Raw genomic sequence first — 144,179 nt, 5'->3', positions numbered from 1 at the left:
ACTTACTTCTCTGTTTTAGTCACCCTGCCCTGTGGAAGGAAAATAGCTTTTTCTTACTGGGAGACCAGGAGAGAGGGAAGCCCTAAAATCTAGAGCTGGTCCAACTGTAAAGGACCAAGATTCCAGTCCAGCCTCAGAGCAGCACAGGCTGCCCGGTCAGGGATGTTTCCCGTGCATTGACCAGCGGGTGGTCGTTGGTCCCGCAAATCACAGACTGGTTCCTTTTGCCAAGAAGTGACACTCTTCAGATCATGGGCGTCAGAGCAGGATGCTTAATTTGTGAATATTGGCAATTGCACGTTTTCTGAAAGGCTTGGAACAGCTTGCAGACGCTAGTAAATTATAGTATCTCCAATTCTTTGTGCTTAAGTGTATCTACCCAGCATGAAATGAAGTGGAGATTTGGCAAGAGAGAATCAAACTGATCACAAACCGGTTGGTCTCACTAACTTGTCTATAGATGTTTCTGATGTCAAATGATGGCTAAGTCTCCACAGAGCTGTGCCCTTGTAAACATCACAGTGTTAAGGGTGATAACAGCCAACATTACTGAACGTGCCAGACACGGATAATTGGTGGCATTGAATCCTCACTACCTTGTGCAGTAGGTATTTACTATCTGTGTGGCTTTGGATGAATTTCTTAATCCCTCCAAGGTGGTCGTGGCTCAAAGACGATCTGTCAGATGCCAGGGCTTGGGTCTGAGACAACTATTCTGTCCTGTTAGCTCTGAACTGCCCCTGGGAAACCCCACCTTTCACTTACACATCCTACACAGTCTCCCCCATGACAAGTGACCTTTATGAAGGTGGCTGATTGATAGACGCATCATTCTGGTGACTGGAGAGGGCAAGTGCAGACTCATTAAAAGTCAGCAAGTTCATGGAAGCTGGAGCTCCTGAAAGGTCACCGGCAGTGATGCAATATCAAAGCATCCACCTAGCATGGCTCAGCCCCAGAGCCCAGCACCACGTTGCTGCCCCCACCAGCCTGCCTCCCTAGTGCAAATCAGACTAGAGTTACGTTAGCCAAATAAAACAGGGAGTTGCTGATTAAATATCCCAACAACATTTTAGCGTGTGTGTATTAGATGGTGCGATAGCATAAAATGATTTACATAATATAAATGAGACAAAGGGAATATCATTACTTTTATGAACACAGCAATTCTTTATGGCCATCCCATCACTGGGGAGATTTATGCTTTAAGGTCTAATCTATACTTTATAACTCAATAAAGCCATGTAAATTAAGCCTGTAGCGCAAAGCTTTTTTTTTTTTTTTTGCAGATACCAATCTTCACGGCTGGCCATGAATTAGATTCTGGTTAATGGTACACTTAAAATCCACATCAGAGATCTTCCCAAAAAGGAAAACTGGATAAAAGAATAAAATAATCAATGGTGAATACTTTTCATAAGTAAATCGGGATACCCAAGGGCCTAATGTGCACCATTTGGTCCTCAATGGGGCAACATTTTCAAGCCAGCAAAAGAACATAAGAGAATCTCCAAAATAACCCTGGAATCAAACCTCACTTTCTAGACTTTCTAAGCTCTTAATGACTTTTTAAGAGGAGCTCTGTGTGTGTACATGTGTGTTGGTGAAGATAAAATGAATACTCCAGGCTATTAGGGTAGAAAAAGTTTTTTAATGAATTTCATTTTCTTATTTGTGCTGCCTTGGAGAAAAAAGCCATGTAAATTAAACATTTTGAAAATCCAAGTACCTTAAAAAAAAAAAAAAAAAAAAAAAAAAAAAAACCTTTAAAAGAGCCTTCAAGACCAAATTTTAGTAACTCAATAATTTGGGATGGCTCTTCTACATTTGAACACCACAAGCCAACAATTTATTATAAAATTTCGCAGGTTGTCAGCAATATAAAAGTTAAGGAAGCATGTTAAAAACACACATGTGCACCCGAAACTTTTTTAAAAAAGCCCACTTTATTTTACCCTTCCTTTTGGTTGAATGTCATTAACATGATTTTATTTTATTTAAGATAAAAATATGAAAATACCATTTACTAAGCAAGGGAATGATCTGTTCTAAATCATTAGTAATTATAAAGAGTACACATATTTCATTATGCAAGACTGGCTGTAAATTCGTTTTTCAGCCCATCCATTAATGACAAATATTGGCTGCACATATTAGCAGCTGTGTTCAACAAATGATTCATATTTAAAAACTCATTTTCACTTCTCAGAAGCACTATGGAAGTGACTGCTTTGTTTATGCTGGAAACTGTGTCTCTGAGTGTTTCAGACAGACTCACCAGGCTGAGCGGGCATATGGAACCATGTGTCAGGTGCGCTTGAAGCATTCCAGATTTTCTCCCAATCAGGCAATGAAAAAGCCACTGGAACCTCCCTTTGCTCTGTATCAATAGAAGTAGAATGGAAAGTAGAACTCAGCCATTATGGGCTGATTATATATACCCCCCGCCCAATTCATTTGTTGAAGCCCTAACCCCAAGTACCTCAGCATGTCATTGTATTGGGAGACAGGGTCTTTAAAGAGTTAACTAAGTTAAAATGAAGCCATTACGGTGGGCTCTGCTCTAATCCTACTGGTGTTTTTATGAGAAGAGATTAAGACATGGACACACACACATACAGGAAAGACCACAGTGAGAAGGCAGCTGTCTACAAGTCAAAGAGAGAGGCCTCAGGGGAAACCAAACCTGCCAACACCTTGATCTTAAATTTGCAGCCTCCAGAACTGTGAGAAAATAAATTATTTTGGTTTAGGTCACCCAATCTGTGGTATTTTATTCTTCCCCTTGGCAAACTAAAACATCAGATAGATCTAGAGTTAAGCTGGTGGGTCTCAGAACATGGTGAGAATGTCAGTGTCAGCTATGTCCCCGTCACCCTAATGGAGAGCTATCTTCTGTGAGTAACGATTTCACCGAGGATGTTCCTTACTATTTGGAGAGATGATACGGGACCCAGGTTATTAGACAACTTGTTAAGCACTTGATTAATAGTGATAGCAATATCATCACCAGCACTTACTGGGAGTTTATTATGTCCCAGGCTCTGTACTGCACACACCATGTCCATTATCTGATCACCATCACCACAATTGTATTAAGCAGATTTTATTGTTATTGTTATTCCAGTTTTATCGACAAGGCTTGTATCTTGCCCATGGTTCCATAACCAGAAACCCAGACTTAGACATAGGTAGCTCAACTCAGGGGTTTATATTCTTAATTTTTAAGTTTTATATTCACTGGTAATGTCAGTGACCTTAAAATGCGAGTCTGAAAATGAAGTGATACTCCTAGTTTTTCCTCCAAATGAATTTCTGTTAAGATGGGGAAATCCATCCTCTTCTGAGCAGGACCTGTCTTCTCCTGTCCACACCACCTCCTCCACGAAGCCTTCCAGACCCACCCCAGCCCTAAGGACTCTGTTGTGCTTTTTCACTCCTACATTGTTTATTGTCTCTCTGACCGTATTGATTATGTCCTCACGAGACCCTGTCATATTTTACCAACTTTTATTCAAGACATGGGTGTGGGTATTATGTAACAGGCACTCACTGTGACTTTCATTTCTTTTTAAAAATATTTTATTTTATTTATTTTATTTTTTGGCTGCGTTGGGTCTTCGTTGCTGCATGTGGGCTTTTCTCTGGTTGCGGCGAGCGGGGTCTACTCTTCCTTGAGGTGCGTGGGCTTCTCATCACACTGGCTTCTCTTGTTGTGGAGCATGGGCTCTAGGGGCATGGGCTTCAGTAGTTGTGGCACACAGGCTCAGTAGTTGTGGTGCGTGGGCTTAGTTGCTCCGTGGCATGTGGGATCTTCCCAGACCAGGGCTCGAACCCATGTTCCCTGCACTGGCAGGCGGATTCTTAACCACTGCGCCACCAGGGAAGCCCATGACTTTCACTTCTTCATACAAGACAGGGTGGGGCGACAAGCTGGTTTGTCTGCGAATGACCACAGGAGCTCACCTGGGGTTGGCTCAATAATAAGCCAGCTGGACCAGGAGCTCCCCGTTTCTCTGGCGGGGGAAGGACTCTGTGCAGCCTGCAGAGAGCTGGCATCTCAGGCCAGAGTGCCTGGGCCTCACCGTGAGCTTGTCCCTCACTGGCCAGGCTGCTCCCATACTGGTTCTGTTCGAAGGGAGCCATCTTGCATGTCAGTTGGGCAAATCACTTTTCTCACACACGCCAGCTAGATTGGCTGCCTAGAGTTTTGCATTGAGAAACCTATAGCTCTGGTCTGGGATCCATGAGAAAGAGTATCCCGGATCAACTAGAAGCATTTTTTAGGCCTTCACCCCACTCTTGGGGGATGAGATGTTGGAATCGTTGTTTTAAAAGCTGCCCAAGTGATTCTAACTTGCAGGCAGGAGACTGGCTGGAGACCAGGAGAGACGCACTCCCACTCCCCTCCCCCTAGAGGTAACACCTGGGATGAACCGGGTGGGCTGGTTGGTTTTGTGAAGCGCTGGCCACGCAGTGGGCTGTCATTCCCATCAGCTGCTGTGTATAGCCCACTCCAGTACTCTCAAAGACTTGAAAGAGGGCTCAGTAAATGCTGCCGGTTGGTGGAAGTGTCAGCCCAAGTAAAAGGGAAGAGCTTCACCACAAGAGACCGACAGAGGGCCCTCACGAGCAGAGTGGCCAACTTGTCCCAGTTTTAAAACTGAAAGTTTTAAAGCCAAATCCGGCCTCTATACCCCAACATCGAATTAAATCTGAGACAGGAGGGCTTCCCTGGTGGCGCACTGGTTGAGAGTCCGCCTGCCGATGCAGGGGACGCGGGTTCGTGCCCCGGTCCGGGAGGATCCCACGTGCCGCGGAGCGGCTGGGCCCGTGAGCCGTGGCCGCTGCGCCTGCGCGTCCGGAGCCTGTGCTCCGCAACGGGAGAGGCCCACGATAGTGAGAGGTCCGCGCAGCGCGATGAAGAGTGGCCCCCGCGTGCCATAACTAGAGGAAAGCCCTCGCACAGAAACGAAGACCCAACACAGCCATAAATAAATAGATTTTTTAAAAAATCTGAGACAGGAGTTTTGGGTGAAGTAGAAAAGAATAGCTTTATTGCTTTGCCAGGCAAAGGGGGCCACAGCGGGCTAATGCCCTCCAAACTGTGTGTCCTAACCTGGAGGGCATAGTGAGGAGTTTTGTAGTAATGGTTCAGAGAGGGCGTGATCAGCTCGCGGACATTCTTCTGATTGGTTGGTGGTGAGGTAAGCGAGAGTCAGCAGGATAAACCTTCCGGTTCCAAGGGGTCTGAGAAACCAGACCGAGGTCGGCAGAGTAGGTTAACTTCTCCCACTTGGAGGGTGTTTCAGTATCTGCAAAACAGCTCAAAGGCACAGTGATGTGTATCCCTTGAGGGGGAACCAGGACCCGCCCCCGGGCTGCACTATTGTTTCTTGACTGTTCCTCCCTTGTCTCGGCTTCCCCTCCCTTCCCTAATTAGCAACTGTTTGAACCTGCCCTTTGGAGCTCAGGGAAGGTCATGGAAGCTGAATGAAGCCTATTTCCTGTAATCAAGAAATGGGGGACACAGAAGGGCTTTTGTGCCCAGGAGCCCCACAGGGTCCTGGTCTGTTTCAAAAGTCCCACGGTCCACTCAACCTCAGGGAAACCCAATGGCTGGTCACTCTGCTGGAAGAACAGGTGAGGTTTCTGCAGCATCTGTACCCCTCCTACCTAGAGCGCTGAGATTCAACATCGTCAGCCCTTGAGCTTCTCCCTGCGGGCAGTCCGAGCTGGGAGGGGGCTGTCCACTTTCCTGGTTGACACCTCACTGTGACCTTGAGTGTCCACCAGAGGGGAAGATGAGTCATGCCCCCAGCAGTGGGAGAGGTTAGACATGTCAGCATCAGCTACAATAGGTAACAAGCCCCGGGAAAACCACCACCGAGTTCTAAGTATTAAATTTAACTTGTACACATGACACTGCCTGATTGTAGGTGCATCTCCTATCTGGCCATGAGGTTTGGTTTTGTTGTATTTCAGCGAGGAGCTTTCACTGGACTCATCCAAACCTCTTCTGACACCCTGCATGGGGGCATGCCTCGAAATGCCAGTTTTCAGACAAGATCAGCTATTTCCTCTCGTGGGTAAGAATTTCAAAAGAGAATTTGACCAGCTGTTTCTGCGACGACTGGGGAAATCTGAATATATAGATGGACTGTAGGATGACATTCATTTTGTCAGCTATAATTATGGTGGTATGGTTAGATGGGAAAAGGTCCTTATTTTTTAGATGGATGTACTGAAATATTTAACGGTAATACATCGTATTGTCTGTAGTTTACAATAATCCAGCAAAAAATGATTAAGTAAATATAAAGGCAAAAATATTCCAAATCATAGCAATTGAGGCATTGTGTATAGAAGCTTCCTCTGCAGGACAGGTCGTCAAGATCCACTGTGTTCTTTCCGTTACCCTTTAGAAGTGCTGTCTGGCTATAAGGATGCCAAATCCATAAAGCTGGTCAGGGCAGGAGTTCAAAATATCTGAGTGTGAAGGGGGAATTTCTGTGGCTGAGAATATCGTGAAAGATAGAGTTTAGCCAGGAACTCCTGAGGATAAACCAGGTTATAAACCACTTACATTGTAGATGCATAAATAAACATCAATTCCCTCCCACATACATTCCCGACATGCCAGGATGGGTGGACTTCAGTTGGCCTAGGGTTGGAGTGTTTTTCAAAATGTTTTTGTGTTTGTTCCCCAGCACAAGGATTTCAGGCTGCATTTGAATGTAAGGTGTGAGGGCGATTGTGCATTGCAACGTCACAAAACACAGAGGGAATGATTCAAAGAAACAACAAGAGAGAATGTTTCCTAAAGTAAAAAGAGCAGTTTCTACTAACCACAGATGTAAGAACAAACAGTTCATTCATTCATTCATTCACTTGCTCATCTGTTCATTCAATAAATGTTTATGGGCTTTTACATTGAGCCAAGCTGTGTGGGGGGCTGGAAGGTAGATGGATGAGCAAGACTGGGTCCCTGCACTTGGGGAAGGGTGTGGTGGGCTGGACCCCAGCGATCATGCATGACCTTGGGTGGCCATCACCTCCGTGTCCGGGACCTGCTTTCAGCTCTGCGTGGATGGAGTTGGGGCCTACCATCATCCCCGCCACAGGGCTGGTAGCTTTATCCCCCTTAGAGCTGGTGAGCCAGTCTGAGACCTTCCTGAGTGTAGAGACTGTCACGCCCACTGTCACCCCTGCTCCTGACTCTCTGCAGCGCTCCCGCCCAGCTCCTTCTTACTGGAAAACGCTCTGGGGAATGTCAAGACAGGCCACTCCTAGCAATTCACTTTCTTATTCGTATTCTCTCTCTCTCTTCCTCCTTTTCTCCCTCTAAAGAATGAATTCTATGTCCCATAAGCACGTGTAATTAATTAAAGAAAATTAAATCTATTGTACCCTCTACCCATCATGTTCATGCTTACTTACTCTCTGTGCTCATCCTTTGCTATTAATACTCTAACTGATTATAACTTATACCATGAAGAAGAGGGTAGAAATATTAGTTACAACTGATAAGGGAAATAAGTACCCTTTTACCGAGCTTGAAATGCAATCACAGTGATAAGCATTCATTGTGCACCTGCTACATGCCCTGACTCAGTGCTAGAAAGGACCCAGATCAGATATAGGCAGGTCCTCGTGTCCCACTGGCCAACTGTCTGGCCAGCAGCCCCAGGACAAACAATAAACTAGCACATCCAAACAAGCCCCCGCAGCAGCGCTCACCTCATTCATCCTTTGTGTCCTGAATCCGCCCCTTGAGCCATCTCACCCTCTGCTTTCTAATCAGTCCCTGATCCAAAGCTCGACATTGTGACACAGCTGTGTCAATGTGGCTGTTTTGTTTGGGGGGATGTTTTATAACTCGGTTAACATATCGGTGATCCTGTCCAAATCTAAAATCAGCATTATGCACAGGAAACATTTCCAATCTTTATTTCTTCTCCATTTCCCCATCCTCACCCCCTTCATTAGGGGATCGTTTATTCTTTTTTTATCTTCTCCTGTTTTGTCTAAACTGGAGTCTGTTCTTTTATCTAGTGGTGTTTTCTAAAAATCTATTCAAATAGAATTAGTCTCCATGGATATGCTTCCTGCTTTGGAGAGTCATTATAAAGTAGGTTAATGCTATTAAATATAATTTATGTAGTTTCTGTGTACTGAGAGGATGATTGGAAATTTATTGGAGGCCTCCCTCTGCAATTTGGAGAGAAGAGTCAACGTTCATTTTGATGAGACTGAAGGGTGAGTCGTGTGCTGAGACAAGGTGAGGGTCGAGTCCAGCTGTTCCTGTCTGGTTGGAGGGGTAGGTCGGGATGATTTTTATTTTAGGAATTCTGAATTTGTAGGGATGGCGGAAATTTCTGGCACTTATTGAGGTATGGCCTTGACCAAGTCCTTAACTTCTCAGAGCCTCTGTTTTCTTATCTATAAAATGGGCATGATGGTACCTACTGAAACTGGGAGACTTTAGGAGAGAATGAACCCCAAGATCTTTTAAACCTTAATGGAAGAGCCTGAAAAGAAATTGGACTGAATTTAGCTCAGTCTTGCCTCACCTGGGTTAAGAGGTGTCCCACCTGTGGGATCATTTGAGGCTGCACAATTTAGAAACAGAGTGTGCCTGGTATAGGACTATTTCACGAGTCTCTTGTGCAGGCTGGAGGATTCGTCCGCACCCCGCAGAGCTTGAGGCCCCCACTGTCAGTCATTTTAAGAAGAGGTTGGTCCAGGAAATGAAGACTCAGGAGAGGAGGCTTAGACATAGCTGAAAAAGGGAAGTGAAAACCAACTTTTCATCTCCATCAATCCACGGAATGTCTGGAACTCCCAGGTGGTTGGGAGCCTGGGTATGCCCTGCAGAGGCAGGCTGGGTGTCTAGTTATTCTCTGTGCTATATTTCTCTTTCATTTTCCTCCAGCCCTCAGTGATGTCACTTGCCTCGTTGAACTGAGGAGTTTAGCTGTGAGGGAGAACAGGAAACAGTTCTTCACAGTAACAAAGTGGAGAAGTATAGAAAAGAAGAAATACAGAGTATAATTATCACCATAGTAATGACTATTATATGATTTTCATATTTTTCTGACTGTGTAGATAAAAGTTTTAATTCAGTCTAGCAATTTGAAAGGTTAGGCAGTACACATCGGTGATGGATAGGAAAGAGTGCAGGTACATAAGGTCATTTAACTACCAAAGATTGTTTAATTTCAAGACATCTATTGTTTAGAGTGGAATAATTGCTTTGCTCTCCCTTCTTTGCCTTTTCATCTCAATTCTCATGATAAGCGTCCTTCAGTGAGCGTCATCAAACTCTGTCAGCAGATCCTCTGAGATGCTGCAAGATGATGGTGTTGGTTTAGAGATAGCAGCAAACAGTTATAATCTCATTTCATTCCAATGATGTTATTATTGCAAGACGTAGCACCAGCAACCCAAACTATCTCTGACAGTCTCATATTTCTACTGTTTTAGGAGGGTCTGGGTGAGCTGAGAGACTGCCAAATTATGGGGAGATTATATTTTTAATCAATCACTTGTCTAAATTCATGAAAGCTAATATTTGGTATGATTAGCTTATGTCTGGATAATAATGGTATTATTATCCAGACATAATACCACTTAGAAACGCTTCTTTCTTCACAAGTCATCTAGTAATTTTTATGATTTTTCTTCCTATGCTATGGCAAAACAAATGTATAAAAAAAGATTCAGATAGGCCGAAAGATGAAGGGTGGAAGAAGACATATCATGCGAAGCATGAGCACAGGAAAGCTGGTGTGGCTATATTAGGACCAGTCAAAATGAATGTCAAGGCAAGAACTATGCGCAGAGATAAAGAGGAGCATTTTGTGGTGATTAAAGGGTCAACTCGTCAGGACACACGATATATACGGAAATATCTAGAAAATCTTCCAATACCTGGAAATTAAACAACATACTTCTTTACGGTGTACAGGTAAAGAAGAAATCATAAGCAATAAGAAAACTGAAAGTTTTCTTATTTCTTTTCAGTTTGCACTGAAAGTTGATAATAAAAACCTGACATATCAAAAATTCAACGATTCCAGTAAAGCATTGACTTAAAAGAAATGTAGGGCTTCCCTAGTGGTGCAGTGGTTGGGAGTCCGCCTGCCGATGCAGGGGACGCAGGTTCGGGCCCCGGTCTGGGAGGATCCCACATGCCGTGGAGCGGCTGCGCCCGTGAGCCATGGCCGCTGAGCCTGCGCGTCCGGAGCCTGTGCTCCGCAACGGGAGGGGCCACGGCAGTGAGAGGCCCGCGTACCGGAAAAAAAAAAAAAAAAAAAAAAAAAAAAAAGAGAGAGAGAAATGTATAGTTTTAAAACTCAGATGACTGATTTAAAATCTTTTTTTGTTTTGTGGTACGCGGGCCTCTCACTGCCACAGCCTCTCCCGTTGCGGAGCACAGGCTCCGGACGCGCAGGCTCAGCGGCCATGGCTCACGGGCTCAGCTGCTCCACGGCACGTGGGATCTTCCCGGATCGGGGCATGAACCCGTGTCCCCTGCACCTGCAGGCGGACTCTCAACCACTGCACCACCAGGAAAGACCAAAAAAATCTTCTTCTTCTTTTTTTTTTTTTTTTTTTTTTTTTATTGGCTGCTCAAACATGGAACACAGAAGAGAGATCCTAGTTGAAATATTAATTTGAAAATTGACAGCCTTTAGATTACTTATGTAATAAACCAATACTATCACTTTACATTATAACTAATATCATTTTACTTTTAAAATTAATATACAGTGAATTTGACTTTATTATAGGATAGTTTTAGGTATTTTTACACAAGTATGTAAGCATCATACATGTAAACATCGTTCACATAAACATCATCATAATTATGACACAGAACAGTTCCATCATTTCTAAAGTCTCCCTCTTGAGACACAAGAGGGAAGAGACATGGGAACACGTGTATATGTATAACTGACTCACCCTGTGGCAAAGCAGAAACCAACACACAATTGTAAAGCAATTATACTCCAATAAAGATGCCAAAAAAAAAAAAAAGAAATAGGGTAAAGTCTCCCTCTTGTTATCTGTTTGTAGTCACACACTTGCTTCACTCCTAATTTAATTTCTGTGAAGAATGTTCACATTTTTGTTTTAGAAGGCAATCAACATGGTGGAATTTAGCTGACCCATTCTGTCCATGCTTCTGTGGGTTTTGGTTTTAATGTTAGTTCAATTTTCAAAGAAAAAATCTTCTTCTTTTTGAACACAAGTTTCCATATTATGGGACTAGAAAAATGTGAGTGAATTAAACTCAAATACACAGAAAGGAGGAAAGAAATAAAGATAAGAGCAGCAGTTGAAGAAATAGAAAATAGATAAATAATAGAGAATATTAACAAGGAAAATAGTCAATTCTTTGAAGAAATTGGTAACATTGATTATCCCTTAGCAACACTGATTTTCTCAGTTGGGGGTTGATCGGAGAATCTGAGCCAATATGAGCCATATAGAATACGGGATGTAGGAATTTGACCTTATGTAACTGGGGGAGCTGGTTAAACAGTCCATGTGAAGTAATGCTTCAGTGACTGAAGCCTACAGGGGCCTTGGTCAGGAATGAAAAGGGGACATTAAGTGGGAGAAACCAGGACAAGTAAGGAGGACCAGCTGGAATGCAGGAGCACAAACTAGAACCTGCATTCATCTTCACCATTGCTATTGTCTCAAGTGACCGACCCGCTGGTGCACTTGGACCGGGATTTGAAGAAGCTGAAGGAGGAGATCCAGCAGGATCTGGAGGACCTGCAGGCTTGTCTGCTGTCCCCACCCATCAGGTGAGCCTACAGAGAAGCAATAATGAGCAGGAGCTGAACAGTGCCTGGCTGCCCATGAACTGGGTGCCCCTTCCTTCTGCCTTCCAAATCTCATGTTAATTTCTCCTGGGCCCAGCCATGAGCCAGAAAAAAGGCAGAGAAGGAAATCCTGGGAAACGTCGTTTTGCTTGGGCAGTTTGACACAGTCCATACCCTCAGTGATTGAGAAAACAAAGAGAGAAAATACAAATGACCAATATCAAGATTGAAAGAGGGGACATCAGTACAGAATTTATAGACACTTAAAAAAAACAAGCTCAGCCTATTTGTTGCTCACCCTCGATGTTTCCTAACTGTGTGTGCTCCCTGGAGAAAGGTTTACATTAGAAAAGAAAAAAGACATCAAATTATCTATCCTACTCACTTCCTTGCTGAGTAAAATATTTCAATGTATTAAAGCAAAAACAGATACAACAGATCAATTAGAGCATCAGGATTTACTTTGCCAAAGAATTCTTCAGGTGGCAGAACTTGGACATGTTTTGTGGAAGATCACTATTTCATTGACAAGCTCAAGGTCAAGAACAATGAAAGTTAAAATCATTAGCCACCGCTCATTAAAGATCGGTGAGAAAGAGGACAACATTTCTGAAATGAAAATTGATATGCCCCTAATACTTTCAAGAAGAATTGCATACAACCTTAAGACCCGTTTATTGCCCCAAATGGGCATCTCTGTATGCACTCCAGCTCCTTTGTTTCCTTATAATATAGGTTCTTTGCCGTTCCTAGTCAGGAATGTATGGCTTGACATTTTTCACTATGCAGAGCTTTCTGTGAACACTGATCGTGAGAAAGCGGCCCATGAATTAGGTTTCTGCTTTCTCTGCCCTTTCAGAGAGAAGAGAGGCTGCAGAGAATGGCTTTCCCAGAAATATAGCAGAGTTTATAATATTATAATATACCATTATAATATTATTTGTTGTACAACTTAGCACATGCTGGAACGTCATAATGAGAAGGGTAAACAAAGTCTTGGTCAATGAGCTACCACTCAAAACTCAATGACTTAGCCATTTGCCTGTACCTCTACAGCCAGAGAGGAAATGTATCTGATCAACTAATTCACACTGGGAAACAGAGATGCTGTCTCAGAGTCTTTACCTTTCTCAAAAGATAACTGGCAAAATCAACCACAGTACAAATTTGTGATGAGGAGATTTCAGGCACTGGGGAGGCTGGGTTGAGAGAGATTTGGGGGCTGTGGGGAGAATTTTCACTCTGTTTGAATCCTTACTGTCTCCTTCCAGATTTCCTTCACTGTGAGTCTATTGAGTGTCAAGTATCTCATAGGTGGGTGGGTTAATGACTGTCCTGACCGGAAGCTTGATATCCTTAGCACCCTGACTGACTGTGTTTTAATCATTTCCAACAAAACCATTGTTTCTGACCTCAGATAGACCTGGGATGCTAGTTAGTAGCGTGACTGTGTCGGCTGCCACATTTCATGTCTTTGGGAAGAGCTTAAGATGTGGCATTGTTCAAACGGAAAGTGCCCAAAACCTCTCCAGAGGAAAGAGCTTCTCTGTAGTCACTGAGCTGTAAAGTCATCACCCGGAGAAGAATATTTAACACGGATCAGAAGATGCCTGAGAGGACCTTGAAGGAGGGGAGAGATAAATGAGAAAGGAGGTTGTGCAAACACTCTACCGAAGATGCAGCCAGCGTGATTTGATGAGCCTTCTCTTCCTCCTAGAATTAATTACAACTTTAAAGCCTGGCAGCTGGATTTTATATTGCAACTCTCCTCAATTAAATCTACATTTTTGGGGTCTTACTTCACGTCCTCCCACTAATTGGTTTCAGCATCTACTTGTGCCAATTGCCGCCATGATCGCGTTTTAAAAAATAAAAAGGCTATTCTCCTAAAAGAAAATTAAAGATGTAAATGTATCTTATCTCATATTTTGTCTTCATTTTCTCAGGAGATGGGAGCCAGAAGAGAGGGGGAAATAATTAGTCAGCAAAATCCAGCAGTTCTCACTCTGGAATTAAACCTTTGCTGTGTGATGGAGAGCATGATCAAGCAGGGACACTTCTAGTGCCCTGGGCTCCTTCTTATTCAGCCAGTGCCTGTTGAGCACCTTCCATGTGCTAGACCCTGTTCTAGACACTTCGGAATCTAAGCAAGTTCAGCAGAGTGTCCATGAGAGCAGCCCCCAACTTCCACTTCCCAAAGATGGAAGAACCATCATTCACACTCAAGACTCTGTACTTCTGGCGACATTTTCCCAGACACTTAAAATCATGGCAACATCAAGTGAACAGCTGTTTGCTGCTGTGCTTTTCCAGTAAATGCTGGTGTAGCTACTGTACTACCTACTGACGTTAGAAAGGCCTGTAAGCCCACTGTGTGCAAAGGAGTGCAGCCAAAGGCTCTTAAGAAAGGGATTTGAAACGGCCGAGACCGCTGGGTTTCCACCGGGATTGCAGGAGCCCTAGAGGCTCAAGGGGATGCCTCCAGGCCACTAGGGGGAGCTGCGCAGCAGGAGGTGGACAGGCTGCAAAGCTCCAGTTCCGCACCCGTCCCTCAGCCAGAGGGCGTCCCTTTCGTTTGTCTCACAGGTCAGTCTCCTGCGGGAGGTTCGATGTATGGAGACGGGTCCATATCTTTGAAAGTAATTGAAAACCACTAGCCTACACCCGGCTCCAGCACTCAGCAGCCTTGCTGATGAACTATTCTCTTTGGAACCAAAAGAGTTTGAAATAGTAAACGTTTTGATGAATGACAAAGTAAGACCCAGATTGTGGTCGACACTGTTACGTTGCTTTCTTTTGTTCCGGGTCTGGTGGCCCTTCTCAGCTCCGGAGGGTTGTGCAGAGGGAAAGCTCTCCAGCAGTAGGAGAAGGGCATTCTCTCCTTGCCTGCGGTTCTTCACCCCGCTGCCCCCCCACCCCGCCCCCCCAACCCAAGCATCTCATGCCAGGAAGCCGGGCCAGCGTAACCTACCCCGAGACGCTTCCAGACACTCAAGTCCACATTTCCATGCAGGTCTGCACAGTGTAAGCTAAGCTTACCTTTCTTAAAAATAGACGCTATGGTTGGATAACACACTGTTTTTATTGCTGCCATAAACCAGGATTCAGTGAATGGAGCACTTAACCATTACTCTTCTTGCTCGTTCTTTTTCTCAACCCATGAAACAGTCAAGGATACTTTCAGGGAAAAGTGAATAACAATATGCATCTAATGGGTACTGCAAAATGTTTGCTTTATGGTGATGGATAAAGCCATTTTGGAGCAGTTCCTGCGTAGCCACGATTCCTGGGTGTCTGTCAGGGTAGAGTCTAGAGGTGAAGCCACCCAACCCTCCAGAAGAAGCATGGGCCTATACAGAAATTAGAAACAAAACTGCCCTTTATTGAATATCTAGCCTAAGTCAGGACTTCTGTAAATGGCATCTCTCATTCTCAAAACAACCTTTTATGTTACGTAGTCTCATTTTATAGATAGGAAACTGAGGCTCAGTGAAGTTATAGCCAAGCCACTGAGCTTTCAAATCAAGATCCACCTGACCTAATCTCTTCCCATTTCCTGTGCTACAACTCAGTTTGCACACCTCCAGTGACAGGGAACTCACTGCCTTACCTGCAACACAGCCCTGTGCTGGACGGCACTGGCAAATAAGAAGCACTTTGCATTGAAATGAATTGCTTTATTCTCCCTTTCCTATTTATGCCTCTTTACCCAGAGCCTTACCTTGTTTTTTCCCAGTCATAAATGATTGTTGTGTTTCCAATTATAAAGGAAAATTGGTAGAATGATCAAATTTGCAGAGTAATCAGATTGATGTGAGTCAAACACATTTATTTATTATGCAACCAAAGATGCCATCCCTGGCTTGTTTTCTCCATCCTTAGTCCTAAGATCTCTAACAGGAACATCACTAGAAGAAAACATGGTCTATAGCTAAGATGGATGAAACTGCAATTTGTATTGATTTTGGTAAGACAACCAGTTAATTACATCTTTAATTACCTGGTCCCAGGGGTTATGTTTGTATTAACTAGATTTTTGTTTTTCTCTCTTCTGGGACACTTTCTCAACTGATTTCTATTGATTATACAAGGATCAATAGATAAATGTGCTTCTAACTAACTTTCATTGCCTATATCATTGACAGCAGTGGTTCTCAACCAAGGATGACTTTGTCCCAGGGGATATTTGGCAATGCCTAGAGATGTTTTTGGTTGTCACAACTCGGGGGGGGGGGGGGGAGGAGGGTACACTGTTAGCGTCTAGTGGGTAGAGACCAGGGATGCTGCTAAACAACGTACAGTGCTCAGGAAAGCCTTCCTCTCCCACCACAGAGAAAGATTTCCCTCCATGTCAGTAGTGCTGAGTTTGAGAAACCCCAATCTACAACGATACCAAAAGAATACAAATAGTAAGGGGGAAAAGGCGTTATTCATTTCACAGTAGAGAAAATAATTTAGAATTATGACTTAACGTTGGTGCCCACCATAATATCGAGAATCAGTTGGATTGAATAGTAATGCGTCGTGACTTAAAGACCACAACTTGAACAGAGTTATCAACATCCAATGGAAACATTCCCGGCCCTCCTCCTTCAATTTTAGAAATTGTTGAACAAAAACCAGTCATACTATGTTTCCGGGAGGCAGATAACTTAATCCTCAGCTGTCTTGAGGACAAGTGGAAAACCAAATTCAAGGATAAGATGGAGTCTTGGAATTCACATGACAACAATGGAAGAAGACTTGACTTTTAAACCTGAAGACAAGTGAAGGAGCCACCCACCACCAATGAGCTTTGGCAGGTCGTTTAAACCTCAGGCTTCTGGTTTCCCCAAACTTAAAATGAAAATAATGGAAGAACATCTGAGATGAGACATTAAAGTGATTATATCAAATAAAACAGGCCAGCCCCCTGTTAAGTATAAAATGCTATCTGTGGAAAGTTTCACAAGGAGATCTATTATTATAAGTGAAAATAGACACTTCAAACAGCCCAAAGAAATTGCCCAATAATGTTTAAATTCTTAATAACAAGCCCTGAAATAATTATGCTCCAGTCAATTCAATCCACGATTTAGTCATTTTTTCCAAGTCAAACACAATTATGCGAATTAAATGCTTTTAATAACATCCTGAAATTAGGTTACAGCATTGCACCTGGAGCTTTCTCTATTACCAACAGAATAGCATTGCTTTTAGAAGCAGAAATGGCTGAATGAGTTCTGAAATGAGACTAGAAAGAATGAAAATAGATATGAAGGAAAAAGAAAAATGCATGAAACAGTCTTTCAATTACGTAAAACCAAACAGAAGAAACGGATCATATAGGTCAAAATCTAGGGTAGAGAGTACTCTTCATTTATGGTCTGACATTAGACAACTTTTTCATGTTTCAAAAGGACAGCAACATGCCTTTACTAGATTGAAGCCTGTATTGAATAATTAGAGTAGACATAGAAGGACAATTAAAAAAAAAGATAAGCACAATGTCCTAAAGAATACATTTGATAAATAATTTGATTTATTTTTCTGAGTTACATGGAAACAAGATCACCTAGAACTGCATCCCTCTGTAAAGCTATGTTAAAAACATATATATATACATGTTTAATATATAAATATTTTAAATATTTATTTTAATAAATAAATTTTAATTTATTTTAATAAATACATTTTATTTATTATTTAATTTTAATAAATATGTTTAATAAATAAATATTTTTATATAAATTTATTTTTATATATTATATATATATATAAAACATATATATATATATATGTTGTAGGAGCAAAGGACCTCTTTGCATTTGTAAGGAGATGCACTGGAAGAATTGAATGCTGTGCTGGTCCAAGACTGATTTTCTATATTGAGTAAAATGAAATTCAGGGGGAAATTACACCAAAGTAATCTCGAAAGCACAGATCTGATTTACTCACTTCCTGCATCACAACAAATACAAAAGTCAGCACAGCTTCCCCCCAAAGCAAAAGTCCTGCTCAAACCGAACACAGGTCCTGGGCCACCCACGTGCTGCCATGAGGTGTCTTCCACCACAACTAAACAGATCACGTTCTGCCATGTATGTTTGGCCGCCAAACTCTCTCACAAATAAAACTGCAAAGCCAGCTAAATCCCAACTGCACCTCTTATTCCCCCCTACACATTATTCCTTAAAGGTATCCACCATTCTAACGCTGATATGAATTATTGCCATTAATGTATTTTACCATTCATGCAATAGTATATACACTACTAGATTGCATATTTTTAAACACTTAGACAAATAGTATAACACTGTTCCTTTAGTTTGCTGCTTGCTTTTTTTCATTCATCATCATATCTTAAAAATGTACCCACTTTGATTCCATGTAGATCTAGCTCAAACTTCCATTTAACTAACAGACCTCAGATTATTTATCAGTTCCTATACTGTTGGGTGGTTTCCACTTATATCCTATGAAATAACAGAGCCGCAGTGACCAAAGTGTGCATATCAGTTGTGTGCAAACGTGAGTTTCTCTGGAGGAGAACATACTCGAGGTGCCACATTGCTCTCTGGAGTGGTCACTTCACCGATCAGCCCACCCACCACCTCTGGGACACAGCACCCATTTCTATACATCTTTGACAACACTTGGTTTGAACGGGCTTATTAATTATCCTAAACTGATGCCCGTCATGGTATCTCATTGTTGTTTCATGTTTAAATTAGATAATTTATGTGAGAGGGTGAGAATATTTTCATATATTTATTGACCATGAAGGTTTCCTCCTCTGGGAAGACTTGCCTTTTCATTTTATTTTCCCTGTCTTTCTATTGGGTTTGCCTTTTTAAATTTTTATTTATTTATTTTAAAATAAACTTATTTATTTATTTATTTATTATGTATTTATTTATTTTTGGCTGCGTTGGGTCTTCGTTGCTGTGCGCGGGCTTTCTGTAGTTGCGGCGAGCTGGGGCTACTCTTCGTTCCGGTGCGCAGACTTCTCATTGCGGTGGTTTCTCTTGTTGCGGAGCACGGGCTCTAGGTGCTTGGGCTCCAGTAGTTGTGGCTCGCGGGCTCAGTAGTTGTGGCTCACGGGCTCTACAGCGCAGGCTCAGCAATTGTGGTGCGCAGGCTTAGTTGCTCCGCGGCATGTGGGATCTTCCTGGACCAGGGATTGAACCCTGGTGTCCCCTGCATTGGCAGGTGGATTCTTAACCACTGCACCACCAGGGAAATCCCTGGGTTTGTCTTTTTAAATAAGAAGTCCTTATATATTCTAATAACTGACGTTTTGTCAATTACTTGGATTGCAAAATCTGTTATCTTTCCATGCTTTTTCTTGCCTCTTGTCATGAAAGTTTATTGTCTTAATTAAACAGCTTGATGAAACTTTTTATTTGTGACTCATGGATTTTTTCTATCATTAAAAAAATCTGTCCCTTCTCCACTGTCATAATGATATTTGCTTGTGTTTTCTCCCCGAAGTTTTATAGTTTTGTTTTTGACATGTGTCTTTTACACAATGGAAATTAATTTTTAATATGGTAGGAAATGACCTAATGTTATCTTTTTCCAAAATAAAGGCATCTCATTATCCCAGGATCACTATGTATGGCTGTTAGCATAACCAGTGTCTTCTCGGGCTGTCGCAGTTTCTCCTGTCTTTCCGCTGACCCTACCCAGGACTTTATGGTGCGTTAAACCACTTCTCTGTCATCAAGGGCTTTGTAGTTAATAGATACTGTTTAATAATCATTAGGACCAGGTGGCCTTTATGCTCTGTTGGTCCCCAAACAATGATGAAAACCTTTGCTGATGTATTCCTGGCACCCATGAGACTAATTACCATTTATAAATCTTGACTTAGGAATGCACTTCATGTTTCCAAGCACCTACCCCCATACCCTAGGATAACAGTAAAATTGTTCCAGTAGCCGCTCGGCAGTGCAGAGTGCAGCTGTTAATGCTTCCAGACAGCTGACCGCCCTATCCCACCCTGTAATTTACCCTCTAATGAACTGATCCATTGATCGTATGGAGCCACCTGTCTAATTTTTCAGTCTCAAGATGGCTTCTCAGTTCGGTGGGCACTTTTGGTTCCCTCCAATCTCCAACACACTAGTTGTTTGAACTACTCTTTCCCTACAGATTTTAAAGCCACCCGTCATGTACCAGCTCAAACACATATATGTGGTTCTGTTTCCAGGCTGCCTGACACGGTTCTTTGGACTCCCTGTCCAATGCTGAACCCATTTATTTACAGTGCCTGCTTTACTAGCAGATAAGTTATATTCCTCCAACTTTCTTAGTTATATTCCTCCAACTTTCTCCATTTCCACACACATGGCCACATTCTTCAAATTTGTCTTAGCATTTTGTCAAATTCTGTGGAAAACGATGTTAAGACTTGTATTAGATAGGCAATGAAATAATAAAGGTAATATGTCTTCTTTATAATATCAAATCTTCCCACCTACAAACTGGTATTTAGATCTTCTTCTACATCTTCCAATAAAGTTTGTTTGTTTCCTTTTTTCTTTTATCTGCAAAGGCCTGTTACAAATATGAAGTTTAGGTTTCTTTCAAAATTACACGTTCTATGCAATAGTTTCTGGGATATAGGGATGATATTGATTTTTTATATTATACTTCTGTCCAGCAACTATATAGAACTGTCTTATTTGTTCTTGTAGCTTCTCTGTAGATCCACTTAAAATTTTTGTGTCAACAGAAATCTTGTCTGCAAATAATGGCAGTTTTGTTTCTGCCTTTGTAATTCTCATACATTTTGCTTCTTTTTCTTATACTGACTTAAATCTAATGCAAAGTTGCATAGAAGCAGTGCAGGTTTTACTGAATTCAAAAGGAAAATGTATAGTGTTCTACTCTTTAGGTATGATATCTCTATATATTTTAGACAAACTCTTTATCAAGTAATGATGTTCCCTCCTATTCCTAAATTTCTATTTTTTCTTTACAAATGGATGTTAAATTTTGATTTTATTTTTTTTTTTTACATTTGAGAAGCAAGGCAGTCACATAGGTAGAGAATGGACTCTGGAGTCAATATCTGGAATATAATAAACGTTGCGTGACACGTTCTCTTCACGGGCACATGGTTCTCAATCTTGTTGGCGTGAGCATGTCTTTGCACTTTTTTTTTAAAATTTAGAGACATATTTTGCTTATCTTTTATTTTATTTTATATTTTGGCCATGCTGCACAGCTTGTGGAATATTAGTTCCCCGACCAGGGATCAAACCCCGGGCCCACGGCAGTGAAAGCGCTGAGTCTTAACCACCGGACTGCCAGGGAATTCCCTCTTTGTACCCTTAAAAAGATTGAAGACCGAAAAGAGCTTTTGTTCTTGTGGGTTATATATCAATACTTATCGTGTTAGAGATTAAAACTGAGAAGTTTTTAAAATATTGATTGATTCATTCATTTTAAAACAATGATAAGCCCAAACAACAAAAAGAAGCCCAATCCATATTAAGTAACATAATTTTTTATTTAAAACAACATATTCTCCAAAACAGTACCAAGGGGGCTAAGTATATATACTATACTTATTAAATTTATTCCAGTCTATGTTCAAGTATTGTTACAGCTCTGCACGATAACATACGGGATCTCCCAGCCTTTGTGCTATCGTAGTCATACATTTTACTTCTACTTATGTTGTAATCTACATAATATCTTGTGATAATTTTTTGCTGCAAACAGTTCATTTTACTTAGAGAAAAATTGAAAATAACACCCACAAAAGAGGCTTTTAAACTGACTCATGTACATAACCCTGGGATCTGATGGCAAGCTCTGATTTCCAAAAGCAACATTTTCAGCTGCATGTGCATTAGTTGTGACAGCTGCAGCATGCAAGAACCTGCACAAAAACAACGTGCTAAATGGTGAAAGGCTTAGGAGGGCTTCTCTTGCTGGACCATATGCACTCTTCATGTCGTAGTTATTCTGATTTAGAGGAAGCAAAGAAGAAAGCCTTACTCTGCAGTGTTTTCTTGATTTTCTTCCAATTGCTTCCTTGACCTCCCCTTCGAAATGTAGGTAAACGGAAAAGAGTTGCCCTGCTCCAACGGTGGGCCACAGCCACCACTTCCACAACGGCCACGGGACCCCTAGCTCCTCGGGACTTATTGCTATTATCCAAATTCTCTCCCTGCCCCGTGTCCTGCACCCCAAGCCTGGCCTAACCTGCAAGGAGTTTGATGAGAGGAGAGATGAGACGGTCAAAAGAATCACAGGGGCACCCTGCCACCACCCTCCCCAACATGTCCCTCCCCGGGACCGGGGGCTCTTCCAAGCAGCCTGTCTTTCCCAGAGCTCTCTCCTCAATCATCAGAAAAATCAGTGGACCAGAGAGTCTCGGAGGGAAACACTATGCTTTGTCTTCATCTTTTCTTCTTTCTCCTCTCTTCCCTTCCTTCCTTCTTTCCTTTAGCTCTCTCGTGAACATACATTGAGTACCATGGAAGACGGGATAGCGGTCCCCCGACGTGTCCACGTCCTAACACCTGGAACTGTGACTAGGTTACCTTCCATGGCAAAAGTGATTAAGCGGGGGCACAGCAAGAGTCAGAGTCAGAGAAGGAAGTGATGTGACAACAAAGTAGAGAGAGATTTGAAGATGCTGCCCTGTAGGCTTTGAAGATACAGAAAGGGGCCAGGAGCCAAAGGATGTGAGGGATGCAGCTCTAGAAACTGGAGGAAGCCAGGAACCCATTCTCCCCTAGAGCCTCTGGAGGGAGTGCAGCCTTGTCAATACCTTTCAGTCCAACGACACGAGTCTGAACTTCTGACTTCCCAGAACTTTAAGAGCATAAATTCGTGTTGTTTTAGACCACTAAGTTTGTGGTCATTTGTTACAGCAGCAATAGGAAATTAATTCAAGCATCCAGCGGTGTATCTGGTAAAAATCAAAGCTCAGGAGGAGGGCCTGGGCTCGGATGGGCCAGCGGTGCAGCCACTGCTACAAGGGATGGTCAGAGCCACAGGAGTGGACAGAGTGGACAACAGAGAGGGAGGGAGCTCCACACACCGCACCCTGACGCCCCGAACAGGGCTGAACCCTGGACAGCACCGTGGGGCGTAGGCAGTGAATGCAAAAGAAAGGCATGACTTGCAGCTAGAGAAGAGAGAGTGGGGTGTTGCACTTTTCAGAGGTCAAGAAGAAGTGTCATGAAAATGGTTTTCCATCTTTTATCCTGGGCCTTAATTTTTCCTTTTCTTGGCTGTTAATGGGTAGGTCTTTAACTGCAAAATGTCCAAATCCATGGAGACAGAAAGTAAGTTAAGGGCTGCCAGGGACGGGGGAGGGTAGCGCAGAGTGACTGCTAACAGGCACAGAGTAAAATGTACTGGAATTAGTGGGAGTAGTTGCAGAGAACCCAAGAGGAAGCTGATGCCTCCGACGTTGTATGTGCTTCTTCTCATCCGGAGGCTCTTGACCATCCCTGCTCTTGGCTTTTCTCAGGGGTCCCTCTGTGACCCTCTCCCGCATGGAGGAGAGACAAGTGAAGGGTAGGCAGGGCGAGGTGTGTCACCTGGAGAACTCTTAACATGGGGGAGGTGTTTCTTCCAGGCAAGGTGACAGATTGCCACGGGACACCAGCCAAATCCTTTGGGTTGACTTCCAGCAGCAGGTGGTGGTTGCTAATCAGAAAGGAAGGCGTGCTGCAGTGATTCCAAAACTAAAGAACAGACGGCACATGGTGAACCCCTCTAAAACCCAGGACCCACGGAAATTGTCCAATCAGACACCCCTTCCAACATGTGGCGGGGCATGTGGAGTCCCCAGAACTCTGAGGATCCGTTCAGAGATGACTCTGCTTCTGGCTGGTTCTCTAATCATACTTCTATAAGGCACAAAGTACCTCAGTGTTTCCATCTGTAAAATAGGTTCTGGGTTGCCATGGAGCAATTCCGAAGATGTTTTAATTAAATTTAATTAAAACCAGGGAGATGCCGACTTCTAGGACTGGGTCATTAACTATATGGACAGTGGCATAAATTTCATAGATTTCTGGTAATGGAGGGAAACCCTATTCTGGGCAAAATATTTGGAATCCTTAAAAATTTTGCTCTATACCTAATAGTTACTCAATAATAGTATTATTGATAGACTATAAACAAGAAAATATATTTCCCTAGTTAACTGTGCCTCCCTTGAGCTGTGACTTATTCCCAGTCTTATGAAAAGAGGATGGTTATTTAACAAGAGCAGTTGCTGATTTGTCAAAATCATACGTTTTTCTGAAATTGTTTGCCTGCCCAGGACACCTTTATAAATCCACAGTAGTGGCTTTCACAAAGGGGAGTTTATTTTGATTTCTCTATCAGCTGGATCAGTAATCAGAAAAATTATTTTGAGGGGATTATTTCAAGATCATATCAAATAACACAGGGATCCTATGGGAGGCATATGCATAAGCTTCCTAAAACCTAACTTGTAAACAGCAGCAACAGCTGACCACGGTGGGGACAGCGGAACCCTTCTCTTACCACCCAGCTTCCGCCCTCCTACAATGGGTTTCCTCCTCAACATTTAATTCTCCCTGTCCTCACTGTAATCAGTCCTGGATGGAGACTTGCAAAACACATGTGTTCTAAGCATGATTAGAACCTTCTAAGAGGTGACCTTCATCATCTTCAATTTATGGGAGAATTAAAGAGCTGTTTGTTCCCTCTCTTCTGCAGTGGTAGCAATAAGAAAACATGACAGAGATTAGAACCACTGGATGCCGGGCTTCCTCTGCATGATGGCTCGCTCTCAACAGGTGAGGCGGGGGGCTCAGGTGTAATGCCCCACAGGCCCTCCTCTCTGCACCCCAGCATCTCAGACAGACACCTCACCTACACAGACTCTTCCTTTCCAAGAGTAATCTCTCTACCGCGCTCCAGTGTCCAACCCCTCCTTCCTCCTCCCACATTTGGCCCTTAGCCCAACCCTCTCCGCAACTCTCCTTCACATTTTATCAACACTTAGTGACTCTCTGCTATGTGTCAACAGTTAAAGGAGTGACAGTCACCCAAGAAATCTAAGAATACCCAAAATTTATCTGCCAGTAGTCAGTCTTTTTTTTGAGGTTCCCAAGAAATAGATACGGAGGGAAATGACCAAGTATTGGACACTTTGTGTTACTTCTTTGGGATTGTCTTCAAATAAGGTGAACAGCTGTTCTGGTTTGCCTGGGACTGAGGAAGTTTCCAGGACATGGAACTTTAAAACCAGGACAACCTCAGGAAAAACTGAGGCAAATTGCTCACTGTTATGGATTCAGTGTGTCTCCCCCAAAATTCATATATCAAAGCTTTAACTCCTGGTACCTCAGACTGTGACCTTTTTTGGAAATAGGGTCATTGCAGTTGTAATTAATTAGTAATTAGATGAGGTGATCTTTGAGTAGGTTGGGCCCCCTAGTCCAATATGGCTAGTGTCCTTATAAAAAGGGGATACTGAGAGACAGGAATGCAAGCAGGGAGAGCACCATGTGAAGTTGAAAGCCAAGACTGGGTGATTCAGGAGATGCCAAGAAAGCCAGAGCTAGCTAGCTACCCACCAAAAGCTGGGAGAGAGGCCTGGAGCAGATTCTCCATCCCAGCCCTCAGAAGAAACCACCCCTGCCAACAGCTCGGTCTTTGACAAAAGTCTGGGATCATTTTGCCAACATGGTGGATGGTTGCAGACAAGGGGAAGGGAGAAGGCGGACTTTGAGGCGTCAGGACGGTGAAGCCACAGACAGGGAGCAAGGCCACTTAGAGCTTCCTTAGGCTCTGAGAGGGGCTGGGGCTTTGGAGGACTGACTGGGTAGGAGGAACCCAAGGCCTGTTCCCAGGTGGCACATTGGGACTGGGGCCGTGGGTGGGGCTTAGGCAGGACTTCCCACGGGAATGAGTCAGGAGTGAGCCTCCCGGTCCCAGCAAAGATCTCCTGAGAAGGAAGCTCTGGAGCCACCTGCCCTCAAGGGCACCTCGATGCATTCCTTAAATTAGGAATGTGACCCAAAGGCCAGAGGAGCCTTCCATGAATGTTCTGGACTCTGCCATACCTTCCAAGCCCGGGTACAAGCCAGAGGAGGGGAAGGAGGACCCCTGTTCCAAGAGCAAGGCCGAATTTCCTGCCAGTCAGGTTGGTGGGAGTGCAGAGCCAATTAAAGTTGATTTAGGAGAATAAGAGCACTGTGCCATTTCTTATGTGCACAGATGTTCCGTAACATTCAAATCCACTGCGTTCACTGATGGAAACAAGATGTATCAATACTTTCAACGCTTGCACTCTTAAGGTCCAACAGGCCGATGTCCACAGGCCCATTCTTCTCCCAGCTACCTTGCCTCAGCTGACCCCACAGGTCCTATGGAGAGAGACACTGCTTCCCATAATCCCCAAACAGAAGTTAGTTTAGGGGATTCCTGCAGTGCTACAGCTGTGCTCTGAATCACAGGGAGAGTGTAGCCTGGGGGTGGGGGGGATGGGAGATGAAAAAAAGACGGAGAAGCCCCAAAGAATGGGAGACAAGAAGAAGAAAGCTGATTTGTAAAGCCGCCCTCCAGAGCTCTCCAGGGCCTCTCTAGTACTCCAGGAGGCCACCTCAACTCTATGGCTTGCTTTTCTGCCTACTATTTCTGGCTTCCACTCACAGGCCAGGGTGCCTATCAGGCTGGATTGTAGCCCACAGCTCACTGCACTGTCACATTTGCCATCTGCAAGCAGAAGGGAGTGTACTTCAGCTGGGGACAGGGAGAACTCGGGATCCATGACAAGGAAAAATGGAATGCAGCAGAGGAGAAAACTCCATTGCAAACTCTCTGAGGAGCTGGGACAATGCATCTTCCTCTTCGGGTTGTCAGTGAGCAACTCTCTTCTGCCTACAGCTTCCACCATCTCTCTAAAGGAGAAAGAAACACAGCACACTATTTCCCTCTTTTTTTTTTTTTTTTTTTTTTTTTTTTTTTTTGCGGTATGCGGGCCTCTCACTGTTGTGGCCTCTCCCGTCGCGGAGCACAGGCTCCGGACGCGCAGGCTCGGCGGCCATGGCTCACAGGCCCAGCCGCTCCGCGGCATGTGGGATCCTCCCGGACCGGGGCACGAACCCGCGTCTCCTGCATCGGCAGGCGGACTCTCAACCACTGCGCCACCAGGGAAGCCCTATTTCCCTCTTTTAATTGCAGAGTTAAAAGGATGTGTGATAAAGCCCTACATGAACCTCACAACCTAATATTTTACCTTATCAGCATCACGTCCTCCAGATTGGGTCGGGAGAGCTCATTTCTTTCCACAAGACCGCACCCCGAATTGTAGCCTATTTACCTTTCATGACTATTTTCTAGCCACCAGCCCATTTTTCCATGATCAGTCTTAACACAGCCAGATACTTTATGCCTCAAAATATCTACTGTTACCTTCCCAAAACCCACGAGCTTTAACCAGGGGATTTGATCTTGAGTTCAAAAGAGAAATCAAGAACAAAACAATTCTAAGATAAGAACTAAACTAATGACAGCGTTTTATTGCTTGCTACTTGTGTTCGTTTCCCCAGAGACGGAGCACGGTGGAGGGTAGCCCCACGCTGGAGCACGGTGCCCAAAGCACCGGTGAGTCATGGCCAAGAGCAAGATGGGTCACAGGCAATTACTGCAACACATTAAAGCTTGTGACTAAATCCTTTTTCTAATAAAACAGAATGCAGCCAAGGTTAACCTTACGAGGAAATAACTTTCACTCACGTTCTGACATGCCCTCCTGAGTGGAAGAAAAAAGGGTCAAGTGCAGACAGCGCATCCTGAACCCTTCGACCACCTTGGCTCTTCCTTGGCTCAGGACACACCTTTACTGATGCCTGTTAACCATGATGGTAGTTAGATATGGTTGTAGTAAAAAAAAATTTTTCAGGTTTTTCTTGAAGTCTAGTTATACCCCTGGGGGTGTATTTATGTGACGCCATCTGTCTCCTGTCTTATGACAGAGTCATAGGGCTTGGACTCGCTTTGCTCTCCAGAGGCGCCAGCCTCTCTGTGTCTCACTTTCCCCTTCTTAAAAGTGACCATATCACATGGCCTCCCTCACAGGGTGCTTTGCCAAGATGAAATAAACTGTAGAAGATCCTCGATTGCCCAAGTTCAAGTGACAGGCTTTCAAAACTGGCTGCAGAGCAAAAGCTTTTCAGCTGTGTCTGAAAAGCAACAGATGGTGCTAGATGTCACTCGTGTGGGTGACGGAGGGACCCAGAACAGCCTCTGAGGATCTCAAGTGTTCGGGAGTTCTTGGAAAAAAACGCACCTTTAAGTTGGGAGGGTTTGAAGTCATTGCCAAGACACACGAGGCAGCGTTTCATCTTTACTGCTGCACTGGCCTCTGCCACGAGCACGTTTTAACAGTGAACTCAATAGTAGGGGGGCCATTTGTCCAGGTATATGCCCGGTGTCGTGAAGTAATTGTAAATAGCGTCTCCTTTCAGAGTCAGTGTCCTAATGTGCAGGATAACGTATCTGGTCACCATACCGAGTAGGACCCTTGAGAAGCCATTCATTTCAGAGTCAGTATCTGATGGCTGCTTCCAAAGCTGTACTTTGCATCCTTGACAAATGACACACTGCATCAAGAGGGGCGAGGTAGGATGATTTTTCTATTTCGACTTAGAATCCAAGTGCTAAGTTTGTGTAGTACAGGAGTTCTCAACCTCAGCACAGTTGACATTTGAGGCTGGATAAAAATTCTTTGCTGTGGGCTCTGTCTCGTGAGCTGTAAAGTGTTTAGGGGCATCCGTGGCCTCTTCCTGCTAGACGCCAGTAGCACCCTCTGCCCCTTCCCTGTTTGTGACAGCCCAAAATATCTCCAGACATTGTCAAGTGTCATTTGGGAGGTAAAATCATCCCTGTTGGAAAACCATGGACGTGAAACTTCTAACGATAGGATTTCGTGTGCAAATCTGAATAGCTTCAGCCTTGGACAGTCATGGTTCCTGAAATAGCACTTGACTTCAGAGGATAAGAAACACTTACGTTTAAGGTTTGGAAGAATATACTGGTCGTCATAAACTCCAGATTTAGAATCAGACAGATTTGGATTTAACGTGGCTCTACCACTTACTATGTAGCCTTGTACAAGTTACTCAAACTTTTTGAGCCTCAGTCTTCTCATCTGTAAAACAGATTTAGGGACTCCCCTGATGGTCCAGTGGCTAAGACTCCGTGCTCCCAAGGCAGGGGGCCCAGGGTCAATCCCTGGTCAGGGAACGAGATCCCGCGTGCCGCAACGAAGATCCCGCAGGACACAACTAAGACCTGGCGCGGCCAAATAAATAAATAATTATTTTTTTAAAAATAGATTTAAAAAAATTTTCTATCTCCCAAGGTAGTTAGGAGGATTGAAAGAGACATGACATATAAAGTATTTTAAGTGTTTCAGGAACACAATAAGTACCCAATAATATTGTAACCACGATGACGGCTGCTATTAGCTGTTATTGTTATTAGACGTAGGGCAGACTCACACGTGGCGGTTGAATGGGCTGCTATGCTCTGAAAGGTACTATGAGCCAAAGGCAAGTTTCCTAGGAACAGGCCCGTTCAAAGAAAAATAAGTATACATTAAACAATTGGACCTGTCATATCGTTCTACTGGAAACCTGCTTCCCCGGTATCTGATTTGGTAAACAAGTGGGTATGTGTTTATTGTACTAAAGGATTCTTGAGACCCGTGGTGTATGAGTCTCAATATCACCTGGTCTCTATGGCACAACCCCACCTCTCCCAAAATCTAACCTGAGCCCCAGCTGAGGAGGTACTCACTGAGCCCCTGAGCCCAGGACTAAACTGTCAACCCTTTGTCACACACAGTGGCCCATGCTTCAGGTGACAGTCCTTTTGTGTCAAAGTCTACGCCAGACTGTGCCATGCCAAGAGGGCATGAGTCATTTGTGGTCCTAGGAGAGTCCCTGAAACTCAGCTTATAGTAATGACCGATCCTGCACTTTGCCTCTATCCCTGGCTGTGCTCAGAAATCTTTACTTAACCCTCTCTGAACATCGACATCGTCACCTGTACGATAAAGACAAATAATACCTACTTCTCAGGTGACTATGAATATTAAATAAGCTCATCAGAGTGTCCAGCATGGCACCTGGACATAGTAAAGACCTTACGCGCACTTGTTGTCTGACCGCCTCTCAGACGTTCGTGGATATGAAACGAAGCGATGCTGGCACAGTGCCCGCCGTGGCCCAATAGCTCATGGGTCCCCTTGCGCCCCTTCCCTCACCCCTCGGTCCTTGTTCTTTTAACACCCTCGGTGAGGAATTTGCTGGGGAACCCAAGGTGCCTGGACTGAGCTTCCTCGTCCTCTGCCCGGTGAGTGCAGGGGAGCAAATAGAAAAGGGGGCGCAGAGGGAGATTCACCACGGCCTCAGCCTGAGCACCCAGAAGGCCACTCTGTGAGGGAGGCCTCAGAGGTAGAAGACTCTCTCTCCGCGGACCGAAAATCCCGCCTCACTCCGATATAAAGCAGGACGGAGAATGTATTATCTTGACGGCAGGGCTAACTTAGCCAATAGGAATGGTAGGCTGGTGCCCAGGGCCCACGGAACTTTTAAGGACCCATGAGCAAGTTTTCATTTCTCTTAAAATTAGAATTAAAAAAAAAAATACAATCCAGCTAAAATTACATTTTTCTTATGCCAACACAGTCATGAATATGATTTTATATATATATATAATATATAAATAAATAAATATAGATAGATAGATAGATGAAAGAAGTGGCCCATGAAGACAAAAATTCTTTAGGCCACTAAAGTTGTAATGTGTCCCTGCCTCACCGCTAAGTGTTCAATGGCTCTTAGGAAGACCTTGATGTTTGGCTTGAAGGCTGGATGTTAATTTGGGAGTTATTTGTGGGGCTCCAAAATCACCTTCCTTATCTCCCCCTCAACTTATCACAATGTAAATTTTGTGCAAGTGGAGTTTAAGTGAAAAAGAAATCAGACAGGAGCCAAATTCCAGGTTGACACAGGTGATGCAGAGTCAGCAGCGCAACCTAAAGCAGCACCAAGGTGGCAGCCTGGGGACCCTGCTCCATCCGTGATTTGCCGTCACGGTGGCACACGCTTTGGATCCGGGGTTTCAATGACAATCTCATCCAGAACGCAAGGGGCGGCAGGTTCCTACCCACCATCAGAGTCCCGTGCTGTAACCAACTCATGGCCTTACACCTCTTACTGTCACTTTCAGGGCTGATTTTCTAATTCCTAATTTGTTTATATATGTTTAGATACAACAGAGCAGGCACCCCTGATGTGAATGATCCCCAGTGTATGTCCTCAACGACCCTCATGAGAGGACCGACGCTCTCCCAGGGCAGGGATGGAAGCCGGGGGGAGGAAGACCGGAAGCTTGAGTGAGCAGTGCTTCCCCCTGAAACCTGTAGGGGCTGGAGCACCGGTTTGCGGTTGCACAGGGCTCCTGGGAGCGGGGCATGGGGAGTGACTGCTAACGAGTTTCTCTGGGGCGTGATGAAACTTTCTGGAGTTAGAGAGTAGTGATGGTTGCACAATCTTGCAAATATTAAAGGAAAGGAAAGGAAAGAAAAGCAAAAGGAAAACAGCTGACTTTTTTTAAAAAAGTAAAAGTGGGGCAAGTCCAGTGCAGACTTTGGGAACAGCTGGATGTGTGGCCTCCACAATGTCCTCAGGCCCCGTCTCTTTCCATCTGCAGCTCTGCTCTGCTTTGGGTGGCTACACCCTCAGACGGACCGCTGTCTCCACTCAGGGGCTCCTGCAGCCCTAGGCTTACACCCTCCCGTCTCTGAGTGGAGCCCAGAGAGGAGTTCTCTTTTCTTAACAATTGCAGAAATTGTTGTCTTCAGCGTGATTGCGCCCGTGGCCTTGTCCCCGAATCAGACATCGTGGAGGTGGAATTTGCTGATTGGCTTAAGCCTGAGTCACATACCCACCCATCTCAGTCGCTGGGGGTGGGTTGGGGATGGGACAGAGGAAGCTGACAACCTCAGGCCAACCACGGGCAGTGAGAGTGGGGGATGGGTGGGTGGCTCCCACAGGGTAAATGGAGTGTTGTTACCAAAAGCAGGACCGGAGGTTAACTAGGCGAAAACAACGGAGATGGAGTAGGCAGCTGGGTGACCTTGAATTAGTCTCTATGCCTTAGTTTCCCCATCTGTGAAACGAGAATACTAGTAATACCTGCCTCCCCAGGTAGCGATAAGGATTACACGAGTTAAATGGTATCTACCACTTGGATAGGACATAGCAAGCACAATGCAGTGTTAACTAACTTTATTTTTATCTGTAATATCATCTGTTCTTAAATTTCTATAATGAGCTCCAGTTATTTACTTCCTCACCAGAGTGGCTCGCTCTTTAGTTGTCAGCAATTCTTTTTTTTTTTTTTTTTTTTTGCGGTACGCGGGCCTCTCACTGTTGTGGCCTCTCCCGTTGCGGAGCACAGGCTCCGGACGCGCAGGCCTAGTGGCCATGGCTCACGGGCCCAGCCACTCCGCGGCACGTGGGATCTTCCCGGACCGGGGCACGAACCCGCGTCCCCTGCATCGGCAGGCGGACCCTCAACCACTGCGCCACCAGGGAAGCCCTGTCAGCAATTCTTGAATGCTCTTTAGCAAGAGTCCGTCAGCTCTTGACTTTGGGTGTAAAATGACTAGAAAGCAGTTTGCCAAGTTCTACGTAAGGCTGAAGTAATCATAACAGCCCCGGTAATTGCTAGAAGATTATTAGGATGATGCGACAATCCTGGCCAGGCTTGCTCCTAAGTCTAAATTCCAGGCATTCTTGGTTTTAAAGGGTTCCTACACGAGACTCCAGAACCACACAGAAGGGTATGTTCTAGATCAGGAATCTACGGGCCTTGACAATGAGAATGCATAGTCTGACTATTCTTGCAGTTCCTTGGAGATTCACAGCATCTCCAAGAGAAAAGCAGCCTTTTGTGATTTTCATGGCTACCGGAGCCTTTCTTTCCCCCACTGGCTGCTCAAGCCAGAGAAAAATGGCGGGACTCTGGGTCTATACATGTCACACTGCATTAGTGCTTATTTCTAGAGACAAATGGCTCCACTAAACACTGGGAAAGCCTTATACCTGGACAACCAGCTGAAAATATTTAAATTGAATTTCACTCTCATAGCAGAAATCCATCTTTATAATACAGTCCCCCAAAATACTTCAAATGATTTTGTGTGACTAGTTCCTGAGATGTGATGATAAGAAATGATTGCTTTGAGGGAGGGGGGCAATGGAAGATTATTTCACTAGCTTTGTTAGCCTTGGCACACCATGACATTATGCAGGGAACTAGCAGCCCTGTGGACTACTCAGGGTACAAATAAATATTTTAATAGAATTTGGAAGGTACTGCGATACGGAAAATCCACTGCTTTCGTTATGATGTGCTTATGGTTGAAAGTCAAATATCTGAGAATCAAAAATTAGTCCTACTCACTTTAGAGAGAAAATACAGTATATGACAACTTCCCAAACAAGGATTTATACAGGTGCTGCTGACCTCAAGGCCCAGGCAACATGGGGGCCTTGGTTAGAGCCCTCTCAGGCAGATTCTGGGGGCTGGGGCTGAAGGTGGCTCCCAGCTACCTGGGCAACAAAGGAGGAAGCACAGGTATGCATCCTGTGTCTAGACCTGCTGTATGACCTAGTGGGCCAGGGCGGATAGGGGGCAAGTAGTTCCTAATCTGTAAATATCCCCCAGAGATGCACGAAGAATCCTTCACAAGGGTGGCAGAAAGAAGTGTATTTTCACCATATCAGGGCTGAGCAGATTCTCAGCCAGCTGCCGACATCCCCACCCCTCCTACACAGGGCGGGTCCATGGAGAGGGTCTTTAACCAGCTGCCTGCCAGCAAGCTCCAACCCCTATTTACTGGGAGAACTTAGGCAAGTTATCTTGTTACACTGAGCCTCAGTCTTCTCATCTGTAAAATGGGTATGCTTACTTGGGATGTGCTGTGAGGATTAAATGAAATGAGGAACGTGACACGCTGAGCACAGCATCTGCTCCATGAGGGTTGTCCCCCACCCCTTTCCTCTTTTCTAACATAGAGGAAGGAAGGGATTCTCAATTCCTCTCTAAAAAGCAATAACAAACTATCATAGGCTACACATTTCCTGTTTGTTGTGAGTTTATAAGAAGCTGAGAAGTACAATTCTTTTGAAGAGAATGACACTCAGTTTTTCTGACCTCTAATTTTCTGTGTGACCTTTGATGAGCCTCCTGGTCAGTCTGATTCCTGGTTACTTGGACCAGTTGGTCCCCATAGTGACTCCCAGCCCTGTCGTTTGCTGCCTTGATTCTCCCACATAGCTGAGGCTCTGCAGAGTGAACCTCTCAGGGACTGTTTGCAAGAACCTCTTTTTTTTCCAGAAGCATCTCCGCCATGCACACAACTATACGGGAGTCCTTTACGTTATTACACAGCCTGGGTTCCTCTGGCCAGAAGGGGTTCTTCCAGGCACCCAGACTGAATAGGTGAACCCAAGTTCATCTCCATGAGTTGTTCCGGAGTTGGGAAAGAGCTACGGGAAGCAGTGAAATCTAGCTCGAAGCTGCTGACAGCCACGTTGCCAGCAATTTGGTGCAAAACAGGCTGCAATGAGAGAGAAAAAAAGCCAACACAGAGAGAGAAGCAGAGAGCAAAGGTGTAGAGAGGGTCCAGACTCTAGTCAGTACTTGACTTTCTAATTTTAATTCCTCCAGATGCCTGCTGCACCCCTCTCCTTCCTGCAGTTTAGATGTTTCCTTCCTTAGTTTCCACGAGCCAAATAATTCTCTTTTTGCCAAAGCTAGTTTGAGTCAGATTTCTGTCCCTTGCAACCAAAATTCCTGACTTGGAGCACCATTTTTATTTGATGCAAACGTTCCTCATGTTTATTTGGGATGTCATGGTTGGTTGTTTGTTTGTTTGTGTGGGGGTTTTTTACATTTTATTTTATTATGGTAAGGACATTTAACATAATATCTAACTCTTAACAAATGTCTAAGTATACAATAGTGTTATTAACTAAAGGTACAATTTTGTACAACAGATCTCTAGAACTATTTCATCTTGCATAACTGAAACTTTATGCCCAATGATTGACAGCTCTACAGTTTTCCCAACTCCTGGTCCCTGGCAATCACTATTTCATTCTTTGATGCTATGAATTTGACTATTTTAGATACCTCATATAAGTGGAATGATGCAGTATTTGTTCTTCTGTGAATTCAGTAAAGTTGCAGAATACAAAATCAACATACAAAAATCAGTTGTGTTTTTATACACTAACAACAAACTATCTGAAAAGAAAAGTCGGAAAACAATCCAATTTACAATAGCACCAAAAGAATAAAATATTCAGGAATAAATTTAACTACAGAAGTGAAAGACATGTACACCACAAATGACAAAACATTGCTGAAAGAAATTAAAGAAGACACAAACAAATGGAAAGATATCTGTATTCATGGATTGGAAGAACTCATATTGTTTGAATGTCCATACTAGCCAAAGCGATCTACAGATGCAATGCAATTTCTATCAAAATCCCCATGGTGCTTTTTACAGAAACAAAAAAAAATTTCTAAAATTCATATGGAATCACAAAGGACCCTGAATAGTCCAATCAATCTGGAAAAAGAAAAACAAAGCTGGAGGCATCACACTTCCTTATTTCAAAATACATTACAAAGCTAGTAATCAAAACAGTATAGTACTGACATAAAGAAAGACATATATACCAAGGGAACAGAATAGAGAGGCCAGAAATAAGTCCAAAAATATACGGTCAACTGATATTTGACAGGGGTGCCAAGAATACACAAGGGAGAAAGGGTAGTCTCTTCAATAAATGATATTGAGAAAACTGGATATCTCTTTGCAAAAGAATGAAATTGGGCCCTTATCTTACACCATACATAAAATGGAATTCAAAATGAATTAAAGAGTTAAACATAAGACCCAAAATTGTAAAACTCCTAGAAGAAAACATAGGGGAAAACTCCTTGAAATTGACCTGGACAATGATTTCTTGGATATAACACCAAAAACACAGATTAAAAAAAAGCAAAAATAAAGTGGGACTACATCAAACTAAAAAGATTCTACACAGCAAAGGAAACAATCAATAGAGTGGAAAAGGCCACCTATGGAATGGGATAAAATAGTTGCAAACCAAATAAGGGCTTAATTTCTAAAATATGTAAGGAACTCCTATAACTCAAGAAAAAAAAAAGCCCTAATAATTCTTTTTTAAAATGGACAAAAGACTTGAATAGATATTTCTCCAAAGAAGACATACAAATGGCCAAGTATATGAAAAGATGCTCAAGATCTCTATAATAATCATCAGGGAAGTGCAAATCGAAACCACAATGAGATATCATCTCACACATATTAGGATGGCTATTGTTAAAAAAAAAAAAGACAGTAAATGTTGGCAAGGGTGTGGAGAAAGTGGAACACTTGTAAACCTTGGTGTGATGGCATGGTTTTTAATATTTTATTAAACCTGCTAGCATGCTACCCTTGAAATTCAGCTTCTGTTGCAACACGCTATTACTTCAAGGGAAAACTGGGAGTTCCTCAGTGGTGTACAATCCTCCATCTGCAGGCCCAAAAGATTTCTTCTCCATGAGGGTCTGATAAAGAAGAACTTGCTACCACCAGCCCAGCAGGTAGAAGACAGAACAGTCTGGAGTCCCTCAGAATTTGTTATCTTCAGTTATGCCTATAAGTGTGAAGTTTATTACAGAGTAGATTTAACTTTCTGAGTAGGAAATACAAACGGTTCCTCTAGCAGTTTGGACACACTCAGGCAGAGTAAAAAAGTCAAGCATGACTTCAGGTTCTGGAGTTCTGCATTCTAGAACAGTTGGGCAGGGTTACCTTGGTGGTTCAGTTCTTAGATGGAGTGTTTTGTGAAGCATTAAAGACCCAACAGTTCTCAAAAAGTCCCAGGAAGAATCTTGTTTCCCAGGCAACAGCTTTTCTATTGCTGCCTCTCAGCTGACTCCCCACAAATTAATCGTGAATATAAATGAAAGTGCTTCTCAAGGTAAGTGACAGCTGCCCTCCTCGGCCTGTTAGGATAGCAGTGGAGAAACCGAAAGTTGAATAAGGTCTTAAGAAAATCAGGGCTTCCCTGGTGGCACAGTAGTTGAGAGTCCGCCTGCAGATGCAGGGGACACGGGTTGATGCCCCAGTCTGGGGGGATCCCACATGCCGCGGAGCGGCTGGGCCCGTGGGCCATGGCCGCTGAGCCTGTGCGTCCAGAGCCTGTGCTCCGCAACGGTACGCGGTGGGAGGCCCGCGTACCACAAAAAAAAAAAAAAAAAAAAAAAAAAAGAAGAAAGAAAATCGATGGCACAACTCAAGGCTAAGTGTCCAGACTATGGCTGAGTGGCTGAAATGCTGGTCAGAACAGGGTCTGCCAAAGTCAAATGTTACAGGAGCAGGAATTGCCTTCATGGGAGCCTGATTTTTCCTGATAGGATGCAGTGTGTACCTTCTGCATTTAGTGACATCCCTGATGGGAAGTGTGGACTGCTCATTGGTTCTTATCAAAGAATGTCTTAGACACTGCTTGCACCAATATTTCATGCTATGATTTAACTTTTGGAGAGTGTATTATTTCCCATGTCAAAAGATGTCAATCTGTGTACCTTAGGCTGCAGTAACAGAAAACCAACTCAAACTGGATTAAACTGAAAATCCACTTACATAAGAGGAAGTCCAAAGATAGGGTGGGCTTTGGGGTAGTTGACATCAGGCTCATGATATAACTGAGACCCAGGCTCTTTCCATGACTCTGCTCTGATGTCCAGAGTCAACAGCATCCTAAATCTGGTTTTCCTCCTGGTCATAGGGTGGCTTTAACAGCAACCAGGACTACATTCTCCCTTGTCCATATCCAACAGGAGAAAGGGAGAATCGTTTCTGAAAGCCTTTCAGAGGAGCAAGGAAGAAGGTTCACAGAAATTTCCAACAAAACACTTCTCATATTTCATTAGCCAGAATATTTCATGCCAATTCCTGAACAAACCCCTGATAAAGAGGAAGGGAACTCACTTGAACCAGTCAGCCCCAAGCCTAGAGCCAAGGGCAGTGAAGTCAGCTTCTCCTGAGGTTTATGGATTATTTGGGAAGGGGTACATAGCTGAATCAAGTCTGAGTTCTATTAGATAAGACACAAGGGAAATACATGATATTTAGCCAACGTTAACTAGCTACAAGTTTAGCTAATGGTATTTAGCCAATGTTAACTAGCTAAAAGTTTGTACAGCTCACTTTCCTTTCCAGGTTGCACTGTCAACACAAATACTCTTTTTAGTTTAATTCTTAAACTCCTACCTCTATATTTGTTATGGATGCAATGTTTGTGTCCACTCAAAATTCATACGTGGGAATCCTAATTCCCAATGTGATGGGGCCTTTGGGAGGTAATTAGGTCATAAGGGTGGTGCCCTCATGAATGGGATTAGTGTCCTTAAAAGAAGAGACACAGGAGAGTTTTCACTCTCTCCCTTTGCTCTCATCTTTGTGAGCATATGGTGAGAAGGTGGCTGTTCTACAAGCCAGAAAGCAGACGTCACCAAACACTGGATCCATCAGTACCTTGATCTTGTACTTCCCAGCCTCAGAACTGTGAGAAATAAATGCTTGCTGTTTAAGCCACCCAATTTATGATATTTTTGGCATAGCAATGCAAACTGACTAAGATAACATCCTTCACTCCACAATAAGCCGTAGGAACTCTCATCAGGAGAGGCAGGATGGGCAAATTGCTCATAGTGTCCTGAGAGCTCTTGCTGGGTTTGCCTTGTTGGACCCCTGGTGTGGGATGGCAAAGTCCCAACTGGACAAAGGCATTGGCAACATCCCAGCACAATATACTGACCAGAGCAATGCTGCTCACACTCCAGTGTGCAAAAGAATGGAGGTGGGGGAATGACCTGCTTCAAAATGCAGATCTCTGAGCCTTGAACCATGGGGCATCGCAACAGGAGCACGTTACAAGGGGGCTCCTTATAGGATTTGGGCTTGTGCTGGATGGTTCTGAAGAGAGCGCAAGGAAGCAGAGGCTAGTTCTGGATTGGATGTTGCCAAGAAGCCGGGTCAGTTCACCCATCCAGTATGTCAGCAAGCTTTGTTCTGGAGGCAGGAGGAATGAAGGTAGGGGGGACAGCACTGATGAGAAAGCAGCCATCCCCTGGAAGGGATCCTTAGTCATTTCAGCTGCCCAGGTTCGGCCTTATATAGAAGCACTGTTTGCGTGGCCTTGTCCCTGTTCCGTTGGAAACAGCGTTTATGTTCTGTTAGAAACATGACTATCTGATGACCAGAAGGGCTATTTTCACTTTCTCAAGGGTCATTATGTGCCAAACACTGTCAGAAAAACATCCAATCCCTACGACAACACTGTTAGTAGGTATTTTTCTCACCATAACAGATTAATAAATTCAGGTTCGAAAAGATGATGTGATTTCCTCAAGGCCACATAATTAGTGGTCGAGCAGAACATCAAACATAGGTCTACTTGGCTCCAAAACCCACATTCTCAATCACTCCACCTTAATCCTGCTTATAGCAAAGTGTAGAGCAGATTGTGGTATCAATTTCGATCTTTCATAAAAATCAAGTATGATACTATAAAAAAACTTTTTAATGTTTCCATTCCTATAACTCCTTCATGGTTCTAATATTATTTCTGGGTTTTTTTTCTTGCTTTTTTCTTTTTTTAAGGATGGAAAGAGGGTTATCCATTCATTGTTCTTGTTTTCAAAAGAAGACTGCTTTGATTTATTAATCCCACTCTCTTTTACTACTCTATTTCTCTTTTGCCTGCATTTTGTACCTCTACTTGGCAGCAGGAATTTATGTCTCTTTTCTAACACCCTAAATAAAATGCTTAATTTGGTCATTTCTTTTTGTATCAATAAAAGCATTTAAGTGAATTAATCTGGTTGAGTTCAACAAAGATGTATTGAAGGTCTACTCTGTGACAGGTATAGAACTAGGCAGAGGAAAAGGCACAGGATGACTGAGACATGAATATATGTCCCCAAGAGGTCTCGAGGAGGGAACAGGCATATTAAAAGATACCTTTTAAAATATATAAATGTCATGGGTTATCTTCAGATGGTACTGACTTTTTCTCTTTTGTACATTTTTTAAAAATCTCATTTCTTGTAGTTTCTTTTATTTTGCCTTATTTTATTTATGTATTTATTTTTGGCCGCACTGCATGGCTTGTGGGATCTTAGTTCCCTGACCAGGGAGCGAATGTGTGCCCCCTGCGTTGGAAGCGTGGAGTCTTAACCACTGGACCGCCAGGGAAGTCCCCTCTTTTGTACATTTTTGTATTTACCAATATTTCAGTGAGCATTTCTTGACTTTAGCAATATTTCATTCATGAGCATATGCTACTTATATAATCACAAGAATACAGGAAATATATGTTTTTAAAGAAGAGCTATTTTGGCATAAAAGCAATGATATTTAGCCTTGAATCTGGAGATTCTAGAAAGACCTGGCAGAGAAGAGGACACCAGATCTGAGTTTTAAAAGAGGAGGAAGAAACAATCAAGGAAAGACGAAGGTTATTTCATGAACAGGAATCGGCATAAACGAAGGCCCAGAGGCAGGAGAAAAGAGGCATTACCCCAGGTGATGGTGAGCCCCCCAGAGCCCGCCTTGGGGTCTGCCCGTTTGTTTCACTGCTGTGTCCCCAGCGATCGAGGATGGACAGATGGACTCCAGCTGGGCCTGCAGCACTAGCTCTAAGAGGCGCTCCGTGAACATGTGTGACGTGGACTGAGGATGGGTGAGAAGCAACAGGAGGGGTAGGGCAGCAGTCAGGGGAGAACACGGTTTCCCAGGAGGACAGATTCGATCCCGGGGGCTATTGGGAAGCCCTGTGCAGTTTTCAGAGCATAAAGGAAATTTTTACTGCACTTGGCACACTCCGTTTTAGGAATAGCTACTGTTCAGGGATGGAAAATTTCTCCACAATTTAAAAATTGATGTGTTATTATCACTTCCTTGAATCACTAAAGTTCATATTAAGGAAACTACTACCTCTTGCTATAGATTAATTAGCCCTAATGCAAAGCCTGCAATACCAATATAGCCCTGACATGAATATATTCTCATGTAAAGACTGTTCTTATGGGCTGAATAAAGCAGACAGCCAATGGATTCCTCAATCATAGACACCATAAATGTCTTCGATAATGGCTGCTCTATTGGCCCTTTCTGTTCTGGCCTCAGCAGGGACTCACGTCTTCTACCTCCTGAGCCCCCAGAGAGCACTCAGCTAGGAAAGGCAAGACTCAGAAGGAGAGCATTTTAATATCACTGCCGCTTTACCAGATGGCAAGTTACGGTAGGAGAGAAAACATTTCTCGTGTGTGTGTGTGTGTGTGTGTGTGTGTGTGTGTGTGTGTGTGTGTGTATAGTGTATAGTATTCGTATTTGTAATTATGCACATATACATAATCAGAAATACAAATTTTCTTTTAGTGTACTGCTCCTCAATAAGTAACACTGTTATTCAGTTCAGCAGGATTTATAAAATGCCCTTTTATACAATTATGCAAGAATCCTAGTGGTTTTCCCTTTAAAATATATTAAGTGAAATTTAAGCCTGTATCCTACAGAGAATTAACTTTTACAACCACTACATTCTACCACAAGGAAGATTAATGACTTTTCCTTGTCTACTTTCTATCGAAACCCTTCATGCACATGAGACAGATGTGAGAGACTTGGCACAAAGCAAAGTCAGATATGACTTTCCTAATGGATTTGGCTGGAAACCCCTAGGCATTAACTTCACCCTCAAAACAGCATCCCTCAGAGGTAGGAGCTGAATTCTCAGTAATCACTTATTTGGCGATCACCTACTAGGTCTGTCTTGAGGCAGATGAGTGGGTCTGGACCAGCCTCCCAGGTATTGAGCTCAATGACACACAAAGGACCAGGAAAGGCAAGGTGAGACTGGGAATCCCAGGCTCCCCACAGAGGCCATGTAGACAGTGAGTACAGATTCTGGGAGGCAGTTCCTGCTGTACCCAATGTCCCCTTGGAAACATCAGGCCAGTGAGAGGAGCAGGATAAGCAGGAAGGAGGGATGACACCGCCCAGTCCCAGCACCTGGCTCAGCTCCAGATTTCGAATCACCTGGAGACTTCAGACAGGGCGGGACTTCAGACAGGGCTCCTTTTCTTTGGCTTCTGACATCAGGCCTAGAGTCAGGTGTGTTATGACAAATACAGAACGTCGTGTTGTCAAATGGTCATCTGACAGTCAGGCGATGAAAGACATGCTTCCATTGTATGAAAAGGGCATACGATGGGCAGTGCATTTTATTCCATTAGAAAATGTTAAATTTCTGTATTTCAAAAAAATCCACAAAATAAAGGGCAGATTACATTACGGAAATATTTGCAAATGATTACATCTGATTATTGAGTGGAAAAGAGGAGAGTAAAAATAGTTCTTATAGTATGACCTCAATTTTATAAAAAATAAAACATATGCCTTTTTTTTTTTTTTTTTTTTTTTGCGGTATGCGGGCCTCTCACCGTTGTGGCCTCTCCCGTTGCGGAGCACAGGCTCCAGACGCGCAGGCTCAGCGGCCATGGCTCACGGGCCCAGCCGCTCCGCGGCATGTGGGATCCTCCCGGACCGGGGCAGGAACCCGCGTCCCCTGCATCGGCAGGCGGACTCTCAACCACTGCACCACCAGGGAAGCCCAAACATATGCATTTTTTAAAGGAAGAAATATTTAGTCACTTAAAAGAAGCCAATATTACCAGGGATCATATATTTTTTGTATTTATGCTCTTCTGAAGCTTCCATATTTTCTACAACAAGTACTTATTTATTTTGTAATTCAGAAAAAATTTAATAATAAAGAAGAGACAGTTATACTCACTCCTGTGAATTATTTTAGGGAAATAACATAAAATTAAAACCAACTATAAGCATGAAGATATTTACTGTAGCTTTATCTTTGTTATTAAAAATGGAAATAACTTAAATATCAGGCAATAGTACAACAGCTAAATAAGTTATTGCATATATATTTTGTGAAATATTGTGAAATCATTCAAATGATAATTATGATGACTATATAAGTATTACAATTATGATAGAAGTTTCAAAGAAAAAGATTAAGGGCTTCCTTGGTGGTGCAGTGGTTAGGAGTCTGCCTACCAACGCAGGGGACACAGGTTTGAGTCCTGGCCCAGGAAGATCCCACATGCCGCAGAGCAACTAAGCCCGTGAGCCACAACTACTGAGCCTGCGCTCTAGAGCCCGCGTGTCACAACTACTGAAACCCACGCACCTAGAGCCCGTGCTCTGCAACAAAGAGAAGCCACCACAATGAGAAGCCGCGCACCGCAATGAAGAGTAGCCCCTACTCGCTGCAACTACAGAAGGCCCGTGAGCAGCAAAGAGGACCCAATGCAGCCAAAAATAAATAAACAAATAAATAATTTTTTTAAAAATAAAATATATATGTATTATAAAATTGTGTAAAATATGACTTCATCTGGACAGAATTGGGAGAAAAATATGTGAATATAAAAAATTACATTAGCAAATAAAGATTGTGGATACATTTTTCTCTTTTAAAAAGATTGTGATATTGTTCTTTATATTTCAAAGGAGTAAAACTAGATGCTCTTAGATAAACACTTTCAGTATATGTCAGGGGGCTACGAGTGCCCTGCTTTGTCTTATGGCTTCTAGGCCTCTTGATTTAGTCTGTCCACACTCAAGGCTTATTACAGGGCAGACTTTGAATTACAAGTCAGTCATCTACCCTGAGTAGAAATACGAGTATGACACTTAGAGATTCGATGTATCAGTGGCAAGTTGGCATTTGTTTTTAATTGCAACAATCAGAGGATTCTATGAAAGACCAGACAATGTGAAAGCCTGTTAGAGTGTCTCACAATCTATTTCCACCAAGGTCCAAGCTCGTTAAGAATGTGAAAATCAATAGAATCATTTCTTCCCAAGAAATCATGATTGCCTACCACATATAACCTTGTGGGCTTAATGTAATTTATGAAATGCTATTCCATGAGCACAATATTAAGACATTGTTTATTTGGACTAATAAAATTCTGATGAATAGACCAGATAAGGAAGTCCTCTAGTTTATTCTTCCCTTAAAAAGAGCCAATAAACACACATTGACAGAACCTAAGTGGCCCCAGGAATGGGATTTGCTGGCAGGTCCATTATGTGGACCCTCCCTGGAAAGAGGGAAAGGGTGAGAACGGGTGCTGACCTGGCGTCTCATCCTTAATACCCAGGACAACTGTCTCACTGGAGAACCTTACACGCAATATTTTTTTTTTTTAACATCTTTATTGGAGTATAATTGTTTTACAATAGTGTGTTAGTTTTCCCTCTACAACAAACTAAATCAGTTATACATACACACATGCTCCCACATCTCCTCCCTCTTGCATCACCCTCTCTCCCACCCTCCCTATCCCACCCCCCCAGGCGGTCACAAAGCACAGAGGTGATCTCCCTGTGCTATGCAGCAGCTTCCCACCAGCTATCTAATTTACATTTGATAGTGTATATATGTCCCTGCCACTCCCCCACTTCGTCACAGCCCACCCCTCCCCCTCCCCATATCCTCAAGTCCATGCTCGAGTAAGTCTGTGTTTTATTCCATACACGCAATATTTTTAACCTCTAAATTTGTCCAAAGTCACAGAGCTAGGAGGCGGCGGGACCAGAGCAGGACTCCTGTCTGTGTGTCTGGCTGTCTGTCTAACCGCAAAGGCCTCGCTGTCTCCAGCAACTCCTAGCTGCCTCTCCTTGTGTTCAGGATGTAAGAGAAACACATCCCTCACACGGCTTCCTCGGGAGAAATCCATTTCATCATGACTGCTTTTCTCAGAAACATCCTTTAGTCTAATAAACCTCAATTACCGTGGCATAAGGTGCAGTGACTGATCCATTATACTGTAAGAATTATCCATAATGTGTAGAGACATAAAAAGAGATTAATAATGAGAGTAACCAGATAGTAAATCAGACTGATGATTATCCATGAGCAAGTAAGGAGTGGGCGGAAGGTGTTTAAGGAAAAACTCAAGGAAAGATAGGCAGATGCCAAGTCTAGGCTGTCAACCTAGTACCCCCAGCGCCCCCCCCCCAGCCAATCCCCCGCTCAGCTGCCGACTGTGCCTCCCACGTTACTGGGTGACTTTCCTTTAAAATGTACTGACTGCACGAAGTGTGCACTCCTGGTCCCCATTTCATCCCCTTTGACGATGTCACAACCACTCCTAAACCTCACAGGAAAGCAGTTCTGTATACGGGACTGAGTCCTGACCAGGTAGAGGTTCGCCTCTGTCACTGGCCAGAAATATGATCTTGGGTAAGTCCCTTCCCCTTTCCGAGGCTGAGTTTCTCTATCTAGAACATGGGGTTGGCGATAGCTACCACTGACGAAACAAGGTTGGTTTGGAATTCAAATGCTTTCGTTTAAATAAGACAGGATTGACCAATATAAAATACCAATGTTCTAAGGAAAATACTCTAACAATGGTCTAAGGGAAATACTCTAACAGATGCAGTAAATGTCTTGGCACAAAGTGATGCTAGAGTTAGCGGGAGGCTGAGTGACCAAGGGTCAAGAGAAGGGTCTCAGTAAAGACACAGCCTGAGAAGGGAGGCTCAGGGGACCCAAGGCTGGCAGAGAATGAGGCATTGTTATCCTGAAAGATACACAAGCTGCAGCTCCTCTCCTTAAAAAGCTAACCCCTGAGGCCACCGGCCCTGAGCTTCAAACAGCATTGTAAGCACGATGTGATTGCAGGGCAGTCAGCAGAGCACTGGCTGGGGCTTGCCCGGCAGCCCAAACAGCCTGTGCCTTTGGCTATGTGTGAGGACAGCCTGGTCTTTCAGAAAGAGCTGAGTTAGCCCCTTCAGGCCAAGGTCATCATGGTCCATCCAGAACTTTGATTCCCCAAACCCTGTCTGATGTGTTCCCTTAAAACTCTGGTCTTAAAGCTGGTCACTGTGGTTTTGGTGTCCTGGTGACTGACACGGCAAATTCAACTCCACTTTTACCCCAATCCTCGTTACTTCTTCTCTTTGCAGGATGCACCTTAGAGAGGGAAGATCTTTCTTCAAATTCAAGGTGATAAAGCTTAGAGGGGCCAGTGTTATGAAGAAAAAAAAGGCCTAGATTTATATCCCAGCTCTGTCAGTAAGTTATAAGGTACTTAGGAACCCAAGTGCTGTGTTAGGCTCTTTTAATGTATTATCTAATGTAATGCTTTTAATCATCCAAGGATAATGACCAACCCCCTCTAAAAAATAGAAGAAAAGGAGGCTTAATCAACTCAAGTAATTTGCCCAAAGTCACAATAAATGCCCTTCTACTACTGAGGCTAACCATCCATGACTCCCTAGGATCAGAAGAAGGGAATCGAGTATGAGGATGAAAGAAAAGGCTTCACTCACCTGGAAAGTCCTTAGCTCACTGCCTGACACACGGTTAATTCCCAGCAAATGATACCTGGTATTAGTAACAGAAGTGAATTAAAAGAACCTTTAAAGGCTCACATACAGTACGTGGATTCCATGGACTTGTGCACATAGAAGCACTTGGTGGCAGAAGACCTTTGGACAAGTGTGAAGGTCAGCAACCGAGGGGGACTACCGACGGCGCGACTGAAGCTGCTCCTTATGCACCATCTTACGCGAGATAAAACGAAACACACAATTTAAAGCTACGTAAGTAGTAAAATATGCACGTAAAACAAAAAGAAAAATTGTTCATTCCTAAATTTGCTCTTTGACCAATTTCATTATTCCTAGGCGTGTACCCTGTCCTTACACACCATGTTTTTTCTGCATCAGAACTATGTTCCTGTCCCTTTCCACAAGCAGTCCACAAGCAGGCCACCACTGTCTTTCTTAGCTTTGGAAATAAGGACTTCAGTCCTTGACCTTATTGGGTATATGTGCTCAGCCAAGCGGCTCAACGTTCAGGTTGCTACCTATAGAATGGGAGGATTTTTTGGTCAATCTGATAAGGGATTTGTGTCTAAAGTAGGTAAGGAAATTTTATAACTCAATAGTGAAGAGACAAATAACCCAATTGAAAAATGAGCCAAAAATCTGAATAACATTTATCCAAAGAAGACATATAAATGGTCAATAAATACATGGAAAGATGCTCAACATCATTAGCCATCAGGGAAATGCAAACCCAAACCACAATGAGAACCACTTCACGCTCACTAGGATGGCTACAGAAAGACAGAGAATAAAAAGCGTTGGGGAGAATGTGGAGAAAGTGCCATCCTCGTACACTGCTGATGGGACTGTAAAACTGTGCAGCAGCCTCTTTGGAAAACAATCTTGTAGTTCCTTAAAAAGTTAAACATTAGAATTACCATATGATCCGGCAGTTCCAGTCCTAGGTATATACCCAAGAGAAATGAAAACATATGTTCACACAAAAACTTGCACAGGAATGTTCACAGTAGCATTATTTGTAATAGCTGGAAGGTGAAAACAACACAAATGTGTATTAACAGATGAATGGATAAATAAAAGGTGCTATATCCATACAATGCAATATTATTCAGAAATAAAAATAATAAGGTACCGCTATATACTGCAAAATGGAAAAATCTGAAAACATTACGCTAAGGGAAGAAGACGCGTACAAAGAGCCAAATGTGGTACGATTCCATTTCTATGAAATGTCCAGAATAGGCAAGTCTATGGAGATAGTAGGTTAGTGGTTGCCTAGGGATGAGGATGGGGGTCATGAGGTCAGGGGGAAAGGATGACTGACTGTTAACAGGTATAGGATTTCTTTTCGAAGTGACGAAATAGTCTAAAATTGATTGTGGTGATGGTTGCAAAGCTCTGTGAATATACTAAAACCAATCAAATTGTGTGATTAAGTAGGTGAAATATATCTCAACAAAAGTATGATTTTTAAAAAATCCTATGCTTCCCAGGCAGCTGGCATTCATTGCAACTGGACTGTGATGTGGATTGTGCCATGGAGGGCAATGTGGTGTCGTCAGTAGTTAAAAGCATCAGTTCTGGAATCAGATTCACCTGGGTTCCAACACTGCTCTGCCTTTTATTGACTGTATAACTTCAGGCAACTCTGTGAGCCTTAATTTTGTCATGGATACTCGTTATGATAGAGCCTTATGACTTTGAGTAGATTCAGTGTCATGCTGCAGGTGAAGGGCTTATCATAGTACCTGGCATTTTATGAGTGCTCCATAGTAAGCAGCTGACTTCATCACCTTCATCCTCAACATCTCCATCCATGGTCAAACCAATTTACCAGCGCTCTCTCTGATGTGGCCTTGGAAATTTCACTTACAAAGTAAGTGATTTATTCAGTAATATATTGTTTCTGTCTTCATCCCTTTCCTCTGCTTTGTCCCACCCAAGCAGAGTAGTAATCAGAAATATCACCATTATATTCTTATCTCCACCAACTTTAAAAGAGGAAAAAAGTTGTCCTAGTTTAGGGAAGCAAATGAGACAGCAGTGGAAGGATGCCCTGAGCCCACTTTACCTGGCTTTCAAGTTGACGTCATTGGACGTGGAGTGAAATGGTAGTTTTTCAGGCATAGAAGAGGAGCTTAGGTTCTTTTCCATGGAAAGAGCAATTGTCCAATGTGTTTATTCTGTCTTCCACGCTGGCCAAGACAGATGCTTCAGAGAAAGCCATAAAAACCCATTAGCATACTTAATTCACACTCTTGTACCATGGGAGACATATTACTGTTCCAACCCCAGGTGTTCATCCATCCTTGTCCTGAACATTCAACATTCATGTCCTCAAGGTAGCTTACAGATTCAAACTAATTAATCCCTCTAAGAGGGTTCCCTGCTCCCCTTCTCCATTTGTGAGCTTCTGCACTGACTCCTTACTGTTTGTTACCTCATGCCTGGTTGACCTTATGCTTAAGGCCATTTAAAACTCTTGCACCACCAGTCATTTATTGCGGACCAGGAAGAGTGTTGGGCTTTGGGGAGAAAGGAATATTGAGATTTGGTTCCTTTCTGAGAAGAGTTCTAAGTCTACTAGAGTGCATTTATTCTGCTATAACACAGTTGCCTAAAAATGTGTTAGTCTCCCTTGCTAGACAAACATATCTGCAGATAACAATAATGTAGGGTGTAAATATTGAAATAGCACAGAAGAACAGCACAGAAGAGTGGTTTCTCAGAGGTCACTACACACTTCCATTTACATCTCATTGGCCAGAAGTTAGCATTATGACTTGATCTAGTTGTAAGGGAAGCTGGGGTACGTATTAATTTAATGGAGTGATAATGTGCCTGGAAACAAATTGTGGTTACGTTCCTAAGAAGGGGGGAATAAATTCTGGGAGCCAATTAGCAAACTCTGTCACAGGAGGCACCAATGATTTTTAATAAGGGAGTGGTATATTTAGATCTGTGGTTATGGGTATCTCTGCTAGCTCCAAAGTATCATCAGTAGGGAAGGATGTGGGGCAGGGAAGGCAGGACAGCAAGGGAAGGGAAGGGAAGCAGCAACAATTGCCAGAGAATAACTAAAAGCCAAAATGTATTCATTAGCTTTAACAACTAAGAGGACATTGTCGGTAATCTTTGAGAAAGCTGTTTTATAAGAGTGATAAGGTGGACACAACGACCCATGATGACAAAATTACCATTATTTTTGTTCCTTTTGTTGATCAAGGAAATAGCAATGTATTTGGGGAGAGACAGAAGCATGCAAAAATTGTAAAGAAATCATTGTGTCGAGTGTTAAAGGATAAAAGAAGTGTGGAGTACAGAGGAGGGAGGCATTGAGTCTGACTTGAAGGAGAGCAGCAGAGGAGAAACTGTCAAACGAAAGCTACCCCAACAAACAGACACAGGCAAAGGGCACTTGGCCTCTGGAGAAACGCTATTTTGTTGTTGTTGTTTAAGTATTTCCAAGGCCAGATATGGAGTATTCTCCATATTTGCAAATTTTTTATGTTCCGGCCATTCTTCTCATTCACTCTCTCCATTCATCCAATTAACTTCACACATGCATTTATTCTAGAAACTCCATGAGGGCGGAGACTTTGTCTTCTTCATCACCACATCTTCCATTCCTACAACAGTGCCTGTCATTGGTAGTTGCCCTAAGTGAACTAATCCAAGGCAGAAAGGCTAATTGGGGCTTTTAGCTCCTGCTTTTCACCATTTCCAGCAGGGCACATAGGTCTACGCAGTCCCAGTCTGAACAAACCGAACGTAACCAGAGTCAGCACCTCTTTCTTTCGGGAACCACCGGCTCCTACGCAGAGCTGCGGAACCGCTACAGCGGCGGCATCCTGAAGCAGCCGGAACACAGGCGTGGCGGAACCTGAAGGAAGCCGTAGCTGGGGGCGGTGGAACCTCGGATTCGGTGGAACCAAACTGCGGCGCCCACGAAGCCACCCGAACTCTGTTTGGAACGGAAGCGCAGTGGCCGCCGCTTCCTGGCTGCGAGTCGGCGCCGAGGGCCGGGCTTAGCCGCAGCGATGTTGCCCTACACGGTGAATTTTAAGGTGTCGGCGCGCACCCTCACCGGGGCCCTCAGTGCCCACAACAAGGCGGCGGTGGACTGGTGAGGGCTTGGGGCTCCGAGGCCGCCAGGCTCGGCCAGGAGTTTGTGAGGGGAAGGGGACAAAACAAGAGGTTTCAACCCCCGCCCCCTGCTTAGTTTGGCCTCGCAAAGACTGGGTGCCGCCTTCACACTTGGAGATTTTCATTTAAATGCTGGAATTTTGTTGTTACTATAAAAGCTGTAAATGCCCCATGTGGGAACTTTCCCTGTGTGGATATATTTGCCCTCGTTCTGCCATCTCTCTTTCTCTTTGCTCTTTTCCTCACCCTCCCAGTCCCATCTCTTAACCTCTCTCCAGTCTCCAGCCTTCTGTCCCCAGTGTCAATTCCCCTGACCACGTTCTCGTCCCCATTCTGTCTTCTTTCACTTTCATCCCTGTTTCTTACCTTTATTCATTCAACAGTGTGCCGGACCCTGTGCCAGGCTCCTGTGCTCTCGCCGGCACTTCATTTCACCTTTATCGGTTTACTGTAAAATGACGCTGCAAATTAACAACTAGACAAATATAAAGCAAACTGCGGTAGCTGTGGCTACTGGGAATGTTGGCAAGAGTACCGAAACCTCCTGTTCACTGTTTGTCTTTTTATCTGGTGGGAAGGACCGGGGCTAATCACAGATACCGGGGAGCATGACCCCACGCACTTTGTGGATGCTCAGGATTAAAAGCTGAATAAGACAAGGTATATGCCCTCAAAGACGAATAGACGACAGGAGTTGCTTTATACACCTTCACGGCTCTACGTGCATATCTTTGAGAACCTTCTTTTTTTATCTGAAAGAAAAACTAAACAAGATTTTTTAAAGCTAAACTAGACATTTTATTTAAATGGTATAATGTAAAATACTAGCCTTTGGGCTTAAATAATTTTATTAATGGTGGTGCATGTTAGTTAGATTTCTCATTTATTTAGGCTGCCTCTTGGCAAGAGAGAAGTTGCTTTGCTTTGCTTTTTACTTAAACTTTAACACTTTTTGTTAGGGGCTGGCAAGGTTTAATTGCTTATGGATGTCATTCGCTGGTGGTAGTGATTGATTCCAGTACTGCTCAAACGCTCCAAGTTTTAGAAAAACATAAAGCTGATGTTGTCAAGGTAAGTCAGATCCCACTTTGACCCTGTAACATATTGTCTATTCTAAGGTTTTAAATATCGCTAGAATCTCAGTAAGTCATATGTACGCATGTTGAATAGGTTTTAAGTATGATAATCTATTTGGGGTAGCCTAGTATTTCCATATATAATGTCACATCAGGATGAGCTAGTATGGCTCAGATGAGCTAGAATGAGCTAAAATGCTAGTTCTTAGGTCATTTCAAAGCTGGTGGAAAACAACTAATTCTACCATGTACTGGACCACTCATTCACTCATTAATTTTGAGCACCTAACATGTGCTAAGGATATAGAGAGGAAAGCCCTCAAGCAATTCATTGTCTAGTGAGGAAGAATGAAAGGAAAACACACAAATACAGTGTGGTAAGTGAGACCTGCCTAATATGCTGTGGAAAGACAAAGGAACTACAGGTCACCTCGTTTTAGGGATCAGAGGAGGGTCTCAGAAGTCTTTTCATTTTAGGGACTGGTAAACAGTAGTTGGCCAAGTGAAAATTGGGAGAGGTGCACTGCAGGAAAAAGGGAGGATATACACAAAGGGAAGTAATATGTGTAAGGATGGCTAAAAGATGGGATACACAAGTAGGAGTGATGAAAGAAGGCAGCTGGAGAAATTCACCTGCCCCAAAAGGTTTGTAAGATTATGAAGGAATCTGGATTTTTTTTTTTTGGCGGTACGCGGGCCTCTCACTGTTGTGGCCTCTCCCGTTGCGGAGCACAGGCTCCCGACGCACAGGCTCAGCGGCCATGGCTCACGGGCCTAGCCGCTCTGCGGCATGTGGGATCTTCCCGGACCGGGGCACGAACCCGTGTCCCCTGCATTGGCAGGCGGACTCTCAACCACTGTGCCACCAGGGAAGCCCAGGAATCTGGATTTTTAAGTAGGAGATTGATATGGTCATATTTGCCTTTTAGAAAAACTCATTCTGGCAGCAGTGGAGGGTCTGCTGGAAAAAGGCAAGACAAGGCAGTGGGATCATTTAGGAGAATTGCAGTAATTTGAGCAGGAAATTCTTAGGGCCTAAAATAAAGTGGAGGCGTGAAGGAGCTAAGAGTTAAACTTGATAGCCTTTATAGTAAACAGTCTTAAGGGAGAGTCAGAATAGAATGACTCCAAGTTTTCTGTTTGAGTAGTTGAATGGCAGTGTTGCTTTGATGAGGTGAGTGTGTGAGAAGTCATGAGTTCAAGTGTTTAACGGGCAAAGTCTGAGACACCTGGGGCAATTGAATTATGCTGATCTGAAATTTTAGGGGAGATGTTACAATTGGAGATAGAGATTTGGGGTCTTTTTCATTGTTAACAGCTTTACTGAGATATTCATACCATTTAAATTCACCCATTTAAAGCGTACAATTCCCTGGCTTTCAGTATATCCACAGAGTTGTGTAGCTGTCACCACAGTCAGTTTGATAACCCCCAAAAGAAACCCTGTACCCATTAGCAGTTGCTACCCATGCCTTTTCCCCATCCCCTTCATCCCTAGGCGGCCACTAATCTACTTTCTGTCCTCTAGATTTGTCTGTTCTAGACATTTCAAATAAATGAGATGATACAATACGTGCCTGGCTTCTCTCACCTAGAATAATGTTTTCAAGGTTCATCCATGCCATATGTCAGTACTCTGTTCCTTTTTATTGCTGAATAATATTCCACTGTATGAAATACAACATTTATTTATTGATGGACATTTGGGTATTTCCCACTTTTTAGGTATTATGAATAATACTGCTGTGAACATTTGTGCACAGTCTGTTTGTGTGAACCTATGTTTTCATTTCTCTGGGTATATGCCTAGGATTAGAATTGCTGACTCATGGTAACTCTGTGTTTAACTTTTTGAGGAACTGCCAGACCATTTTCCAAAGAGGCTGCACTATTGTACATTCCTACAGCAGTGTATGAGGGCTCCAATTTCTCCTTATCCTGAACAACACTTGTTATTATGTGTCCTTTTGATTGTAGCCATCCTAGCAGATATGAAGTGGTTCTCATTGTGGTTTTGGTTTGCATTTCCCTGATGGCTAATGATGTTTAGCATCTTTTCATGTGTTTTTTGTCCATTTGTATATCTTCTTTGAGAAGTGTCTGTTCATTCCTTTGCCCATTTTAAAATTGTTTTTTTTTTTTAAATTTTGGAGTTGTAAGAGTTCTTTATGTATTCTAGATACAACTCCCTTATCAGATATATGGTTGGCAAATATTTTCCCTCATTCTGTGAGTTATCTTTCACTTTTTTGATAGTGCCCTATGAAGCACAAAAGTTTTAAATTTTTTTTTTTTTTTCTGTGGTACGCGGGCCTCTCACTGTTGTGGCCTCTCCCGTTGCGGAGCACAGGCTCCGGACGCGCAGGCTCAGCAGCCATGGCTCACGGGCCTATCTGCTTCGCGGCATGTGGGATCTTCCCGGACCGGGGCATGAACCCGTGTCCCCTGCATTGGCAGGCGGACTCTCAACCACTGCGCCACCAGGGAAGCCCAAAAGTTTTAAATTTTGATGTAGGTATACTTTTTTTCTTTTGTTGCTGTATCCAAGAACCATTGCTCTTCCCAATGTCAATAAGATTTACACCTTTGTTTTCATCTAAGAATGTATGGTTTTAGCTATTATATTTAAATTTCAGATCCATTTTGAGTTAATTTTTGTATGTAATGTGAAGTAGAGAAAAATACAGGTGATTTTTGTTTAATACTAACATGTGTCTTGTGATCTTTTTTTTTTTTTACATCTTTATTGGAGTATAACTGTTTTACAATGGTGTGTTAGTTTCTGCTTTACAACAAAGTGAATCAGTTATAATATACATATGTTCCCATATCTCTTCCCTCCTGCGTCTCCCTCCCTCCCACCCTGCCTATCCCACCCCTTGAGGTGGTCACAAAGCACTGAGCTGATCTCCCTGTGCTATGTGGCTCCTTCCCACTAGCTATCTGTTTTACATTTGGTAGTGTATATATGTCCATGCCACTCTCTCACTTCGTCACTGCTTACCCTTCCCCCTCCCCATATCTTCAAGTCCATACTCTAGTAGGTTTGTGTTTTATTCCCATCCTACCCCTAGTCTCTTCATGACATTTTTTTTTCTTAGATTCCATATATATGTGTTAGCATACAGTATTTGTTTTTCTCCTTCTAACTTACTTCACTCTGTAGGACAGACTCCAGGTCTGTCCACCTCATTACAAATAACTCAGTTTCATTTCTTTTTATGGCTGAGTAATATTCCATTGTATATATGTGCCACATCTTCTTTATCCATTCATCTGTTGATGGACACTTAGGTTGCTTCCATGTCCTGGCTATTGTAAATAGAGCTGCAATAAACATTTTGGTACATGACTCTTTGAATTATGGTTTTCTTAGGGTATATGCCCAGTAGTGGGATTGCTGGGTTGTATGGTAATTCTATTTGTACTTTTTTAAGGAACCTCCATACTGTTCTGCATAGTGGCTATATCAATTTACATTCCCACCAGCAGTGCAAGAGTGTTCCCTTTTCTCCACACCCTCTATAGCATTTATTATTTCTAGATTTTTTTGATGATGGCCATTCTGACTGGTGTGAGATGATACCTCATTGTAGTTTTGATTTGCATTTCTCTAATGATTAATGATGTTGAGCATTCTTTCATGTGTTTGTTGGCAGTCTGTATATCTTCTTTGGAAAAATGTCTAGTTAGTTCTTCTGCCCATTTTTGGATTGGGTTGTTTGTTTTTTTGTTATTGAGCTGCATGAGTTGCTTATAAATTTTGGATATTAATCCTTAGTCAGTTGCTTCATTTGCAAATATTTTCTCCCATTCTGAGGGTTGTCTTTTGGTCTTGTTTATGGTATCCTTTGCTGTGCAAAAGCTTTTATGTTTCATTAGGTCCCATTTGTTTATTTGTGTTTTTATTTCCATTTCTCTAGGAGGTGGGTCAAAAAGGATCTTGCTGTAATTTATGTCATAGAGTGTTCTGCCTAAGTTTTCCTCTAAGAGTTTGATAGTGTCTGGCCTTACATTTAGGTCTTTAACCCATTTTGAGTTTATTTTTGTGTGTGGTGTTAGGGAGTGTTCTAATTTCATACTTTTACATGTAGCTGTCCAGTTTTCCCAGCACCACTTATTGAAGAGGCTGTCTTTTCTCCACTGTATATTCTTGCCTCCTTTACAAAGATAAGGTGACCATATGTGTGTGGGTTTATCTCTGGGCTTTCTATCCTGTTCCATTGATCTATATTTCTGTTTTTGTTCCAGTACCATACTGTCTTGATTACTATAGCTTTGTAGTATAATCTGAAGTCAGGGAGCCTGATTCCTCCAGCTTCATTTTTCATTCTCAAGATTGCTTTGGCTATTCGGGGTCTTTTGTGTTTCCATACAAATTGTGAAAATTTTTTTCTAGTTCTGTGAAAAATGCCAGTGGTAGTTTAATAGGGATTGCATTGAATCTGTAGATTGCTTTGGGTAGTGTAGTCATTTTCATAATGTTGATTCTTTCAATCCAAGAACGTAGTATATCTCTCCATCTATTTGTATCTTTAATTTCTTTCATCAGTGTCTTATAATTTTCTGCATACAGGTCTTTTGTCTCCTTAGGTAGGTTTATTCCTAGATATTTTTATTCTTTTTGTTGCAATGGTAAATGGGAGTGTTGTCTTAATTTCACTCTCCGATTTTTCATCATTAGTATATAAGAATGCCAGAGATTTCTGTGCATTAATTTTGTATCCTGCTACTTTACCAAATTCATTGATTAGCTCTAGTAGTTTTCTGGTAGCATCCTTAGGATTCTCTATGTATAGTATCATGTCATCTGTAAACAGTGACAGCTTTACTTCTTCTTTTCCGATTTGGATTCCTTTTATTTCTTTTTCTTCTCTGATTGCTGTGGCTAGAACTTCCAAAACTATGTTGAATAAGAGTGGTGAGGGCTTCCCTGGTGGCGCAGTGGTTGAGAGTCCGCCTGCCGATGCAGAGGACGCGGGTTCGTGCCCCGGTCCGGGAAGATCCCACATACCGCGGAGCGGCTGGGCCCGTGAGCCATGGCTGCTGAGCCTGCGCGTCTGGAGCCTGTGCTCCGCTACGGGAAAGGCCACAACAGTGAGAGGCCCGCGTAACGCAAAAAAAAAAAAAAAAAAAAAAAAGAGTGGTGAGAGTGGGCAACCTTGTCTTGTTCCTGATCTTAGTGGAAATGGTTTCAGTTTTTCACCGTTGAGAACGATGCTGGCTGTGGGTTTGTCATATATGACCTTTATTATGTTGAGGAAAGTTCCCTCTATGCCTACTTGCTGCAGGGTTTTTATCAAAAATGGGTGTTGAATTTTGTCGAAAGCTTTCTCCTCTGCATCTATTGAGATGATCATATGGTTTTTCTCCTTCAGTTTGTTGATACGGTGTATCACGTTGATTGATTTGCGTATATTGAAGAATCCTTGCATTCATGGGATAAACCCCACCTGATCATGGTGTATGATCCTTTTAATGTGCTGTTGGATTCTGTTTGCTAGTATTTTGTTGAGGATTTTTTCATCTATGTTCATCAGTGATATTGGCCTGTAGTTTTCTTTCTTTGTGACATCTTTGTCTGGTTTTGGTATCAGGGTTGTGGTGGCCTCATAGAATGAGTTTGGGAGTGTTCCTCCCTCTGCTATCTTTTGGAAGAGTTTGAGAAGGATAGCTGTTAGCTCTTCTCTAAATGTTTGATAGAATTCACCTGTGAAGCCATCTGGTCCTGGGCTTTTGTTTGTTGGAAGATTTTTAATCACAATTTCAATTTCAGTGCTTGTGATTGGTCTGTTCACATTTTCTATTTCTTCCTGGTTCAGTCTCGGAAGGTTGTGCATTTCTAAGAATTTGTCCATTTCTTCCAGGTTGTCCATTTTATTGGCATACAGTTGCTTGTAGTAATCTCTAATAATCTTTTGTGTTTCTGCAGTGTCCATTGAATCTTCTCCTTTTTCATTTCTAATTCTATTGATTTCAGTCTTCTCCCTTTTTTTCCTGATAAGTCTGGCTAATGGTTTATCAATTTTGTTTATCTTCTCAAAGAACCAGCTTTTAGTTTTATTGATCTTTGGTATTGTTTCCTTCATTTCTTTTTCATTTATTTCTGACCTGATCTTTATGATTTCTTTCCTTCTGCTAAATTTGGGGGTTTTTTGTTCTTCTTTCTCTAATTGCTTTAGGTGCAAAGTTAGGTTGTTTATTTGAGATGTTTCCTGTTTCTTAGGTATTGCTATAAACTTCCCTCTTAGAACTGCTTTTGCTGCATCCCATAGGTTTTGGGTCTTCGTGTCTCCATTGTCATTTGTTTCTAAGTATTTTTTGATTTCCTCTCTGATTTTTTTCAGTGATCACTTCGTTATTAAGTAGTGTATTGTTTAGCCTCCATGTGTTGGTATTTTTTACAGATCTTTTCCTGTACTTGATATCTAGTCTCATAGGGTTGTGGTTGGAAAAGATACCTGATACGATTTCAATTTTCTTAAATTTACCAAGGCTAGATTTGTGACCCAAGATATGATCTATCCTGGAGAATGTTCCATGAGCACTTGAGAAAAATGTGTATTCTGTTGTTTTTGGATGGAATGTCCTATAAATATCAATTAAGTCCATCTTGTGTAATGTATCATTTAAAGCTTATGTTTCCTTATTTATTTTCATTTTGGATGATCTGTCCATTGGTGAAAGTGGGGTGTTAAAGTCCCCTACTATGATTGTGTTATTGTCGATTTCCCCTTTTATGGCTGTTAGTATTTGCCTTATGTATTGAGGTGCTCCTGTGTTGGGTGCATAAATATTTACAATTGTTATATCTTCTTCATGGATCGATCCATTGATCATTATGTCTTTGTCCTTGTAATAGTTTTTATTTTAAAGTCTATTTTGTCTGATATGAGAATTGCTACTCCAGCTTTCTTCTGATTTCCATTTGCATGGAATATCTTTTTCCATCCCCTCACTTTCAGTCTGTATGTGTCCCTAGGTCTGAAGTGGGGCTCTTGTAGACAGCATATATATGGGTCTTGTTTTTGTATCCATTCAGCCAGTCTGTGTCTTTTGGTGGGAGCATTTAATCCATTTACATTTAAGGTAATTATCGATATGTATGTTCCTGTTACCATTTACTTAATTGTTTTGGGTTTGTTCTTGTAGATCTTTTCCTTCTCTTGTGTTTCTTGCCTAGAGAAGTTCCTTTAGCATTTGTTGTAGAGCTGATTTGGTCATACTGAACTCTCTCAGCTTTTGCTTATCTGTAAAGGTTTTAATTTCTTCATCAAATCTGAATGAGATCCTTGCTGGGTAGAGTAATTTTGGTTGTAGGTTTTTCTCCTTCATCACTTTAAATATGTCCTGCCACTCCCTTCTGGCTTGCAGAGTTTCTGCTGAAAGATCAGCTGTTAACCTTATGGGAATTCCCTTGTGTGTTATTTGTTGTTTTTCCCTTGCTGCTTTTAATATGTTTTCTTTGTATTTAATTTTTGATAGTTTGATTAATATGTGTCTTGGCATGTTTCTCCTTGGATTTATCCTGTATGGGACTCTGTGCTTCCTGGACTTGATTGACTATTTCCTTTCCCATATTAGGGAAGTTTTCAACAATAATCTCTTCAAATATTTTCTCAGTCCCTTTCTTTTTCTCTTCTTCTTCTGGGACCGCTATAATTCGAATGTTGGTGAGTTTAATGTTGTCCCAGAGGTCTCTGAGACTGTCCTCAGTTCTTTTCATTCTTTTTTCTTTATTCTGCTCTGCTCTAGTTATTTCCACTCTTTTATCTTCCAGGTCACTTATCCGTTCTTCTGCCTCAGTTATTCCGCTATTGATCCCATCTAGAGTATTTTAAATTTCATTCATTGTGTTGCTCATCATTGCTTGCTTCCTCTTTATTTCTTCTAGGTCCTTGTTAAATGTTTCTTGCATTTTGTCTATTCTATTTCCAAGATTTAGGATCATCTTTACTATCATTATTCTGAATTCTTTTTCAGGTAGACTGCCTATTTCCTCTTCATTTGTTAGGTCTGGTGGGTTTTTACCTTGCTCCTTCATCTGCTGTGTATTTTTCTGTCTTCTCATTTGCTTACTTACTGTGTTTGGGGTCTCCTTTCTGCAGGCTGCAGGTTCGTAGTTCCTGTTGTTTTTGGTGTCTGTCCCCAGTGGCTAAAGTTTGTTCAGTGGGTCGAGTAGGTTTCCTGGTTGAGGGGACTAGTGCCTGTGTTCTGGTGGATGAGGCTGGATCTTGTCTTTCTGGTGGGCAGGTCCATGTCTGGTGGTGTGTTTTGGGGTGTCTGTAGCCTTATTATGATTTTAGGCAGCCTCTCTGCTAATGGATGCGGCTCTGTTCCTGTCTTGCTAGTTGTTGGGCATAGGGTGTCTAGCACTATAGCTTGCTGGTCGTTGAGTGATGCTGGGTCTTGGTGTTGAGATGGAGATATCTGGGAGATTTTCACCATTTGGTATTACATGGAGCTGGGAGGTCTTTTGTGGACCAGTGTCCTGAAGCTGGTTCTCCCACCTCAGAGACACAGCCCTGATGCCTGGCTGGAGCACCAAGAGCCTTTAATCCACACGGCTCAGAATAAAAGGGAGAAAAAATAGAAAGGAGAGAAAGGAAGGAAGGAAGAAACGAGGGAAGAAAGGAAGAAATAAAGAAAAGATAAAATAAAGTAGGATAAAATAGTTATTAAAAAATAATTATTAAGAAGAAAAATTTTAGAAAGTAAAAAAAAAAAAAAAAAAAAAGCGACGGTCAGAACCCTAGGACAAATGGTGAAAGCAAAGCTATACAGACAAAATCTCACACAGAAGCACACACATACACACTCACAAAAATAGAAAAAGGGGAAAAAATAATATATCTTGCTCCCAAAGTCCACCTCCTCAACTTGGGATGATCTGCTGTCTATTCAGGTTTTCCACAGATGCAGGGCACTCAAGTTGATTGTGGAGCTTTATTCCGCTGCTTCTGAGGCTGCTGGGAGAGACCTCCCCCTCTCCTCTTTGTTTGCACAGCTCCTGGGGTTCAGCTTTGGACTTGGCCCCGCCTCTGCGCCTAGGTTGCCTGAGGACGTCTGCTCTTCGCTCAGACAGGATGGGGTTAAAGGAGCAGCTGATTCGGGGGCTCTGGTTCACTCAGGCAGGGGAGGGAGGGGTACGGATGCAGGGCGAGCCTGCGGCGGCAGAGGCCAACGTGACATTGCACCAGGCTGAGGCGTGCAGTGCGTTCTCCCGGGGAAGTTGTCCCTGGGTCCCGGGACCCTGGCAGTGGCGGGCTGCACAGGCTCCCTGGAGGGGAGGTGTGGAGAGTGACCTGTGCTCACACACAGGCTTCTTGGTGGCAGCAGCAGCCTTAGCGTCTCATGCCCGTCTCTGGGGTCCGTGCTGATAGCCGCGGCTCGTGCCCGGCTCGTGTCTCTGGAGCTCCTTTAAGCGGCGCACTTAATCCCCTTTCCTCACGCACCAGTAAACAAAGAGGCAAGAAAAAGTCTCTTGTCTCTTCGGCAGCTCCACGCCCAGTCTCTGGAGCTCCTTTAAGCGGAGAGCTTAATCTCCTCTCCTCGCGCTCCAGGAAGCAAAGAGGGAAGAAAAGGTCTCTAGCCTCTTCGGCAGCTCCAGACTTCTCCCGGACTCCCTCCCGGCTAGCCTTGGTACACTAATCCCTTCAGGCTGTGTTCAAGCAGCCAAGCCCAGTCCTCTCCCCGGAAGCCTGAGCCTCAGCTCCCAGCGCCCCCAGGGATTCTTGTGTTTTTTATTTAAAAAAAAAAAAACTGTTCTTAATGATATTACTAAAACTATGATGCACAAAATTTGTTTTTTAGAGATAAAACTGTTAACGTTATTTTCCAGTTTTATGAGAGGGATAGCCAGAGGTTTTGGTTTGCTTTTGTTTTTTTCCTTTGCAAGGTTTTTGTAGCTGTAAGTTGTCTCCTTTTAATTAGAAGAATAGAATGCAGGAAAAGATTCTGCTTAGCAATTTAGGATTTTACATGTTATGTCAGAATTAGGTTTTATGGTTATTACTATGATCAAATGATATGCCAGTGATCATACCATTTTAAGATATGGTATTCTGGAGTTTTTTACCTGAATTCTCCATATTATTCAGGTTATGCGTCATTTTTCATATTTTAAAGGCAGGAACATTGTGATGTTTTCAAAAATATTTTAATTGCAACTTTAAAAAATATCATAAATAATAAAAATGTCTGACTTTCAAGATGGAAGCTAGTTTCCTTTTTAAAAAATTTTTATTGGAGTATAGTTGATTTACTATGTTGTGTTAGTTTCTGCTATATAGCAAAGTGAATCCGTTATACATACACACATATCCACTGTTTTTTTTGTAGATTCTTTTCCCATATAGCCCATTACAGAGTATTCAAGTAGAGTTCCCTGTGCTATACAGCAGGTTCTTACTAGTTATCTATTTTATATATAGTAGTGTGTAAATGTCAATCCCAATCTCCCAATTTATCCCTCCCCCTGCCCTTATCCCTTGGTAATCATGTTTGTTTACTATATTCATGACTCTACTTCTGTTTTGTAAATAAGTTCATTTGTACCCTTTTTTTAAGATTCCACATTTAGCAATATCATATGATATTTGTCTTTTTGTACCTGACTTACTTCACTCAGTATGACAATGTCTGGGTCTATTCATGTTGCTATCAATGGCATTATTTTGTTCTTTTTTTATGGATGAGTAATATTCCATTTTTTGTATGTACCACATTTTTATCCATTCCTCCATTGAGGGACATTTAGTTTGCTTTCATGTCCTGCCTATTGTAAATAGTGCTGCAATGAACATTGGGGTGCATGTATCTTTTTGAATTATGGTTTTCTCCGGGTATATGCCCAGGAGTGGGATTGCTGGGTCATATGGTAGTTCTGTTTTTAGTTTTTTAAGGAACCTCCATACTGTTCTCCATAGTGGCTGTACCAATTTATATTCCCACCAACAGTGTAGGAGGGTTCCCTAGTTTCCTATTTTTATAATATTAGTGTAGAATGTAGTTTGGGTTCCAGTTGGTGTTTTATGAAAATTATGTATAGTTTCATCCAGTGCAAGTATTTACTTGATTTGATTTCTTCTTGATACTAGGTTAAATGGGCCAGGGAAAATTATCACCATAACATTGGCTCACCATATTCCTTGCGCTTAGCTTCTGCTGATGTCAATGGAAAGATCATCGTTTGGGATGTAGCAGCAGGAGTAGCTCAGTGTGAGATCCAAGAGCATGCCAAGCCTATTCAGGGTGAGGAAAGTCTGTACTCCGCCAAGCGTCTGTATTAACACACTTACTCTTAGAGTGGTTGGTTTTTCCCATTCGTTTAATTTCATCACTTCTCAGTTAACTCTTGATTGTGTTTAGCCTGTTCTGCTGATCCGAATCTAGCTTTCTTTTCCTTATCAATACGCTTCTGGGCTTATTTCCCCAAATCTCAGTTGATTTGTGCTTTGGTAAAATGCATTAATTTCAATCTTGCCCTCAGTTGAGCATGATGAGAAAAATTAAGCTGCTGTGAACAGTCTTGTAAATGTAAGCCGTAATATAAGTAAGCTTGCCCGAGCTATTGTTTTGAATTAGCCCTCAGTGCTTACTTTCTCTTAACAGAGGTAAAATTTTTTTCTCATTTTCATATAGATCATTTGTTTGCTTGCTTATGTTACTGACCTATAATCAATACAGTATTCCTGGGCTCTTCAGGCTTTGACTGAGTGGCTCTCTTGATTGAGTGAATCTTTTAAATGACTATTTAAAAAATACTTATCAAGTACTTACTGCACTATTGAACTAGATCCTTATCCTCTTTATTGTTATGAAAAAACATGAAATTCTGTAAAGTCCCATTAAGTAATTCCACAAAAACATTAGGAGAGTCTGACATTGATCATTGCTAGGACAGTCTTTGACATAAAGTTTTAAATAATGTATAGTGTAAATTGCTTTGTATTTTCTTTGAAGTAATATTTCAGATTACTTTGAAATTTTGACCTCTAGATTCTAATGTCCAGACAGCTCATTTTTATATAAAATTAGCTTTTCCTATCAATCCTGACACATATATGCAACACTGAAGGGGGGGGTAGTTAAGATTTTAAGGATTATGTAAACACACACACACACACACACACACACACACACACAACTAGATATCAAGGACATATTAGACAAGTAAGTTGAAGTGGGTGATTTCTGAATTTTGCCTTTATTTTTCTGGTCTTTACAGATGTTCAGTGGTTATGGAATCAAGATGCTTCCCGAGATTTATTGCTTGCTATCCATCCGCCAAATTATATTGTGCTCTGGAATGCAGATACTGGCACCAAACTCTGGAAGAAGAGCTATGCAGATAACATTCTTTCTTTTTCTTTTGATCCTTTTGATCCCTCACATTTAACTTGTGAGTACTAGTTTCTTGTGGAAAATGAGTTGAGGTGTTTGTAACATATATGGTTAATGCTACACACACACACACACACACACACCCTTCATACATCTATAATGTTAAAATGAGAAACACATCTAGTTCATATATTTTCAGCTCCTATTACAGATACTATGATGGTTAGAAATTTAAATCAGCAAGCCAGACCTTCATTGTGTGGAATTTGTGAACAGAATTAGATTAGTCAGAGAAAGAGAGAGTTGCTGTGTTACTCTAATTCAGACTTAATTAAATTTTTTTCTAGGAACATCAAAAGAACCTGAGTCAAGGATTTCATTTAGTCTGTGGCCAAATTCATTTCTTCCTTTTTAAAAAATTGTTTTAATTCATGCCGTGTATTTTGAGTGCCATAAACAGATGCATGTCAGGAAAAGACCAAGCCCAAGGGATTTTTTTCTTGTGGATGCTGTTTTTCCCAATGTGCTTTTGATATTTTACTGAGCTACTGATCTAAAAATCAGATTCTAGACTAATATTTTTGTGACTAAATTATGTAGAAAATATTTTTTATTCAGTTATCCAACAGATATTTCTTGAGCTATTGTTATATGCCAGGAGTGTTCTGGGAACCTGGAATATATCAGTGAACCAAGGCAAGAATTCCTTCCTTCATAAAGTTTGTATTCTGGTGAGGGAGAGTCAGATTGTAAACTATGAACATAATGAATTAATAAATTACAATATATTAAGAGGTTATAAGTGGTATAAAAAAGTAAAACAAGGTAAAGGGAGTCGGGGAATGGGAGAGGGCAAATTGTTGTATTAGATAAAGTGGTCAGAGTAGGCTTCATTTTGATATTTGATCAACAACTTGAAAGAGGTAAGGGGATTAACTATGGTAAAGAATGTTTTCCCTGGATTTGAATGACTCAAAATTCTAACATGTATCCACCAACATTTATTGAGGGGTGTGTGTGTGTGAGTTGATGGAGGGAGAGTAGGACAGACAAGTAGAAATTAAAATGGGTAACACAGCTGTATAAATAATTGCAATACAATGTGTTTGGGCTTCGTATATATAAATGTGTGTATATGAGCGTATGTGTACACTCACTCACTCATTCACTCACTAGTTTGCTGTGAAATGCAGTGCTGTGGGAGCACAGAGGAGGGCTGGCCTCGCTGGCAGGGTCAGGGAGTGAGGGAATCACAAAAGAAGGGGAATGACTGGGACCTTGAAGGGTGACTTCTGTAATCTGAAAGGAGACAAGGCTTCAGGCTAATTTACTGCATCTCTGTAATTTGGTTGATGAAAGCACTATATATTTCAAAGCATCAGTTGACCTAACATCTTTAATTTGTTCATTGAATGTGCTGGGGTTGTCATGATTCTTGAATGCTGCTTTGTTCCCTGTGTTTAAAGCAGCCTTGCTGATTGCCAGGATAGATAAGACTTTTATAATCAGATATGTATTAGTATTAGTCAGCCCGTTTTGAGGGGGATTATTTTTTCAGTCATAAAAAGGCATAATTTGTATTGTTAGATGTGGTGCTGCCTCCTTGAATATTTCTGTTTCCTGTACACTTAGTAAACCGCTATCGGCACTTTACTTTTACTGTAGACGTAAAGAGAAAAAGAACACTCTTTACACATCCCGAGGTTCAACTTGATATGCAAGAAGAAAAAGGAAATGTATTTAGACTGAGTAGCTCATGATAATGATGAAAAATTAGTATCAAGTCAAATATTTGAACTCACCAAGTGTGGTATGCAGAGCCTCTTACATACGGGATTTTTTTTTCTTCTGTGAATTTTATATTCTGAAAGTGTTTGGATTTTGAAGTTATGGGATATAATGAGGAATGAAAGTCCATGCACTGAATATATTTGGAAGAACAAACATTTGTTCTTTCTGCCAGTAACCTTCTGGTATCTTTTTAATATAAAACATTAATTTGGAATGCTGAGCTTGGAGGCCTCTGATGAATTGTAATGGGGCACCAGTTTCACTTTAACTTGGAGAACATTCCAGTTATGTTATGGCTTCATAACACTGCCAGTTCTATATTATTAAAATTATCATTACCTTGCTCTCAAAGTTGTATTGGAATAAAACTCTATGCTATACTTTAAACTTTAATCAGAGTTTTGCTTCTCTCACTGCAGTGCTCACCAGTGAGGGCATTGTGTTCATCTCAGACTTCTCTCCGTCCAAGCCACCCTCAGGCCCTGGGAAAAAAGTATACATATCCAGCCCACACTCCAGCCCAGCTCACAGCAAGCTGGCTGCAGCCACAGGGGCCAAGAAGGCTCTTAATAAAGTGAAAATCTTAATCACTCAAGAGAAACCGAGGTAAGTTACAAGTGTAAAACTAACAGCAACATTCATGTATTTATTCACCATTTATCTAGTTATCATCTATTCATGAAAACATCATTTTTGGAGATGTACTAAGATTAATTTTCTTCTTCATGTTACCCTTTCTTGTTTGTAGTTTTGAATTTATAAGAGGAAAAGTGTTTTTTGTTTCTTCCCCTAAGGAGAGATTTAGCATTAACGTGGCTCCTTTGTTTCCAGTAATGTGCTAAACAACCCCCATTGATTTTTACACATGAAAAGTTTTGACTTCTGAAAATAAGAGATAAAGATTCTAAGATTATGGCCACTGAACACATTAAAAATTGGGGCACAAAAGCTGGATTTTCATTTTAAATCCATTTTCCTGACTTAAATGCTGTGTAATCTCATTAGCCAATAAAATATAGGTGTTTTTCTCATGCATGTAAAGATGTTTCTTAGGGCCAAGATTCTAAGGGAAGCTGTAGCTCTGTGACTCAAAGTATAATTTAATCTTGCTCAAATTTCACTCTCCCGGTCTCTAAGATAGCGTTTGAAAGGATTTCTTAGGGTTGTAAGGATTAATAGGTGCAATAGCTTAAGTACTGAACATAGTGTCTGATACTCAGTAAGCATTCTTTTGGTAAAGGCTAGCTATTATTGTTTATTTCAGAAATTTCAACTCAGTACAATTTTATTTTAAAGAACTAATTTTATGCATTAAAAGTAGATTTCTGTCTTTTTCCTAGTGCTATGGTAGTTCTTATATTTTTATTGCTTTGGTAGTTTTTTTGGCATTCTTTTTTTAAAAGCTTTTATTTTTAATATGCTAAGATTATTCTATCTCGACTTTGTGGGTAATTACCTAAAAAATGTAAAATACAAATTGCTCTACAAATACATTCTGAATTTATATGTAAATATCATTTTTATATAGTAAACCATAGGCTGATTAAATTCACTAATTTATCCCCCACCCTGTGCTGAAATAATTTGATTGCTCCTTAAGTATCTTGAGAACTTTGTGTTTACCTCGCATTGATTCTGTATCATAAATATTTTTTGCCTGTATAGTTTTATAAGTTATGATTTATATACATTATATTTTCTGTCATGTGAATCATATGTTCATCTTGAGTACTGGGGAAATGCATTATTTATCCCTTCAAATAGAACTACTCTGGGTGCTTTCACATACATTATTACATATAATCTTGCTACAATCCTGGGCAGTAGTACTGTGCCCACATTATAAATGAGGAAGCTGAGTCTCACATTGTTTTAAGTATGTTACTTAAGCTCACCCAGCTAGGAAATGCAGAGCCAGGATTTTAATGCAGTCTGCATCCCTGTCTCTAGTCCTCTAATCTAACTTTATTTTAAGTTTCAAAACCTTTTAATAAAATTGTTATATAAGAAAAAAGGTACATAATTGTATGCCCATTCCTACTGAAATATATTAAATATAAATTTATTATAAAGTTGTGATTAAATATATACCACAATCACAACTTACTGAAAGGAGTTTTGAGACTCTTTAACAGTCTTTATAATCCTCATATCATTTCATCTCTTTTATTTACACAGAAGAAAATTCTGTGGTAAGTGAATAAAATACCAAGCTTTGTTTCAAGAAAACTTTAAGACAGCTGAAAAGTGAATGATGGCAGAGTAGAGGAAGTGCCTTCCTTGCCCAAGCCGTGCAGATAGTGCAGTGACTCCTGCTCCAGTTGCCTAGCCCTAAAGCCCTACGTGCTTTATGTTTTAGTCCTGAGGCTTCGTTTCAGCAGTCTGTCTAGTACTTCTAATTACAAAATAAAAATAAAATTACTGTCTTATGAATGCCAATATAGTATTGTCACTGACCATCTCATACCACAAACTTACTACTTTACTTTACATTTTCACATATTCAGAAACATGTCTTTATCTGACCTATACAGTGTCATTGTCGTAATTTGGATTTTGGCACAAAGGAGAGATCTAATTTTTAGATGCTAGCCCACGTTGGTCGTTTCAGGAGACAGTTGTACATTCTCATTGACAGTTATTATATGGGAAGTACAAAATTCAATCCTTTTTTAGCTTTGTCTGATACGAATAAAGTCTGACTCATTTTTTTAAATTGAATTATGGTTAATTTACAATGCTGTGTTAGTTTCTGGTGTACAGCAAAGTGATTCAGTTATACATATAATATTACATGTTCTTTTTCAGATTCTTTTCCATTATAGTTTATTACAGGATATTGAATCTAGTTCCCTGTGCTACACAGTAGGACCTTGTTGTTTATCTGTTTTGTATGTAGTAGTTTGTGTCTGCTAGTCCCAAATGCTTAACTTATCCTTCCCCTACCTCCTTCCCCCTTTGGTAACCATAAGTTTGTTTTCTGCTTCTCTGAGTCTGTTTCTGTTTCATGAATAAGTTCATTTGTTAGTCTGACTCATTTCTTGGTGCCTGAAGTAAATGTTTACTTTTTTCAGTGCTGAATTCATGACTCTCAATGATTGCCTTCAGTTGGCATACCTGCCTTCCAAAAGGAATCACATGTTGCTACTCTATCCTCGAGAGATTTTAATCCTTGACCTTGAGGTGAATCAGACGGTGGGTGTGATTGCAATAGAACGAACAGGAGTTCCATTTCTGCAGGTATCTACAACTTATAAATTATATTACCAAAAGTTGATTATGAATTATATAGAGAAAAACCATAATTTTGCAAAAGTCCTTAGTCTCTACTTTCTCTTTTTCTATTTATTTAAAGATTAACAATGTTATTTTACATTCCTTATTTTTCTGCACTTTAGATTGGCTTGATTTAACCCTAGAAATTCTTCTGACTGATCCGGGGATATGTACTGAACTATTTAAGTTACATGGATAAAGACAGATTTTTTAGAATTATTGATGGATTTTTTCAAATGTTCATTTAGTTTTAAAACTAGGGGATTATATGTGTATTTTTGTGTCTTGGGGGTTTTTTGCCCATATTCTCTAAATATGAGTTTATGAATCTCACCGAATATACTTTTAAAATCTATTGTTTTTAAAAACAAATACATCATCTACTTAAAGGTAATACCCTGCTTTCAACGTGATGGTTTATTTTGCCTACATGAAAATGGTTGTATAACCTTACGTGTTCGAAGATCTTACAATAGTATTTTCACCACTTCAAATGAGGAACCAGGTGAGTTTATATCTCACAATAATGTTAATTATATTTTTCTTCAGAATTATTTTATAAAGCTTCATGTGGCAAATACTTACCAAAGCATGGAGTTAATAACAATCCTTGCCTTAAGAAAGTGGACTATGGTTATAACATGAGGCGTATAAAAACCCAAGCCCAAGATAATCTCTGAGTATTATAACAGTGCACCTCTTGTATGCTGCAAAGATAGTAATATTTTGTAATCCCTTCTTGATTATATCCATGAGCTAAGTGGATGTTATCTTTTGTGATTATTTCTTTAGCACAAGTCCAACCTTGTATATACCTTTATTATTACACCCCTTTGACTTCTCTGCTTTAGGATTTCCAGGGTAAAGTAACAGGTTAATAAGTCTCCAGGGCATTCGGTTGTCAGTTTCAATCTTATCCTGGAGAACAAAACTAATGTTTTTATGGAATGATGTACTATGTAAAGGTGAAAGTGACTTTCACATCTTTTATAAAGGATAATTATCTTCAGGCTTATTGTAGACGACAGTAAATTATGTTGGGCTACAAGTGCACTGTTCATTATTTAATCATATATTACTGTTGATCCTTTTTCAAAGAATTTTCTTTATTTTAAAAATATTAAATAGACTATTTTGATAATAATTGTTATTTTGGAAATTAAACTTGGTGTAGACGGTCATTAAGTAAATTATCTTTATATCCTGAAGAAATTAGTAATTGTAAACAGGGAAGCCATTTTTGACAAACTTTGCATTAGTGAAGGAATGATATCCTTTTTGGTTGAGGTATTATTTAAATTAAAACAAGTAGCAGTGACATTGATATGGTTACTCTCTAATATTTAAAAGAAAACTATACTCTGTTAAGATCCAGATCCCGTCCAGGAGCTTACCTATGATTTACGAAGCCAGTGTGATGCAATCAGGGTGACAAAAACTGTCCGTCCCTTCAGTATGGTGTGCTGTCCTGTCAATGAGAATGCAGCTGCCCTCATAGTGAGTGATGGCAGGGTTATGATATGGGAACTGAAGTCTGCCGTTTGTAATCGAAATTCACGGAACAGGTAAATGAACCAATAGGATCTCTTTTTCGTTTTGCTTTGTTTCCCCCTTTCTTTAGATTACCAGAATCATATAAAAATAGCAGGACTGTTTTTCTGAAAAAAATATTTTTATTTTTATTTTATTAAAATAAATTTCATTTATTTATTTATTTTTGGCCGTGTTGGGTCTTCGTTTCTGTGTGAGGGCTTTGTCTAGTTGTGGCAAGCGGGGGCCACTCTTCATCGCGGTGCGCGGGCCTCTCACTATCGCGCCTCTCTTGTTGCGGAGCACAGGCTCCAGACGCGCAGGCTCAGTAATTGTGGCTCACGGGCCCAGTTGCTCCGCGGCATGTGGGATCTTCCCGGACCAGGGCTCGAACCCGTGTCCCCTGAGAATCGGCAGGCAGATTCTCAACCACTGCGCCACCAGGGAAGCCCTGAAAAAAATATTTTTAAATTGATAATTAAGACTTTAGATTATTAGGAGATTATGTAAACCTGCTAGATATATTTCACCTATGGGTTAGATTAATGAATACTGTAAAAATTGATAGAATACTATGATCTAAAATTAGTATTTTGAGTTACTGACTTGTGATGTAGGTTTTAAATATGTAAGAACCAGGTTTTAAATATGTTTTAAATATGTAAGAACCATCTAATTATTATGTCTTTGCAGTAGTTCTGGCGTGTCACCTTTATATTCACCCGTGTCTTTCTGTGGAATTCCTGTAGGACTGCTACAGAATAAACTCCCAGACCTCTCCTTAGATAACATGATCGGTAAATTGCTTTTATTTTTCCTCTCGCTTTCATGTTAGGTACACTTTTTGAAGGGCAAAATTAAGAGTCAGTGGTTGCAGTTATTATAAAGTCAAAGTTAATACTTCAGAAAACTAAAATGTAGACTTATTCTTTCCTAAATAAATCAGGGGGGTATAAAATATTTAAGCATAACAGTACCTGAAGTAGTATAGACTATTATTGTAGTGCTGGAATTAGAAAATGTTCATTCGTGAGGGACTCTGATCTAAATGAAAGAGACGGCATGAGGCATCTGGATGCTGCATATATAGCCCTTGCTGGGCAATACCATACCTCTTCCTCCATGCTCGCTGCTCCCTTCGCTCAGGATTGAACACACTCTTCCTCTCTCTCTCTCCCTTTCTGCTACTCCTTATTCAAAATTCAGCTCACGTGTTGCTTTCTTTAATCTCCCAAGCCTGATTTATGTGGTCCCTAATAGTCATCAGCTGATTGTAGTTGTGATTTTACTTGTCTGTTTCCCTACAGTAAATTATAAGCTTCACCAGGGTGGGACAGTGCTTGATTCAGCTTTGCATCCCCAGTGCTCAGCCCAGGGCCTTGCACATTCTAGATGTGTGATAAAATATTTATTGAAGGAATAAAGTAACTGAGCAGTATTAGAAAAAGTCATCTTAACTTTTTGACTTACATTTTCTTATTTTCATGTTGGGAATTCTTACTTCAACAAATATTTATTTGCAGATAATATATTGCTTCAAAGTTATTTAATTATTATAGGACCACTATATATTCAAGGAAGAATGAGGATTGGTGGTTTCAAATATATACAACTAGAAATTGTAAATATGCCAAGCAGTGCTGATGTCTAACTCTTTTAAAATTGTGGCTAGTGGTTTGTAAAGGATTTTCTTTATCATTATCTGTTCTCCCACAATGTAATTGAAAATGGATATTATTTACTAGGTTCTTTTGTTTAAATGCTGTAAAGATCCGTGGTATACTAGAAAGAGCATTCACTTGTTAATCTTCTTAATCAGAGATGACATTTATTGAGTGCTTAATACTATGTTAAATACTGTGCCAAATTCTCTTAAGTATTAGCTCAACAATCCTACAGAGTAGGTACTATTATTATTATTATTTCCATTTTATGTATGTGGGAACTGAGACCCAGAGGGATTAAAAAACTTGCCCCAGACTACACAGCCAGTAGGTGGAAGTGTGAACCTAGTCACGCCAGTCTGGAGTCTGCTCCTTGGTGGTGGCACCTAGTCCCGGCTGCTTCACCGTAAGCTAAGCAAGACCGGCCTCTCCGGAGCCTGGTACTCTCACAGTCCCTGCCAGCCGTGGGATCCTTGTGTTCAGTGACACTGACTCGTCCACTTAAAGTTCTTTTCACCTTCTAGGCATAAATCCATGTGAGGAAGTTTAGACACATAATTGTTTTGCAGAAAGTTACACAGTTTTCCAAGTTACTTGACCTTGTCTGCACTTAATATAAAATATTAAAGTCAAAAGAATTATAAACACATATGCACAGAACTAATCAGTAATACAAAGCCTGTGGGAGTTTGTAATTTTATGCTGTTTAGGTATCTAAGTGATATAACTTACATTTTTTTAGGAGACAAAATGATACCGATTGTATAGCAGTTCTTGACAGTGTTGTTGATTTAAAAGTATTAAAGAAATCTTTGTTACTTGAAAACATTTTAATTAAACTTTTAATTTGAAATTCACTATGTACTTAGTGGTAATTGAAAGCAATTCAGTTAAATACAGAGGCCTGATTTATATTCATTGGGTAAAGGCTGCTGCTTAGTAAGGCCTGATCTGCCCTACTTTGTGAATCACCTCACATGGAAGATGCTTGAAGAGAAATATGGCAGAGTTTCCTGAAGTGAGCGCCAAGCTGCCAAGAGTTGGTAAACATGGTACCTACCTGTAGAACTTGCCATTCCTTTAGACCCCATCTTTGTTACTAAAGATTGATACCAATTGTATGGCTTATCCTAAGGGATCATTTATTTGGATTCAATTGATGGCCTTTTTTTCTGTGTATCTTACTGATTTTACAATAACATTATTACTAAAACAACTTTACAGCTTTAAAAGGTTTAGTTAGAATCCCGTCACCCACTCCTAGTAATTATTTCATTCTTCCCTTTCACAATGTGTGTGTGTGTCTGTGTGTGTGTGTGTGTGTGTACATATATATATACTCACACATGTTCCTGATATGTACTTTTGACAACTTTATCCCAGTATTCAGTAGTGGTTTAAAGGAAGAAAATTTTTATACCCTTAGTAGTGAATGGTTTTGATTTTGTTGAATACTTTGTATTCACATTTTGTGAATGTTTTTTATTTGAATCGTCTTTTCAGTGTGAAATTTGATAACCTAAGTACGAACGCTGCATCTAAAAATAATGCCATTTAAAACTTAACTGTCACTAGTGACGGTTTGTATATTATATATTAGTAATTATAAGTATGTATTTAAATTTTATTTAAATATGTATAATATGTAATTATAAAGCTTAAATGTTGTAATTACACTGACACATTAAGATTTCTTATTAGAAATCTAAATGAGTTCTTTGAACCTGCTATTTGTGATTACCAATTTTATGTGCACTTTAAAGAGCATCAGATTGAAAAGTAGCCCTTTAGAAAGGCAGTAAGACAGGAACGTTCTTTAATATCTCATGCTACAGAAACTGTTCTCTAACCCTAGTCCTCTTGATTTGCCTTGGGTGCCCTAATACCAGGAACTTTGGCTAAAATGGTGTTTCTTAGAAGACAAAGGTCCCTGAATTCTGGATAGCAATACTCTGGAGTAATCTATCCTTTGAGATATTAGATGATGCAGTTTAAGTCCCATAGCCAAGGAAGACTCGGTGTATAGCTACAGGCACTAGGGTGCTACATTACACCTTCTAGACCTGAAGAGTATACTTCCACTGTAAAGTTCCTTTAGATTTTTAAGAACAGCGTATGTTATAATTAACATATTTGTATTTTTTTATTACAAATCAGGGCAAAGTGCAATTGCTGGGGAAGAACATCCCAAAGGCTCCGTTCTGCAAGAAGTGCAACTCAAATTCCTGCTAACAGGTCTGCTTTCAGGACTGCCCTCACCACAGTTTGCTATCCGTATGTGCCCACCATTGACCACAAAAAATATCAAGATGTATCAGCCATTGCTTGCTGTTGGTGAGTATTGGACCTGTTCTTTTTTAAATTCTTAATGTCTATTTTACATTTTTAAGATATTTAAGTTTCCTGGTTACTAGAAAATCCTTTATTCTCCTTTAAAATGCTTTCAGAGGAGGAAGAGGCTAAATGAAATTGTATAAATACTCATCTTGAGATACTTTTTTTTTCTGTTCTATTAATCTTTTTTAATCACAATGATAACTCATTCACCTGACACCAGATGACAGAGACCCTGACACCATGGGTACATCTCTAAAATGTCAGGAGGAAAGTCCCTGTGTAATGCTGAACCCAGACTCCTTGTCTTTTCTTGGACCATCTCAAGCTCTTCCTGTGCATGTCATTTTGTTGTGAGTTTTTGTTAACTAATAATATAGTCACTCTTAATAGTTTAATAATAGCAAGGTTCTTCATGTGCTAAGAATTGTATGTTAAACCTGGTTTCATTGTGTTTAAAGTGGCTATTGTCTTTATAAACTAAATATTTGCCTTTTGGGTTGAAATTGCATATTTTTATGTTGTAGATAAAAAAATTGGTCTGGGTTTCAACTTGCTGTCACAGTAATTTCATGGTAATGGGATTAACCTGATTTCTTTTACAGAAAGGACCAAATTTCTATTTGCTACTAAATATGTAAGGTTAAAATTCATTTCTCTAAAACTTTGAACAATAATATATTCGTTTGAAATCGTCAGCATTTTTCTTAAGATGCTATTGGTTTGACTTCTGGCTTTTTCCCAGAAGGTCTATAAACATGTGATTTGTGATTCTTTTTTTTTCCTAAAATGAAAACCTGACCTTATGGCAAGTGTGTCTCAACTTAATGGCTGACTTGTGAGCCCTAATGGCTCGTTTGATATTACTGTTTGGCACTACTCCTATTTTTCCATTATTATCTTTTGAAAGTGATTTGAATTTTAAGGTTCAGTGGTCTGTGTTTACAGGTGTCCAGATTTATATAAATGCAGATAGATGTTTAATTTTTATTTTAGAAACTATTGATTCATAGTAAACTTCTCATTGAGGTTTCAGTTGGGATTTGTCAGTTGTACATAGTGTGTACATCTCTGTACAATGTCAGTATACCTTCTCTTTCAATTAGGATTTTATTAATTTCTTGGAGAAAATTACTTCTTAGGATAGCTAGATAACAAGAGCTGAGTCAGGCTCTGAGATTTCCACTGTAGAATAAGCTGTATTGTGCTGGTATATAGTGAATAGCAAGTCATTTATTGAATTTAGTATAATAACAAAGTAAAAGCAAAAAACATAAGTGCCTAAAGTCTTGCAGAGTCATTAGGAAAGAGAAGCAGAGTTCAACCAGAATTACTTCTTCTTGGGCCCTTTAAGTATTAAATCATAGTTTCAACATCATCAAAATGTGCAGAATGTAGAAATCATATGATTATTATAAACATCTGATAATTGAAGAGTTTTAGTAATTCTTTATTTTCTCAGTACTAGAAGATACTTAGAATTGGTGATAAATGTAACCAAGTGTAATACTGTATTTCTCTAGAATAGTTTTGCAAGAAATTTCTGAAGCTTTAATTCAGCAAGTTAGCTAAAATTGGAAATTGCCTAGCATTTTTACATTTATTATTATTATATTATTATTTCCACATTCTATTGCTTTGTATGAATCCATTAATTCTTTTAAGTCATGTGCAGTGAGAAAGTGATTGTGCAACCACTTACATTGTTCACTTTTCTTGCTTGACTTATAAAAACATGTTAAGGGCTGAAACATTACTTTCTCAAGAAAGTATTACTTTCTCAAGTGGCCATGTCCCTTCTAATTAAAATTTAGACATACTACCTGAGACCATGAAAAGCTTTAGGCATAATAATAACTACAAATCATAATTACAGTGGTAACAGAAATAGTAATAATCATGTACTTACTTTGTGCCGAGTGTTGTACTAAGTGTTTTATGGATGTTTCTCATTTAATCTCCAACAAACAGATTTTCCATTATTCCCATGTTAAAGGGATACTAACACAAATTTAGTGTGGGCAAGTAATTTGCAAGAGTATAGGGCAGAGCCAGGGCTTAAACTCAGGCTTCTTTAACTGTAAAATCCACAGTGAGCCACTGTACTTTGCTTTACTTTATGATGTATTTAATGTTAAAGACAAAACAAAACCAAAATCTTTGCAAAGAAAACTAGAAAAATCTGGTTAATGAGTTCTGCTAGGTTGCCTTTTTTTTTTTTTTTTTTTTTTTTTTTTTTTTTTTGCGGTATGCGGGCCTCTCACTGTTGTGGCCTCTCCCGTTGCGGAGCACAGGCTCCGGACGCGCGGGCTCAGCGGCCACGGCTCACGGGCCCAGCCGCTCCGCGGCATGTGGGATCTTCCCGGACCGGGGCACGAACCCGCGTCCCCTGCATCGGCAGGCGGACTCTCAACCACTGTGCCACCAGGGAAGCCCTAGGTTGCCTTTTTGAGGATCAGTTATAATAAACATTCAAAAAGCTTAAGAAGGTGCATCTTCAGATTTTGTGTGTATTGAATTAGGTTGTGAAGTCTTTGAAAATCTGTCCCTGGATTTAGGTAAGATTACAGAGCACATGAGATTAAGCCCATTTTTTATGAGAGGGAAGACAGATAAATTTACTCTTTCTTCACACCTAGCTTGGGTTCCTTTTATAAAATATAGTTGTTGTAAAATAATTGAAATCTTGAGAAAAGACTTTTGTTAGATTTGGAACTTCCACTAGATTAATTCTCCTCTATTATGTCATTTTAATAGGTACAGGTAACGGTTCTGTCCTAGTGTACCATCTCACCAGTGGGCTGCTGCACAAGGAGTTAAGCATCCACTCGTGTGAAGTCAAGTGAGTCTGTCATTGGGATATTGAGGTCATAAACATATGTAATACCAGAAAAAAGTTCTTGTGGACTCTTCTACACTGAATACTCTGCAGTGGTGATTATTTGACTGAAAACTTTGAGTAATGCATATTCATGTCCAACTAATGGCTATGTTCATCAAGGATGAGTACTAATTGTTTACTTTGTAGAGAACATTATGCAGTGGAGAATTTTTTTTCTCACTTTATTTCTGCATCTTATTTATTTCTCCTAAGGCCAAGGCTATTTTCTCACTGGATATCACTCTGTTCCCTTGTTCCGGTTTATATAGTTTGTTTTCCTTTTCTGTAAAGATCCCTCAGTAGGACTGCTCGTGAAAAATTTGAATAAGGTCATTTTAATTGTTAATTAATCTCATTTATTCTTTCATTTTGAGATGTGATCTGTTTTATGAGTTCTCTGTATGCAGAGGTATCTGAGGGAAGGCTAACAGGACAGAAGGATGACTCTTGCTTTCTGTTTTAAAGTACATACATGCCATTCCAATAAAAATTGTTTAAAAATAAATAAAAATAAAGTACATACATACCTGCTCCATAGCATTATCTTGCTGATCACATGACTATATTCCTTTCTTTGCCCTGGCAATGATGGATTGTAAAGTTACACATATATAATATAAATTTATTAATCTTCCAGTGTTTTTTGATGATGTTGGAACAGATGTATCTGAAAGGCCATTTCTCACTTCTGTACATTATATTATAGTTATAGTTCTCCTGTGTACGTTAAAATTCTTAGGATCCCTTAGTGTGCACATTATTCGGAATAAATGCATTTTCTAATGGGGAAGGGTCAACCCTTGAAGTATCACAACTTCTGATTGTGATGGAAGTTTCTGAAGAGTTTATGTTGCCTTATTCTTTCAAGTGCATGATTTTTTGGTACAGCCTGAGTGACTGTTTATCACCACCTTATGCTGTGCCCCTACAGTATCTCCCTAAATACATCTACACGGAGGAGTCATTACTCCTTCAAAAGTGTTAAGCTTTTGGGGTGCAGAGACACAGGTATCTGCTTGGATCCTTCCAGGCTGTTGTTCATCTTTTCTCTCTCCTTCCAGTAGTCCCTGCTGCCACTGATACCTTCTCTCTTCCTTTCTTTCCTGTCTGCGTTTCTTCTCTTGACATTTCCTTTCACCCCTGGCGTTTGTGTGCAGTGTTCCCTTGTATGGCAAACACCAATCAATCAAAACTCACCATTTAATCAGTATTTGTTCTAAGGATTATGTTAAGTGTTAATACTTTACAGGCATTGTTTCATTGAATCCTCACTACAACTCTATGCAGTAGGCACTATTATTATTCCCAATTTACAGAAGAAGAAACTGAGTATTGTGGAGTCATGAAAAGGTACATGGAATTCAATCCAGGTGTTTCAGGCTTCAGAACTGAGCTCTTAGGATACATGTGCTAAATCTTCAACTAAACAATTGACATAGATTAGTTGGAAACATTTTGGCAATAAGATAAAAATGTTGTCTAAGCCAGGATTAATGCCAGGAATTTGGTACATGCTTCTGGAAAATCAAGCACATTGTCATTTTTTTCGGAACACTGAAATCTTATTTGTTTATTTATATTGAGGTACAGTTGAGATATAACATATTAGTTTCAGATGTACAATGTAATAATTCAATACTCGTATATATTGTGAAATGATCACCACAGTATGTAATCTTTAATAAAGACAAAATAGCTAGTTAATCAGTGAGCTATTTGCTGTAAGTAAGATTGTTATCCTGGATTGTTCAGGTCGTAGATGTCACTAAGTACATGACTTACACATGTTATGATAATATTTGTTATTGCCACCAAAATTATTTATAATGTGTTACTTGGGGCACCAAATAACTCTATGGGGCGTGCTACTCAGTCAGGCTAGTGTTGTGAACAATCACGCAAATATGCTCCATTTTTTTAAATATAAATTTTCCCTCTTAATTGCCATTTTGAAGAAAATTCACATTTTACATCCAGAGATGGTACCCAAGAGGATGCTAAAATACTGCTGTCTTTGTGTTTCAATTAATGCAATTATAGTATTACAATTAAAAGCCATTATGAAAATTTCACAGATGTGTTATAAAAATTGCTGAACTTATTAGCAATAAACGCATATGTTCTAGATACTCATATGCAAATTAAAGGCCAACTTTAGAAAGTTGTTTTTCTACTTAGTACTAAAAGTGTTTTTAAAAACCACTTCATCTTAAGTACTTCAGTCTTCAGCATACATATGGCCTCGTAGTGCCTAACTACAGGTAGTTGCATCTATGCATGTTTTTTGAAAGCTATGATGTTTTAACCAGTTATGCTTTACAAATATGAAGTATATATTGAGCCTCTTCTGTATGCCTGTAAACAGACAAAACCTGGGAGGCTTATAATCCAGTGGAAGATACCTAGAAGTAAATAATGTAGAGTGGTACATATAGGTTTTCTTAGATTATTAGAGTTCTTGTATTATTAGTTGGTGTCTTTGTCTAATAGGCTAAAATTACAAAATATAGCCTGATACTATTTTCAGTGTCAAAAATTGTTAAAACAGTAGTTTATATGGGTATCAAAACACTGATTGACTCAGTGTTGCTTTGAGTACATTGAGTGATTTGTGGAAAGTAAAATGATCTCTATTTTGTCTGTCTGTAAATTTGCAGAAGTTAGTTTCCTGTAACGGTAGAACGTCAAGACCTTTCAGAAAGTGTTTGCTCCCCCCAACCACCCAGAGTTGAGAAGTAGCTAAGGTAGCATCCCCAATGCAGGTGAGCAGGCCCAACTTGGGAATCTATAGGAGTCAGAACACTGAATACCTGTTGGTAGATTCTAAGGTTACAATTGTTCAGTAGCAAGGAATGCTACAAAACAAACTTAGACTGAGTCAGAAAATGAGCTGCTGTTCTTAAGGGTTTTTACGGAGCTCAGTGTGTGGTTAAACCTAGACAGTGGTTTTCTAACCCTGGGAGTAGTGTGCTCAGCTGTGTTTGACAAGAGTTTTCATTCTTTTCTTTTGAGAAATAATCCCCTCCTTATCTAATACACGTTGAAGTCCAACTTGATTTTTATTTTCTTTAGTTGATCAGTAGGAGTCAGATATACAGGCTGCTGCTGGAATCTGCTCAAAGGCAACACAACCATGGCACTTGATTATAAATAAGCAGCCACCCATGTTCTGTTACATCCTGAACACTGGGACATCCTGGAAACTGTGGGGAAAGCACTTCTCTGAATATGTACAGCACTTAGAAACATAAGGAGTCATGGTAGGCTTTTTTTGGACATCATTCTTTTAATCTAACGGAATTTGCTGAGTGCCTGTCATGTGCTTAGAGAGACAGGGCATGGTACCTCCCTTAAGAGAGTACAGTCTACTGCAGTGCTTCTCCATCAGTCGCACTGTTGTTTCCGCTGAAAGCTGTTGAGGCTTTCAGGCAAAACCCTGTTTGCCCTTTGAGTCTCAGCTTTAATGTTTCCCCAGGAAGCCCAGCCTGGCCCCTGAGACCAGATTCCATGTGACTCTTACAAGCTCGTGTTGAACTCAGCACTGTTCTCTTTTGAGATAGATAATACCGGATGCACTTGTATAATGTCTCTTTTCTGCTAGATTGTAGGCTCCTGAAGGACAACAGTTACCTCCATCTCATTCACAGCTGTATTCCCTAGCCTAGCAAAGTCGCTAGCATGTACTGGGTACTTAATAGCACAGGCGCTGGCATATATGGGGTACCTAACAGATGTATTTTTTAAAATAATAAATGAAAAGTGGGAGGACTGAAATTTTTACTGTCCAGAGGTAGTGGCATTACTATACTGGAGTATAAGTAGTTCAGACTGCCAGGAGCAAGACTTGGAAAGTATATCTTAAGGTTTCTGTGGGTAAACAGATCTGATTGAAGCTCCCAGACTTATTTAGAGAGCAGAAGTTCAAAATGATTCTTGTCTCCTTTTGTTCACTCTCAGTAGAAAAATTAATGAGTACTATGTGTTAGGGGAAAGAAAGAGAAACAAGACAAATGGACTTTTCCAGTGAATAATTAACCAACTTATATTGTAGGCGCTATAGGTGCAGTTTGAGTATAGTAAATGAGGAGGCCTAATGAAGAAAATAGGGCTTGAGTTAGATCTTGAAATAAGAGTAATCATTGATGGTGATTATGAATACATACAGTGCTTACTCTGTGCCAGGCCTTCTTTATGCACTCAGTGTTATTACTTCTGCACAGCAGATGAGGAAACTGAGAGGTAGAGGAGCACAGAGCTAGTAAGTGCTGGAGCCGGGACTTGATACTACATAGTGTTTGAAGAGGGAAGGAGAGGGGTCGTTCCAGGCATGGAAATTCTCAAGAGTTCTCCGTTTTTAGCAGCCTAATCTGAGTGTTTCAACACAACCTTACATTTGAAGAGTTATAAATTGATAACTACAGTAATTCCCTGCTGTTGCAAATATTATTTTCAGTTCTCTTGGGATTATCTTTGCTCCTCTGAGAAAGGACAAGTAGGTGGGTACACAGGGGTCAGTGAGGAAAAGCTACTCTAGTTAAAATAGCAAGGTTTTTAACATCTGAACCTTTTTTAACACAAGGTTCAGATGATCGAGAGGTAAGTTTGATGCCGAATGGCTTTGAAAGTCACACAGAAGAGTTTGAATTTGATGCAGGAGCCATTGTATTGATACCTTTTCTTGGGCAGGTGAGAGACATGTTCAGAGCAGTATTAATGCTAAATCTAGCAGTAGCATTCAAATTGGAGTAGAAGTGGAAAAACTAGATCAGAGGTCAGCAAGCATGTTCTGTAAAGGACAGATGGCAAATATTTTAAGCTTTGTAGGCCATAAAATTTCTGTCACAATTACTCAGCCCTGCCATTGTATCGTGGAAGCAGCCATAGACATTATGTCATTGTTAAAAATGGTTGTCCTGTAAATGCTGATGAGCAATTGCATATAGAACAGAGCTTTAGACTTGCCTCCCAGCCATCTCTATTACCTTGTAAGCAATGCAGGGTAATAGTAGTGTTTCTCACTTCTTTTTGTGACTCTGATGAATTCGCTCGTCCTGGGTCCCCCCATTTTCCATTGATGGTGAAGCCAGTTGTGTTAGTGGGAAAAAAACATGGACTCACTTACTATCAGTCCCAAATAAGGGGGACTCCCAGGGCATTAGGTTGATAGGTTACTGTCTTGTCATACGTGTCTGATTTTTCTTTTATGCTTTTCTCTAATTGACATACTGTTTGGAGCGTTCATCCACTTCCAAATCTAATAGCTCCGTTTGTATTGTTTGCTTCAGGAATTTCTGCTTCCTAACCAACTAGGAATTTTGATAAAATTTGATACAGTTCCTACGTGTACTCAACTTCAAGCAGTCTGCTCAGAATATTTCTGTACCACTTGTTTTTAAACAGTGGAATTCTTGGCAAATACTGTGATGTGACTCTCTCCTTTGCCAGATTTTAATAGCTATTTTAGTGCTATGAATTCTGATAACTAACCTGTCTTTTTATTGGATTTGGAGATAAAGTTTTATTAGAAATGATTTTATATATGTTGGAAATATATGATAATATAGCCTCAAATGAATGTCATATTAATATAATTCCTTAATTAACTTGTATAATAAAATTTAGGTCATAGAAAAAACTTATTTTTCAAATAAATTTTTCAAACAACAAAAGAATATTAGATTAATCTTTGTTTAATTTCTCATTATAGGGGTATTGAATGGACGAGTTTAACTGGTTTTCTTTCTTTTTCTACCTCAACACCAAACAACATGGGATTAGTGAGGAACGAACTTCAGCTGGTTGATCTTCCAACAGGTTTGTGTATTTAGACTATTAAGATATTGAAAATGGTGCCATCGTATTGATCAAAGATGTTGCTATTTAGAAAACATGTTCTAAAGTACTTTCTTTCACCTTGGAGTTTTTTCTCATTTATATATTCATTTTTATATATTCTATGTTTATGTATTCATTTTTTGGTTGTTCTCTAATAATTGCCTTAGAGAAGACTCATCATTGCTTGTATGCAAATTGTGTTAACACAAGTGCATGGTAAATGGAGTACCATTAGCCTGAATGGACAGATTCATAAATACGGTATCAGTTGTACTTTCAAGTACATTGTTGTAGATAACCAGAAGTATGGTTTTAAAATAAATCTTTGTAGTTACACTTTATTAGATTCCTTTTTTTTTTTTTTTTTTTTTTTTTGCGGTACGCGGGCCTCTCACTGTTGCGGCCTCTCCCGTTGCGGAGCACAGGCTCCGGACGTGCAGGCTCAGCGGCCATGGCTCACGGGCCCAGCCGCTCCGTGGCATGTGGGATCCTCCCGGACCGGGGCACGAACCCGTGTCCCCTGCATCGGCAGGCGGACTCCCAACCACTGCGCCACCAGGGAAGCCCAAGGATTCTTTTTAAATGCTTAAATTTAAAACTTTTGATAATCTCTGGCTGGCTAAATAGGAAAACTTAATTTCGGAGTTTAAAGACTTTACAATAGGAAATATTCCAGTAAAGTAACTTGTTCACAATTGTTAAAAACCTACACCCCAGTGAGTTTCAAAATAAGAACTTGAAAATAGAGTAAGGTGAAGGTTTTATATTATTTTATATATAGCACATAGCACATGGAATGATTTCAAATAGTTTTTTTTTTTACAAAATTGTGGGGAGTTTTTTTTAACGGCTTAGCAATATGAATATATGTAGATAGTTTTAACCAATAAGTTTCCTGTGTGTATAATAAATCATATATATGGTTGCTTCCTTATATTCTCAATATATATTTCTAATTTATAGTTGTTCTTACTTACCAGAGTATGTTACTAAACCTCAAAGAATTAGCTCCACTTTAGTCCAGTGTTGCTCTAGTCTAATTGGAAATGACCTGCCTGGTAACCCCTATCCCTACATTCCTGATTTGCCAATAAACTGGCACTGGTCACTGTGGTTACATGGTAGCCCAGGGATGAAATGCTGTTCTGTAGTATCATTCACTAAAAAAATGCCTGTTCATTTTTTCCAATCAGCTCAGGTCTAGGACTGTTAGATAACTTAAAATCTGTCTTTCACAGATTTATTTTTGAGGAACAAATTTCTAAGTAATAGTTACTGACTTTTTAGGTGGGACATTTAAATTCATAGATTATAGACTTTTACAGCCTTGTCTTCTGAGGAGGGCAGCCGACTAGCAGAGCCAGGAAAGGATGTAGGGTGTTTGGCGAATAATAATAGTGAGATTCTGTTTGATGGCATTGAAGAGCAGGGAGGCATATAGGCATCCACTTGTCTTTGAATTGAGTATGTTCTCTCTTTTGTTTAATGTAATAGAAATCTAGGAAAAGATATTAAAATATAATTGTTCAGGGACTTCCCTGGTGGCACAGTGGTTAAGAATCCACCTGCTAATGCAGGGGAAATGGGTTCGATCCCTGGTCCTGGAAGATCTCACATGCCGTGGAGCAACTAAGCCCTCGAGCCACAACTACTGAGCCTGTGCGCCACAACTACTGAGACCACGTGCTGCAACTACTGAAGCCTGCACGCTCTAGGGCCTGTGTGCCACAACTACTGAGCCCGTGCGCCTAGAGCCCATGCTCTGCAACAAGAGAAGCCACCACAACGAGAGCCCACACACCACAATGAAGAGTAGCCCCCGCTTGTCACAACTAGAGAAAGCCCACGTGCAGCAACGAAGACCCAACGCAGCCAAAAACATGTATATTTGTTCAAACATAAAGTAGAACTTGCATTTTTTAAGTTATAGAAAACCATTTAGCTTCTTTGGCTATTAACTAATTCTTAATATTCCCCAGTTTCAGTTTATAGAGACCTTTTGATAGGAACATGTCAAAATATTGTAGTTGAGTATTTTGCACATGGGACAAGAAATCTTAAATACCTGTTCAAAGAGTGTTTTCTCCACTAATTAGTATTTGTAAACATGAAAATATATTACTTTGAATGTACCAGTAGTTTTTACAGTAAGCAGTTGCTTTACCATAGATGCATTAAAACTTCAGAAATTGGTATTTCTAAATTTCTAAGATTAAATTATTTGAAAGAAACCACAGAAGGACTTCAAGAAATTCTATAAAAAAAGAAGATATCTTTTTATAAAGTAGATATTTGAATGTAAGTAATATACTGTTGGTCTTTAACTTGTAATACTTTTGAATACTTGAGAATACTTTTGAATTTAGATTATTAGAAACAGCTTAGAAGCAAATGGAAGAGTGAACAGGAATAGAGGGTAGCACTGATCAAATTACATTGGTACAGCTTTTAGTTTCTTACATGTTTTACGTGCTTTTTTACCTTTTCTTTAATATTTGCAATTAAAGGTAGGAGCATTGCTTTTCGTGGTGAACGAGGTAATGATGAATCACCCATCGAAATGATTAAAGTATCTCATTTGAAGTAAGTGTCATCCTAAAAAAAATTATCTGGTCTTATCACAAGGTAATCTCAAGGATTTTTTTATCTTTAAGAAAGTGAGAGTTTGCATACATGCATATAGAATTTCTTCGTGATAGCAAACTGTGATATGCAGCCATATCAAAGAAAATATTTTAATCGCAAAATTAAGTTGCTATTGCTTTTAATTCTCCACTTCTAAAAAGACAAGGTAACTTATCTGAACCTTAACATGTCATTAGATTGGTAAAACCAGTAACCCCATTGTGTTCCACTATACCTATGTTGATATAAATGTCTGCCACTCACTAAGAAACGTTATTTGTTATCTGGTGAAAGTCTTATTTCAGCTTCCACCTCAGTTTGGGTTTACTGAGTAAAAGAATTCATTTTCCTTATTTGTAATTTAGATCTAATTCCAGTAAGTTTCTGAGTTTTTTGTTCCAAGGGAAAATAAATGTAAAGCAGGATTATTGACAACAGAGACTGAATGAAAACTAATCAAAAGAACAAAGAAAGAGGAGTAAGCACTCTGAAATTGTTTTTAAAATTGCTTTAGCTTTTTGAGGATCTTTGCATTTCCATATAAACTTTAGACTCAACTTATCAGTTTTACCATAAAAGCTTCCTAGGATTTTGATTTTCATTGCATTGCATCCATGGATCAACATGGGGAGGAATTGACATCTACCGAGTTTTGTGATTCATGAACGTGGTGTATCTCTTCACTTATTTAGTTCTTCTTTAATTTCTTTCAATAATATTGTGTAGTTTCCAGCTTATAGGTCTTAAGCATCATTTGTGAATTATTTTTTGCTTTTTCTTTGATGCTATTATAAATGGTGTTTTTTCTTTTTTTCTTTTGATTTTCAATTATTATTTATATACTGAAATAGTTAATTTTTTACTGAGGTAATATTTGTTTATAACATTATGTAAGTTTCATGTGTACAACACTGTGTTTATACTTCTGTGTACCCTGCAGCATGCTCACCACCCAAAATTTATTTTCCATCTGTCACCATACATTTGATCTCCTTTACCCATTTTGCCCTCTTTCCTACCTCTTTCCCTCTGGTAACCACTACTCTGTTCTCTGTATCTACATGTTTATTTTTATTTGGTTTGGTTTGTTTATTTTGTTTTTTTAATTTGTTTATTTTTTTATATTCCACATATGAGTAAAATCACATGGTATTTGTCTTCCTCTGACTTATTTCACTTAGCATAATACCCTTATGGTCCATTCACATTGTTGCAAATGGCAGGATATTCTTTTTATGGATGAATAATATTCCATTGTATATATATATATATATATATATATATATATATATATATATATATATATATATACACCGCATCTTCTTTATCCATTCCTCTGTTGATGGGCACTTAAGTTGATTCTGTATCTTGGCTATTGTAATTAATGTGATGATGAACATGGGAGATGCGGGTATCTTTTCAGATTAGTGTTTTTGTATTCTTTGGATAAATACCTAGAAGTGGGATAACTGGATCATATGGTAGTTCTATTCTTAATTTTTTTAGGAATCTTCATACTGTCTTCCATAGTGGCTGCACCAATTTACATTTCCACCAACTGAGGGTTCCCTTTTCTCCACGTCCTCACCAATACTTATTTCTTATCTTTTTGATAATAGCCATTCTGACAGGTGTGAAGTGATATCTCATTATGGTTTTGATTTGCATTTCCAGGTAATTAGTGATGTTGAACATCTTTTCACGTGCCATCTGTATGTCTTTGGAAAAAAGTCTGTTCACCTCCTCTGCCCAGTTTTTAATCAAGTTGTTTGTCTTTTTGTTGGGGAGTTGTGTGAGTTCTTTATATATTTTTGGATATTAACCCCTTATTGGATATATCATTTGCAAATATCTTCTCCCATTCGGTAGATTGTCTTTTTTGTTTTACTTATTGTTTCCTTTGCTGTGCAGAAGCTTTTTATTTTGATGTAATCCCATTTGTTTATTTTTGCTTTTCTTTCCCTTGCCTGAGGAGACATATCTAGAAAGATATTGCTGTAGATACATGGAGATGCCTTTTATCAGGTTGAGGAAGTTTTTTGTTCCTAGTTTGCTGAAACTTTGTATCATTGAGTAGGTGTTGAATTTTGTCATATGCTTTTTCTGCATTTATGGACATCATCATTTGGTGTGTTTTTGTTTTGTACTTTAAGTTGGCTTAATATGGTGAATTATATTGCTTGATTTCTCAGATGTTAAATTTGACATTCCTTGGATAAACTCCACTTGGTCATGATCTATTAGTGGATTTGATTTGCTAATATTTTGATATATTGTTGGGTTTGATTTACAGATATTTTATTAGGGATTTTTGCATCTGAGTTCATGAAGGATATTGGTCTAGTTTTTGTGTAATATCCTTGACTGGTTTTGGAATCAGGGTAATGACCTTGTAAAATGCATTGTGAAATATTTCCTCCTCTTCTTTTTTCTAGGCAAGTTTGTGTAGAATTGATATTATTTCTTCCTTAAATAGGGCGAATTCACTGAGGAACCCATCTGGGCCTAGAATTTTTTTTGCAGTAAAGTTTTTAAATATAAATTCATCTTCTTTCATAGATGCCAAACTATTCAGGTTATATATATATATTTGTTTCAGTACGCTTTGGTAGTTGATGTCTTTCAAGTAATCTGTCCATTCATTTCATTGAAGTTGTTGAATTTATTGATATAAGCTTGTTCATAATAATTCCCTTATTCTTTTTTTTTTGCCGTACACGGGCCTCTCTCCGCTGCGGAGCACAAGCTCCGGACGCGCAGGCCCAGCGGCCACGGCTCACGGGCCCAGCCGCCCCGCGGCATGCGGGATCCTCCCGTACCGGGGCACGAACCCACGTCCCTTGCATCGGCAGGCGGACCCCCAACCACTGCGCCACCAGGGAAGCCCTCCCTTATTCTTTTAATGGTTGTGTGATCTGAGTAATGTCTCTTTCATTTCTGATAATCAGTAAATTATGTCAATTTTATTAATTTTTTCAAAGAAACTTCTATGGTTTCTTTGATTTTTCTCTGTGGTTTTCTGTTTTCTGTTTCATTGACTGCCATGCTTATCATAGCCTTTTGATTCATTGACTTCGTTATCATTGTGAAATATCCTGCTTGTCTTTGGTAATATTCCTTGTTCAGAAGTTTGTCTGATTTGTCTGATTAGTATAGCCATTCTAGCTTTCTTTTGATTAGTGTTTGTATGGTATATCTTTTTCCTTCCTCCTATTTGTAACTTATCTCTGTCTTTAAAGTTGATTTCTTACAGAGAGCATATAATAGGGACTTGTTTTACTGTTTGATCTGATCATCGTTGCTTCTAATTGCATTTTTAAATTATTCATATTTAATGTAATTACCAATATGGCATATGTTTTCATCTACCATCTTGGTAGTTATTTTCTCTTTTTTTCATTTTGAGTGAATTAATATAGTTTATAATTATATTAGGTTCAATTTCTCATATGCAAAATATCAGTTAGTATAACCCACATAAGAACAGAAGTTCTTTGGAGGAGAGCCTCAATAATTTTTTTTTAGTGTAAGGGAGTCCTGGGACTCAGAAGTGTGAGAATTTTGCTCAAACTGCTTGGACTCCAGTCTCATCTATTTCCAGTCAGTCTTGACTCTACACAAGCCTACTAAATTAATACATCTTAAACAACTGATCACATTATCACCACTGCTTCAGAACTCAGGGATCTGCTGTTCTCTGCAGGATGAATCTCTACACATGCTAGCATTGCATTTTAGGGTGTCTTAGGGATTTTACAATGTGAATCCAAAATTCACATTTTAGCCTTCTTTCTCATGATGATTGCTCTCACGTACTCTGCATTTCAGACAGCATGTTCCCCCAAACACCCTGTGTCCTTTCCTGTCTTTTGCCATTTATCACACTTGTAACTCTGCCTAGAATGCCATTTTCCTATTGTCAAAATTAATCTCAACTTTCATAGTGAATCTTTATAGCATTTACCAGATTCTCTTTTATATTAGTTATCTACATATATGCCTTTACTTGTTTTTATATTAGATATAATAAAAAATGTAACATATTGCATTTGTATAATCCATCATGGTTTATGAAATTCTTTCATGTGTGCTGGTCCTTTTTTTTTTTTTTTTTTATCCTTAACAGTATTTAGTGAGGTACGTAAGACAGGTGTTGCCATTTTAAAGATAAGCAGAATAAAACTCAAAAGGTCACATGATTTGTCTGAGGTCACGTGATTATCAAGTGGGAGTCCTTTGGTAACACCGCGCTACAGGGATCTTCCTACTGTCACATTTCCTCACTGTCGGCATGATAGAAACTTCACTTACTTTTTCATTTAATTTTTACCGTAACCTTCATACCAATCAATCCATTGATGTAAGTAGTGGTATTTTCATGTGTTGATGAGAAAATTGAGCCTCAGGAGGGTTTTGTAATATGTGGCACCAGGATGTGAACTCATGCCTTTTCTTATCATTTCTGTGCTGGGCTCCTTGCCTAATTATGGCTGTGTGGCTCTCACAGGTCATTTTAGAGCTTTACCTTCTTAGGACTGTTAATCATGAGGGCTAAAGGTTAGTTTAAATTCTCATTGTTTAGAATATGTCATCTGAGTTTTCTGATTTACCGAACTTTTAATTTGCACTGCTTGTGAAGATTTTGCAAAAAGAGGTTTATTTAGTAATTCTGTTTATTTTAGGCAGTATTTGGCAGTTGTATTCAAAGATAAACCCCTGGAGTTATGGGATGTTAGGACCTGTACCATTCTTAGAGAAATGTCCAAAAACTTCCCTGCAATAACTGCTTTGGTAAGTTACAATTTAAGAAGTAAACAGTTTATTTAGGTATGTATATATGCGGTGAATATTTTTCTTTAGCTTGAATTGAAATCATTACTCCTGTGTATTTTCTTGTCAAAAATGTGTATTCAGAGAAGATGATCTAAACAAATGGAGATAACTCTTATTTTCTTGGATGGGTTAAGCTAATATTATATTAAATTCCAATTAAAATTTAATTTAGATATTTTGAGGAACATGATAAACATGTTCTAAAATATTTATGGAAAAATAAAGGTCATAGTCAACCTTGAAAACAGAGGAATGTAATGCAGGCAGTATGGGTGGGGGTCGGACCCATCCTACCCCACACAGTACATATTATTAAACCGTAGAAATAAAAGCAATGTCATATTGGCCCAAGAAAGAGAAATGGATCAGTATAATAAAGAGCTCATTAACAGACCCATGAATGTTTGGGAACTGAATGTACAGTAAAGTAGCTCACAAATCCAAGAGGAGGGACAGACTGTTTAGTAGACAGTATTGGGGAAACTGTCTCACTTTATGGAGAAAAATGCTGGATCTCTGCATAATACCATTTTCAGAGGTGGGCTCCACAGGATTAATGACCTAAATGTAAAAAAAAGTAAAGCTATAAAATTAATACAAATACAGAAGAATATTTTTCTATTCGGGGGCAAAAGAGGATATCCGAAGCTCAAACCAAAAGGCAGAAAAATTGAATGAGTTTGATTATATCAAGATTGGTGCGTTCTAGTCAGTGAATCAGACCATTGTCAAGGTTAAGTATATAAGACAAGTTGAAAAAAGAAATTTTCCAGTGTCTAAGATGGACAAAGGGCTAACTGATCCCTCTAAGGGATTAGTATTGTGGGAGCTCCTGCAGTGAAGCGACAGGAGCCCCAGTGGAAGGACGAACAAACACGTGAGCAGTTAATGAATGGCAGAGAAACCTAAAAGGCCAACAGGCATGCGAAGAGATGTTCAAACTCATCGATTCTGAGATGTGCAAAGTAAAATAACCATGATATACCTTTTAGACTGACAAAAAGTGGAAAGCCAGGTAGCATCCCATGTGGGTGTAATACGGGCTATAGGAATTCCTTGGCACTGCTGATAGGTATCTAGAAGAGTGAAGCCATTCTGCAGAGCAAACTGGCAGCACTTAGGCAAACACAGACATCCTCTGTGTTCCAGCTGATCAGCTTCTGGTCATACAGGAACTTTTGTGAGGATATTGACTGCAGTGTAATTTGCCGTGAGAAGAGTATAGAGACAACCTGGGTGTCTTTTGCTGGGAAACTAAACTAAACTAAAAACGAGGCTAAAAATTGGCAGATGTACCTATTGAGTGTTATATAACATGCAGAAACAACAGAGGTGGGACTTGAATACATTGCACTGAGTAAAAAGAGTTAGAAACAGGATGAGATATATAACACACTACTGTTAATGCAGAGCACAGATATGTGCATGTAAAATAACTACATGTTAAGAATTTATACATATGAGAGGATATTAGATTAAATGCATTAGAATAAGCAGGAATAAATAAATAAAAGGAGAGGTTTGGGGTGGACCTACAGATGATATTGGGCCATGATTGGAGGAGTGTGATCAGCTCACCTTGTGTACCTAAGGGGAGGTGGGGAGGTAAGGAGTGGGAGATACCATAATTAAATGTGTTATTTTCATTCTGTAAAAAATGAAAGCATCAAAAGTTTAAAACCTGTTGGAGTTGGCCATTAAGCTCTTTTCCCTTAAGCTGTAATTGAAGATTAGAGGTAGAAGGAAATAGAGGTAGATCATTAAAATCTTCCACCATAAGCTGTAATGAAGATGCATTCATTCAACCTTTCTAAAAAAAGTAAAACCTAAGAACAAATTGTGAATTCATGTGTGGTAATAATAAGTCACAGTGGGCAATGGCGAGTACGCCCGGCTCTTCTGGGAGGGTTCTTTGACAGAGAAACTGATCACCTGTGGGCATGTCTGCCTTTGCTTCACAGGAGTGGTCACCTTCTCACAACTTGAAGAGCCTAAGAAAGAAACAGCTGGCTACCCGAGAGGCCATGGCCCGCCAGACCGTGGTCTCAGATACAGAGCTGAGTGTTGTTGAGTCATCTGTGATCAGGTACCCTGTTTCCGCCCCTGTCATTTGTAATAGCCAAGTCGTGGTTAGGAAATTGACAAGTGTCATCCCAAGGCACCTCTAGTCTGCTTTTGAACATACGTTGGTGTTTCAGTACATGCTCATATTACTGTAGAGTTAGTTTTAGTATTGCATTGCTTGGTGCAGTTTGCAGCAGTAACCTGTGCAGTAACATCTACACATCAGCACCCGTTAGTAAATATGTTCATTCTCAGTGCCCTTCTGCTCCATAAACTTCAGCTTCTGAAATTCAAATGAATGTAGCATGAATATCCAAATGGATCATATTGTCATTTGTGTTCACCAAAGGAAATGTATTAGGGATTCTAACTTAGGTACCACCCCACCCCCATCCCCCCTAAATTTACAAATAAAAAACTTCAGAGAGAATGATGAGTCGAGGTAAGGCCTCTGTTCTGCAGCAGAAACAGCAAAAAGGCTTTTTTTCTTGTGTGAGGTCTAGATCACCACATTTTTCTGTGTAGGGTAAACGTGCACTCGTGGCGTTAAGAGTAATTTGTGTTTTCCTATTATTACTAGGTAGAGATTAGTTTCAGCCTTTCTTTTTTTTAAAATGGTTTTAACCCCCTGTTAATGTATCTGTATTTGGGGTGAGTTAATTAAGTATGTCACTCGAGGGAAAAGAAATATCTTTATCTTATTGTCCTCTATCCCAAAGCTTGTTGCAGGAGGCTGAGAGTAAATCTGAACTCAGTCAGAACATCTCTGCCCGGGAGCATTTTGTGTTTACCGATAATGATGGCCAAGTTTATCATCTCACTGTTGAAGGAAACTCAGTGAAAGACAGCGCTCGGATTCCACCAGACGTGAGTCCAACCTGTGATTAAATCTTCATTAAGATTTCTTATCAGAGTCCTTATTGGTTCTATATCCAGTGAAGCCATAGTTGAGTTTGAAAACTATCTCAGAAAGGCGTAATGTAAATAAACGTTACTAAGGAGCTATTATCACTGATTAAACTTGTTCCATACTGCTAGCGAGTAGCATTATAACTGTTTCGATTAAATACTTAACCATGTGCTACTCATTTTTATCACTATAATAATCCATGAGGGATTATTTATATTTTATCTATGACAAGACTGAGGGAGAGTGAGTAACTTTCTCCAGGTTGCCCAGCCTAGCGACATGGCAGAGCAGCATTTTAAACCCAGGTCTGTCTGTCTGACTCTAGCTCCTCTTCTTTCCATTTCAAGCATTACCCTGAAGGATTTGACTAAAATCTAGTATTATTTTTGGGTAATAGTAATCAGGTTGTAGGTATAAAAATATTTATTAATATTTACTAACATATATATCCTCCTGTGGGCTTGTGGAGTTCTTTAACCAAGGTCTTGTAGTTAGTAATTTGTGTCCACGTGTATCTCACAGGTGGTTTTTAATGGATGGATGAAGAAGATGTTTTGGTTAACGAATAATACTATAACCGTTAAGTGGAGGATGAGATGGTTTTTTAAATATATGTATATTGATTTAAAATTGCCATCTAAAAATGGAATGTTGTAGGCGAATGCCAACCCCCATGTTTTACAGATGGTTCAGAGTCTCGTGAGGTTGCAGTGAGGATGTTGGCTGGGGCAGGGGATCCCCTTCCCACATGGTCACTCACATGGCTATTAATGCTGGCCGTGATGAGAGGCCTTGGTTCTTCCTCACGTGAACCTCTCCATAGGGCTGCCTGAGTGTCCTCAGACATGGCAGCTAGCTTCCTCCAGAGCAAGTGATCAAAGAGAGAGCAAAAGAAAGCTGCAGTGTCTTTTAGGACCTCGTTTTCAGAAGTCACATTTTCACAGTATGCTGTTGGGTCAGTGTTCATTGTGAGAGGTGACTGCCAAAGGCCGTGAATACCAAAGGCAGAATCAGGCGGGGGGCGGGCCTCTTAGGGGCTGGCTACCACATCTTCCTTATTAACAGCTTTAGAAGAATTGAGGGCCTCCAGAAAACCTTCATTAATAATAATTGAAACTAGCATGTGAAAGTGCTTTTCAAACTGTAATTACATTTTTACTGTTATATAGGACAAGTCATATCTGAGACTTAGTCATGTCTATTTTAAACTCTCTAATATTGCCAGAAGTTTTCACTATTGTGAAAATAATGCAAATGTGAAAAATTGATATTTGGTAGTTATAAATAGGAGCAGTGACTTTAAGTGTGTAGCAAGAAAAGCTACAGTTAAAGGGTGTGGACATAAGAGTTGCAGTGTAATGAGCTGTCCTCTGGAAAATCAGTTTGCTTTCTTAGTAATATTTAGAGCTCCTTCTCTAGACTCCAGAGAAGGACCCATCTGAACTCCGACAGTGGCACTCGCAAATAGCGCAGTCTCTTTGTTTTCTAATCACATCACATTTGAGATTAGAATAGAAATAATCCAATAATTTTTGAGATTCTAGTTCCCCCCCACCCTAAAAAAAAGTTAAAATTTTTTGAACATTAGACACATGAATTTTTCGTTTTGTAACTGCTTCTTTCAGGATTACTGCACCACACAGCTTGAAGATTCTACACTGTTTTATGGAGATCTGAAGTCAGAATATAGCAAATCTCTATTCTGCCTGCCAGATCATTTTATTCCACAGCTAGAAGCAGCTTCCTCAAGGAATGACCATCCTAATAAGGATCCAGCCTTATTAGTGAAATTAGTGCCTACTTTAGAGCAGATTATTTTTAGGGAAAGAGAATTAAGCATCTACTATATAAAACATGAGAAATTGGTTTTGGTTCATTATTTTTATTTGCAGTAATCAAAATATTTTTCAATGACTAATATGTAGAATTTCGACAGAGGTTTTGTTTGTTTATTTTAATCCAATATTTATCTTACCCTCCTCCCAAATGTAAAGTGTTAAACATTTGTTTTGAGTTGAAACTTCCCCTGAGTTTTGGCCCCAGAACTATACAGTATATAAAAATGGAAAAGAAGAAGAAAGCTTGACATATTTTAAATTATGTTCTCATGGAGAGTTTATAGTTGACTGACTGCCTTTATTCAGAAAACCAGAATAGCAGGAGAGAATGAATATCTTTGCTTTGCTGCCAGCCTTACTTCTGATCTTTTGAACATCATATTTTACATGTAGGCAACATATCAGTGTCAACTAATAATACTCTATCATAGAGTTTTAAATCTTACACTGGTTCTCTTGGGGTTATTTGGAGCCACAAAGCAAGTTTGTGCCACATCCTCTGAAAGTACCTTAGACTTTCCATATGGCTTATATCCCATCAACAAGCTCTTAGGTAGAAAGGTCTGGGTTGTTTAATTGTGCAGTTGTATTAATACATCACTTGTAATTCTAAGATGGTAACACTGATTTCTGGGCAAATTTAAACTTTAATATTCTAATTTTTAGAAGTTAGAAAATAAGATTATAAAATGTAAAAAAGAATTTAAGACTGAAAAAAATTTAAAGGCAAATTCTTAAACATTCTCTTAATATGGTCAGGAGAATAGAAATAAGATCTTTATACTATACAGAATTCTATTTAACAAAGCTTTCTAAGTTTTTTATTAATTGAATTCATTAAAATACTCAATCCAATTTTTTCTTTTGTTTCTTGACTAACAATATGATTTATGCAGTATTTGGTGTGTGTGCAAGTCTATTAATAGCCAATTTGGCAAACCCTTGGAACTTTTCCTACTTCTTACTATCGATGCCATGAGAACTAAACACGTGAATTTTTATATTGTTCTATAAATTAAGAAACAAGATTTATTTTAATATAAGTAGAGAATAAGTATAAAAGTAGTTGAAGACCAAAAGACAACCCTCAGAATGGGAGAAAATATTTGCAAATGAAGCAACTGACAAAGGATTAATATCCAAAATTTATAAGCAACTCATGCAGCTCAATAACAAAAAAATAAACAACCCAATCCAAAAATGGACAGAAGAACTAAACAGACATTTCTCCAAAGAAGATATACAGAGTGCCAACAAACACATGAAAGGATGCTCAACATCACTAATCATTAGAGAAATCCAAATCAAAACTACAATAAGGTATCATCTCACACCGGTCAGAATGGCCATCATCAAAAAATCTAGAAACAATAAATGCTGGAGAGGGTGTGGAGAAAAGGGAACCCTCTTGCACTGCTGGTGGGAATGTAAATTGATACAGCCACTATGGAGAACAGTATGGAGGTTCCTTAAAAAACTACAAATAGAACTACCATACAACCCAGCAATCCCACTACTGGGCATATACCCTGAGAAAACCATAATTCAAAAAGAGTCATGTACCAAAATGTCCATTGCAGCTCTATTTACGATAGCCAGGACATGGAAGCAACCTAAGTGTCCATCAACAGATGAATGGATAAAGAAGATGTGGCACATATATACAATGGAATATTACTCAGCCATAAAAATAAATGAAACTGAGTTATTTGTAATGAGGTGGATAGACCTGGAGTCTGTCCTACAGAGTGAAGTAAGTCAGGAGGAGAAAAACAAATACCGTATGCTAACACATATATATGGAATCTAAGAAAAAAAAATGTCATGAAGAGATTAGTGGTAGGACGGGAATAAAACACAGACCTACTAGAGTATGGACTTGAGGATATGGGGAGGGGGAAGGGTAATCTGTGACGAAGTGAGAGAGTGGCATGGACATATACACACTACCAAATGTAAATTAGATAGCTAGTGGGAAGCAGCCGCATAGCACAGGGAGATCACCTCTGTGCTTTGTGACCACCTAGAGGGGTGGGATAGGGAGGGTGGGAGGGAGGGAGACGCAGGAGGGAAGAGATATGGGAACATGTGTATATGTATAACTGATTCACTTTGTTGTAAAGCAGAAACTAACACACCATTGTAAAACAGTTATACTCCAATAAATATGTTTAAAAAAAGTAATTGAGCAATAATATTATTTAATAGCTAACGTATTGACTGTTTACTCTGTGGCAGGCATTGTCATAAAGCTTTACCTGTAGAAATTTATTAACACTAATAGGAACTCCTCAAGTTCTGTGAGTTTACGTTACTTTATTGATGATAAATTCTAGACACAGAAAGATTAAGTAAACATGCCCCAAATCACACAGCAAGTTAAATGATAAAGCTTGGATTCAAGCCCAGGCAGCTGACCCCAGAGCCCAGGCTCCTCGGCTCTCCATCACATTACCTCTGTGCATGTGTTAGATCTTGAAGCTCCTTTCTCCCCACTTGGATTTATTGCAGTAGTGTTTCATTCTTATATTTGTGTTTCCCTATGTAACTTTTCTGCAGAGCCTTCTGTGAATTCAAATTGTGCAGATGCCTTTAGTACACAGTATCTCTTCACCTTCCTTATTCCAGAAGGTATCAGTGAAGCTCTGGATCCCCTTCTCCTTTCTTTTCTTTAATTGAAATATAGTCGGCACACAATATTACGTTAGTTTGAGGTGTACTACATAGTGATGGGTCCTCTCTTTCAATAGAAAAATTGCTGAACAATTAGCTGTGAAACAGCTTTAAGTGTCCCCCAGAATAGATTTATTTATCCTTTTGCAGTGAGGGATAACTTGGAGATAGGAGCTCTCATGAAAGGGTGTCCTTTCCTTCTCTTTTTTCCTTCTTTTAATTTTCTATTCTCTGAAGTAGTTCTTCCTCAAAAGACATCCCTTTTCTATAAATCTAGTTCAGATAACAATGTCTATCGAATTGAAATCTCCTGTTTCTTCTTAGTTGAAATTGAAATGCTAGGTAGCTCTCGTAGTGTCTGAACTCTGTTAGTGTTTGATGGCGTTCTTACTCAAGCAAAACCATTTTAATTAGGTTTAATTAAAATATATTTATTACTTTATCACAGTTATTAAATAAAGATATTTCTCTGTTATGACTGCTTATAAGTGGTGAAATTGATGTGTATTTGTTGCTGTTGTTTTCTAGGGAAGTATGGGTAGTATTACCTGCATCGCTTGGAAAGGTGATACATTAGTTCTTGGAGATATGGATGGAAATTTAAATTTTTGGGATTTGAAAGGCAGAGTATCCAGGTATGAGTCAAAAATGCAATCGTGTTATTTGGTTTAAAAAAAAAAATCTCTTGGTATGATTCCATTGGAGGCTTGTGACTTGGTAATAAGCAGGGTCACCAAATATGGTCATGTGGAGCTTGGACCCTTGGGTCTCTTGTCACTGAACTTGGGAGGAAGGGCCTTGAGTCAAACTCTGGAACATTCATAGAAGACCCTTATCTGCAGGTGGCTCATGCAGAAGTCCTGGGACACTATTCCAGCCATTGTTAAAGAGCAGACACTTTCCGTTATACGTGGCCCCTGTCCCAGAAGGCAGAGATTCTCCCGTCACGTCACTAGACCTTGTCAAAAACAGAAATAGAAAGAGACATTGGACATATCTCTTGATGATGAGATATTACTCTACTTCATATTGGTGTTTTGGTTTTTGTTTGTTTGTCCTCAGAGGAATACCTACACACCGAAGTTGGGTGAGGAAGATTCGTTTTGCCCCTGGTAAAGGAAACCAAAAATTAATAGCAATGTACAATGATGGAGCTGAAGTATGGGATACTAAAGAGGTAGGCCCAGCTCCACGTGGGTACACTGCAAATGAAGCTGCTGGCCACAGGAACTATGTATTTTTTTCTTCCTTCTGATTTAGAAATGAAAACTATGTAATGGGTTTGTCAAGCTTATTAAAAGTTTTCTTCCTTTAAAATTTTTCTTTCACAGTATTTCTGTTTTAAAGGTGATAGCTCAACAGATTTTTAATGTTATCACTATCTTTGGGACCTTTAAAATGCAGTCTGCATGTGGAAGGTAGACTGCCAAAGACTGTTCAGTTTTGAACGTAAACTGGACCTTTGCCACAGGCGCTGTCTTTCCTTGTTTAATCCGGAATGATAAACATCTTCCTTTTCTTTGTGAAAGTGACAATCAAATTCACTCTTGAAGGTTCAGATGGTGAGCAGTTTAAGAAGTGGAAGAAATGTAACCTTTCGGATACTGGACGTGGACTGGTGTACATCAGATAAAGTGATCCTGGCTTCAGATGATGGGTGTATCAGGGTCCTGGAGATGTCCATGAAGTCCACATGTTTTAGGATGGATGAACAGGAGTTAACCGGTATGGAGTTCTAGGGAAAGGATGCTTGGAAACCTGTCTTTATTTTGTACCAGCTGCTCTCTTTTGGGGAGAGAGATGCTTCTGTTTCATCTCAGTCTTGCTTTCTAGGGATCTAAGTTTAAGAAAATATTATATATTAACTTACAGCTTGAGTGTTTTTGTTGCTGAGGTGCTAGACTCTGTAACTGCAGACGTCAATCATTCCCTGACTCTGGTTTACCAAGCGCCCCTTCCTTGACCCTTTTCTGAATGCTCTGTCAAAAGATCAAAGATATTTACATTTATAAAAATGGCTTCCGCAGACTTTAGGAGAACTCATCAGAGGACATAAATCTAGTGGTAAGGTGCTGCTGGCTTTTTAATAGTGAGCCTTATATCTTTCTCAGCCATGCATCATGGAGAAATCACTTTGGAAAGTATTCTGAGTATCATGAATTTTGATGCCCATCTTATTACTTGTTAAAGGGCCAGTCAAAACAAAATTAGATGATTGCACTACCTTACCGTTTTTTGTATGGTTTTGTATGGTTTATGCTTCGAGATTTTTTTTTTTCCAGAATGAAGAATATTTTAGCAAAAATAACTGTGACTGTAAAAGAAGGATGAGAAGTTTGTGAATGCACCCATCAATCTACTTGAAAATCAGACTTCCTTCATTACGTTTTCTCCAAGCATATATTTGGTGTACACTCTAAGCTATCTGATCTGTTAAAAAATTTCATTAGAGAATTGTTTAGTCATTTACTGAGTTTCATCTTAGAAACTGTCAGCTCTGGGAATTGTCTGTACCTTTGTAGAGTCAATCTTCGGCACATTCGGGGCAACAGTGTTTTGAAAACCTGCCCCTTCATGTTATGTCTGTGCTTGAGGCACTACCAAGTTGTTGTTTGTGTTGGCTGGGCTACCTTATGTTAGGTGTGCTTTTGTTTTTGTCACTGCCCCACCCTACCACGCCACTGTATTTGGGAACCACCACTTCTTATTCTGTAACCGTGTCTGCCATCTGCTGAGGCAGAGATTGAGCCCTGCATTCCCATATCTGTCCCTGAGACACCTGCCAGCTCTGCAAAAGTAACAGGACTTCCTCCTAGGGAAGGACAAGCATAGATACTATTTTAAACATAAAGTTATTAAGGAAATGGAGGGAATTTCAAGGATGATTTTTCTTTTAGTTACTAATTCTAGGCAAAGAAGTGTGCAAATATAATCTAAATGTTTGAGAAGCTTTTCTTTGACCTTTAACTCAAAATTTGTATCTAAAAATCTCCATAGCCAGGTACTTATTTTTAAATTAAACTGACTACAGAATTAGAGCCCATCATTAGCACATGTTTAATACCATACCCGAACGGCTGACCTGCAGCCAGATTTTAGATTACATTTTTCTTTTAAAGTTTTCCTAATACTAAAAAAAAAAAAAAAAAAAAAAAAAAATTATTCCTATCCAATCTCTACTGATTTGACCTCAGCCAGAAAGGGAAAAATTTTTAAATGATAGGAAAGGTCAATAAAAGTGTGCATATTTCCACATATTGAACTTTAAACTCAGAACAACACTCAATAAATGTTAAAGAATAAAAACTGGTGAGAGTGTAAATATGGAGTTAGGAAAAAGATGTCTGTGTTTGCTGCCAGATATGTGCTGATTTGAGCTTGGAAAAGTATCAATCTGTTAGATATAATATATTCCTCTTCTGAGGAATTAGAAATGTATTTTGGACTTATTGATGTCGGATAAAAATAAAATCATTTGAGGTCATATGCAGTGATATAATATTTAATATATTCTTTTCAATTCTCCTTGATGACAAGTAGAAAAATCATAATATATTGATTCAAATACGTTTTCTTAGAATAGCTTAGATAGTCTTCTTCCACCTGGCCTTTATTTACATTTGTCTGATACCTCTCCCCGCCCCCCATAAAGGGGAAGGTCAGACAAATATAGAAAATGGGAATCCCTGTTTTTGAGTTGGAGAATCCTTCTTGCCCACACTACCTATTATCAGGGGCAAGAAATGGCATAAAACAATCTTAATATTCTTTTTAGCAGCATCTAAAAGGAATGCAAGAGTATGAGAGTTTAATAACATTTAGCGTGATGCTGTTTGCAAGCACTTTAAATAGTATCACTGTGGTGTCAGAGACGCTTCAATCTCGCTTTCTCCCCACCTCTTAGCCCTGTGTGGTAAGTAGTGATTACATTGAATATACTCTCTGAGTTGCCACCAGACTTCTCGGTAACTTGTCTATAGCTGAAGCTTTATAGTAGTATAAAATTCTACTTATTAAAAGCAAAAACTTTTTTTGTCTAGAACCTGTGTGGTGCCCATATCTCCTTGTTCCAAGGGCCGCCCTCGCCTTGAAAGCTTTCTTATTACATCAGCCTTGGAATGGACGGTATTCTTTAGACATTTCTCATGTGTAAGTTTTTTTGCATTTTTGTTTTCCTTTCCTTATTGATGTAAGATTGAAGGACACCCATGAAAATCAGCAGTGGCCTGTCTCCAGGGCTTATAGGGATTGGAACCTTAAAACCGAGCTGAGGCAGTAATGGCAGACACACTAAAAGAATCACTGACCTGCCTCTTTGTCTTCACCCCTCTGGGGAGTCTGGGGAAGCGTGAGCCCGTGGACAGCTGTGAGCACACATGCTGCTCTCAGGTGGCTTTGTGGTAGTCTTACTGTCTGAACACGGGGCATGGCATACGGAGTGTGAAGAGGGCCAGTTGAGGCCAAGAGGAATTTGGGGACAAGATTAATTCTTTTTAGAAGCAGCATGAAGGGGCCTACTTCAGAGGTATTTTATGTTTTATAGTCTGCCTCATTGCAAAAAAATATGCACCTTATTAGTGGTTATTAGTTAAAATACCACGGGTGTTACAGGACTTATGCCATGTGGAATGCACAGATAGGCATGGGTTAGGGGAATTAAAAAGATGATAATATGATGAGGTGTCTTTTCTCCAAGAAGTATCTACTTAAAGAAATGAATGGTCATTTTGCAGAGCAGAACATGCAGATTCCTTTAGTCATTGCTAAGTTCCTTATTAACATGAATCTCAATTTGATAGTTTTTAGAGCTCACTGATAAATTTCCTGGTTTCTTGAAAACCAAGGAGACTTTCTGTACTCATTTCTTGGTTTTGACTAAATAACATAAAAGCAGACATTAAGATGATTGGTAGGTTCCGAGTAGACTGTTGCTATTTTGGTCTACAACCAGATTTTTAACCAAGGACTACAAAGAAGTTATTTCTATATTAATACAACTTTTCTTCTGGTGAAGAAATAAATCGTTGTAAGTGAAGAGAAAATGAACTCATTTAAAATCTTTTCTTGGTACAGTGATTATCCAGAAAATGAAGAAATAAAGAATCTCCTTCAAGAGCAGTTGAACTCATTGTCTAAGTAAGCGCTCCAACTATGTTTTATTAGAAGATAAGAATATGAAAAAGAAAAACATAATGATTTAGGCTTTTTAAAATTAAAATAAGCTTTGTTTAAGAAAATATTTAGTGGCCCACGGAGAGACCATTCTGTTCACAGAGGTGTGTTTCCCTTTAGAATCTTTTTCTTGTGGAAGTAAGGGTCAGATTGCTGTGTGGTGGACGTCTTGTAGCTCAGCCTGCCTCCAGCACAAGTCCCCTGTGAAACCTCGTGTTAGAGGGTATACACAGGGTGATTCTTGTGTGTCCGCTTCCCTCTCCTAAAGTGAGCTCTCTGTGTCAGGAGCTGTGTGTGCACTATTCTGGCTAAGAAATTAATATGCTCCCTAGAGCCAAGAGCATTTAAAAATATGTACTGGGAATAATATTGGAAAGCAAGTAGAAAAATTTGGGTCCACAAGGAGTTCTTGGTAAAACATAACATGTTTTTGCAATCTAGACTCTGCCACATGTATTTTAATATTTAATAAATTAATGATAATAGAATATTTTATTGATGTCAAATTCGAAATAATTACTTTATTGTTTTCTCTCTTCCAAGGTTAGCCTTTATGTTTAAATGGAAAACAATAGATTTAAAGACTATCTTCCCTTCTTCCTGATTTATAAATATTCTATATTTGGCTAGTTTAGAAATATCAATTTATAAAAACACTAGCCTTTCTTCCTTAAATACTTTAATTTTTGAATACGTTCAAGAATAAATTCTGAATGCATCGTCTCTAAAGTATGTACTGTTCCTGATGATTATCAGCAAAATCATTTTACCAACAATGACATTCTTGTTCCAGTAGTTAGACAGCTGTTCATATTTTAAAAAATATGAGTTGAACTGCTTCAAGAAGCAAGAAGGTAAATCACAATTAGAGCCTTAAGCTGTGGTGGTTGATGGGTACTGCTTCTCCAAAGCTAGATACACTCTAAGCCCTGTAAGCTTTTGCAATTTCAGGGTCACAGCAAAGTGACTTCTTTTGTAAGTTCTAAACATACCCTTTGGGTAGGATTTTTCATTTTAAGGGTATACTGATTTATCTCTTTTATTGTTGGATTCAAAAATGTTGTCTTGCCTTTGTCTGGATTCCTGTCTGCAGTGACATAAAGAAACTCTTGCTCGATCCGGAATTTACTCTCTTGCAGAGATGCCTGCTTGTTTCAAGGTAACTCTGTTTGAAGTGTTTTATTTAAGACACAGGGAATTTCAGGTTAACTCATTTCTTTTATTAAGGTTGTTAGTTAAGACCAAACTCTTTTGGATTTTAGAAAATATATCAGTTCATCCTTTATAGTTGGCTTACAATTAATTTTGAAAGTAGTACTACAAATAGGAAAAAAAAAAAAAAAAAACCCACATTTTAAACATGAGATCTAGGCCTTCTCTATTGAAAAGACTCCCTCCTACAGAGAGCTTTTTAAAATATCAGCTACAAAGTGCATAAATATACCTATATATATTGACATACCAATATTGGTATGAAATATACCAGTAAATTACATTTAGAAGTAATAAACCTATACATTAGTAGTGTACAGTAGAGCTGTCCCTTATAAAAAAGACATTTCCCTCCACTCCCCAGAGAATAAATAGCATATTACTTCCACACCTTATCTAGTCAGTTATTCCAGAGGAACTTCTTCCTTAGTCGGTCCAGATTGAAAGGTATGCTAATGGCAAACCAGGTAAATAATGGCCCAGGCTTCAGAACCATGGTGTTCCTCTTAACACAGAACAAAGGGGGATTTGGGTCTGAAGGGGCCTCGTGCAGTCAGGGCCCTGTGCTGTTCGAGACCCAGTAACGGGGCTAGAGGACTTGCAGCTTCACCTCTTCCACCCAGCCCGGCACGTGGTCTTTCACATGCCAGCACCATGCTCCCAGCACTGGAAGCTACTGTGGGAAGCCCCCATCTAGGCCCCACTCTGCTGTGTGAGTTCAGTGGAAACTGGTTTCACCCTTGCCAGGCTTTACGGCGATGAATCAGAGCTGCATTTCTGGACTGTCGCTGCCCACTACCTGCACAGCTTGTCTCAGGAGAAGGCAGCAAGCACACCAGCTGCTAAAGAAACTGCTCCTCGGGACAAAGTGAACAACCCACTAGATATATGTTATGATGTGCTCTGTGAAAATGCCTATTTTCAGGTATAATGTTTCATATATTAAAAACCTTTAAAGCTCTGTCTTTGTTAAGTATCTTAACCTTGGGAAACTTTCGCACTAAGTAAAGGTCCACGTAACAGAAATGAGTCCCTTGACACATTCACATAAAAAAGGATTGACTCAGTAGTTGAAAAGCTCATAAATGCTTAATGGATTTTTTTTAATAGACATTAAAATTTTATTATTAACAGTCTTCTAATTTTTTTTGGTCTTAAAATTTTTAACTTGGCTCATTTTATTAATTTTCTATAAATAACAAATAATTTACTTGGTTTGAATTTGCTGTTCCATATATATAAACGTAGTTTCATAATTTTTTTAACCTCCAGTAGAGTACTAAATTACACATAGGGATTTTTCTTCCAGCTCTACTGAAGTGCCAGTTTCTGTAAGCAGGCAAACTTGCACACAGATTATAATACATTTCAACATTTTTTCTTCTTAGATTCTTATTAAATAGTTAGATTTCTGTGAAGCTGATTAATAACCTTAGAAGTCAAAGTAATGTTTACTAAAATGACTTTAAGTATAATTTAAATAATTCAAAAGTTTTAAAATCCAGCCTCAATTTTCTCTCTCTTTTTCTTTTCTACTCTAGAAATTTCAGCTGGAAAGGGTTAATCTCCAGGAGGTAAAACGGTCAACTTATGATCATACCAGGAAATGTACAGACCAGCTACTTCTCTTGGGTCAAGTATGTCAGTTTTTATAGCTCTTCATGTTTCAGGGAGTTCCTAGTTGATTAGTAATTTACAGCATTACTTATACCACACACACACACACACACACACACACACACACACACACACACACACACACACACACACACACTATTGTTTCCCTAAAAGTATAAATTTATGCTTTCTTTTGAAATAAGACCAACAAACATTCTGAGAAAGCAAAGATATATGGTTAACCAGCTTGTAATTTTGGCTTCCATAATGTCACATGAGGCCTAACTAGTTTTGTTTTGGTTTGGTTTTGTGTCTTTGAATTGACTGGCACAGAGCTTACGTAAGCGCCTGTATAAACCAGAATGTGGTTTTACCTTTGTCCTAAAGAAGTAGTGTTGTCCTTTGGTTCCACTTGTATATACGCAAACAAAGTGTTCACGGACAGTTTTGAGAAAAGTCCTCTTTAAGCTGAAAACGTCAGTGTTCCAAATTATGAATGTTAAAAGGTTATGTTGGAGGAAAATGGCCTCGTAATTAGAAGACCTGTTTCTCTTATTAGACAGACAGAGCTGTGCAGTTGCTATTGGAAACCAGCGCAGATAACCAGCATTATTACTGTGATTCCCTGAAAGCCTGCTTGGTCACAACTGTCACCTCGTCCGGCCCCTCCCAGAGCACCATTAAGCTCGTGGCAACAAACATGATTGCCAGTGGGAAACTGGCAGGTAAGGCATGTTTGGGGGTATATTCGTCAGTCCTCTGGAAGATCAGACCCACTCCTGCAAAGTAATTGGTCATTAGGGATATTTCTTTCTTTTTTATATACACTGGAGAAAAGTAGAAAGATTATGCCTAGCAGTTTATAAGATGACCATGATATAATTTAATCATCTAGACCAGAGTGCTTTTTAAAGAGTAAATGGGGCACTATTAATAATTGCCAAGGTAATAGGCATAAATTGGGTAAACCTGGGCACCCTAAATGCTGAAAACCAGTGAGTGAGGTAGGCTTCACTTGTTTGTTTTCTGGACTGTGTTTGTACTTCCTGCCCTGGTCATTTGAGTGGTAACATTGTAAAGCCCTATTTTAATCTTTTATTTTAAAATTTAAGTCAGTAATGTCTCCAATAGGTAGGTATAAAATGTCCAAGAGCAGATGAAGTCAAACGGTGATTTTACCCTTTAGTGACTTGTCAGAGAGGCAGCTCCAGGGTCACTTGCGGGGCTGCTGCTTTGTCTTCCAGAGGGTGTGCAGCTGCTCTGCCTGATAGACAAAGCTGCAGATGCCTGCCGCTACCTGCAGACCTACGGCGAGTGGAACCGGGCAGCGTGGCTTGCCAAAGTAGGTGATTCTAGTAGGTGCTTTGAACATTTGGGATAGAAAGTTCAGTCTTGAACTTTTGACTCAAGGTTTAGAAGCTTTTTTATTTATTTTTTTTGGGGTACGTGGGCCTCTCACTGTTGTGGCCTCTCCCGTTGCGGAGCACAGGCTCTGGATGCACAGGCCCAGCGGCCATGGCTCACGGGCCCAGCTGCTCCGCGGCACGTGGGATCTTCCCGGACCGGGGCACGAACCCGTGTGCCCTGCATCGGCCGGCGGACTCGCAACCGCTGCGCCACCAGGGAAGCCCTAGAAGCATTTTTGTGGCTGCAAAGCGGCTTTGCGAATATTTTCTTGCAAATTTCATCCTCTTATTCTTTGAGTATAAATTACATTTCTTATTGCAAATTGGAGGTTGCATTCGTAGCAATTAAGTGAAAGCAGCTGCCTCCTCTCCCTACTGGGGTGTGAGCCCAGACTACAGCCCAGAGGTGTTGCCAGGCCTGTCGGTCCCGAAGGTGTGGGTCCCCGTCACTGCTGGTCATGATGCTGCAGCATCAGGGGGTGTGTAATAAAGCAGAGCCGAGCTTTGTTTCATAGGTACAGATCCCATTTCAATTAAATTCTTTTTTCCTTCTGTAGTGCAGGATGTCTTTGTTTTTAATGTGGGCATCTTTCCCAGGTCCGTTTAAATTCAGAAGAGTGCGCTGATGTTTTAAAGCGGTGGGTTGACCACCTTTGCTCCCCTCAAGTGAACCAGAAGTCAAAGGCCCTCCTGGTCCTCCTCTCCCTGGGCTGCTTTTCCAGCGTGGCTGAGACGCTTCACAGGTACACCCAGTGTCCACGGCTGGTCAGAACCACCCGGGATTAACCACCCTACGCTGTCGTGAGGCTCTGCCGGGTGGATGGTAGGCCTCGGTGTCGGGAGTGAAGGGAGAAGCATACGTTTTAGGTTTATTTAAAAAAGAAACCTAAAGGGATGGAACAGTCTATGTTTATTAATTCTTCATTTGGTCTAGGAACTGTGTTATTTTCCTACCAATATGCTAGTCACACCTAACAGGTACCTGTTTAAAAAGAATATTAAAAAAGTCTTCAGAGAATTGGGGACAATTCACCTTTGAGTAGAACAACTGAGACCAAGGCTAGAAGGCAGTAGGAAGGATGAAGAGAGTGTGGCGAGTTGGAGGTGTGCCCTCTGAGAACCTTGCAGGATAATTAATACTCATCACTTGTTATAGGACATTTTATTTATTTAAAAAGTAAGGGAGGTAGGTTGAGGCAGATACTACAAAAGCTTACTTGTTAAATCTGGGCAATGGGTACGTGGATCCTTGTCCTGTCTCTATAGATTTCTGTGGAATTCAACGATTTCACAATTTTTTTTTTAAGTATTAATAAAAAAAGAGCGAGGGGTTGGGGCGTGAGAATTCTCCCTTCCCTTCCTCTAAGCCGGGGCTGAGAACGGTGCTGGTGCGACTTACGCAGCGCTCCGCCTTCCGGGGAGAGTGTGTACAAGTCTTTACCTAGAAACATGCCCTGGGATGGTTCTCCTCTCAGATACCATAAATTACAGCACCTAACTCGTGTTCTGTTGAGCAGCATGAGGTACTTTGACAGAGCGGCCTTGTTTGTGGAAGCTTGTCTCAAGTACGGTGCGATTGAAGTCAGCGAGGACACAGATATCCTTTGCCGGGACATGTGTGCCGAGGAGGAAGCGGATGCCGTGAGTGGGTTTTAGAATCTCTCTCAGTTGTGCTGCCGGGGAAGAACTATTCTATCGAGAAAGATCTGTATTCTGACCCTCCAGAGCCAGGAAAGAGGGAGAATCGGGGACGGAATCAGAAAGAAGGTTGTTGCACCACCGGCATCAGCTGTGAGATAGACGGAGGGTCAGGAAGAGCTGTAAAGGGGAGGGAGCCCGAATTTTGTAATGTTTTGTTTGAACTTAAAAAGAAGATAGAGGAAGACCAGTTTAGGAAAGGTAGAGGAGGCTGCTACTGGAACAGAATAAAAAGAAAGACTTGCTGTTATCCGCAGCGACAGTCTAACATGGAACAAGACACAGCAGCACTTCAGAGAGACGTGTCATGCAGGCAGGTCACTGTGGTCCACGTATGACCAGGAGCATTTCAGTTCTTCTACACGTCACTTGAGTCACATGTGTTTCTTTGAAAAGAATGAGCTTGAGAATCCAACTCCCAGGTCCTTGTGTTTGCAGAGGACTTGTTATATCATTGCACTTTTTCTTGAATTGTTACATTGTGGCCTCATTTCTACATGTCACGGTTTTGATTTTCTGTATATTTTTTATAGAAAATTAGACTGAACTCAGTGTCATATATTTAGGCACTGGGGAAGTTGGCTCTAGTTTGAAGGAGCCATTTTGGATATCAGAACACAGTGGAACAGGGCTGTCTAAAATCCCAACACCCAGCTACCTGGAGCTCTTGCCTTGGGGCAGGCTTTGTAAACAGAACCTCTCAGTGAAGCTCATCTGCCCCTTAAACCGCCGGCCTCTCCGACTTCCAAACGGCGTGAGGGTATGGACGTGAGTTTCACTTCTGTCATCCTTCTTTCTGCAGTCGGTAAGTGCATTTAGACCTTGGAGAGTCTGGGAGGATGTTAGTTGGGTCTTGTAGGACAGGCTCTGGGCTCAGCTGGTGCAAATGCAGGGACATTGCACACTGAAACATCGCCTCCCCCGGCCGGGAGTTGCCCTCCCCCAGGGAAGAGGTACCTGTGTTTCTCCTGTGCTGCCCTCCCGTGGACACTCCGGCAGAGTTGGTCATTGTTTTCGGCCTGTGGGAAGCTGGCGGAGCCCTCTTTGCCCTTCTTTTCCTTAACTCTGGTTTACAGAAACTCATCTCTGCTATATATGCAGATTATGCCCGAAGTTTGAAGAACCTTGGTTTTAAACAGGGAGCGTTATTTTTTGCTTCAAAAGCTGGAGCAGCTGGCAAAGATTTACTGAATGAGCTGGAGTTCCCCAAGCAAGAACTGACTGAAGAGTGACAGGTCGGCGTGCACCAGGGCGCGCGGCCTCGCGAGCAGCCGGCCGGGGCGTTGGTCTGGCTGTGGACGGTCACAGCCCAGGCTCGTGAGGATGCCGTCCCCGCCGGGGTCCTCGTGGGCTGCTTCACTGCGTGTGCACAGCAGTATGTGAACAGTTACGCTGTCAGGAGCAGGTTCTAGGACCTGTATTTATCTCAGAGAAAGACGGGAACGCTTCAGATTTTGAAAGTATAACATTTAATACTTTTGGAGACAGTTTTAAGAGTCCCTGGAAACACTTTTAATTTTTTTTTAAACTTAAGATCCAAGCAACTGAATTGCTTTTCTCATCGACTAGATTTAAATCTATAGTAAAAGAAGTTTGTGAGACCTATTCTGAAATCTGTGCTTTGCCTGTGTTTATATACAGTCATTCCAGGTACAAACAGAGCAGAAACATTTAAACAGTAAAGGTGACTTACCATAGCATTCCTTGTTTTCTTACCTTGAAAACAGAACTGTTGATTTCCTGATTTAGGCAGTTGCTGAATTTTGTAATTTCAGGTTCATAGGTTCATAGAGAAATTATAAGGTTTATGTTTTGTTCCAGGATGTGGAGTCTTGTATATTTTGGATTGTCACTCTGGTGATGCGTTACAGTAACCTCCTCTCTGGAGGCGCTGTTCTTTAATAGTCTTTGTTTTCTTCCAATGACTGAGCTATATGAGATGTGACTGTTATAAATTATTGCTAAAAGTTTAAATGTGTATAATTTACAGAAATGATAAATAAAAAGGGACTTCATCCCAGCCAGGCCTTTGTGTTCTCTGAGCTGCTGTGCACCAAGCCACTTTGCTGAACCCGGAGAACCTGGGCTGCGGGGACTCGGGCCCCAGCATAGAGCTGCCTCTGAGTTCCTGGGTGGGCAGGGCTCGGCTTGTGGCTCTCAGAGGTGAGGAAATGGCCTTCCTGTCTTCTCCTCCTGGACGTCCACGGTGGCACGTATTGTAACACCCACCAGGAGGTTTTTTTAGATAAAATCGTAGTCTCTACCCTTAGATATCAACCAGTCTGCCCCATCGGACAAGGAACTGAGATCCCTGGAGAAGAAAAGCCTGTCCTGTGAATGCTTGTTCCCAGGACAGTGCTTTGGCTAAATGTCCTAGAAGAAACCCAGGACCCATTCATTGGCCCTGTGATTGGCTAACCTTCTTGCCCTTTCTTTGCCTATAGGTAGGGGTTACATGGAAGTTTTGAAGGCCACGGGCCCACCCAGCTCTCTTTATATTGTTCATTAGTTAAATGATTGTCAGGAGAGACTTTATTAATTCAACCGTCAACTAGCTAAAGGAGAAAAGAGTGCTGGCCTTAGTAAGCAGAGAGAAAAAAGAAGAAATTCCAGCATGGGGCATCTTGACAATTAAATGTGCTTCGGATTGGAGGCCAGCAAATAGGCAGTGAGCTGTTGCCTGATTGTGGGAATGGAGGAGAGGACCAGGCGCAGCTCAGCCAGCATCTGCTGAGCAGAGAGGCCCCAGAGCCTGGAACATGTCACAGACCGGCTGGTTAGGATGGCAGCCAGTCTGTGTCAAGATACAACTGAAAGTCCCGTTCTGAACAGCACCCGGACTTGCCTGTCCCCGTGACCTTGTGGGCTCAAAGCTGAAACTGTGCTCCACGCCCCTCTGGTGAGTATTCGAATTCAAGGGCAGGTGAATCACATTCGCAGTCAGTCTTTCTGAACCTCAGCTTGCCTTTTCACGGAAGGTCCTTAAGCACGTTGTGTTATCAATGCATTAGCAAAGGAGGCTTCCCAGGGTGACACAAGCAGCGGGAATTGGGAAGGAGAGTGACCGTGGCTTCAGGTCAGCAGGTGTCTCCCTGTGCAAATCCCCACGGGTGTCCTTGTCAGGCCCTTGGCCCTTCCCCTGGCAATGAAGGAAGCCTGGGTGCAGGGGAGAAACCTGGTCTGGTGGGCCGGGGCTTCTGCACAAGGGAGGGCCCGTGTGAGGCCACTGCTCTGGCTGCTCTCGCAGAGCCGTTTCCTGTCGCTCACCGTTACCTTTTTCCTGTTCGCTTAGTAATCGTTCTGCGGATGGTGGCATGCTCTCGGCCTGCCCGCACTCTTGCTTTAGGTATTTCCATCGCTTTGAAGGTGGGAGCAGAACCTTTTGTTCTTCTAAAATAGATATCAGAGCAGCATCTGTACAAGCTTCATGTCCCTCCCAGATGCAACGAATCAGAAGTTCTCTACAGAACAGACCTCACCTCGATGTGAAAGCAGTTCCTCTCTGGACTGTTTGTTGCCTGGAGATTTCACCTTGCATGAAGACAGTATTAGGTTTCAGTGAGTCCTCAGCTCGTGATCACCCACAGTATTTCATTCTCCTCGGCAGCACTTCACGATCGAAGTGAGGTGCTCAGGTACAAACGTGTGGTCATGCTAGCATGAAAGAATTCTGCAAGGCAGAGATGACAGACAAGTGAGAATATTCTCTGGGCCAGTAGGGCTCTATTTCTTCGGGGTCTGTTTTAGTAGGACACAAGCTTCTGCTACCATCTTGTAACTGATTTGACCGACTCAAAACTTGTGAATGAAAGAAGTCTCTCAGTTAAAATGTAAAGGGATTTTTAACTGGTTATACTCGAAGGTGCTGGTGTTTTACAAGAAGGCAAGCTAAGGAGCCAGGCTTTAGGAACGCAGTTCTCCCAAGAGCTGCTGGAATCCAATTAGCTGGGCCTCGGATGGGCAGATCGCCCCGCTTGCCTTTCTTGTCCTTAAAGGCTCCTTGCATGTGTTTGCTCGGTCAGCCCTGCGGGGCCCGTGCAGAATAATGCCATGAAGGCCCTACTTCGCTCCCACTCCGATTGTCAGTGACTGCGGCTCTCAGATGAGTCCCTGCAGGCGTTTTACCTCAGCATTTGGCTCTCAAACCTAAGAAGGGCAACTAAACACCACCAACCTTCCCTATTTCTTTCGGTGACACTGAGAAATATGACTTAGTCAAGGTGAAAGTAACTGTCCTAAGTACAAGAGAAGGAAAGACATTCTAGGTTTCGTAGGTGATTTGGGTTGATACTTAGCATTTCCATCTTCCATATTTATTTTTAGCAAAGCCAAGTGCAGTTAGGCAAGAAGGCTGTTAAAAACCCTGTGGTGTACTGCTTCAGAAAGATTGAGCAAATGAGTTAAGACTTTAAGATCAGAGAAAAAGACATTCCTCAGTGACTGCCTTAAAAATGTTGCTTGGTCAGTTTTCTCTCGCGTTGACTGTCTTCTTGAGACTGAAGTCGGTGGGCTGGTGTGGAGCCGCAGTGCGGGGGGCGGGGGCAGGTGGGTGGGCTGCACGGGAAGGGGCCCCTGTTCTGTGACTTCCTCGCGATGAAGGGCTGCAGAGTGCGGCCTGCACACCTGCCTGTTTTGTAAACAAAGTTTTACTGGAACAAACGTGACCATTTGTTCAGTGTCTGCAGCTGCTTTCATTCAAGAGATCTGAGTATTTGCAACAGATACTCTATGTCCTAAAAAACCTTAAATATTTACTGTCTGGCCCTTTACAGGAAAAATTTACCCACTCCTACTCTAGGTCCATAATGCCAACTTGAGATGAAATTTCAGATGTCCGGTTGTCTTTCTGGGTACAGATCAGTGATCCTTCTCTGACTAGGTACACTAGAACTTACCTCTTTTCAGAAAGATGTTGTTATAAGTGTCATCGCATCCGGCTCCTTTATGGGCCCCAGTTCCCATGGCAGTGGGTCTAGGAAACTGCGTACAACATGTATCACCCGGGCTGACCTTAGTCTTATTTCTGACAGTTCTGAGATAAATAGATGGTATATATACGTCATCAACTGATGATAGATGACATCAGCAGATGATAGAAAATTTATATCCAAGAGCTGTTTAAGCAAATCTCAGTCTTACTCCAGACACCTCCTAACGTGTTCTGCTATAATAAGACCTCATTTTATTCCAGTATTTTGACATTCTACCCTCTAGAGCTTCCATGCTTCAGGCAGGGTGGAAGATGAAAAATCGTTACACCCGAAGCCCGTGGTAGCAGTTAACTGATTGCTGACGTGAGTTCACAGGGTACAGATGTTTCTGGACAGAAACCCTGGGTGGGGGAAGTCTCAGCAGCTGATGACGCGGACTTCGTGTAATCCCATATGGATGAGCCAGGAAGTGGAACGGTTATCAAAAGGGGAGCATGAATAAGCCTGCAGCGTAATCAAATGGAAAAGCTCAACTGAGGAGGAAACTGGCACCGCGTAAGTTGGCACAGATACATTGTGGGAGGGAGTGAGGGAAGGAGGAAGGCCTGAGAAATGAGATTTCCTCAAGGCTGATTTGGGGGGAAATGATTCGGATCGTTTTCTTAAGAACCATCTGTCCAACAACAAAATTTAGTTCTGTGGATTAAGTTCACTTCCCAGTGGTCTCGAGTGCGCATCGGGAATGTCATTGAACAGTAGGCCCTTGCATGTCTTAAGTTGCTAATATCTGTCAAGAGTAGGACAAGAAAAATAGACCGTGTCCCGTGAAGCAGCTGGAAAGCTGTCCTGGAGGATAGTGTTCTAGCAAGAGTCTAGCATTAGTTAATTCAAGGGATCTTAAGAATCTGATTTAAGTTTGTGCTCTTGGCAATGCTATTGCACATTGCGGAGGGTCTGCTGGAGCCACGCTGGCTAGCAGAGTAACTGTCAGCCAAGCCTTGGGTTTTGCTTTTTGCTTTTGCAAACCTGCTCAGCAGTGGTTCTGGACACCAGTGCCCAAGGTGTGGAACGAAGAGGAAAGCGTGGCCTCGGGATGGCATGTCCCTGCCATCTAGCTGCCTGACCTTGGGCAAGCTGTCGCCTGAGCCTCCTTTGTAAGAGGGGGGGATAATACTGCCTGCCTCCCAGGGTGGTTGAGAGGAAGATGACAGAAGACAGATGGGAGGGCTCATCTGTCTAGAGGATGCCCGAGTCCTTTAGAAGTTATTCAGGAACGTGTGCGTTCTGTCTGCATCGCTGCTCATGGGAAGATGGATGAGATTGTCAGCTTTCGTTCAGGACGGGGAGCCTTGCTTGTGAGACACAGACCAGCAGGAACTGGGATTAGAACAAGGCCGGGAGGAAGGGAGAGAAAAGGAAGACGGAAAGTGACTCTCCGCATCGCTAACGTCCGTCACCCACTCTGGCATCGTGGAAAAACTTGTTCTGAGCAGAAAGAACTTGACCTGGAGCCAGGGTGGACCACCTTCTCTCCGTGAGGCATCTCCAGAAAGCCGCTCCGTCCACTTCCAGCAGTTCCTCCCTGACCGTCTCCCCCGTACGCAAGTCTCCTCCTGCCTGAGACTCACATCACCTTCCTCCACCCCAGCCCTGTGCTGCCTCCCCCCCCCCCCGCCCTGTCCTTAGCCGTGGGAGCCACCAGGCTCCGAGAGTGGACTGAGCCACCACCTTCTGTGGGAGGCACTTCCCTGCAACAGGGTGAGGCTGGGATGGAGTAGACACGTGAAGAGCAACCCTGGGCACGAGGGGACGTTCACCCCTGACAGCGGAAGGACTGAACAGAACCTACCGGGAGCGGCCGTGAAAGGACACACGGCGAACAGTGGAAGACAGACCAGGAAAGGCGCACAGCGGGAGCAGTGGGGTTCGGGAAGGACATGGAGCAGGTGACTCACTGGGGCCTCCTGGGGAGGAGGTGTCAGCATGGCCCTGAAAGGTGGGCAGGAATGAGCCCCGCCGGTCCAGGCAGATGAAAAGCGCAAAGAAAGGTGTGGTCGTGAAAACAGACCTAGGACCAACACCAGCCAGTGGTTCCAGTTTTCAGCAAGGTTGGATACGTCCCCTGGGGCTGGGTGGGAGGGGTGTGTGGACCAGCTGCTCAGACGCCTGTGGAGGGCCCAGCTGGGGCCCGGTCCTGCGCGCTCGGCTCGCCAGAGAACCGGCCAGCGGCTCCCATCAGCGGCTCCAGGTAGCAGGGCAGCTGCGTTCCCAGGGCTGCGTCGCTGACGGTGGGTGAGAAGGAAAAGCCAGGAGCTTCTGGCCTGCTGGGCGGTGAGGCTGCGGGTCTGTCCGACCGCTGTGGTGGGCCCAGCCCACGGCCCCTGAAAGGGAGGTCCAGGTCTGGAGGTGGGAACAGCAGCTTAGCCGTCTCCCGCTTCCACTGTTAGGCCTGCTGTTCATTCACAGAGCAGCCAGAGTGATGCATTAGATACAAGATTCTCATCACATGCTGCCCTGGCCACCTCTCTCCAGCGGCTCCCGTCACACTTGGAGTAGAAGCCAACCCCTTACCACGCCTGTCTACAAGGAAGGCCCTGCATGATCTAGCCCTGCCCACTTGCCTGTCCACGTCTCTGACCTTGAACTTGCCAATCCATCCGCTTCAACACCTTTGCACTTGCCGTGCCCTTTGCCCGGAGCTCTCTTCCCCTGCTGTTCACGGGCCTCGCTCTCCCCTCCCTGAGACCTCTGCTTAAATGTCACCTCACCATCAGAAGGGCCACCCTGATCCACTCTTCCAGGCAGGGCCTCTGGAGGGCTCTGGCAGCCTTCTGAGACCAGCCTGGCACCAGGTCTGTCCTCACCCCTAAGGCACCACCTTCGGCCTTCCCACCTGACTGTGCCCTCAGGCAGCCCCTACATTCTCCACAGTGCTGTAGAAAGGTTGCCGACAAGTGTCGGGTAATCACGTTCCACGAGTTTCCAGTTTTCCCTGGCGCGTGTGGCAGGACAAGCCTCCTTGCGCATCTTTTTCTCATCATGTCTCATTTCCTTTAGCAGATGCGTGTGATGTCTTATTTAAACGCAATTCCCTGAAAACTTACTAACTGGAGTGTCAGTCTAACAACATCCTCTGCTGTAGTTGATGAATACAGAAAGGAGCACTTTTGAGAGAGGAAGGTGATGTTCATTGTGTTTTTTTCTGAAATCTGTAGATACTAAGAGGCGACGTGTCCGGAAAAGCCAGTACCCGCTCTCGACTCTAGGGGGTGGAGGAAGCTGGGGGGCAGGGTAGACGGGGTGATGCCTGAGTGCTGTCGCCTGCCACCTTTGTGTGCTGGCTCTGCCCCCGGTCCCTCTCAGCAGCCCTTTGAGCCCCTTGGAGCTGCTCCTCCCTGGGACAGCGATTCACTAGGCCCCCACCGCCCCCGGCTCTGACTCCCTCTTGGCTCTGCATTTGCTAGTTGTTTGATCCCTGACCAGCTAATCTAGCATCCCCATGCTTCAGTTTCCTCATCTGTACAATGGGCTCAATGACGGTGCTTCCCTCGCTGAGCTGAAAAGTTCTTGGGACCGAGCTTGGCACGAGGAACATTGTCGAATACCGGCTGTCATTTCTGGGCTGGCGCTGTCCGCGAGGAGACAGTTGTCGGCAGGAGTCTGGGGGCCTCTCCGCCCCAGAGGGAAGCCGCACGCGTGGCTGGGGGTTCCGAGAAGACTCACCTCCACCCCTCTGCGTTCTCCCCCCAGAGAGCCAGGTGAGGATCGGAACATCCTTAACGTTCTGATGAAGGAGCCTCCAAATGTCCCTGGGAAAGCGTCCCCTTCCCCTCCGTTCACGGAAGCCGGGGAAGGCAGGGCGAGGACCGGGCGCCTGGTCTCTTGTTTTTCTGTGCGCAGCAGTAACTGTCAGTGTGCCCTGGGAATGGCGGGGTCCTCACCGGCCTCACGAGTCGGCAGGAAGGAGCTGGGAGAGGAACCAAGATGCTGGTTCCGCTGCCCCCAACGAGGGGCAGGGAGTAAGGGTTCCCCCATAACACGCACTTGTCTGTGATGAGAGCCACGGTCCCAGCCTTCAGATCCGGTTCCGCCCTCAGCACCTTCTCGCCTTCCCCGCAGCCGTGCGGCCCCTCCCCCGCTTCACTGGGGCAGTTATTGCTGGGCCACGTCCACAGCCGGGGAGATATCTCATCACCCTGTCGGGCTTGCAGCGCCCCTCAGCCCTGACCCCTGCGACAGCTCCCTACCAGGACGCGTTGGAGCGGCCTTGGAGTCGGAGGAGCAGGCGAGGGAGGAGGGAGGGGGACTTCAAAGGGCCCTCCTGCGCTGGGTCCGGCCCGGAGCTGCACATTTGGCCCCTGGGGAAGGAGGGCAGGGGTGCAAAGACCCATGAAAAGCCCATCTCTGGGTCCTGAATTGAACTCGATAAACCGCGGGAGAGATGAGTCCTCTGCTGAGATCTCCCCAGAGCCTCTACCTGGTGTCCTTACCGTAGGGACTCCATAAATATTTGTGGGAAAAAAAGGTTCTAATACAGAGGTGATGGTTTAAGGTTATTTCTTCCAAAAGAAAATGCCAAGGAAGCTTGCTAGTCCCACGGGTTATTCCTCAGGAAAGAAAGCGGCTGAGGTGGGGAGCTCCAAAACATAAAGTCTATTAAAAAGGGCGGGGGATCAAATTATTTGGGAAAACAAGACACTCTAAAGTCACCTTGTGGAGATTCACAAGGCACATTGACACTTTAAAGGCTCTGAAAAGTCCTGTAATAAAGAATCCTGTGTAACTGTGTTTCAACCAACAATAGCTAAACAGGCTGGAAGAGGAGCACGTCTTCCCTCTTTGCTCTCCTTCTCCCCTCCCTCCCTCCCTCCCTCATCCCCCTGCTGTCAGAGCACCCCATGGAAGGCTAGAGTCAGCACAGACACCTGACATGCACAGGGACCTGCTGGGCACAGGATGTCACTCCAAGAGGACCAAGCAATGACTCCACACTCTCAACGGGATTTCTGGGACGCTCGGCACCAGGGAACCGTGAGTGACCCTGGGGTCTGAGCCTCGCAGTAAGCTAGCCCCTGAGCCACGGAGATGGCTCCTTCCCAGAACAAGCCTCAGGGCTCTCCCTGAACAGATCTGCTCCGCTCTGCTCTGCCCTAAGTTGAAGCAAAAGGATTTAACGTCTTTTCCCAGGGAGAAACTAACTCTTTTATATACACGAAGCTGGGATTTAGATCATCAAACAATTTCCTCCAGGTCTAGAAGTTTCATGGGGAGGAAAAAACCAAAAACACTTAAACCAAAAAACAAAGCGAAGAAAAATGACCCCGAGAACACACCACCTTTAATGCGATTTCTTAGCCCTTTCCGAGTCTCTGAATAATTCATGCCGCCACAGCTTTCTTTGCGTTTCGTTTCTCAGGTCCCCAGGGTGGGAAGCCAGCCTTGCCACAGTCCCTTCCCAGCCGCTTCCTGCCTCTGCTCGCACGCCTCCCGTGACGGGGCACTCACTACTTTCCAGGCTGTCCCTTGTATTACTCTTAGGTCCCACCACCAGAGTGGGCTTTAGGTGGCAGCAAGGTGACTCCGGAGGCCCCCTCACATGGCAGCGGCAGTGCAGTGTAGTGGGCGAGAACCTGGACTCTGAACCAAACCGCCTGCTCAGAATCCCAGCTCCACGGCTCACGAGCTGCATATGCAACAACAGGCATCAAGCTGAGCCTCTCTGAGCCTCAGTGCAGCCACCTGCCAAGTGGGGCTCACACATTCTACTTAACGACTCAGGGTTGTTGAGGGGATAAAATAAGTGATGTAAAGCTCACACGGCACGGTTTGGCACCAGGGATGAATCTTTGACGTGATTTTCTTCTAAATTGTGGTGACTTGGGGCATCTACCTGCCCTGTCTCTTCCTGGGATTCTCTGCCCAGCACGTACAGGTCTGTGAATCCAGCCTGGGCACCAGGCACCTGGACTCCTGACCCAGACTCACACCCAGGCAGCCAGCTCCCCAACGCATAGCCAGGGCGCCAGGAAAGAGCTGCACAACGGATGCTGCCCCGCCCAGAGTTAGTTCTCATGCCCAAAGCCCAGGTCCCCAATCCAAACGACCCCCTTCTGATTCATGGCCTCTCAGGCACCCTGTTCTCATTTCCTGCCCACATTTAGGCTCTTCCAGCTCTGAACCCGAGTGAGAGGGTTGTGGTCTCATTGCCTTCTCCTCTCCTGGGACCCTGTGCAAATCTGTAGCTGCCAATGGTGGGGAGCCTCTCCCCTTATCTGCTTCCAATCCTCAGGGCCTGGTGAAGGAACAGTATCCTTGCAATGCTCTCCAGGACCCCTGGACCCACTTTGTCCAGCAACAAAGAGAGTCCATCCCCACGGTGAATTATGGGGTCTCCAACCACTTCTAGAAACAGGACCAGCTCACAACTTCAAGGACACAGCGGCAGACTAAAAGAGCAAAAAGACAAAGGAAAACATTCTCTGCTACTGGACCCTGCCCTCTCAAGTTTTTGGGCCAAACTCGATTCCCCCAAGATTCCAGCCATTCATGCTCAGCCTGCTGGGCTGGGAATATGCATGGGATTGCTTTCTGAGGGGTGAGGGGCTCTGGCTTTTCACAGAGTAACAGTGATGCCTGGTGAGTTTCAGGGCTGCAGCCCAGTCCCTGAGCTCCCACACCTTCAGGCCATGATCAAACCCAAATCCACCCAGAAAGAGCCCCACGGACACACACGTCAGCCTCTGCCAAGGGTGAGGGCGCTGGAACACCTCCTGGAGGCTTCTGGGAGTCACTGGCCTCCCTGTAGGGGCTTGAATGTTGTCCCGCTACCCAAAATTCATGTCCACCTGGAACCTCCGAATGTGACCCTTATTTGAAAATAGGGTCTTTGCAGATATAATTAGTCAAGACCTTGAGATGAAATCATCAAACAGTGACGGTGTCTTTCTAGGAAGAGGAGACGACACACGGGCAAGAGGGCCATGTGAAGACAGAGGCGAGGTTCGGAGCGATGCAGCTGCCAGCCGTGGACGCCGAGGCTCTCGGGAAGCACAGAAGCTGGGAAGCAGAAGGGAGGCTTCTTCCCTGGAACCTGAAGAAAAAGCATGGCCTCACCAACACTGATTTCAGACATCTGGCTTCCAGAACCTCAAGAGAACAAATTTCTGTTGTTTCAAGCCACCAAGTTTGTGGTCATTTGTTACGACAGTCCTGGCAAACTAAGACACCTGCACTGAGCAAAGAGGAGGACACGGAATTCCTCCGGGACTTCTAGTTGTAGGGCTGAACCATAAGAACTGGTTCACCCAGAACGGTAAGAATTCTGACTCCGTTCCCCCATTCTTTTCTGGCTGAGCTGGAGGAGGCCTTCAGCCTGCATTTGTTTTACTGAATCTGCTTTGTCAGGGAAGAACCCACTTTTCCAAAAAGAAAGGAATGGTTTGCAGTTGCACTTCTGGACCTAGAAATTTCATCGTCAACCAGACTGACATAACCAGGCTCCCTGCTTTCTGTTCGCAACTGCCTCTTTTCAGCAGCCCTCATGATGCTTTGCTGGCATTTCTTTCCACTGCCCGCTTCTGATCAGGGAGAACCGTGGACAACAGCAATTCCAGAACCCACACACAGCCCAGGGAAGTCCCACTTGGTAGTCAAAGCCATCCAGACCCATGATTCTGGCTTGGGGAAGATTCCAGAGTCGGGGATTCTCTGTGGTTTTAACTTTCCAGGCTTCTGGAACCAAGAATACCTGTAGTCAGTTTATCCCAATATGTGCTCCTCAGAACTGTAATGTCCTGCAAAATATTAGTAAATATTTTTTAAACATCATAGTCCAAGAAGTTTGGGAACTGCCAAAATAAATATAGTTAAGCAAATTTCTGTACCGCAGAGCTTCTCGGGGCTTTTAATACGTCAGATACAAGTTGTGTCCCTCCAAGCGAGGGACATGGTATTCAAGGTTCGCAAACCTGTCTGATCACAGGTTCTCCCTGTGTCTCCCTCAGCTTGCTTTCAGCTGATGGTGGTTTGTTGAGCTACAACAATGCAGATGTCCCTACCTTCCTTCCCTGCTACCGGAGCTTTCTCTTTTAAAAAGAGAAAGTGGTTTTAAAAAACCACTTTGCCCCTCCAGTTTTCCCCGTAAATCAGTGTAACTGTCACTGATCCCCCTAGGCTCAAGTTCACTTTTAAATGGCGTGAAAGGCCCTCCATCACCCAGGCCCAGGCCACCCTCCTTGCTCAGCATCTGCTTTTTGCACCCCACGATGCAATCAACCCGAAACGCTTGTGGTTTCTGATCACGCGACATCGTTACAGCTTTGCCCTTGCTGTCCGGGACGCCTTTCCTGTCTCATCTACCTGGAGAGCATCTACACGTCCTCAAGGCTGAGGGGTCTCTCCCCTCTGAGGCCTCCCATTCCCCCACAACCCAGAGCAGGGGCCCCGTCTCTGAGGCCCACACATCCTATGACTCTACAGAGTACAGTACCCTTCATTGGCCGGCCTCCCACGCTGGGCTGGCCCTGGGAAAGCAGGACCAGCCTCCCTCCCACCCCACCCCACCCCACCCCACCCCACCCCTACCCCGCCAGCATCTCTGGCTTTTCTACAGTGCCAGGCACCTCCACGTTTCCATGAACCTGCGTCTTCATGGTGAATCAGGGGCCAGGACCTTCACAGGCCATGTCTTTACTAGAAGGTGAGGTTACTGCGATGACGACGCCATCAGGTCCATATACCACTGGTTCGTGTGCTCTTTGCTTCTTGTCTCAGTGTCTAGTGTTTGATGTTAGCACAACTGCATCGTTCTTCTTTTCCCTTGTGCTTGCATTGTGTTATGTGTAGCCTTCTGTGTCTTTACATAGAAAGGCTATCCCTTCCAAGTACCATATAGTTGGGTTTTGTTTTTTATGCACTCTGCCTTTCATTTGGAGTCGTAGACCATTTACATATGATGGTGTTACTGAATGTGCTTCTGTTTAAATCTGCAACCTTTATCATTTGCTTTCAAATGTTCCTATCTATTTTATGTCTTTCCCCCTCTTCCCTGGTCTTCTTTTAGATTAGGATTTTTAAATATTCCATTTCCCCACTATTGTCTTGTTGCTTATCTATTCTTTTCTATTTATTTCATAATTATCTAGGGGATTACAACATTCATCTTTGATTTATTATTAAAGTCTAACATAAATGGGGACTTTTACCAGTTTCCACGTAGTGAAAAGGACCTTAGAACATTCTCATTTCGTTTATCCCTCTTCTGTCTTATGTGCTATTGTTATTATGTATTATAATTCCACGTGTATCTCAACTGCCCTCCAGACATAATAATTATTTTATGCAATCTCCACTTAGATTTTTTTTAAAATAAATTTATTTATTTTATTTGTTTATTTTTTGGCTGCATTGGGTCTTTGTTGCTCCGCGTGGACTTTCTCTAGTTGTGGCGAGCGGGGGCTACTCTTTGTTGCGGTGCATGGGCTTCTCATTGAGGTGGCTTCTCTTGTCGAGGAGCTCGGGCTCTAGGCGCACAGGCTTCAGTAGTTGTGGTTCATAGGCTCAGTAGTTGTGGCTCGTGGGCTCTAGAGCACAGGCTCAGTAGTTGTGGCGCACGGGCTTAGTTGCTCCGCGGCACGTGGGATCTTCCCGGACCAGGGCTTGAACCCTTGTCCCCTGCATCGGCAGGCGGACTCTCAACCACTGCGCCACCAGGGAAGCCCTCCACTTAGATTTGCCCACATTATTATCCATTTCCATTGCTCCTCTGTCTTTCCTGCAACACCAAGCTGCCACCTGGGGACATTTTCCCTCTGCCTGAATAACACTGTTCAGTATTTTCCTTAGTACATGTCTACTAGTAAGGACTTCTCTCAGCTTTTGCTCATCTTAACTCTATTTTGTTTTCATTTCTTTTATGAAATTTTAAACATATAAAAGTAGAAAAAATAATGTAATTAACCCCTATGTACCCATTACCAGCTTAAACGGTCATCTCTGATCTCCATGTTTTAAGGTTATTTTCAGTGGATAGTCTAGGTTGGCAATTATTTATTTAAGCACTCTGAACATATTCCATTGTCTCCCGGCCTCTGCTATTTCTATGGAGAAGCCAGTTTTCAGACTTATTGACACACCTTTGAATATGCCTGATACTTTTGATTGTCAGATATTCTATATTTTAAAATTTAGATATAACTTGAAGCTCTGGATGAGGCTGTCTTCCTCGAGAGAGGACCAGGCAGCTAAGCTAGGTGCCCTAGCGATCTCAGGTTACCTTAATCCAGTTGGGAAGTGACATGATTCAAACTGGGTTTTGACCCTTGTGAGGGCTGGTCTATCTCTGGCTTACTCTTATTTTTAGAGTATACCAAGCCTTTCAGGGTCCCTCAGTCCTCTTTGTCTACTGAAAGCTTCACTTTGGTTCTCAGCCTCTCTGTCACCATGTGCAAACCCAGGAAAAAAACATTTTGCCCACTTCTTGAAGAAAAAGGTAAGACTCAGCAGCCCTGGTTTCTCACCTGCATGGTCTGAGGTGTGTGCACTGTAAATGCCACAGGAGGCCCTCTCCCCCCACTTCAGCCAGGGAAAGCAAGTCACTGTCAAATCTTCCATTGCTTTTGATAACGCTGACCTTGCACCAGTGAGCAAAGGAACAAACACACGTACAACAGGGAACTTGGAAATGACCAGTAACGTCCAGGTCAACAGCTTTTTTTCTCTAGATGTGTTTGTGGTTATGATATTTTAAAAATGAAAACATAACAGTGTTGCTGTATTTTTGACTAGTTGGTTAGTATTGTTTGGCTGCTTCCTGGGACAGAATGAAATGTACCCATATTTCTGGTGTTGCACGAAGAGCTGTGAGCAACTCGATTCGGGTTGCTTGATTAGGTTAGGTTAGGTTAGGTGGACCAGAACTTTTTCTTTTACAGATGACTGGGATCCACAGGCTCCAGAACAAATCAGAAAGTCAGTCGTAAGTGCCAGTAAGACTGGGGGTGCGGTGCTGAAGCCCACCCTGCACAAGGAGGTCCCATGGCTACAGGCTGAGGGAAGAAAGCAGTAGCCACGACTCAGCACCAGCTGCCTGTTGGCACAGAAACAGTGCCATTGAGCCACCAAGTGTCAGATCTTTTGATCTTTCAAAAGGAGCTGCAAGTCGAAATGACTACATGAAATATCCAGATGTTTAAATGTTGGCTCGAATTTTTTAAAAGCCAGTTCATGCCAAAGAAAATACATCCCTGGGCCAGAATCAGCCCTTGTGCCAATAGTTTGTGACTTCCATGATCTTAAAAGGAAGAAAGCATCAGTATCACACTTCATTTATTAGCTTCACTATGTTAATTAATAGGCAGAGAAAGCTAAAAGCTATCCAACTCTCTGGAGCACCACAGTCTCCCCTGAGCTACCGAGGGCCCCTCCTGGTTGCACTTGGGCTCTGAGAGTAGAGTCCCAGATGGTTCTGTCTCACTCCAGGTCACCTGATTAGTGTGTGTGTAAACTTTTAAAATAAATTCATATAACCACACGGCCTTGTTCAGTTGGAGTCTCAGGAGCTGGGGTCTGAGCATCGAGGTTTGCGTAGCGCGCCGAGTGATTTTAATGTGCAGAGCCAGGGCTGAGTTTTCTTGCTTACCTGCTATTCTCTTAGCAGAGTGATGGCAGCTAAGAGCTGATGTGCCCTCGATGGCTACTCCTTTCCTCAAAGACCCCGACGGCTTAGAAGGAACCGTCTTCTCAGCATAGGGGTGCGTCCGCCTCTTCACAGACATCTGGGCCCACTCTCTGCACCCTAAGCCCCAGGGTGGGTCTTTCCTCTGTCACTTGCTGGAGCACGTTGCTATGTGATCTGAATTTCCCTACTTTGAACACAACCATCGTGCTGATACTGATGCAAAATTCTGCGAGCAGCTAATAGGCTGTGAAGTGCAGCGCACGTGCATATGTTGCTTTTCTGAGCGTTCTCCCGTCCCCAGACGTCTCTTTGTGTCCTAGTTCTTCACCTGCCCTCTGCACCCCCAGCGGATACCCCCATGCTGCTTCAAGCAGACCCTCGCGCTATTTTCCTCCCTCGCTCCTGCCTTGCTGTCGCCAGAGCCTCGGTGGAAGGCTCTGTCACCCTCAGATGCTGAGTTCCAGGGCCATGTCTGGTCTAGGGCACGGAGTGGACACATGGCTGTGCTGCTGACTGGAAGCCTGTGAGAAGAAGCCTTTGGTCCTTGTTACTGACGTTGACCCCTCAAGTGTCTGTTCAGAGAGGTGAGTGGGCAGTGAGTGCTTCAGCCCCCATCTCTCTGCTACCCTTGCAATCAGGCTCTGCCTTTCCCAGTGCGGTTCCCCACACGCTGCTGTCTCCCTGCCCCTATCCTCCCAGTCTCTGCCCATGCAGAGCCCACGCTATTCTCCCCCCTCTTGCCTGGAGCTCCCAGATCCATATTTTATGCTCCCCTGCCCTTGGGGGATCATTATCTCTGTAACTGTGTAAAGATTTCCTCACTGTAAGCCCTACAACACAGCCACTGTTTTCTTAAAGTTACCACATCTTTAATAAGAAAATCCCTCCCAATGGTTTGACGTGTTCGGGGTACACTTGGGGGCGGGGAGACAACCTGATGGGTATTAGAATGAAAGAAGCATTGGATGCACCTGAAACAGCCAAGTATTCACACACAAACGGCGGGCAGGAAGAAAGAACGCCCAGGTAAATTGTTCATTTAAAAAGCAAATCGCCAAACAATATAGTATGATGGCTAGTATAGTATAGTATAGTATAATATATATATCACGTAGGTTGACATAAAAATATCCAGAAGGCTCTGGAGCAAACTCTTGTCAGTGGTTACATCTACATGATGGGATTGTCGGTGGTTTAAGATGTTCACTGTATTATCTATATTTTTTAAATGTTTAACAATAAAAAATCGTCCCATAATAAAAGTCATGTTTAAATTCTAATGCTGAAAAGCATCAGCCCACCAATCCTCAACCTCTGTGATGTCTTTTCTCTGGGTTTCCCTTGTACCCGACCTGGGAAGGTTTGTCCTGAGGCATCCTTCCCTCTCCCATAGCACTCGGGACCACCTCCTTCATAAGACGTGTCTTCACACTGTTTTTTAATCCTCTCTTTCCCTGGGCTGTGACCTCCTGCCTATCAGAGCACCTGGAATGTCCTCTTCATAGAGCTTATTATCATTGTGACTAATGAGTTTCGGCAAATGCATCCTCTGTGCAACCTGTGTTCTCCTATCTGGCTGTCCCACTGGGCTGTATCCATAAGGGTAGGGACCAAATGCCAAACAGCCAGCACAGTCTGCAGAGTACATAGTCGGTGCTCGAGAAACAGTTGCTAACTAAGTGAATGTGTGAAAGTATGGATGAATGAATTCAAATCAGGACTGTCTCAGAAAATCCAAAGGCTGATGCAGCCGATCAGATGGGTGTCACCAACATGCAGAGAGGGGCTTCCCTGGTGGCGCGGCGGTTGAGAGTCCGCCTGCCGATGCAGGGGACACGGGTTCGTGCCCCGGTCCGGGAGGATCCCACATGCCGCGGAGCGGCTGGGCCCGTGAGCCATGGCCGCTGAGCCTGCGCGTCCGGAGCCTGTGCTCCGCAGCGGGAGAGGCCACAGCAGTGAGAGGCCCGCGTACCGCAAAAAAACAAAACAAAATGCAGAGAGCCTACTCAACAGCGGAGGCTCTCTGTCACTCACTGGAGTGGCACACGTGTCACCCAGATCAGAGGAGACTTTCTATTTTCCCCGAGGAATCTTGTTCTCTGCAAAAGCTCGAACGCAGCCCACCTGTGCGCTGCGGGAATCCAACATTCTCACAGCACCAAACTTCCCAAATATGAAATAAAAACCAAGTAATCGAACTTCAGCATTTCCATGTCTTATTTTAAAGATGCACAATATGATTTTTTTTAAAAAAAAAAAGATCTATCCCTCCTCCAGACTTCTATGTCCAAAGAGGTAGCAAAGGTTCTCACCTAGAGTGTGCATGAGAATCACCTGGAGGGTTTATTAAAATGCTGAGCGCTGATCCCCACCCACCATTTCTGAGTCAGAACGTCTGGGGTGACGCCCGGGAAGCTGCCTCTCTAGAGGCTGTTCCAGGCACCGGGAGGCTCCGTGGGTCAGAGGACCCTCTGCCTGGTTGACAGGGAGGCAGCAGCCCTGCTGTGTGGCCCGGGAGAAATTGCAGCCCGTTCTGAGCCTCAGGTCCCCTGCAAGTAAAAACAAAGTGGCTCTGGGCGGCCACACCTGCGGGTCGCACTGGCCTGTCGCAGCCCATGTTGGGCGGCAGAGGGCAGCAGAGATCAGGAAACAGAGCGGACTCGGGCGCCCCACCACCCCACTGAACACCGGGTGGACTGAACTGTCTTCCGTTTCAACAACAGCAGTCTGGCGACCGCGTGCTCCGAAAACCACGAGCTAAAGGAACAACAAACTTCCTAATCCGTTTGCTCTCTCTTCTGTGACTAGGAGAGGTGAGCTGATGCCTTGCACAGAAGTTTTTTTCGGAATCACCTTTACAGCTCTGGGAAACCGAGGCCTGGAGAGGGAACGAAAGGCCCTCTCCCCCCAGTTCAGCCAGAGAAAGCAAGTCACTGTCAAATCTTCCGTTGCTTTTGATAACGCTGACCTTGCACCAGTGAGCAAAGGAACAAACACACGTACAACCAGGGAACTTGGAAATGACCAGTAACGTCCAGGTCAACAGCTTTTTTTCCTCTAGATGTGTTTGTGGTTATGATATTTTAAAACTGAAAACATACAGTGTTGCTGTATTTTTGACTAGTTGGTTAGTACTGTTTGGCTGCTTCCTGGGACAGAATGAAATGTACCCATATTTCTGGTGTTGCACGAAGAGCTGTGAGCAACTCGATTCGGGTTGCTTGATTAGGTTAGGTTAGGTTAGGTGGACCAGAACCTTTTCTTTTACAGATGACTGGGATCCACAGGCTCCAGAACAAATCAGAAAGTCAGTCGTAAGTGCCAGTAAGACTGGGGGTGCGGTGCTGAAGCCCACCTTGCGCAGCGCAAGGGGGTCCACGGTCCCACGTTGGTGGCAGGTCAGGATAAAGCACAGGCCTTTCACTCCATCCTGTTCTAACTTTTACATTCCCTCCTGGAAGAGAATCGGGCCAGGTGGGGCGCTGGGGGCCTCTGGACAGGGTATGCGATGGACACGGGTAGTTTCTGAGTTGGGCCCCATGAGTTTGGAGAACCCTCCATGTGCAGCTGGAAAAGGGAGTTCCCTACAAAGATTTGACCCCAGGGCCCCCAAACATCTATTCAGAGACAGCAGATAATTCCTAGTCTGCACCTCTTCAACGAGGCTTTAAACAGAGAACTCTCGTCCCCTTTTCCATGCATGGATCTTGTGCCACGAAGGGCTCACACTTCTGAGTGCGTTTGAGTCACCTGATTGGGGGCGGGCGAGGGCAAAAGACACAGCTTCCCGAGACCTTCACCCGGGACCCCGTGCATCAGGTCTGGGGGCGGCCCTAGGATCTCACGTGAAACCCAGGCTGGTCTCCATCCGTACCTGGAGGATCACGGAGTTGAGGTTCGGTCAGGGAGGACGCAGGAAAGGGGGCACGGACCCAACCCCCCCATGAGGAGGCTTCCTACGTTCTGGTAAATTCCTCCAAGTGTCTCCTAGCTCCCTGACATTTTGGAGGCCAGGACAAGAGTGAAAGTGGAGGCCCCATACCCCGTGTTGGGTACGATCATTAATCAAGATAACAAGGCGTTAGATAAAATGTGTTATTTTTCTACCTTGATAAACATCTGGAAGGTGAGGTTTGAACTTAAGAATTGCAGGAGTGGCCCCTCAGAACTCGGCGGTACGGGGAGCCGGGCTGGGACAAGCCCCACGGAGGTCCACCCCCAGCTCTCTCCGGGGCCTTGCTGCACATGTGTGTGTTCCCACCAGCCCCACGCGTCCAAGTCCTGTCCACGACCACACCTCCACCGGGCTCATCCAGTGCACTGTCACCCACAGGGAAAGGGACGGAGGGGGAGAGGCCGGCACCGCACAGACCCGGAGCCGGTTCAGGGCTCTGCAGACTCAAGATGCCCTCTGCAAGGACAGGACTCAGGACCCAGGGAAGTACCACCTGGGCCTGGAGAGTCCCGCCCACAGACGGGGCATGGCCCCCAGAGTGGGTCTCCGATAGGACAGCCTCAGGGCAGCAAAGCCTGTTCCTCCTGCCCTGGAAGGCCCAGGGCTCTGCACTGAGCACTGTGCTCCGCTCCTCAAAGGGCCGGGCTCCCAGGACCCCGCTCGGTGCAGGCGCCCATCAGATCCTGGGCTCCCATCGGCTACCAAAGTAGAGTGTGGACCTTCAGCTGATTCCTGCAGGCGGGAATAGAGGAAATAGATGCGGGGTCCAGGAGGCTACCGGGGACCCGTGGGGCTCTAGGGAGTCTAGGAGGTTGACAAGGCCATTGAGTGCCACCACCCCTGTGCAGCCCTAGGAGGCCTTCAGAGGCCCCGGAAAGAGGCCAGCTCCACCCACCACTGCCAAGGAGACGTCTGGGCCTAGGACTCTCTGTGCGCTCAGGTGCCTCCACTACACCAAGCATGGGACCCGGGCCTCCCCACAGGCTGGCCTGGGCTATGACAAGCTATGGTGGGACTGGCCTGCTGAAGCTACACGGGCTTTGGGTGCCCACAGCCTGACTGCGAGGGCTTTCCAGGACCTCAGGGAGACCTGACAGGACTGAACAGGCTGCTTGCAGACAGGGCTGCAACTTCCCCAGAAGATTCTAGTTCACATTAAAGTGTGAAAAACACAACTTAGAAAATTTTTTATTCATTCAGTCAATGGATATTTACAGAGAGTCCCTTCCCTTGGCACCATCGGACTCCTGTCCCCTGTGGCCGAGAGAAAGCCAGCTCTCCCTCACATTTTCCCTCCCTCCTCAGGCCTCAACTGCAATTTCACCTCCTTGGGGTGCCCTTTCCAAAATGGCTGCCACCTCCAGGCCCTCTCCACCACATCCCCTCCCTTAGCTCCTTCTGGACATTTACCACAGACATGTTTGTGCATTTATTTTACTCATTGCTGTGTCTCTCCTTCTAGAATATAAGCCTCTGCTCCCGCCCTCAAAAGGCAAGGGCCTGATGTATCAAGATCACCCCTGTATCCTCAGTATTGCTGGCATACGAGGCTCAATAAATAGTTATCAAATGATGAGTGAGGCCACGACAACTCACTGATTCATTGTCTCTTCCAATAATGGGGCAATGGGGCAGGCGCCTATGGGAGAAAGAGGGCATTTGGAAGGAGGGAAGGTGTAGGTGGCGGAAGGCCCCGAGCTCTGAGGACCCAGCGCGGCTGGCTGCTGGCCCCTCTCCAGGGACGCTCTCCCATGAAAGGCAGAGAGGAAGCAAAGTCAACGGAGCTCACGAACGGGGCGTCCTCCCTCGTGAAGAAGGATTCAGGGCTCAACATGCTTCCTGGGGCCGGGTCTGTACAGGTAGAAGGAAGAGGCCCGGTCGCTCCCAGGAGGGGCCAGCCCGAGGCCTGGTGGTTTGCAGGAACCCTTCCTTCAGAACCTGCTTGTAGGTACTTGCTCACGGGCACGCCACGAATTGTTTTCTGGCTGCCTTGTTAGGAAATTAGGCTTTCTTTAAAAAAGATGAACAAAAAAGTCTCTAGCAAAAGGCTTGACTAGAGCTGACCCCAAGGAGGGGTGGCAGTGACCGATGGGCACTGCGTTTGTCTAATTAATCTTCTTGTCCACAAAGTTGTTCTTTGCCCGTGCCAGCCCTGACATCGCCCCACAAGCTTCCCACACTGGTTCATACCTGACCGCAAAGGCCGCCTCTGACCCTGCCCTAAGCTCACCACCCACCTGCTGCCCCGAGCTGCTGCTGGACTGGGAATTGGCGGATGAGAACAGAGGTGCCCCACACCCACTCGCTTAGGAGGGACCCTGGGGCGTCACAGCTAGAATGAAACATGGTAAAGACCTGGAAGCTTCGGGGGTTCTCCAAGCCTTAAGGAGGCTGGTTCCCAGATAGGACTCAGAGAGATCCTGAGCTTTTTCTTTAGATTAAACTTCGAGGGGTTTAGTTCTGCTGGGCAGATCGCTGCTGTTTGGCTGGGTTGCCCCAAGCAGCAAAGGTGCAAAATCAAATGCCTTTAGGGTCTGGACAGGATGTAAATGAGTCAGGGCTTTAGAAACTGGGGGAGCATGGTGGTGAGAGGGTAAAAACTGGTTCTGCACAGCAGTCAGATTTTTTCAGACTGTGCAGGTTTCAGGCTAAATTGGGCCCCCTGGTGGCCATTTCCCCTCTGTATAAGACTTTGTAACACCAAATTTCACATCTTCCAGGCCTTCCCTGACAATCCCAACCCGATTCAGACCCTCTCTTCCTATCGTATTGTCAGGATCACCCTGTTGATTTCCTTCAGAGCATTCAGCACCGTCTATACTCACCCTGTTTACTTATTTATTGTCTGCTCACCTACCAGGCTTCTTAACCAAGGGTTCTGTGCATAAAATCCAGGAGGTCCCTGAACTTGCCTAGGGAAGCATTTACATTGTTAGTCTCACTGACCCCGAAGTGAAATGTAACATTTTTTTCAATTATGAATACAGGCAACATGTCACAGTGTATTAGCAGTGGCTGTGACTTTGTCACCAACAGAGATCACAGCTATTTTCATATTACATTGCAGTTGATACCGTTTTCTTCATATCATTTGTGCCCACCACTATTTTGAAAAAATGGTAGTTAACATACTGGTCTGGAGCTCTTGTTACACCATGTATTAACAAAGAACATGACTATTTCACAATTAAAAGGAGCCCAGGGGCTTCATCTGACTGGCAAAGGCCCCTAGCGTGCTCTAAGCCTTCACTTTTATTTTTTTCTGTATCATCTGGAGCCACCTCAGGTTCTGGCAATAGCAGGTGTCCATTACATTTTTGCGAACTGACTTACTGAATGCACCATAAAACGAATGAATACTAGCAGAAGCCTTAATATAACCTTGCCCGGGTTCAGGGACCCATGCATCCCCGAAGGAGCAGAACGTTTCCGGGAGCCTTTATCACCGGCTCTCTTCTCTGTGACAAACCAGCTGCTCCACCAGGACAGGCTGGGTGCCTCGGTCCCCACACTATTTCAGGGCGGACCAAGGAGTCCTCGCCAAGTAGGACCCCATCGGGCCATTCCCTTTGCTGTTGCAGCCACACAGGCCTCCCGCGCCCAGAGCTGGAGCCCAGGGGATGTCCCCAAAGGGTGTGGCCGTCCTTCCCCAACCACCGTGATCGCCCAACTCACTCTGGTCCTGGAGAAGGTGGGAGCCGACGGCCCCAGCCGCGCTGCTCACTCTCGACACACGATGGCGCTGTGGGCCCGGCCGCGGAGCCTCCGCGCATCCAGCCCCCGCGCGCGCTCACGCCAGGCCCCCGGACGGGAAATCAGGATTCGGTTCCCAGCTCCGAGCGACCGCGGGGCTCCAACCCTGGGAAGGGCGCTCGCAGGTCGCCTCCGGCGTCGCAGCATCCCAGCAAAGGTTAATCAGTTACGCATCAGTTGCCCATCAGTTACCCATCAGTTCCATGGGGCTGGAAATCATCCCCAAGGCGGGAGGCGTGGGAACTCAGGGCGCCGGGGGCCGGGCAGGGCCAGAGGGGCCAGAGGGGCCGGGTTCTCGCTGCCCTCGGGTTGAAACCCCAGGAACCAGGCTTTGAGAGCCTCTAATTCGCTGTATACACCCTGTGTCCACAGAGGGACCAGAGCTTATAGGTCAATTGCCCTGTTGTGAGAGCCCAATGAACTTGAGTTCCAAATTACCATCCCTGCCTTTCTGCCTCCCTTTTCTCTTTTGCGATATGGTGATAATAATAGTCCCGACCAGTTAGTAGGATTGAAGGAGAGGATGCTGGAAAAGGCTTACTCAGAACAGCGCCCTGCGCTCAAGCACCCTGGGAAGTCGACTGATCCTCGTCATCCTTTAAGTCAGGCCAGGCGAGTCTCGGGTCGTCATCCACAGAAGAGGTCCAGTGTCCTCTCTAGCTGGTTGTTTCTTAGAATGAAAGGCGTGCAGAGCTCACACCTCGCCTGGCACACCCCGAATAGCCAAAGACTGTTAACCTTTCCATTGTTCTGGAGAGTGTACTGTGTAAGGGGACGCGGACCAAGACATCCTGCTGCCTCTCTAATTATGGTCACCCCCAGGTCCTAGAGGTGTGTGCCGGGAAGCTGGGGCCTCACCGTGCCAGGGTCTCCCGTGATCTCGAGAGAACTTGGGCGGTAGGGGTTAGGACACTCAGGAGGAAGGTGATGAACGTTCATCCCAAATCCTTTTTTAAAAAATAAATTTCTGGGCTTCCCTGGTGGCGCAGGGGTTGGGAGTCCGCCTGCTGATGCAGGGGACACGGGTTCGTGCCCCGGTCAGGGAGGATCCCATGTGCCGTGGAGCGGCTGGGCCCATGAGCCATGGCCGCTGAGCCTGCGCGTCCGGAGCCTGCACTCCGCAGCGGGAGAGGCCGCACCAGTGAGAGGCCCGCGTACCGTTTAAAAAAAAAAAAAAAAAAAAAAAAAAAAAATTTCTTTGGAGTATAGTTGCTTTACAACGTTGTGTTAGTTTCTGCTGTACAGCAAAGTCAATCAGCTGTATGTATACACATATCCCCTCTTTTTTTTGGATTTCCTTCCCATTTAGGTCACCACAGAGCATCGAGTAGAGTTCCCTGTGCTATACATTAGGTTCTCATTAGTTGTCTATTTTATACATAGTATCAATAGTGTATACATGTCAATCCCAATCTCCCAATTCATCTCACCCGCTCTTTCCCCCCTTGGTGTCCATACGTTTGTTCTCTACATCTGTGTCTCTGTTTCTGCTTTGCAAATAGGTTCATCTGTACCATTTTTCTAGATTCCACATATAGGTCCAAATCCTTTTAAATCAGGAAGACTCACTCTTGGAAAACCAGCTTCTGGTCAGAAGGAGGGTGTTTAGGAGAGCCAAGGGGGCTCAGCTGAAACCCAGCCAAGGTGTTTCTGGAAAGTTGTGAGACAGCCTTGTTCCTGCCGCTGTCCGGGATCTGTCCCTGTGCCACGTCCTGGTGACAACCCTTTGGACCTGTCCCTGTGTGCCCAGTAACTGGGGCATGCAGGCCGGAGCCTGGCCCTCTCTGACTCAGCCAGGGGCCAGGGTATCCATAACTAAGAGACACAGGTCAAGAATGTAAATTCTGGTGGTTGGAAGCCTAGGAAGGGTTCATTCGTTGCCTCAAGACAATTACAGGCTGAGGGAGTCTGTAAGAGGCAGTGTTACTGTTGAAAGTGTTATCAGTTTAATGAACTGCTTATGAAGTGTTAAATGCATGCAAGTGTGAAGCAGCGTCTGGGCTTATATTTTATTTGTAGACTTCACATTGGGCGCTGGTTGTTTTGAAAATGCCAATTAATGGTGTAAAATCAGAATTTCTAATGGGGAGGCAGGCGATTTTGTGATATCTCCCTGAACTATCTGGAAAGGCATCTAAAACCTCGCCCCCAAACTCCACCTCCCACCCAGATACATTCGCATACAAACAAAGCAACAACAAAGACTTAAAAGATTTTTTTTAATTAAAGACGCAGGAATTTGCTCTGTTCTGCATTGTTAGACGATTTGGTGTGGTTTTGCTGGAGGAAAGAATGAAGAGTTTAAAATCAGAGGTGCCATCAACACAAATTTCCCAGAAGTGGTTCTAGGAAATTTGTCATCTCTACCCACTTCTTCCAGGCCAGAAAATAGACTGTCTACATGAATATTTACTGTGCTTTCAGGAGAAAAATTTCCAAGCTACCCCCTGAAGCAATGAAGTTGGATATGGAGCAAATGGAAACATTGTGAAATTGCTTATTTTCTTCCAAAATTGTATTTTTCTTCCTTATTTCCTGTTAAATCAGTGCCACTCATTAGCAAACATATTTTTGCGTTATATCCTCAGCAGAATTTTCTCTCTGTGACTGGATTCCAAATTAAACTTTTAAGTTTCCAGGAAAAATGTAACAAATGTCTAAATCGGTCAGAAGTTAAACTAATGAGAGGAAGGGGGGGGAAACACACATCTTTTTTCTTCTCTTGTACTGCTGTTGCTTTTTATCTGCTTCACACTTTGGGCATGCTTTTATGCCTGGGATCTTGAAAGGGCCATTCACAAAGCAAGAAGGCTCAGGAAAAACAGGAAGATGTCTGAATTTAGAGCTATTGAAAAGCTCTGACAAATGCGGGTTTCAGGAAAATAAAGGCAGTTGGAGGATTTCGTTGCAAGATTTGGACGGGGCTGTCTAGAACCAGTAGTGCTGCCTTAGAGCTGGGAGGGTGTCCAGTCTGGAAGCCTCATTTTGCAGATGGTCCGGCATAATTCCCGAGAGACTGCAGCACACCCAATATAATTTAGTGATAAAGTTACAAGTAGAGCCCTTCCCCCTTGCCAGTGTTCTTTAATGAGGAGCTACTAGTTTCCTTTGTGGGTGTCTCTCTGCTAAGGTTCAGTGAAGACAGAGCTAAATCCAAGTTGTTGCTTTCTAGCAACAATAGGCAAATGACACTCTTAAAACAACAAAAACAACTTTTTATTTTATATTGGAGTATAGTTGGTTAACAATGTTGTGTTAGTTTCAGGTGTGCAGCAAAGGGATTCAGTTATACATATCCATGTATCTATTCTTTTTCAAATTCTTTTCCCATTTAGGTTGTTACAGGATATTGAGAAGAGTTCCATGTGCTATACAGTAGGCTCTTAATAGGAAAAAGGTGACTACACATATTAGTTTCCTATCAAGGTGGCCCAGCAAAGCTCTGTCTTCTTTCTGCCCTTGTCTGCTTTTCCATTCTACAGCAAAAGGTCCGGATGGGCAGGAAAAAATCAAAAGAGTAGGTTCCTGGGTGAAAGTTATAAAGCTGACTATTATCATAAGACAACGGTGGCTACTCAGGTCAACAGGCCTGCAGTAGCCAGGAATGCCCCTTCTCAGGAGATTTTGGTAGCTTGATCCAGCCCAGAATATTTTGAGAAAGAAATACATTGAAAGTATTACACCGTTGAGGGAAAAGAAGAAAAACAAAGATATTATAAAACTTCAATAGCCAAATCAAACCATCAACATATGGATGGGTATAACAGAATGTCTCAAACACAGACCCTAATAGAGATAAAAAATTAGTACGTGGTAAAGATCCGTGAGGAAAGGGAGATTAGTCAATAAAGGATGTTAGGACCCAACCATGTGGAAAATATTAAAGATAATCCCTAGCTCTCCCCATATACCAAAATAAATTCCACATGCACTTAATAGTTATATGCAAAAATAACATAAAAATAGAAGACATGGGGAAATTTCAGATCTTGAGAGAAGAATTTTATAGCTATAAAAGCTTAGACATAGGTTAAAAAGTAAAAGATTATCGGGTTTGACCACAGAAACATTAAAACTTCTAGGCATCAGTAACACTAGAAAGGTGTTTGTGATAAGTATCACAAAGAATCTTATTTTTATGTGAAAGGCTATTGCAAAACAATTAGAAAAGTGCTAACATAACCATATTAAAATGGACCAAGAGCACGCGTAAAGAACAGAAATACAAATGTTCAACAAACATGTAAAATACTCATATACATTAATCAAAAATGTAAATCAAACCAATAACGAAAATTCATTTTGCCCATTAATTTGCTGTAGGACAGACACTCTTTCACATTTCTGGTCAGAGTTCACACTGCTAGAAACTTTCTTAAAACAATAATATTAATCAAGAGTCTTAAAAATGGCCATATCCTTTCATTATGTTTTCCTACTTCTACGAATGCTCTACTGTCAGATAAGAACACAAAGACTGACAAGGTTTTCCATTTTTGGAGTAGCTCAAAAGTTTTGAGAGATGGGCTCTACATCTGTTACAGTTGTTGACATCCAAATGATGGAATATTATGTAGCCATTCTTATTATTTTTTTAGGGAAATGCCCATGATGTCACGCTAAGGGAACGACTTTGGATGTAAAACCTGTACATACTGTACATTTTAAAAGACTGAAAACAAAAACCTAAAGTTTTCAGATGGGATAGGGGGGATAGGGTGTGGTTTATTTTCTCCTTTTATGAGTGTGGTTTCTTTCCCCACAGTAAAATATATTAATTTATGATAGAAAACAAGTTGTTGAAAATAGCATGACCTTCTTTGTCTGAACCCCTCACGCAGATTCGAATGGGCGGAGATGGATGTTTTTCCCAAGTGGTGGTGGCCAGGGTTGGGGGCAGTGTGATGGGGGGAGTGGAGGCACATGCCACCCCTGTAAGAAGCAGACCCAGCATTTCCAAAGCTTCTTGGATATAAGTTTCTTCTGCACTTGGCAAATCCCTCAGGACAGGATTTCCCAGCCTAGTTGGGGAAGAAGAATCTTCAGAACCCCAAAGAGCTATGGCCTCACTTGCTCACCAACATCGGCATATCTATCCCTTAGAAGGGGAAGATACTGTCAACTTAGGGGTCCTTTAGGGTTGGTTAGAGGTTTCACTTCTCTGTCTACCATGAAGCCAAAAGGGCTTTATTCTCCATCTTGGCCAAAGGCCGGCACAGATAAGCTCCACAAATCTCAGTACCATCTGGCTCTGGGCTCCATCACATAAACTGGGGAAGGAACTTGAAAACACACCCAGCAGCTCCAGTTGGGGCTGCAGAGCTGTCCTCTTTTAGGGTCTGCTCTAGCACTGGATAGGGGCTGGCTGGAGCCCCTTGTTTGCCTCTCTTCCCAACTCAATACGTTGGTAGCTTAAGGTTGGCCATTGTAGGAGTATTTATACCATGGAAATAGACAGTACAAATTAGGAATTTTTTCTTTTTTCTGGAGAGCCCAGAATTACCACTGGCTGTGCTTAATTCAACAATGATTTTATTATCTCTCACAGTTTGTGTGTGACAGGAAATGAGGAAGGGCTTGACTGGATGGTTGTGGGTCTCTGGTGCACAAAGCAGCGGCCGGAGGCTAGCTGGAGATCTCCCGCGCCTCACAGCCATGTGCTTTCTCCATGTCGGGGGTTTGGGCTTCCACAGCATGGAAGCTTCAGAGCCATCAGAATGCTTACATGGGGGGTGAGGGTTCTGGGGACACTGTTCAACTCACTGCCTTTTATGACCTCACGCTGAAGTCAGACAGCATCACTTCCATGCATTCTATTGCTTAACTAGTGAGTCAGAAGCTCACCTAGTTTCAAGAGGAGGGGAATTAGACTCTACCTCTTGGTGGGTGGGTGTTAAATTTCTCAAAAAGCATATAGAATGAGAAATACCATTAGAAATATTGTTTTTAGAAAATATAATCTGTCATAACTTTTGTGTGTGTGTGTGTGTGTGTGGTATGCGGGCCTCTCACTGCCGTGGCCTCTCCCGTTGCGGAGCACAGGCTCCGGACGCGCAGGCCCAGCGGCCATGGCTCACGGGCCCAGCCGCTCCGCGGCATGTGGGATCCTCCCGGACCGGGGCACGAACCCGTGTCCCCTGCATCGGCAGGCGGACTCTCAACCACTGTGCCACCAGGGAAGCCCTGTCATAACGTTTTAAAACACGTTGGGGTTTGCCTTCAGAGGCTACAGAGCATTTTTCTAGATATTCACTGGGCATGGCTATTCTTCCTCTGTTGAGTGTATATTTAATTTCTGATGATACACAAAAGCTATTGAAAGCCAACTTTAGTAAACAAGGCAGACAGCTCTGCTGGATAATAATAATAACAGAAAAGGAGAAGTCACAGTAGAAATGGACTCAGCTTCCATATGAGCCCTTACCTGGGGCCTGAAGACATTTGCAGAAGAGGATGCCACAGCCCGCCCTTCTCATCTCCATCTCAGAAGTGAGTATACAACCTTCGAAAGGGACTATTTGAAGGGCAAATTCTTCCAGGCTAAATATTACAGAAAGCGGCAGGTTTTACTACAAAACCTGTCTCATTGCTGTGTAGCACATGCTGTACTTTTCTTTTCATCAAAGTATTTAATGTTGCACCAGGCACATGATAGGGACAGAGTAAATACCTGGGTGATTGATTTACGTTCCAGAGCAAAAATAAGCCGCCCCTGGTTCCCCAAGGCCCTTAGGTGCTAGTTATAATTGGCCAACTGTAAAAAAGAGAAGCTGACTCTTTCTCTTCAAAATCTCTTAAATAGGGCTTCCCTGGTGGCGCAGTGGTTGGGAGTCCGCCTGCCGATGCAGGGGACACGGGTTCGTGCCCCGGTCCGGGAGGATCCCACATGCCGCGGAGCGGCTGGGCCCGTGAGCCATGGCCGCTGAGCCTGTGCGTCCGGAGCCTGCGCTCCGCGATGGGAGAGGCCACAGCAGTGAGAGGCCCGCGTACCACACACACACACACAAAATCTCTTAAATAAAATCTAATGTGTTTAGACTGGAGGACTTGGGTATAAATAAAAATGTACATTTCTCTAGCTATATACTCCTGAGTTGTCTCTTTCCAAAGTCCACAAATCTGTGTATCTATTGCCTCTCATCCTTGTCGGAGGGGATCAGAGGGGCTGGAGGAGTAGATGGCACCCCAGGTACTGGTCCAGGGGTCTTCATGGCCTGGAAGGCAGACTCAGCTGGAACAAACAGTTGCCTTATTTCTCCTCAGGCCATTAAGTTTCCTCTTTTAGTTCTCAGACCCCACTTGACTAATTGCTCCTTAGCCATCAGATACTTATTAAGGTCCTCACCCGTTCTGTCACCAGGACAGGATACCCATGAAAGTCCTTATGCATCTGTGCTTTCCATTAATAGGAGCTTAGAATTTCCGATGTATCCCCACCAAAGACTAAGGAAAGGACTCAGCATATTTTTCAATAGGACCTGATTGTAGACATGTGGGTGCTTACATGCGATGGCAGAGACATTTCTTCTCACCACATATCATGTGCCCTGCCATGTTTCCCAGTCCCCTTGCAGGTAGGTGGGTCCATGTGACTAGTTCTAGCCAGTGGTTACTGGGGTTCCAACCATGAGACCCTCACTGAAGACACTGTCTCTATACTGGGAAGCCACGTGCCTAGCTTAAAACCATGAATTCAAGAAAAGGGGAACAGCAGATATCAGGGTATACAGTTTTGCAGTCTGTGTCTCAAGTACTTGAAAAAGTGCCTGGTACTTAGTGAGCAGACAATAAAAGTAGACTAATATTCTTACCAGAAGTCTGCCGTGTGGGATGGAGCTACTCTGCTTCAAGCACATCAAAGACCTCCCCTGCATGCTCAGAATAGTTTACTTTTGTTCTCAGGTTATGTTCAGTATACAGACTGTCCTTCTGTTTCTACAGATTAGCAACAACAACTTCAAAATAAAAAGAGCGAAAGTAGGTGTGGGAATAGACTGAACCTTACGTTCCCTGGGAGAGAAAATAGCTGCACCCAAATGATACCAAAAGCACTGGTGCAGCAAGGTGGCCGGGGGAGCCCTCGGGGGAAAGGGCTCCTCCAGGGAGAGGGAGGGTTTTGGATAGCCATGCCCACGTGAAATGAAAACGAGAATTCTTTGGTCCTTCCCTATGACATACTGGGCACAGGGAGGCATGTCACCTGGTTTCTTCTCCCCCAGCTTATGGGGGAAGGCGGAGGGAAGGAGAACAAATAGGAAAGAAGATGAACAAGGCTGGTCGAAAGCCTGGGACTCAGGGGAGGAGGAACTGCTACTCCTGAGCTGCTCCTGCTACCCCCAAGGCTTTGGTTGCCATGGTTGCAAGTGAGCAGCTGCCCCTCCCCCACCCCAGGTTTGCATGACAAGTGAGGGGGTGGCTAGCGTTGTTTTAACCTTTTCCATCTCTTACACTCTGGTTACCTTGCTGGAAGGGGAGGCAATAGAGGGGCTCTTTGCTCCAGCTCAGTCAGCTTCTCATAGAGGCTTCACCCTGCAAATGTTGCCATATGTGTGTCCCTCGTGTTCTAAAGTTGCAGTTCTCAAACTGTGGCCCCGGGACCCCTGGGGTTCCCCAAGAAACCTTCAGAAGACCCACTAGGTTAAAACTATTTTCATAATAATTCTAAGATGTTATTTGTCTTTTTTGCCCTTGTTCCCTCATAGGTATATAGTGGAGTTTTCCAGAGGTTGTATGATGTGTAATGTTGCACTGGAGTGAATACAGAAGCAATGGTGAGAATCTACCTGACTTCTGTTAACCCAGATCTTAAAGAGATTTGCAAAACTGGAAAACAATGCCACTCTCTTAGGCTGAAATTTTTGTTTTGGAAAGTATCATTGTTTTTCCTAAAAATGTGTTATGTGTGACTACATAGTGGGATTATTACATTATTTTAAATGAATTAATAAATAAATATTTTAAATGTTTCATAGTTTTAATTTCAAATATGGCAAATGTCAATAGATACAACTCAAAGTCAACAAAAGCTCTTTGGGGTCTTCAGTGATTTTCAAGGTTAAAGAGGGTTCCGAGGCCAAGGAGTTTGAGAATCATAGCTTTCAACAGTAGGACGTTCACACTCCTAGAGTCTGTGTACACACACATGTGACTTAAAAGTCTATTGTGTCCATTATGCTCCAATATAAAATAAAAATAAAAATATAAATAAATAAATATATAAATAAAACAACCATGAAATTTAAAAAAAAAAAAAATGTCCATTGTGACTAAATATCCTCTCCTACCTCCAGGTCAGAATTTGGCAAACTTTTCTGTAAAGCATCAGAGAGAGTAAATATTTTAGGCTTTGTGGGCTGTACAGTCTCTGTAGCAACTACTCCACTCGTCCTCAGGGTCACAAAATCAGCCAACAATGGTCAGGAACGAATGGGAGTGGCTATGTTCCAGTGACATTATTTATGGACGCTGCAATTCGAGCTCTGTATAATCCTCACGTGTCACAAAATATTATTCTTCTGCAAATATTTTTCTTCTTCCCCATAAATAGATTTACAAATCAGATTACATCCTCGTTTCTGACTTTTTCATTCGGGAAATGGGATGATGTGGGCAGCACCCCCACTGTGCTGGGTGCCTTCACATTCAGTGTGTGATGAAGGATCAAGGGTGTGACCTGGAGCTTGCTTCTGTGAGGGTATGTGTAAGCTGGGTGCTTGTGCCTCAGGTAAACTCCTGTAAAGAGCCAGCCAAAAGTGGGGGTGGGGGAACATACAGGTTAAAGAAAGAGGAAGCAGAAAAGTTCATTATGCTGAACTGGGGTCCAAATTGTAAAACCACCTCTGTCTTTTTTCCCCACTCATTCAACACACACTGTATTTAATGAGTGCTTACTATGAACCAGGAACAGTAAGAGTTAAAAGATCCAAAATTTGAATCCCATTTTTCCATAGAGATTTCTGGAACACTTTGGGGAATGTTTTTTGTGAATTTGCAAACAGGGAATCCATGAATAAGGAGGATAGACTCATGTCAATGTATTGTTAGTACCTGAAAAGATCTCAGGATAAAACTGGTCCACTCATTCTGGAGGGGACCATGGGTCTCTAAAAGCTTTAACTCTGAGAGTTTGACTTCTGAGAATTATCCAGAGAAAATCATCAGGCAAGTGAGTGAATCTTTATGTGCAAGGAGGTTCACTGAAGAGTTGTTTATAATATAAGGGAATACTATGTGGTCATGAAAAATAATGAATTAGATGAATATTTGTTAATATGAAAAGAAGTTCGTGAAATGCTGTCAAGTGAAAATGTAGTCAAACGATACGTATAACCATGTACAAATAAAAGTTTTGTGTGAATACATATATTCCATTTATGATGTGTGATATAGACATATCCAGTTTATTATATAGATATATTGAGTTTATGGGTAGAAAAAACTCTGGAAGGATATATATAAGGACCTTATATATAAGGTCCCATGTCTGAGAGTTTGGACTGTAGATGAATTTAATTTTGTTCCTTGTACTTCTCAGTGTTCTCCAAATTT

At 42.4% G+C, this 144,179-nt stretch overlaps 1 protein-coding gene and 1 long non-coding RNA gene across 3 annotated transcripts; one reads left to right on the top strand and one right to left on the bottom strand.

Moving 5' to 3' along the window:
- Window positions 1–23,469: 23,469 nt before the first annotated feature.
- On the bottom strand, window positions 23,470–50,977 carry LOC136793495 (uncharacterized). Its single transcript, XR_010838802.1, has 3 exons — window positions 50,902–50,977; window positions 48,461–48,600; window positions 23,470–23,498 (listed from the first exon to the last, which is right to left on the bottom strand). It is a non-coding gene; the product is annotated as an uncharacterized lncRNA (long non-coding RNA).
- WDR11 (WD repeat domain 11) lies at window positions 24,591–111,335 on the top strand. Of its 2 annotated transcripts, none has more exons than XM_067024520.1 (29): window positions 24,591–24,622; window positions 51,495–51,606; window positions 62,711–62,864; window positions 63,841–64,014; window positions 66,167–66,353; window positions 68,822–68,987; window positions 69,414–69,528; window positions 70,393–70,588; window positions 71,247–71,350; window positions 74,375–74,551; window positions 77,309–77,393; window positions 83,140–83,246; window positions 85,775–85,850; window positions 90,575–90,683; window positions 92,687–92,811; window positions 93,509–93,656; window positions 98,739–98,845; window positions 99,273–99,387; window positions 99,764–99,935; window positions 102,251–102,359; window positions 103,284–103,346; window positions 104,476–104,541; window positions 105,342–105,519; window positions 106,136–106,231; window positions 106,771–106,936; window positions 107,456–107,553; window positions 108,215–108,360; window positions 109,135–109,215; window positions 110,391–111,335. In XM_067024520.1, exons 6-29 carry the CDS (start codon window positions 68,832–68,834, stop codon window positions 110,545–110,547), a joined length of 2,952 nt encoding a protein of 983 aa, XP_066880621.1. In that variant the 5' UTR covers window positions 24,591–24,622; window positions 51,495–51,606; window positions 62,711–62,864; window positions 63,841–64,014; window positions 66,167–66,353; window positions 68,822–68,831; the 3' UTR covers window positions 110,548–111,335. The 2 variants fall into 2 exon arrangements, with proteins under 2 accessions (XP_066880621.1, XP_058907977.1); XM_059051994.2 differs by lacking the exon at window positions 24,591–24,622 and adding an exon at window positions 50,074–50,515.
- Window positions 111,336–144,179: the final 32,844 nt, after the last annotated feature.

Source organism: Kogia breviceps, chromosome 2 (assembly GCF_026419965.1).
Source record: "Kogia breviceps isolate mKogBre1 chromosome 2, mKogBre1 haplotype 1, whole genome shotgun sequence".
Taxonomy (NCBI): Eukaryota; Metazoa; Chordata; class Mammalia; order Artiodactyla; family Physeteridae; genus Kogia; species Kogia breviceps.
Note: the sequence above shows the minus strand (reverse complement) of the source record. Positions and strands in the feature narration are given on the sequence as shown.

What these genes read in the sequence shown, in the direction of transcription:
- WDR11 (XM_059051994.2), top strand. Translation starts at nt 50,430, where the DNA reads ATGTTGCCCTACACGGTGAATTTTAAGGTGTCGGCGCGCACCCTCACC. An exon ending in CTCCTTAGATAACATGATCG is followed by an intron (nt 71,351 to 74,374) that starts GTAAATTGCTTT and finishes ATTACAAATCAG; the next exon opens with GGCAAAGTGCAATTGCTGGG. An exon ending in TCTTTAGACATTTCTCATGT is followed by an intron (nt 102,360 to 103,283) that starts GTAAGTTTTTTT and finishes TTCTTGGTACAG; the next exon opens with TGATTATCCAGAAAATGAAG.